Source organism: Astatotilapia calliptera, chromosome 18 (genome assembly GCF_964374335.1).
Source record: "Astatotilapia calliptera chromosome 18, fAstCal68.1, whole genome shotgun sequence".
NCBI classification, from domain to species: Eukaryota; Metazoa; Chordata; class Actinopteri; order Cichliformes; family Cichlidae; genus Astatotilapia; species Astatotilapia calliptera.
The window spans coordinates 28073809-28216950 of record NC_137439.1 but is presented as its reverse complement, the minus strand read 5'-3'; the positions used below and the strand labels follow the sequence as shown (position 1 = coordinate 28216950).

General features: G+C 41.6%; 7 protein-coding genes, 1 long non-coding RNA gene and 1 pseudogene across 11 annotated transcripts in view; 4 read left to right on the top strand and 5 right to left on the bottom strand.

Moving 5' to 3' along the window:
- The window catches only part of LOC113010039 (caspase-8-like), a 5611-nt gene extending 2791 nt beyond the window's left edge, over positions 1-2820 (bottom strand). The window contains exons 1-2 of the mRNA XM_026148822.2: positions 2472-2820; positions 1965-2009 (exon numbers count right to left, since the gene is read on the bottom strand). Coding sequence (XP_026004607.2) covers positions 1965-2009; positions 2472-2721 — 295 coding nt within the window. The 5' untranslated portion in view covers positions 2722-2820. The remainder of the gene's footprint in view (positions 1-1964; positions 2010-2471) is intronic.
- A 4352-nt stretch (positions 2821-7172) lies between these two features.
- Positions 7173-9009, bottom strand: LOC145422053 (uncharacterized). The gene is made up of 4 exons (XM_080293303.1): positions 8527-9009; positions 8410-8441; positions 8154-8160; positions 7173-7918 (listed from the first exon to the last, which is right to left on the bottom strand). Exons 1-4 carry the CDS (start codon positions 8861-8863, stop codon positions 7506-7508), a joined length of 789 nt encoding a protein of 262 aa, XP_080149429.1. The 5' UTR covers positions 8864-9009; the 3' UTR covers positions 7173-7505.
- A 33952-nt stretch (positions 9010-42961) lies between these two features.
- LOC113010486 (GTPase IMAP family member 8-like) lies at positions 42962-65379 on the bottom strand. The gene is made up of 5 exons (XM_026149561.2): positions 65184-65379; positions 63433-64484; positions 51201-51328; positions 46469-46629; positions 42962-45627 (listed from the first exon to the last, which is right to left on the bottom strand). The coding sequence occupies exons 1-5, from the start codon at positions 65314-65316 to the stop codon at positions 44564-44566; spliced, it is 2538 nt and encodes an 845-aa protein (XP_026005346.2). The 5' UTR covers positions 65317-65379; the 3' UTR covers positions 42962-44563.
- Positions 65380-72783: 7404 nt separating this feature from the next.
- Positions 72784-74333, top strand: LOC113010832 (GTPase IMAP family member 7-like; annotated as a pseudogene).
- A 194-nt stretch (positions 74334-74527) lies between these two features.
- Positions 74528-95212, top strand: LOC145421801 (uncharacterized). 2 transcript variants are annotated; one of them, XM_080292620.1, is made up of 9 exons: positions 74528-74826; positions 89266-89400; positions 92170-92230; positions 92696-92769; positions 92959-93014; positions 93349-93512; positions 93608-93780; positions 94095-94228; positions 94566-95212. In XM_080292620.1, exons 4-9 carry the CDS (start codon positions 92703-92705, stop codon positions 94740-94742), a joined length of 771 nt encoding a protein of 256 aa, XP_080148746.1. In that variant the 5' UTR covers positions 74528-74826; positions 89266-89400; positions 92170-92230; positions 92696-92702; the 3' UTR covers positions 94743-95212. The 2 variants fall into 2 exon arrangements, with proteins under 2 accessions (XP_080148746.1, XP_080148747.1); XM_080292621.1 differs by lacking the exon at positions 89266-89400.
- Positions 95213-110407: 15195 nt separating this feature from the next.
- On the top strand, positions 110408-114919 carry LOC113011352 (interleukin-5 receptor subunit alpha-like). The gene is made up of 10 exons (XM_080292609.1): positions 110408-110492; positions 110978-111051; positions 111355-111410; positions 111518-111675; positions 111760-111929; positions 112641-112774; positions 113345-113501; positions 113613-113718; positions 114064-114145; positions 114259-114919. The coding sequence occupies exons 2-10, from the start codon at positions 110985-110987 to the stop codon at positions 114337-114339; spliced, it is 1011 nt and encodes a 336-aa protein (XP_080148735.1). The 5' UTR covers positions 110408-110492; positions 110978-110984; the 3' UTR covers positions 114340-114919.
- Positions 114920-118234: 3315 nt separating this feature from the next.
- On the bottom strand, positions 118235-123634 carry LOC113010930 (SH2 domain-containing protein 1A-like). Of its 2 annotated transcripts, none has more exons than XM_026150218.2 (4): positions 123342-123634; positions 119552-119612; positions 119316-119454; positions 118235-119151 (listed from the first exon to the last, which is right to left on the bottom strand). In XM_026150218.2, exons 1-4 carry the CDS (start codon positions 123491-123493, stop codon positions 119102-119104), a joined length of 402 nt encoding a protein of 133 aa, XP_026006003.2. In that variant the 5' UTR covers positions 123494-123634; the 3' UTR covers positions 118235-119101. The 2 variants fall into 2 exon arrangements, with proteins under 2 accessions (XP_026006003.2, XP_026006004.2); XM_026150219.2 differs by having other exon boundaries at positions 119316-119451; positions 123342-123633.
- Positions 123635-130272: 6638 nt separating this feature from the next.
- On the bottom strand, positions 130273-133630 carry LOC113011286 (uncharacterized protein CXorf38). Of its 2 annotated transcripts, XM_026150760.2 has the most exons (7): positions 133388-133625; positions 133052-133183; positions 131932-131997; positions 131611-131733; positions 131259-131408; positions 130947-131147; positions 130273-130844 (listed from the first exon to the last, which is right to left on the bottom strand). In XM_026150760.2, the coding sequence occupies exons 1-7, from the start codon at positions 133589-133591 to the stop codon at positions 130713-130715; spliced, it is 1008 nt and encodes a 335-aa protein (XP_026006545.1). In that variant the 5' UTR covers positions 133592-133625; the 3' UTR covers positions 130273-130712. The 2 variants fall into 2 exon arrangements, with proteins under 2 accessions (XP_026006545.1, XP_026006546.1); XM_026150761.2 differs by lacking the exon at positions 131932-131997 and having other exon boundaries at positions 133388-133630.
- A 2230-nt stretch (positions 133631-135860) lies between these two features.
- On the top strand, positions 135861-136826 carry LOC145422027 (uncharacterized). Its single transcript, XR_013903403.1, has 2 exons — positions 135861-136150; positions 136308-136826. It is a non-coding gene; the product is annotated as an uncharacterized LOC145422027 (long non-coding RNA).
- Positions 136827-143142: the final 6316 nt, after the last annotated feature.

The following is a 143142-nucleotide window of genomic DNA, read 5'->3' as shown; positions in this document are numbered from 1 at the left end:
TGGACTCATAGAATGTCTCCCAACCCCTTTCCCTGCACTAGTTCCTGGTCCTCAGCGCATTTCCTCTCGTTGGCCTCCTTGATCCGCTCTTCCCAGGGCACTGTAAGTTCCAGCATAATCAGTTGTTTTGAGGCCTCAGAAGTGATGATCATGTGTGGCTAGAGGGAAGTTTTTAAGATGTGCTGGGGGAATTTTAGCTGTTTACCCCGGTCAGCCTGTTGCTGCCAATCTGAGACTGTGCTGAGGAGGCCAGCTGTTAACTGTGGACACACCTGGGTTTCTCTCCAGCCTTAATGAAAGAAATTGCCTTCTCTGGAGCGTGATGGTGCTTGCTCAGGTACTACTCTAAGCACCTGGTTGTGACGCCAACGATACCGACCATCAGCCAGGGCCTTTCGGCAGCTCCTGAGGAGGTGTTCTAGGTTGCCTCTTCTAGAGCACAGCAGACAGTCTGATGTCTCACTCCTCCCCCCCACATGGAGGTTAACTGGGCTTGGTAGGGTGCTGTATACTTCCTGCACAAGGAATCGGACTTGGTGGAAGTCTGCCTGCATGATGACTTGGCGCTGCAAGGTACTCTCCCACCTTGTCCATGCTCCTTGCTGCCTGAGTCCTACGGCCCTGCTCACTCGCTTCTCCTCATCACCTGCTTGTACCTCTTCCTGGAGTAGCTGGTGTCCTTTCCCGGCACCTTGGTGACCTGGGCCTTTGGGAAATAAGACTATAAACATGGCCAGCATGTAACGTCTCACTCTGTAACAGTGAATAAGCTCATTGTGGGCCTGTGACTCAATGTCACAGGAACACAACACTGATTTGTGTCCTTGCACACAAACATTTCTCCAGATACTGAAAGTATCAACAGGGAAGATGTGGTGGGACATACTGAGCTTGTGGATAAGATCATGAGTAAAGCAGAAGATACCTGCAGAACTTTCCTCAACCTCCTGCAAACTGATGAAGACATTTAAAGTACTTTCCCTGAACTGAAGAACTTACATATCATTGACACCCTGTTTCTACCTAAGCCTGACCAAGCTTCGTTACTTCAGCATAGTAATTACACACAGAGAAATGTTGTGTCTGAGATCATGTTCAGGTTGGATGTGCAACTCTGTTTCTCTCTGATTCCCTCGCATGTTCTATCACATGAGGGCTCCAGTCAAATGGAGGTGAGGTCCTACTTCTGGAAAGGCAGAGGACCTGTGAGTGTCTGAGCGGTCAGCTGTTGAGCTGATACTTGTATTGCTAATAAAATTAGGAGTATTTTTTAAGATTCTGCTTTGAGACTTTTCTGAAGTTATTTTTGTGGATTTGTGTCTGATTTTTAAACCTGACTTGGAGCAGGGTGCACCAGCTGAACTGTGGTTAAATGTTCAGATGATCAGTAACCATTAATAACTAAGTAGTAGTATTTCTAACTACTTATTTCAACACAAATCGTCAATATTTGTCAATTAAAGCTAGCAACACTGAGCTGTTGCAACAACCAGCAGACCTGGTTAGTTGGGTTTTTTCTGTAGAAAAAAGAAAATGGAAAAAAAAATCCAAAACAATAACTAAATGAAAATTAATGCACGAGGACAACACCTATGATTAAATGTACTGACACTCAACTAATAAAATCGAGAACAGAATGTTTTGGAGAGACAAGAACTCATCCAGAATTCATTAACTGTGTATAGAGATGGGTGGAGCGATCCAATAAGTCACTCCCCTTTTACGCGCAATTTGATCTGCTGTCGATAATCAGGGTGTGAGGGGCAGAGAAAGCTTCCGCGCTCCCATGAAAACGCGTTCACAGACTAAAGCTAAAAGAATTTAGACTTTAGATTAAAACTAACTCAAATGTTGTTGTCAAAAGTAGCGCTTGTCTATACTGTGAAATATTGGTAAAGAGTAAAGGAAAACAGTAAATCAGCCACGTCTCATAGCCGGAAAGGTAAAAGAGAGCAGAAACTCACTGTCACCGGGATCAGGTTTTGAGAAGTTTCCACCTGTAGCATCCTCTGCAAAAATGAAGACACGGTGTTAGAGTCCGATCCCTGTGATGGTGTTTCAGTCGATCACACAGAGAAGAACAGTAATATTAAAACATCACACATGGGTGTAATATTACATTCATTAAAGTACCTGACCCACACAGCCATCACGTATTATGGCTTCAGTTGCACATTTATACAGAGGAATGAAGCAGCCAGCAGCTCCATCAGAGCGATCAGGACATTTTATAAGATTATTATTACTAAAACAAGTCTAAGTCCAGATTGTATTGTGGGACTGGAGTTAATTTAATTTATTGTATAAATGTGCGAATCTGCCATCAGCCCAGTTACTCGTTATTAGTCAATCGGTCGTTAAGTTTTCGCTCTGTAGCATGCAGTAGCCCAACACTCAGTCCTCATTAAACTCCGACCTCCGTCTGTGCGGGCTTTACTTTATCGATGCAGAATCACAGTCGTTAATCTTACCGAGTTCTTTCGCCGGCTGATTGCAGCCGATCGCTTTCAGGATCTCGAGAACCACCGTCAGAGCCCCCTCCTCGGTAAAAGTAGACACCAGCACGTCTGTGATCTGCAGACGGCTTTTGTCCTCCACCCTGTTGCGTTTTACCCGCGGCTCTTCTCTGCGGTCCAGAAGCTGGTGGCAGAACCTCTCAAAATCCCCCTTTGATAGGTTCTCCAGAGTGTCTGCCAAAGCGGATTTAATAGTTTTGGCCATTCTTCACCGAGATCCAAGACTGAGCCTCTGATTGTAACCGCTGTTGCTTCCTGGTGTGTTGCCAGAGAAGTTAACTACGTAATTGCTTTCTGAGCAATTCGAAACTATAGTCAAGAGAAAAAAAAAGATACATTCAAATGCCTTTGGAAACAGAAGACCTCTAATGAAAGCAAATGGACACGAGTACTCATTAAAATAGCTCAGTCTGTTTCACGACTTTTACAGATTATTTCAGTGTAGTGGTTTCACAAGCCCATTTATTTATTTATTTATTTATTTAGTCATGTTGCATCGGAGCAAACACAGCATCTCCGATTCTCTCTCGGACACCTTTATCAAAGTTTATGCTAAACTTACACAGTCTTCTTTAACCGTGCCACCACAAGCCCAAAACATTTCAGCCTTTCTAAAGTAACATAAGGACACTGCGATGTTTGTCAGCATGGAACAAATGAGAGAAGCCCATTAACTGCAGGTCCTCAAAAGCTCACTGGATGAGTCACAAGCAGGAAGTAACAAGCACAGTTACAGTTACACAATTCCTCGTTCATCACTCATTTCCAGCCAACCACCTTATACATCACATCCGTTTATTACAGTATAACAGCATATTTTCAAGATATGAGTGCTAACAACAACATTTCATTCTTTTAGAGAAACACAAACAACTTTCATATTTCGGGGCTCACAAGTCAGTGACACCACCGCTTAAATCCAAAGGCGATAAACTCACCATGCTCTCTGTTCTCCTTCCTTTTTTAAGCACCATTTGTTTGCTTTTCTTTCTAATAATTTAAACTGCTGCTGCACCGGCTAACTAGGAACTGCGTACTCTTGTACAAATGAGCGGGAGCAAGGTCCGGATGTATAAGTAATGTATTTCCCAGCATATAAAACATTTCAGAAAAAATCAGTGGACTGTGTAATGACTGTAAATTGAAAGTGAAAGCTTATATACATAAGGAAAATGTAAACTGCATAACAACAAAGTAGAACCATGTCATGAAAAAATAATGTCAGTGTTCCAGAGAACAGGGTACAGTGAAATGTTTTTCTGGTTACACCCTAAGCAACAAAAAGAAGAATCCATTTCATTCATGGATGTGTTTTAATGTAATGGGTGAAAAAATAGTACAGTTTACAATACACAACAATAACAACACAGTGAAAATAAAAGTGCCACAGGTCCCCAGTAAGGGCCTTATACTATGAGAGACTGCAGGAATTTATATTTACAACAGTGATGAAAAACAAAGAAAGTAAAATCAAAGTTAGTTAAAACAGTAAAAATAACCTTGAGATTGTGTAAGACAGCTGTGCAAATTGCATTAATAAATGATATGTGCACTATAAATGTAAGAAAAACAGCTGGATGAAACTATAATAGAAAATATGTTTGGGATCTTGTGCCTGACAGGTGTGTTCACCGGTCACAGAGTGAAGGATTATTATACAGATATATTTAAAGAATGGAATGATTTCCTGAAGCGCTCTTTATGGCATCAGTGGGAGAAGGAGAGTGTGGAGTGGAGCGGGAGTGAAGCTTGTCCATAATGGAGAGCAGTTTGTTTGTTTGTTCAGTGACCTTTGACCCTCACTGACTCAAACGCCTCAAAATTCTGATGCTTCTAGCTTTGCAGATTAGTTTATTAATTTATACAATATAATTAAAATTTATTATATTTATTTAACTTAGACTGTAAATTTAATATTACAGAACATGTTCTTCATTAAGAACACAAAGTTTCATCAAATATTAATAATATTCTATATTTAAATAGCACAATAGCTTATAAACACTGATGTTTTAACGTTTGAAACCCCTTTGAGCTCCATGTTTCAATTACTGCGAACAGCTAGGAGATTAAAAGACAATGTGGTTTTCAAAAGGCATAAAACTTGACACATTTCTTGACTGTTCGGAGCAGGATTCGTTTATTTCCATCTTTTACAGTTTTAAAATAATAAAAAGGGCCCAAAGTAAATGTTTAGGGACCCCACAGTTCCCCACAGCATGTAAACTCTTTTTATAGCAGTTGAATCTCTTTTAATTCTTGTTTTGCAGATTTCTTCCTTCCACCTTCATCTGTTTCTGATTCTTGGTCCATCTTGCGTGAGGCTTTTTTTGGAACAGATTTTCCACAATGTTTATCTCAGGGGAGTGAGAGAAATGGTTAAACCTTCAGCTTAAAACCTTGGAGGTAGCGTATACTCATCTAAAGCAGGGTTAAGGAAAGCTTCCAGTCTGCATGCTTGCTTGAGTGTAAAATTTTATAACAGGTTAGCTCTGAACAGATGGATGATCCAGTTTGGCAACAATAGAAATGGAAAACACTGAGCTATAAATCATAGCATATAGTCTTTATATGAACAAACAACAGGAAGGTCAACTCTGTCCAGACGAGAATCTAATTTCCTCCAACGGCTTCTGTGACTGAAAAACACAAATGAAACAAAATGAAACAAAACTTTAACACTTTGTAGGGCTGCATTTTAACACAGACCATCCATCCATCCATCTTCATCCGCTTTATCCGAGGCCGGGTCGCGGGGGCAGCAGCCTAAGCAAAGAGGCCCAGACCTCCCTCTCCCCAGCCACCTCCTCCAGCTTATCCGGGGGAACACCAAGGCGTTCCCAGGCCAGCTGAGAGATATAACCTCTCCAGCGTGTCCTGGGTCCAGTGGCGTGTCTAGAAAATTTTTGTTGGGGGGGGAAAGGTAGGGGCACAGATTTGGAGAAGGGTGGCAGATGTAATTGGCAGATAATGTTTAAAAAAAAATTCTACCAACCCTTAACCATAATTCAATAATCCTATAAACCTAATAACCGAATGCACTTTTAACTCTTATTAGAATGAGATTTTAACCACTACGGTGAATAGTTTTCAGATACTTCGTTGATAAAGTACAAGAGTTACAATCAGTCAGTGTTTATTCAGCATTCAAGGACAGCAATATTTGCATAGTATTTTTACTGACATATAGTGCACATATGTTTTGGGCAAAAACATTTTTGAGTATTAAAATACGAACATTTGTAGCAAACAATTGACAAATTAGCCAATGCCAATGTAAAACTTTATCTGCCTGTTAAAAAAAAGAAGATAATCTTCTCACAAACTGGTGTTTGATTTTGAAACAGGAAAAAGTGGGGAAACAACTGAAAAGACTAACATTTGAATAAAACCTGAAAGCAAGTAAATACTTTATATTCTGCCTTATGGTAAACTTTGGTAATATTGATAAAGAACAACACTGGCTGATGATGAAATACAGTCAGCTGGCATGGTGACACTGACAGTATTAACCTGCAGGGCTGGACTGGGACACAAAATCGGGCATTTTGACCGGCTCACCAGGTATTAAAGCCATAAAAACTTTGAATGAAAACAAATACTGTTGTGACAGTGCCCATATGGAAAAGAAATAGTAAAAACTTATATGATTTACTCATGAAAGTGGCCACTTTCTCATTACTTTCATATATTGTTTTAGTAAGTATCCAAAACATACAAGTTTCATTATATAATTTTTCAAGGGATCTTATATCTGTTTTTACTCTTGTATGCTTTTCATACAAGTTTCACACAAGACAGATACAAACTTTATAAGATTTATATATATCTTTTCCATATGTACACTGTCTTGTTGGTATATGTATTTCTATATATATCTATATATAGAAATACATATCCAAATTGATTTCTATACATTTTACGTCAGATAAAAACTTTGGTTGTAAGATTCAGATAATTATTTAATAAAAGCTAGATATTTTAAATGAGAATAAGAAAGAAAAGTATTTCTTTGTGCCCCCCTCTCCCTGTTAATGCTCTACCTGCCCCCCTGGCAAAACTTTGCAAGACCCGCCCCTGCACAGTTATCAGCTGTCAGCTACCTAAAAAAGGATCCTGGTGTTATTTGTCTCTCAGAAACAGTTCATAACTTCCCTTCAACTCATTCATGTCACCTAAAAAGTAAACCTGTTTCTCCATCACAGCTCTGATGATTCAGTAAGGACATCTCCTGGTTTCATCTTCATGTTTCCCTCTCATCACATATCCAAACCATCATGACCAGCAGTTTTACAGCTGTGGCTCCAGCAGACATCAGCTGATACTAGAAATTAATATTAAATAAATTCTAACAACAGCTGATCAAGCTTAAATGTGCTGCTGTTGTTTAGCGCGACATCTGCTGGTTTCCTGTTTCTGGCGCAAAGTGGGCCGTTACAAAAAAAAAAAAAAAAATAAGTCACCGGGCATATGCCCGGTATGCCCGATGGCCAGTCCAGCTATGTTAACCTGCAACCAAATCTGCAGCTCCATACAGCAATGTTACAACTTAGATTATATCTTATAACTCATAACTCTTATGTTAGCTCCCCTCAGTCGTGAGACATTTGAATATTATTCCCCACCTTTTCTCCAATTGGCAGCCGGTCTTGACCATGTATGGTCCAAAGCAGTCTATTCCTGTGGAATAGAAAGGTGGTTTGAATAACCTAAGACGAGCAGCAGGCAAGTCTGACATTTTTGGAATGATGATCTCCATTTCTGCATTTCTACATGCAGCGCAGCTATACTGATGACTGCGTACTGCTTCCCTTCCTCTGAGAATCCAAAATTTCTGACGTAGTTCAGCAAAAAGTCTTTCTGAACCAGCATGATGCAGTTTGTCATCATAATCTTGTATGATTAATTTGGTCACTGGATGAGCAGGATCGAGTACTATTGGGTGAATGACATTCAACTCCAAGTCTGGGCTTTGCCGTAGTTGGCCTCCTACATGGATAAGTCCAGAAAACGGGTTAAATCTTCACTGAAACTGTCCACTTGTGCCTGACGAAGGAATTCTTGTTCTGCTGTTAGATAATCAGCTGCAGAAGGAATTGATTTTTGATTGGCTAGTGAACGAGCCATGAAATCCAATAGCTCTTGGTACCTGTCAAATCCCAAAATGACACCTTTTTCCCCGTGACTCAGAATAGAGCAGATGAAAGCATCACCGTGATCAAGAGCCTGCTGAGGATCAACAAAGCTGCTGCCATCCCACTCTTTAAAGTTGAACTTCTGCAGCTGAGACATGTCTGCCAGGAAAGCGACAAACGTCAGTGCCTGATCCATCTGATCCTTGGTGAGGTCTTTACACATAAGCACTTTGAAGCCCAGCCAGCTGAACACCTCTGCCAAGCTTTCTGCAAAAAATGTAATTAGAGAAAAATATTTAAGCACCAGATACTAACAAAAAAAAATCAGCCCCTGAAACTTACAGGCATCTTTATCTTTTCCTCTTCTTGCTTTACCATCAAAGAAGTTTGATAAACATCCGAAAGCAGGGGTGGGCAACTCCAGGCCTTGAGTGCTGGTGTCCTGCAGGTTTTAGATATCACTCAGGGTTAACACACCTGAATAAAATTATTAGTTCATTACCAGGCCTCTAGAGAATTACAAGACACGTTGTGGAGGTCATTCAGCCATTTGAATCAGCTGTGTTGGATGAAGAACACATCTTAAATCTGCAGGACACTGGCTCTCGAGGTCTGGAATTGCCCATCCCTGTCCTAAAGAGTGGACACCAACACTTTACATGTGTTACTACAGGCTGCGTAACCACAGAATTTCATTTACATATCTGTCTCAAGCGATGTCACAAGTGTAGGAGGCTGTTTCTGCATCAGCATCTCACCTTTGACATATTCCCATCTTGTGGCAGAACATCTGAGGGAAGAACAATAAAACTGAGTTAAAAAACCAAACACAACAGGAGACGCAGTGTTTCTATACAGTGTTACGTGTGTGTTACCGTGCTGACATGAAGACACTTGGACAGGCTCAGATAAAAGGGGGGTGTAAGTCAGCTGTAAACTCGCCAGCAGAGGGAAAGTGTCTTCAATGGCGCCGTCGGTTTGCAGGAGGTTCAGGAAGTCTTTGCATTTATCTTCTCCTTTATTCATGATCTTATCCAAGAGCTCAATGACGTGTGTCTCCATGTTTACGTTGTTGATGCGTTTAAGATTCTTGTACTCCCGCTGAGTGATCAGCTTATTCTCATAAACTTTGTTGAGAATTAGCCCGTAGTCTCCGGACAGAATCTCATGAATGGCTGTTTTATTGCTCCTTATTGCATTTTGGGCCGACATGCTGAATCTGCGCTAAAGGAAAGAGTCAGAGGTGATCCTAAACACTAATGTCTATGAGAAGTGGTTTATTACAGCTTACTATCGTACTAATAACTGCACACTAAATTACATTAAATAAAACGTAATTCTCTTACGGTCAGCTGGAACTCCTTCTCTTCTTGAAAACGAGACCGCGCTTCTTCCTTTTCAAATGTGTTGGGGGAAAACTCTGTAAAAGACCCAGGAGAAATAAAGACACAATGAGACAAAGTTACTTTCTTTATCAAACGTGTACACGGGTGAGCTGCTAAGGACAACTCACACCATGCACAGTGGCTTGGTAATTTTTATAGGAAAGACAGTGAGAACAGGATAAGAAAATACAAAACAAATAAAATAAACAACTCCATATGTGGCGCTAGTCTCGTCAGCAGAGAGCTGGGAGAAGGCTGTGAGAGATAAAACAATCTAAAACAATATGTCCCAGAAACAAGATGTCTTTGCTGGGAAAGTCTAAAAAGATCATTCTAAACTAATCTAACCATAGGCAAAGGGCAGACAAAAGGCATCTTTGTACATTTAAAAGAAGGTAAAGAAACATAGAATCATTTTTCCTGTAACATTCCCTCCTGTTTTAACTTATTTTAAATGTATACAACAATTGTCTATGAAGGTTATTTATTAAGTATCTTAGGCAATTTTTAAATTTTCAAAATTTTCAAAATGTCAGCATAGCAGAAATGGCAGTCATTTGGTCTAAAGAATAAAACAAAAGAAAATAATAAAAAGAAAAACATAGTAAATGAAAATCATAGTAAATGAAATAACAAGTGGAATAAACAAGAAAAAATAATAAAACTAAAACTACAAAAAATAAAAGGATGAAAACCTTATATTTTAAAACGAAAACTTACAAAAAATAAAAGGATGAAAAGTAAAATGAAAACTTTATATTTAAAAATGATGAAAACCTAATATGTAAAATGAAAACTTAAAAAAATACAAGGATGAAAACCTTATATTTAAAATGATGCAAACCTTAAATTGAAAACTTTATATGTAAAATAATGAAAACTTCATATTTAAAATGAAGACTTCAAAAAATAAAAGGATGAGAACTTCAAAAAATAAAAGGATGAAAACTATATTTAAAATGAAAAACTTTATGTTTAAAACTCAAGACTTCAAAAAAAAAATAAAAGCATGAAAACTTGCATAACCTACTAATGTTTTAATCAGTGCATGATCACTTGACAAGTCATTTTTAATCACCACGTCATTTATTAGCAGCTAGTACAAGTTCTCCTCTAACAGAATTGCAACGGGATGTTGTTCTTCTTCAGGCACGGCAACATAAGCAGTCATTGTAGTTGTTATCATCTGTGAAATCATTACTCTTAGGCATGGCAACACACACAACACTAATATGAGCAGTGCTATCATGATGAGACCTAGAAGGAAAAATGGCTTTGCTACAGCAGCCAGCCATGAACCGCTGAACAGCCAGTCCAGCCAGCTTTGTGCTGTAGCTGCTCCAGGTGTGTGGTCAGTGACATATTTTTGCAGAGCGGTCAAATTCTGCAAAGCTTCATAAATGTCTCCTCCAGTTTCGTATCCATCAGGGATAAAAGTGCAACATGTTTCCCCGATCAGCTTGCAAACTCCTCCTTGTGATGCTGTTAGCAGGTCTAGTGTCAGTCTGTTCTGCAGCACCATCGTTCTGATGGCCTGCTGTTCTCCTGCTAAGGCGGTTCCCAGGGTCTTAGTCAAGTTGATGTGTCGTAGCAGAGCATATCGGTTGATTTCCACATGATCCCGCACCTCGGCAACTCCAATGCCGGGGATCAAGCTCTGTAAGAATTTCACTCCACCTCCCCAGATGCGAAACTCTCCCGGCACTCCAGTGTCCACAGTAATGCCGAAAGAATTGGGGGAGGCGATGTCCACTTCACGTCTCTGCCGGCTGCTTGGATGATGTGCAACACTTTGCATGAAGAAAACGTGATCTGATAATTCCACCAGGGCGCACAGACCTCCCCAACCTTCAGGGAGTGACAGATAAGCCTTGTTGCCACATAGGAAGTACCAGTCAGCCAAAACTCTGGTTCCTCTGCTGCTGGGTGCCGTCCGTGCACATCCTGTCTGGTACTGAGTCTTTGTTTGTAGTGGCATTCGGTAGCTGTAGTCGGAGCGACAGTTTAGGCCCATCAGCGTCGTGTTACTGGCACAGGTTTCGTTGAGTGAACAGTCCATACACTTCCTCTCGTTCCTCGGTGGGCAGAAAGTGTATATGTATTTGCATAGCAGTCAGTTTTATTATTCAAGTAAGCTGTAGTGTTCATAAACTGCCACCAGAAATTAGTGGCATAGCCATGGGGAAACTTGGTGTACTTTCCTTTGTCATACAGTGTCTGCCTTTTCTTCATATAGCGTGACTTATTGTCCCTCACGGAAGCAAAGATGAGGAGCCCGGCCATGGTCAGGGCCGCTGCAGTTGTTAAGAGCCACCACCTCATGACGACGGAACACACCCTCCTGTCGCGAGTAGACCCCCCGGCCAGGAAAGCTGACCCCTCCACCGGGCGAGATCACAACAAGCGGGCAAGCCTGCCGTCAGCTGTGTTTAGATGGCTTCACTGACTCGCCTGCAGTGACTCTGATGGATCCAGGATGGTCGTTCCGCAATTTTGCAAGCTCCAGTTTTTCCTTTGGAGCACTTTGATCAGAACCCAGTCACCGGGCTGTGATCTGCAAGACACTTGATAGACATCATTACATTCTTCGTCATTTACAATCATCTCTTTATTTTCCTACAACTTAGACATACATTTTGCTACTGAAATTGTATCTGCCTTTTTCACTGGGTAGATTTCTGGCCACTTTGAGAATACATCTATAACCACTAGGGTGTATTTTTACCCTTGGCATTCATTTAGCTCAATAAAGTCCATATGGATTGTGTGGTCTCAGGTTTCCCTGAGCATTATATTTTTGACACGTCATGCACGTTCTGACAAATTGTTTTGCTGAGGTTTCAAAATTTACAGTGTAGAATTTACAGTGTAGAAATGAGAGTTGACAATACTGGTCAGTCCCCCCGTTGACAAATGCGTACAGCCATGAGTCACTAATGCCGCCATTTTGTGGAGGAATTTTGGCAACACTGGCTTGCCATAACACATCATTAAGTCGTTTGTCAGAACTGCACCGTGTTTTAGCCATTTTGCCTGCTCTGCTGTGCTTGCTGCTTTTGTTCATTTTTCAACACATCCAGTGGAATCTGATGTGTGTTTACTGCCATCAATGTGATGTTTGTCTTTTGTGCCGCCTGTTTTGCTGCTCTGTCAGCAAAATTGTTGCCTGTAGTAATAAAAGAGTCAGTAGGCTTTGTAAGAGGTTGGCATGGTGAACCTGTTTTCCAGTTGGTGTAATCATTCCTCTGTTATGCCAAATTTTTTGCAAAATGATGCACAGCAGAGAAAACATACTGGCTGTCTGTATGTATGTTTATTAGTTTGTCTTTGTGTATTTCACTTTCGCGTATCACAGCTATCAGCTCAGCGCTCTGTGCAGAACATGAAGAAGAAAGGGGTTTTGCTTCTATTATTTTACCATCTGTGGTTACTGCGTAACCTACAATCTCGTGTGAAGTGACCTTCCTCTCCACGGTTCTAGCAGGCGTTGTCTCTATGTTATCTGCTGTTTCTGCGTGGCTGTCTGCAGCCTTGGTGTTTGTGACTTTGCTCGCCTCTCTGTTCCTGATAGCCACCTGCGAATTAGTGTTTTAGTCTGTTGTCAACACGTCAGCCTTATTTCTAAGTTACAGAATGCTTCTTCTCCCTTTTTTTTTTGTTTTTTTTTTGTTTGGGAGAATAGATGCAACTCTACATTTTCACTTAAGGCAGTTTTTAGGTAATTTCTAGTTCTTCAAACAATTCATGGATCTCACACATTTCAAACTTTCAAGTTAGGGTTGTTTCCCATTTATACATATATATATATATATATATATATATATATATATATTTAACTTTGCATTGCTCACAGCTCATAGCTCACAGCTCTAAACCTAGGCATTTTTCAATCATATGCCTAATCACTATGTGTCACTGTGAGTCTCAAGTATTGTCACAAGTTCGTTTAAATTCGTTTCCAAAACCAACAAAATAATCAAACAAAAACAAAAAACATAAACGTGTCAGGACACAAAAGAAAAAGAAAAATGCTGCCACCCGAACAAGGCAGAAGTCTGCATATGTTGGCTTTTAATAGCATGCAGCTTGTAACATGGTAGACTAATGTGCCTGTGTTAATTCAGCTCCATATTATTGTGTGAAGTTGCACTGGGTTTGGGAGTGGTTTTGTGGTTGTCACATTTTTGGTGAGCCAATGGCTGGAATGGGGTTGGACTAATTAGAGGCAGGTGTACTTGATTGCACTGATACACTGGTCTACTGATAGCCCACACTACAAACACTGCTGTGTTGTTTTGTCTCTCTGTGCAGGTATGTAATGTGATGAAATCAGATATGATTGGGATGGATTGGTTTTGCGCTATGAATTTTATATTAAGTGTGTCGTTTTGTCTCTCTGTGCAGTCCAGGGCCTATTATATGCCACAGCCTAAAGGCAGCAGAGTTGCAGAGGCTTGAGTGACCACTGACTATATGCTTGCAGGGTGGTGGGTCTCCAAGGACAACTTCTAACCCTGTTAAAGGCAACATGTGGGGTGCAACTTGGCCGTGTGGCATAGCTGGCTCTGGCCTTGGGACTGTGTGTTTTTATACAATTCTTAAGTGGGACACTGGACTGTTTTATCTTTTATCTCTTGATATATTTTTTGTCAATAAATTATCTTTTAGAATTTTATTGACTGACATCTTTTTGCCCACGACTGAGACGGTTGGTCAGACCTAGAGTCTTTCTTTGGGTGTGTTACAGCAGCTTCTGCTCTAAAAGAAACAAATAAAAAGAAAAGAAAATGTGTAACATGCTCATCAGCTTAGCAGTGTCTACATATTTAATTCAGCTTCTCAATCCTGTAGTTTTAGCTGTTGTCTACAGGGTTTTGCTTATTGGTTGTTATTATAGGTGTGCTCTATATCTCAGCAATGTGTCATTCTAGGATGATAAGTTTCAAGCTGGTCAAGTGCCTCTATGCACTTCATTAGTTTAGTTATTCTCCGTATTGTCTTCATCTCACATGTCATTACACTGAGTTTCAGCAAACCTTAAGCTTGATGCAGACTACTGCTTAACAATTATCCACCTTACATCATAACCGATTAAGGTGCCTCTTCATATTAATATTATGTCATTGTTAATATTATCCTCTTTGTCTTATATAACAGCAATATCATATTATAATATTTTATTAGTGTGTAACACTATACTACTACTGAGCCAATTTGTTAGTTAGGATCATCTTATTCAGCAAACAGATAATTTTGAATTCATCCAATCTGCGGTCACATTTGTTCTCTCTGTTGCATGGCGGACCAGGCAGTTCTATTATAATATATTATTTATATTTTATTTTGTATCCATCAAGGGCTTCAGATGACCTGCAGAATCATCCTTTTCCCAGGGTGGAGACAGTTACCTTTTCACACACTGTCCTTGGCTGAACAATGACACAGCCTTAATATACTTTATTTATTTTATTAAAATATTTTCGTGTGAATTATTTGCTTTATATTCATTTTATACATTGTGGGCATGGTCATCATGCCAACTGTGTTTCATTGTTAATATCACTTTACAGGTTGTTATCCTTGCTATTATTAATTTCAAATACTCTAAAGATAATTTCTACTGTAATTTTCCCTTCATCTTTATTTCGTACTTTTTATATTTATATCTACTCAGTGGGGTCTGTTTTCAACCCTTTTAAACTACTACAAAACTACTGTGATCTCTAGTTTTCACTTAATAAGGGATTATTATGTTCTTCCTGATATGGGTGTTGCTGCAGATGCGGCTGCAGGAGTGAGTGATGGTTTACTAAAAGGATTGTGGGAACTGCACAGTGTCTCGTCTTCTGGTTTTACTAAACTGGCAGTTGAGTTCTGTTCTTCTGACTGTTTATATTTTGTTTTCTTAAATCTCTCAGTTTACAGACACTGTTTTTGTCCGGCGTCTGGACTTTTCTTTTCTCACCACTGCTCGTCAGCAGTATTTACTTATTTTTGTTTAAGTAATATATACACGATACAGCTGCTATCACCTTCGCTGGTATTAGAGACGAGAGTGGTTGCTCACACGCCCTTCTACTTTCGGACTATTTCCAAAAGCGGTGTGAACTTTACGAGACGGAACTCGACCGTTCTCTCAACTCACCAGCACGTCAGTGAACAGCAGTAAAAGAAAAACACAGTAGGAGCAGCTCAGTCTCTTATTGGACCGTGAAAATTCAGCTTGCTCCGTTAATTAAAACAATACACACACATACATTCACATTCACACTTATTCGCGCGATCGGAACCCTTATCATAAGGGGAGCTGCCAGTCTTTCTGTAGACGAGCTACTTATTCCCTTGACCCAGCTGGGGGAGCTACCCAGAGCTCCAAACCTAACCCACAAGAGTGGGGAGCTACCAGCCGACGAGCTACTTTAAACCCACAGAAGTGGGGAGCTTCCAGTCGCGACGAGCTACTTTCGCTATTTTAAATTCCCTGAATTTAAAATACGTTTTTACGCAAGATTGTGTCAGTGTGTCTGTATCTACCTGGTCAGTGTCGCCGGGTCTGGTCCACCTCGATCGGGTCCCACCACCGTGGGTCGCTTTCTAAGACGTTGGCCAAGACTCGAATTTAACGCTCTTGGTCTTTTATCACACACCTAGTATGTGAGCTGTCGACAGGCGAGCAACGTGGACTGGTCACGGAGATGGGACACGATGGAGGCGCTCCGGCTCCGAAGGACCAAGAAATGTTGGGGGAAAACTCTGTAAAAGACCCAGGAGAAATAAAGACACAATGAGACAAAGTTACTTTCTTTATCAAACGTGTACACGGGTGAGCTGCTAAGGACAACTCACACCATGCACAGTGGCTTGGTAATTTTTATAGGAAAGACAGTGAGAACAGGATAAGAAAATACAAAACAAATAAAATAAACAACTCCATATGTGGCGCTAGTCTCGTCAGCAGAGAGCTGGGAGAAGGCTGTGAGAGATAAAACAATCTAAAACAATATGTCCCAGAAACAAGATGTCTTTGCTGGGAAAGTCTAAAAAGATCATTCTAAACTAATCTAACCATAGGCAAAGGGCAGACAAAAGGCATCTTTGTACATTTAAAAGAAGGTAAAGAAACATAGAATCATTTTTCCTGTAACAAAATGTCAACCGTCAGAACAAAACTATCCCGCGTTCTGAGAACAAGTGACTCGGAAGTGACTCTCAGATCCTAAAACGACTAGACGCTGTACAAAAGTGCCTGTCACTGTCACTACCCGATCCGTACCGGAAACCCGATCGGTACCCCGCATGCGCGAAAGGTGTCTACTTCCGGTCGAAGCATTTTACGATAGTTACGGGTCAGAGTATCTGTTAAGATGTTAAGAATAACAAGTATCTCTTAACATGTTTCCGATAATGAAACATTTAATATAATGTAGACAAAAATTAAAAAAATTAAAAGATAGTGACGGATCGGGACTCCCGATCCTTACTGCGCATGTGCAAAGTCAGACCGTACAAATCGGGTCTACCCGATCTGTACCGCGCATGTGCAGGGGTTTCCTTCTTCTTCTTGAAGATACTTGTTATTCTTAACATCTTAACAGATACTCTGACCTGTAACTATCGTAAAATGCTTCGACCGGAAGTAGACACCTTTCGCGCATGCGGGGTACCGATCGGGTTTCCGGTACGGATCGGGTAGTGACAGTGACAGTGCCCTCTACTTCTCGACAGCAGGAATAACAGGTTTACAGCCTTTGGTGTCACACTGAGAAGAAGCTGTGCTGCAGCACCCCCTGTCGCAGCAGGCAGACATCACAGCACTGCATGACTATGCAAAAATGTGTGTGCCCATGTAGGATCTTTGAATTGTAAATAATGATATAAAAACTCTCAAAAGCTGCATTTTAAGCAACAAATTTTATGAGTACATTGTGTATACCATGATAATTTCTTTGGTGAAGGCAGAGCCCTTGTACATATAAGATAAGATAACCTTTATTAGTCCCACACATGGAAAATTTGTTTTGTCACAGCAGAAAGTGGACAATGCAAAGATTAGAGAACACTGTAATACAACAAGAATAAGATACTGCACACAACTGTACAGAATAAAATAAAATACTATTGGTGGATGTTCGCTGTCTCATCCTGGATTGTGGTGCTGACACTCACCAGTCCCTGGCCTCCTTCCTTCCGCTTAGCGTACAGCCTCAGGGTGCTGGACTTGGGGTGAAAACCTTCATGCATGGTCAGGAGCTTCCTTGTCTTGATGTCAGTGGCTTCTATCTCCTCCTTTGGCCAACTTATCCCAGCAGGGTGAGTGTCCAGTGTGCGAGGCGTCCTTGATGATGATACTGGCTTTCTGCTGAAGTCTGCCAGTATAAATGTCTCTGAGTGAGTGAAGTGCCAATTGCCGGCTTTGCCGCACTCACCATCCGCTGGATTTTCCTTTTGTCTTGGCGTACTGCTTGATGACATCAAGCTGTATGCCAAACTTGTACTCATTTTTATAAATGAGTACAAGTTTTGTACTCATTTATATAGAGTACAAAACACAGTAGAAGTTAAAAGAAATAGAGGAACAAGTAGGCAGGAGGAGATAATTATAAGTAGAATAAGAAGAGGTCATTGTTTTCTTAATTGCACTCTTTTTAGGATGGGGAAACATCCGACTGGTTTGTGTAATTGGTGTAATGCTATGGAAACAGTTGAACATGTGCTTATTAGTTGCAGGAAGTATGTCAGTCAAGAGATTGTTGAGGGTAGAAATGAGTAGTACTAGGGAACTCAAATTTGAAAAGGTGGTTGAGTGGTTATGTTATGATGAAGGGAAAGGAGTGATTTTTCGTTTTTTGAGAAATACTCATCATGAGGATCTAAGGATTTGGAAGTAATGTTGTAGTAAAACCCAGGAGATGGCAGTAGTGCAACACCTTTGAATGCAAGCTGAAAACAAAGGGGAAAAAAAGGAAAGAAGAAGAATGCATGCATTAACCTGGGCGTGGACAACAGCAGAGGTGGGAAGTAAGTAAGTACAAATACTTTGTTATTGTAAAAAAAAGTTTTAAGGTATACCTACGTTACTTGAATAGTTTCTTTCAGACAAGTTTTTACCTTTACTCCCAACATATTCAAAACAAGCTGATTATTTCCGGTATGACGTTTTTGAAGGGAGTTCGTCACTGTGAGCCTTGAAACATCAAATCGAGTTGAGCCTAAACAGAAACACGTGAAAGGCAGTCCTGCTCGTGTATTAATCACCAGGAGATATAAAGAGATGAAAGCAAAATCGTGGGCCCGCGCTTTTATTTAGTATTGCAATGGTGACTGATAATGAAGTCCCCAGCAAGGAACAAATGACTTTTAATGAACACAGCACATAAACCTAGTTGAATGTAAGCCGGCATTACATGTGCCTTTATCAGTTAGCCAGCTTAACTATATTCCTGGTCAGCAGTAGTGATGTGCGGATCGATCCTGAAATATCGATTCCTCCGATACCAATCGTTTATGTTCTAGAATCGATTTTCACATTAAAATATCGATATTTTAGTAATTTAGGGTAAATTTGTAGTTTATCATTAACAGGAACACAGTGGAAAGAAACTATATCATTCGGATTGTCTACATTCAAAGGAACTACTTCCTCTTCCGCCTTTCATAAGAAACTGTGCGAAATACGGCTGTATAAATGTCTCGCAGCTGCTGGCGTGCTCACTCACAACAATGGCTGATCGTAGTTGGAGTCATGTGCGGACGTATTTTACCTCCACAAACAGCTGAGACGTGGTTTGTGATACATGTGGCAAAAAAGTGAGGTGTTGTCGCTGCTTCCACCTGAGGACCCGGCCTTCGCGGTCTAAAGAAAGCCGGGTAGTACGTCATGAGCTCCCTCGGTGGAGTGAAACTCTGCCGTCTGCTCCTTGCTATCTAAAATATAACCGGGCGCTGACTTAAACTCTCGACCGTCTCACACTTCTGTTTAATCAGTTTTCTGTTTGACGTTTATTCAGCTGTGTGAAAACCCCGGAGGAACCCTCCCGAGGGATTAATAACGTTTTATTTAATCTAATCTAATAACTTTAATCTCAGCCAAACCGATTTACTCACGAACAAATAAAACACTGAAAAAGCCAAACAATAACATTTTTAAGTTATCAAAGTGACTTATACAGGTCCTTCTCAAAAAATTAGCATATTGTGATAAAGTTCATTATTTTCTGTAATGTACTGATAAACATTAGACTTTCGTATATTTTAGATTAATCACACACAACTGAAGTAGTTCAAGCCTTTTATTGTTTTAATATTGATGATTTTGGCATACAGCTCATGAAAACCCAAAATTCCTATCTCAAAAAATTAGCATATTTCATCCGACCAATAAAAGAAAAGTGTTTTTAATACAAAAAAAGTCAACCTTCAAATAATTATGTTCAGTTATGCACTCAATACTTGGTCGGGAATCCTTTTGCAGAAATGACTGCTTCAATGCGGCGTGACATGGAGGCAATCAGCCTGTGGCACTGCTGAGGTGTTATGGAGGCCCAGGATGTTTCGATAGCGGCCTTAAGCTCATCCAGAGTGTTGGGTCTTGCGTCTCTCAACTTTCTCTTCACAATATCCCACAGATTCTCTATGGGGTTCAGGTCAGGAGAGTTGGCAGGCCAAGTGAGCACAGTAATACCATGGTCAGTAAACCATTTACCAGTGGTTTTGGCACTGTGAGCGGGTGCCAGGTCGTGCTGAAAAATGAAATCTTCATCTCCATAAAGCTTTTCAGCAGATGGAAGCACGAAGTGCTCCAAAATCTCCTGATAGCTAGCTGCATTGACCCTGCCCTTGCCTAGTGGACCAACACCAGCAGCTGACATGGCACCCCAGACCATCACTGACTGTGGGTACTTGAAACTGGACTTCAGGCATTTTGGCATTTCCCTCCAGACTCTGGCACCTTGATTTTCGAATGACATGCAAAAGTTGCTTTCATCCGAAAAAAGTACTTTGGACCACTGAGCAACAGTCCAGTGCTGTTTCTCTGTAGCCCAGGTCAGGTGCTTCTGCCGCTGTTTCTGGTTCAAAAGTGGCTTGACCTGGGGAATGCGGCACCTGTAGCCCATTTCCTGCACACGCCTGTACACGGTGGCTCTGGATGTTTCTACTCCAGACTCAGTCCACTGCTTCCGCAGGTCCCCCAAGGTCTGGAATCGGTCCTTCTCCACAATCTTCCTCAGGGTCCGGTCACCTCTTCTCATTGTGCAGCGTTTTCTGCCACACTTTTTCCTTCCCACAGACTTCCCACTGAGGTGCCTTGATACAGCACTCTGTGAACAGCCTATTCGTTCAGAAATTTCTTTCTGTGTCTTACCCTCTTGCTTGAGGGTGTCAATGATGGCTTTCTGGACAGCAGTCAGGTCGGCAGTCTTACCCATGATTGCGGTTTTGAGTAATGAACCAGGCTGGGGTTTTTTAAAAGCCTCAGGAATCTTTTGCAGGTGTTTAGAGTTAATTCGTTGATTCAGATGATTAGGTTAATAGCTCGTTTAGAGGACCGTTTCATGATATGCTAATTTTTTGAGATAGGAATTTTGGGTTTTCATGAGCTGTATGCCAAAATCATCAATATTAAAACAATGAAAGGCTTGAACTACTTCAGTTGTGTGTAATTAATCTAAAATATATGAAAGTCTAATGTTTGTCAGTACATTACAGAAAATAATGAACTTTATCACAATATGCTCATTTTTTGAGAAGGACCTGTATATCATGTTTAACCCGAGTAGTGAAAGACCGCGGGGGTTTGAAAACGATGTGTCGGTCGGCTCAGATATTTGAAGTTTACACAGCTACATTCTCACCTGAAAATATGTTAAAAGTTTTTTTGCGACCCAGAAAGAGAAATAAGAGTAATATTAAAACTAAGTAGCTGCCGTCATTGTTGGAAACTGGAATTGGCTATGAATTCTGCGATGTGATTTTCCTATTTTGTTGTCCGGGTGGAAAATCGGGAGAATGGTGGCTCAGGGAGATTTTCGGGAGGGGCACTGAAATTTGGGATTCTCCCGGAAAAATCGGGAGGGTTGGCATGTATGGTTGTGGCAACATCATTAACCTTGTCAAACACCTCAGAGTAAATCATATCACAGAATATGACGAGCTTATGTTGAGGCGAACTGAAGAAGAGGACAGGGACAGGTGCTGCTAGGGCGAGACAGACGTCTCTCATGGAGTCCTTTAGTGCTGCAGGCAGGCAAGGTGTTCAAATAGCACACAACTTCAGTTTTTTTTTTATTTCTATATGATGAACTCTGCATTATTAAGTGATAAGAACAAGAAATCTGATGTCCTGTAATCATTATGACGCTATAATTTGAGATACAATAAATAAAATGTTTTTGTACCAAGTATCGGTATCGGATCAGTATTGTTGATACCACCCTGAATATTACTTGGTATCGGATCGGAAAGGAAATCAGTGGTATCGCACATCACTAGTCAGCAGCATTATTCTTCTCCTTTTTTTACGACACCACCCTCTAGTGGTGCAGTTTTGGTACATAACATTACAGGACACAACCATTATTATTATTACTTTTGGCACAACACCAGAATGACTGCAGGTGTCCATACATTATGTTTGCGTAGGGTTAGCTAGCATCTAGGCAACCCTACAGTAGACGAGCTAGCACGAAAGGAGTGAAGTTTTTGAAGTTTCAGGTAATTTCAAATGCAACATTTCTATCACCTCAACAAACATCAGCAAACGCACAAACTGTTTGTGTGCAGTTTGTCTCACCGTGTGTTGCTAGCTAAAGGCCCAGCTGCTGTATTTCCCAAGGAGAGAAAACACAGAGAGCTAACTTCACTCAGAGATGGAGAAAGATAAAGAGATAAAGAGAGGTCAGATTTAAAGATACGGACTGATCAGTGGTGTTTGATAAACTGGAAATTTAAAGCTCACATGCAAGTGTTTATAAATCAAATTTCAGGCCTGTACATCTGACATTATGATTTTCATATTGTGAAACCTGCTGCAAAACAAACTAAGGTAGACTCTCTGTGTTATTTAAAGGCTGCATGAAAATCCTCTGCAGAATAAACAGGTTAGTTTGCTGTGATGGGTTTAAAGTAAAGAACAGTCTGTGAGTAGTGCACAGTGGCTGTGTTTTAATGGCAGAGTTAGGTTACATAAAGAGTAGCAGAGATGAGAGTAAAGGTGATGATACTTAGATTCGTTCATTGAATTTCACCTTCATACCAACTTTATACCATTTAGAAAAAAGACAGCATAAACAGTGCACTGTCAGTGTTGAGGATGGAAATCAGCCAGTATAACTGTGAAACATCTGCTGACATCTGGTTGTATTCTGTAATGCACATCCACAAAGGCAGGGCTCTAGACTAACTTTTTGCCATGGGTGTACCGGTACGCCTAACTTTTTAAAGTTAGGCGTAACTTTTTAAAGTTAGGCGTACCGGCACAAAAGTTAGGCACACACAAATTTTATAATAATTCATATAATATAATGTGTTTTTCTGGATACACTGTGCTTTTTCAGCTTTCAAAGATTGATGACACCGTGTCAGAGCACTGGCTATGAATTTCAGAAGGATCAGGCCTTAACTTAACAGAAAAGTTAGCAATAGTTCTTTTCCTATTACAGCTACATCCACTTCTGTCATGCCCAGGCTGCTCACTAGGGCTGGGTATCATCACTGATTTCTATAATCCATTCGATTCCGGTTTTCAAAGTCCCGATTCGATTCAACTTAGCCTCAGACAGTCAGAAATGTTATAATTCTGATCATTTATCAGTACTGACTTCATCAGAATTGTGAACATCACAGCAGATGCCTTTGTGTGAAAGTAACTGAGAATAAAACACAGAAAAACATGAAGGAGATTTTCCTTGTCTGGCTTTTTATAGCAGATAACCTTAAAAATATTCTACAATGTTCTGCATATAAAGTTTACATGTCTTCAGTATTGAACAACAGAAAAAATAGGCTTTCTTGTCCGAGGTCATTTAAGTGAAAAAAAGAAAAGGACAGCAGCCGACAGCGCTGTAAACAACGGTACACTGGTGGGTAATAAGCGAATGAATAATACAGAAAACAGAGATTGGAGACAGGAAACTGTTCTTGAAGTACAGAGAGAGAGAGAGAGAGAGAGAGCTAGCTGTGCATGACCCTACGCTGTGTTCACTGCATCATTCCATGTTTGTCACTGATCACCACCTGCACTCATGTATATATCATGTATATATCTATCCACTTAGCACTTTAATTCTTATTCTTATTTTTATATTTTTATGACAGTATGTTTGCACTGAAGCACCGCAGCAATTTCCTAATGTTGTAAACCTGCTCAACATTTGGCAATAAAACCCTTTCTGATTCTGATTCTGATGAAGTGTGATTTTAATAGTCGTGGAAGCAAAACAGCAAAATTCATGACGACATTGATCAAATGTGAAGCGCAGTTTGCTGCTTCTTTTGCTGCTGGCTCGGTGAATTTTGGTCGGAGAGACAAAACCTGCAGCTCAGGATCAGCGCAAAAAGACATAAACACAGCGCGGACCGGACGCATCAGGATCGCTGAGCTCCGACAGCGTGTCCGTCTACGGGCCGTCGGGTGAGAAAGCTGAGAAAGACAAAGTTGATTCTGATACGTCGGTCCGTTCTGTGTTTACGTCTTTGTGTGGAGTCCGTGTACCTGCTCTCATTTGCTGTTTGGTTGTTGTTGAAATGGTTTTGTGAGCTTTAATCTGAGAATCTGGCGTTTCTGGCAAAACACAGTTCTATTTAAAAGTCGATTCAGGATTTAATGAATTGATATCGCTTTATTCAAGCTACTCACCTCCCACTTCCACCTGCACTTTCAACTGGACCACGGCCAATCAGAGAGGTCCCGCCCCTTACTATCTCTGATTGGTTTGGTCCACGATAGGGGCATAATGTGTGTCTGTTGTTGACCACAGGGAAGGTTGCAGATTTATTTATTTATTTTTTGCTACCCGAACAGTTGGTCGCACAGGTGCAACCAAATATTTTTTTTTAGTCGCACCACTGAAAAATTTGGTCGCACTCTAGAGCCCTGAAAGGGCAATGAACCTCAGAGCAGTAACTGCCGAGACCAGCTGATCACAGCCTGTATACTAAAATCTACTACAACTCTCAATAGAAATTATTGTGAGTTTGGATTCTTTTCCCCACACTGAGCCACTACTAATTTTAGGGTTCACCACGTGCTGAATCCCTCTTTAACCCCTGACTGTACACATTTTCCAGGTTAGAGGCAAAGTCACCCTCTACAAGTAGCAACACAAAATAGAGAGTACTTCAACTTCTACTGGAGTATTTTTTTTTTAACTCTAGTATCTGTACTTTACTTAAGTAGAGAATGTATGTACGTTAGGTAGGTCTTAACAGGAATAATTTCAACCCAAACATGGCTGGCAAGCTTGGTAAGTCATCGTGTTAAAGTCGTGTTTTCCAGTGTAACAACAGTGATTTTTGAGTTTAATCAGATTTTGTGCAGTTTCTACAGATAAATCCTTTTATAAAAAACAGCCATTTAGTCACAGGGAGGCACAAGGACCCCATATCTTCTTGGCAGTCATAACACTTGGCAGAAACACTGAAGAGGAAAAGCAAATGGTGCAATGGATTTATTAAATCATTAGTGATGCTGCAGACAAATAAAGCATGGTTCTCTGTACCCCATAGGGCCAACCTGAAGGAACCTCAATTGAAAAATTCTTAGAAGAAAGTCTAGGCCTGGTGGAAGCCATTTACAGGTGTAATGGTCAGTACCACATCTTCAAAAATAAGCTGAAGGAGGTCAGTTCATTCATATAGCTAAGCCTGTAAATGTTACACACATCTCCACGTGTGTAACATTTACAGACTACAGAGTAGTTATACACTACAGTTCCAGCCTTTTTCCTCTTTGACAGGTGCTAAAGGTGCACAAAACAGTTATATAGACAAAATGTGTTTTTTGTCATTAGTATTATTATTTTGTCTGTCACTTAACATTTTAGACAGAAGATCTGAATTATTTGGTTAACAGATTATCATACATTTCATACAACTAAATTTGAATAGAAATTACAACCATGTCTGATTTTGCAGTATTATGGCATCAATGTTTATGTACTGAACAAGTTGTTCCCAACAGGTTGTTGTAATGTACAATTTAAGCAAGTGTTTCAAAGGGCACACGTGAAATTATCATTAAAGAATATTCACATTCATTGCAAAATGATTGCCTTGCTTTTCAGCCATTATTAGTTATTTCAGTGAACACAGTAGCTTACAGAAGAATTTATTATTTGCTTTGAGTGAGGAATTGTATATTCATTTGCAGAACATAATGCAGTGAAGCAGGGCCACTGAATCATCTGTGTACACTCTCGAGGACACCGAAAGAGGCAACATGCAATAATTATTACATTTGAAATGAAGACTTTCTTAAGAAAATAAAACCTGTATTGTGCTGCTGTTGCAAACTTAAACTGTGTAAGCGTTCTGGAATGCAGACTCAGCATGTCTGCCAAAGACATTGTGAGGAGAAATAAAACAGCCATCCAAACGATTCTGTCCGGAGACTACAGGCTGATCCTCAACAAAGTTTATGAGAAGGAGCTGATCACTGATGAGGACTACAACAACCTTAAAAGTATCAACAGGGAAGATGTGGAGGGACACATTGTTGAGCTTGTGGATAAGATCATGAATAAAGGAGACGATACCTGCAGAGCTTTTCTGAACCTCCTGCAAACTAATGAAAAAATGCAAACTACTTTCCCTCAGCTGAAGAACACTCCGTTTCTACCTAAGCCTGACCAAGCTTCTTTACTTCAGCATGGTAATTACACACACAGAAATGTTGTGTCTGAGATCATATTCTGGTTGGATGTGTAACTGTGTTTCTCTCTGATTCCCTCACAAGACGGCTCCAGTCAAATGGAGGTGAGGCTTTCATTCATTCTTTTGTCGGAACACTAACATTTATATTAATGTAAAAACATAATAATTCACATTTGCTTTGTTTGTGTCCTGTAGTCAGAATACTACACTTTGACTCATACGTCTCATGGTTTATGTGTGATCATCAATAATGAGACCTTCACTACTGAAACATGTCTACATGCTCGAAGGGGAACTCAGAAGGATGCAGGTAGAGTTCTTACCTTCAAACCATATCATGACCTGATTTATGTAGGACTGTTTTAACTAGAAGCACTGAGACCTGCAACAATTACTGCACATACAGATCAGATATTCTTTGGTTTTGTAATCTACTGCTATACCTTCATTTGTTTCTTTTCTATGTGGCACAGATGCTCTGAACACAGTGTTCACAAGCTTAGGCTTTAAAGTGCTGATACACAACAACCTGACTGCAGCACAAATACGAAATGAATTAAGAATGTACAGCAAGAAGAATTTTGTGAATGATAATGCCTTGGTAAGTAGATTCATACATCTTTGGAATTGTATCCTCAACCACCATTCTATATTCTTAATTTATTTTATATCCCTGGATTTGCATGTCCCAGTGATCCCAGAGGCTATGTTGTCTAGGACTTTTTGTACCCTGGTAGGGTCTTGCATGACGAATGGGCCCTGGATGAGGGACCAGACAGAGTGATTCAAAAACCCCAATGAGCAGAATATCCAGGTTACAGTTGCCCAGCATAGGGTTACCAGGATCTGCCCTTGAGCCAGGCCCGTGGAGGGTGCCCAGGAGTGAGCGTCTGGTGGGCAGGCCATAATCTATGTGGGCTGGCTGGGACAGCCTGGAAAAGGGACATGGGCCCACCCTCCTGCAGGTCCAACACCTGCAGGAGGTGTTATAGGGGTCAGGTGCATTGTGTGCTGGGCTGCGGCCAGGGGCGGAGACCCTGCTGGACAGACCCCTGGCTACCAAGACTAGCGATTAGGAATCAGAATCAGAATCAGAATCAGAATACTTTATTGATCCCTGGGGGAAATTATTTTTTGTTACAGTGCTCCATTTTAAACCAACATTAAGACAAGACAGACAATACGCTAACTAAGAATAGTACAATATATACATATATATACATACATACATACATAAGTCACTTATAAATAAATATTTGGAAAAGAAACATGTGTAGTTGTAGCAGCAAACAGTGTGTTAAGTGGATGCGTTGTACAGGGAGATGGCCACAGGCAGGAATGATTTCCTGTGTCGTTCAGTGGTGCTTTTCGGTAATCTCAGTCTCTCACTGAACGAGCTCCTGTGACTGACCAACATGTCATGGAGTGGGTGGGAGGTGTTATCCAACATTGTCTTTATCTTGGACAGCATCCGCCTCTCCGACACCACCTTGAGGGAGTCCAGCTCCATCCCCACAACATTGCTGGCCTTACGGATCAGTTTATTAAGTCTGTTGGCATCTGCGACCCTCAGCCTGCTCCCCCAGCATGCAACAGCATAGAGGATCGCACTGGCCACCACAGACTCATAGAAAATCCTCAGCATTTTCTGGCAGATGTTGAAGGACCTCAGTCGCCTCAAAAAATAGAGACGACTCTGGCCCTTCCTGTAAAGTGCTGTGGTGTTTTTAGCCCAGTCCAGTTTATTGTCAATGTGTACTCCAAGGTATTTATAGTCCTCCACAATGTCAACACTGACCCCCTGGATTGAAACAGGGCTCAAGTGTTTCCTGGTCTTCCTGAAGTCCACGATCAGTTCCTTGGTCTTTGCCACGTTGAGCTGCAGATGATTCTGCTCACACCACGTGACAAAGGAGTCGACCACAGCCCGGTACTCTGTCTCATCATCCCTGCTGATGCATCCAACCACCGCAGAGTCATCAGAAAACTTCTGAAGATGGCAGGTCTCTGTGCAGTGGCTGAAGTCTGTGGTGTAGAGGGTGAAGAGGAAGGGGGAGAGGACAGTCCCCTGTGGTGCCCCTGTGTTGCTGATCACCTTGTCAGACACACACTGTGGGAGACGTACATATTGTGGTCTTCCTGTCAGGTAATCAACAATCCAGGACACCAGAGAAGCATCCACCTGCATCGCTGCTAACTTATCACCCAGGAGGGTCGGCCTGATGGTGTTGAAAGCACTGGAAAAGTCAAAAAACATGACCCTCACAGTGCTCGCCGGCTGGTCCAGATGGGTGTAGACACGATTGAGCAGGTAGATGATGGCGTCCTCTGTTCCGAGACGAGGCTGATAAGCGAACTGAAGGGGATCCAGATGTGGTCTTACTATGGGTCGCAGCTGGTCCAGGATGAGCCTTTCCAGGGTCTTCATGATGTGGGAGGTCAGTGCCACGGGCCTGTAATCCTGGGGGCCACTGGGACGAGGCGTCTTTGGTACAGGGACGAGGCATGATGTCTTCCACATCACCGGGACCCTCTGCAGACTCAGACTCAGCATAAACAGTTTATGAAAGACTCCACACAGCTGGGGGGCACAGGCCTTGAGGACAAGGGGACTCACTCCGTCTGGTCCAGCAGACTTGCCTGAGTGAAGTCTCCTCATTTGCATCTCAACCTGGTATTGAGTGAAGGTGATGGGTGGGGGAGGGGTGTCAGGAATCTCACAGGAGGCAACATGTGAAGAGAGAGGCTGGCACAGTGGTGTGGCTCTGGATTCCAGGCTGACTGCAGGTGAGGTTGTGGGGGTGGGAGCAGACACTGTGGTGTCGAATCTATTGAAAAACAGATTCAACTCGTCGGCTCTATTCTCACCTCCCTCAGCTCCCCTGCTGTTGGTTGGCCTGAATCCAGTGATGGTCTTCATGCCCCTCCACACCTCTCTCATGCTGTTCTGCTGGAGTTTCCACTCCAGCTTCCTCCTGTAATTGTCCTTAGCCTCTCTGATCTTGTCCTTTAGTAACACCTGGACCTTCCTCACCTCCTCTTTGTTGCCCCCTCTGAAAGCCCTCTTCTTGTTGTTGAGGAGGGCTTTGATGTCCTTAGTCACCCACGGCTTGTTATTTGGGTAACAATGAACAGTCTGAGCTGGAACAATGGAGTCGGTGCAGAAAGTTATGTAGTCTGTGATACACTCAGTAAGCCCATTGATGTCCTCGGCGTGAGGCTCACAGAGTGTTTCCCAGTCGGTCACCTCGAAACAGCCCTGTAGTTCCGCTATTGCCTCCTCTGACCACCTCCTAACAGTCCTGGTGGTCACAGGTTCCCTCCTCACAATTGGCACATAGCGGGGGGTGAGGTGAATCAGGTTATGATCTGACCTACCAAGTGGGGGGAGGGAGGAGGAGCTGTATGCATCCTTGACGTTAGCATACAGTAAGTCTAAAGTTTTCTCTCCCCTGGTGGGACAGTCCACATATTGTTTGAATGTTGGTAGTGTATTGTCCAGTGATACATGGTTGAAGTCACCCGAGATCACAATAAAGGCACTCGGGTGCTGAGTCTGTAGCCGAGCTATGGCAGAGTGGATAGTGTCACATGCAGCTGTGGGGTTAGCAGAGGGGGGAACATAAACAGCCACCAAGATGACGTGAGAGAATTCCCTGGGTAAATAATACGGCCTGAGTCCAACAGCACACAGTTCAGTGTCCGGGCAACAAATCCTTTTTTTGATTGTTATGTTGGCAGGGTTACACCACCGGTTGTTAACTAAAACAGCAAGCCCACCTCCTTTACGCTTACCGCTAGCGATGCTGTCCCTGTCCGCCCGAACAGTGTGGAAGCCTTCCACGGAAGCATTCTCATCGGGAATGACCTGGTGCAGCCATGATTCGGTGAAACACATCAGGCTACACTCTCGGTATTCCCTCTGACTCCGTACCAGTGCTGAGAGCTCGTCGATTTTACTTGCCAACGATCGCACATTTCCCATCACGATAGACGGCAGACACGGTTTAAACCTCCTCCTCGCTTCGAGCCTCCGCTGTCTCACCGTCACCTTTTTTCTTCTCTTCTGTCCTTGACCTCTGCATCCCCGATGTGTTTTCCTCCAAATTTCAGCTGGTACTTCTGCGGGCACTTCTGCGGGCCTGGCCAGCGAGCCGGCCGGCATCAGGGCGATCAGCTGATCTCTGGAGTAAACAGTCCGTGCGTGTAGGAGATGTGCCGCGGTCCCGTTCCATGATAAAAGTAACAGTTCCACGGCCACCAGAAGAACAAAAACTCTCTCAATCCACATGATTGAGTAAGAGATAGACAACGGAGGAAAATACAAGTCAGAAAAAAAAAGAATACGTAAGAAAAAAGAGCTAAACTAAGAGAAAAGCAGGAGCGACTGTAACAGGCTGCACGCTGGTTGGCGCATGCGCACTAAAGATATGGAATATATTACGTGAAGTTGAAATGTACCCGCTAGATCTGGCTCTGGACTCTGTCTCAGTCTGGTGTTGCTGTAAGCCAATCACTACCTGGTGGTTTTCAGTTTTTGTCCCGGTTGCGGAACACTGGACGAGCTTGCTCAATCAGTCTACATGTGTTTTGTGGACAAGGAGAAGACATTTGCATGGAAACTGCTGCTTGCCTTGTACCGGTCCTCAGTGGAGAGCATGCTCTCCCACTGTCTAGGTGTTTGGTGTGCAGGGGCCACTGCTAAGAAAAGGAAGGCTGCACAGAGGGTAATCAAGACTCCCACCCCCAAAACATCATTGGCTGCCCTCTGCCACCCCTGGAGGTTATACAGGCCAGATCCTCCTGTCTCAGGAAAACCAGGGCCATCACAGATGACCCACTGCACCACCTGTTTGGCCCACTGCCCTCTGGTTGGCGCCTCAGGTCAATCAGCTCGCACACCTCTAGACTTTTTAAAGTCTGCTTACCCTTATGTTATTGTGATTATCTGTAAACATATAATCTGAGTTTAAAGTCTGCTTGAAAAAAATAGAAAAACATTTCTGACAGATCAGGAAATATCACAAAACACACAGGATGTGTTTGTGTAGTTTGTTTAGGGGTAGGGGTAGCATTAAGTAAATAGTGGACTTGTAAGATCTGGGGTCCGTTCTTCGTACCTCGCTTACTACATCCAAGATCAAATGACACATCCAAGATCAAATCATCGCGCTAACTTTGAGCTCGCTATTCCGGTTCTCCGAACACACCTGTTGTTGACGATTAGTATAGCTGGATGAAGTAATGTGAGATCACTGGGTGGCTTAACAGGGGCTACGCATCGATAGTAGAAACATTGATCGGCAACCCTTTGATTGGTCGGCGAAAATGTCGAAGGAGCGCGCTCGGTATTCTTCGGCAGCAGAGCAAGAACTCTTGATTGAGGGATTTCAGGAGTTTCAGAGTTTAATTAAAACGCAAGGGAACACTGCAAAGGCTGCAAAAGCAAGGCGAGAGGGCTGGCAGAAAGTTGCTGACAAATTAAACTCGTAAGTAATTTAATAATAATAATAATAATTATTATTATTATTATAATAATAATAATAATAATAATAATGGATTGGATTTATATAGCGCTTTTCAAGGCCCAAAGCGCTTTACAATACCACTATTCATTCACTCTCACATTCACACACTGGTGGAGGCAGCTAAGGTTGTAGCCACAGCTGCCCTGCGGCAGACTGACAGAAGCGAGGCTGCCATATCGCGCCATCGGCCCCTCTGGCCAACACCAGTAGGCAGTAGGGTAGATTTATTATATTATATTACATTATATCCTCTTTCACATTAGAGCCACGACAGGGCCCACTAGAACATGGGAACAAGTAAAAGTGAAATATAAGAATATTCTACAGAATGGTAATATTGATCACTTATATTGCTTTTAGTCTCTTGCAAAGAGACCCTGAAATAATCTGTTTGTTTGTTTATAACAGCAACCAAGAAAAGGGCAGAGCAAAAAAAGACAGGTGGTGGTCCTGCACCCCCTCGTCAACAAGTTGGTTAAGTAAATAATACCCTCACGGGAATATCGATATCTCTCAATGAGCACACTGTCGCGCTGAGCTAAAGGATCCTGTCTATCCCGCAATATACGCTGAATTCTGAGAACTCTCCTTATCAATCTTGCACCTTCCGCAATGGGCTGCTCGCGTATACGGACAGGACATGGCTGCGACAGGCTTCCCAAATCCACCTTCGCTTTTATAGCCGTGGTCTCTCATCAAGATTACACGAAGTAATTTACAATTACAACTCTAAAATATGAATTACATCTGAAATAATCAAATACATGAAATAGAATGATTAATAGTACATTTCCATTTTTTTTAGGAAATGACCTGTATGTATCTGTATGAAATCAATAAAAGGATCAAGTACTGCATTAACTTTAGTTACATTGATAATATTTATTTATGGTAAAACAGTGGTAAAATATCGCTGTTGCTTTCGTATAAATGAAGCGGACATACCTGAGTGGCCGCGATCTAATCCTGTTTACATGAAGTAAACCTGCTCCCGAGCAGGTTTACGCTTACGGATCTGTTGCTATGGCAGCAAGTCCCGGATGAGCTTCGGAGAACCGAACGATCCAAGATCACGCGAAATCGTCAACAATCAAATCCAGCTAACTTACTTAGCGGGGTACGAAGAACGGACCCCTGGTATAGAGGTGAAGGAAGGATAGAACTTGCTCCAAAGTAATAACCAGTAGATTTGGGGGTGTGGGACAGGCTGTGATCACATGACCTGGGCTTTGGAGAGTTTACCAACTGTATTTAACAGTAAACAGGGAGATGTTACTTGAGATGTGAGGGCTGATTTCATCTCCACTTTCCAAAAGGTTTAAGATCACCAAATTCCATCATGAGTTTAATCTAAATCTGATGACTACTGCCATGGACCTAACACAGCTGTGTTCACCCACATTTGTGACTGAAACAGGCCTGCAATACAAAATTATTTAGAAGCGGGTGAATAAAAAGTCTGACAACATTTATTATCCAACAAACCCCCCAATTTTAAACAGAAACATTGATAACACCATAGCAGCAGTTTTGATGACCTTGGCAAAGTTTAACATGTAGCCAGAGTTTGTACACACACCGCAAAGAGCAAAAAGACTGAGCCGTTACTGAGACGGTGAACTCAGGTAGAGTGAAAGAAAACGTGCTTTTCATGTCCAAAACAGCAGCACTGTTCCTGTACTCACCATTAAAACTTTTACTGGGAAAAAGTTTGTTGATCAAAGCACCTGATCAACACAGGGAGGAATTTTCTAGAGAACAGTAACATCTGCCTGTTTATTGTTAAATATAGTTGGTAAGCTCTCCAAAGCCCAGGTCATTTTCTAGACAAAATTTCTAAATGAAAATCAAATCAATCAAAATTTATTTATATAGCACATTTTAAAGACCGAAGTACACCAAAGTGCTTTCCAGTAAAATCATGATACAGATAAAAAAAAAATATCACAATATAAAATATAAATTACAGATATAAATAAAATATTAAATAATTACATAATCTAAATGCAAAGCCAGATGTAAATTACCCTAATTAGCCTTGAATGCCAGGTTAAACAAATACGTTTTTAGACGTGATTTAAAAGACTGAATGGAATCTGATGCGTGAATATGAAGAGGAAGAGTATTCCATAACCTGGGTGCGGCAACGGCAAAAGCACGGTCTCCTCTGGTCTTCAGCCGAGACCTAGGTTGCACTAAGAGCAGTTGGCCCGAGGATCTTAGTGCTCTCTGAGGGCTATACAGACAGAGGAGATCAGCTAGAGAGAAAACCAGAGAAACTTTCCAAGGGTGGCACTGAAATGAAATGGGGTGGGAAAATCAAAGCCATTCTTTTCACATATGCAGGTGTTACATTCTGTAATATGCATTATATAAATGGTTAGAACATTTCACACAGTTTTTCATTTGAAATAATCAAATTTTTACATGTTTAAATTTACACAAAATGTCAGGAATCTGCACTGTCATCAGTGTTGGGAAGGTTACTTTTAAAATATGTTCAACTACAGATTACAGAATACATGCCCCAAAATGTAATTTTTTTATAACGTATTCCGTTAAGTTACTCAATGAGAGTAATGTATTCTGAATACTTTGGATTACTTAATATACTGTCGTGCTTTTTAAAACTACATGAATGTACTATTGCTGTGTGATTTATTACTATTACTGAAGGCTACTCGCCATACCAATACCAATTAGATTTTTAAATCTTAATATAAAATGAGTAACAGTAGGGTGGACATTAGGGACCTTTTGCAGTGATCTCCTATAGAAAACTATTTCTGTATCAGTACATGATTATTTGCAGCTAGCAGGTTGTTAATGTAGCCTTCATTAATAGTAATAAGTCATAGCAATACTACATCAAATATACTGAATTGGCACATAACCCAGGTAGCTACCACAACTTAAACAAGGTTGTTGCAGTAGGCTAACGTTAGTTTTTTTTAAAAAAGATTTACCGTAATTGTCGGGCTATAAGCCGCTACTTTTTCCACAAGCTTTGAACCCTGCGGCTTTTAGTCAGGTGCGGCTTTTCTATGGATTATCCCTGATTTTTGTCATATCGTAAGACGATTTGTTTTGTTTGTTCCGCTGTTGTACGGCACTACGTTGCCTGGCGGAAGGGCATGTGATCAGACACACAGTATCGGGGTTCAAGAGTGGTATGTTGGTCACATGTCCATCCGCCAGGCAACATAGTGCCGTACAAGTAGCGCGAAAAACAAACTTCAAAGTAGCGCTACGCGTTCAGCGGGAGTCGTGGATGGTGTGCGGCAATAAACTTGCGAAAAGCAAGTTATGCTCAACTCCACCGGTGGAATCTGACAGCGTGGAAAAGTGTGAAAACATACATCCATCCACCTGAGCCTAAAAGGTAGTCTGAATCTATTTTTCTGGTGTGCTGTAGGTTATTGTTATGTACTACATTTGTTACTCGTTTATGAAGCACAGCACATGTTTTGTACTTGTAATTACCGCTACTTGTACATATACCTAAAAAGTTGTGCAAATATGTACCCATAACTTGTTTTTCAAAATATTAATAAAAGGGGTGTGTCTCCAAACAGCCATCTCTTTCCTGACAATTCGCTTTGTGCATATTCTCTTACATATGATAAGTCAACATTGAAACACCTGCGGCTTTTAGTCAGGTGCGGCTAATGTATGTACAAAACAGGATTTTCCCCTGATTTTAGCTTGTGCGGCTAATATTCAGGTGCGCTTTGTAGTCCGGAAAATACGGTACTAAAAGCAGAATATTACTTTAGGTCTGCACTCGCAGGCCTCGCTGGCTCAGAGACTCATCCCCATGAACAAAGCAAGACAATCAGAGCTCAATCGGTTTTTACTTGTGCAAGGGAAGTCGGTCCGGTCAGGATTCAGAGCTGCCAGCTCCTCACCTGATCCCAGACAACTCCAAATTCCAGCCTCCCCTTGCAGCCTTTTTGTTCAGTGAACACAATTACACAGTCCCCCGTTGTAAAAGTTAAGGCACTGTGTGTGTGTGTGTGTGTGTGTGTATATGCACGTGCGAGCATGTGAGTGATTGTTTATGTGTGTGTGTGTCTGTATACGTGACTTCCTGGTTCTTGGTCGTTTAACCACATCCCTTGCTTAACTCCTCTAAATGGTTCACCATATACAAGCATAGGTGAGCCCATAAATGGCAAGAAGTAAACTTTCCTTATCAAATGAGGAAACCAGACTCTTACATGCAATGTGCCTGCAGTTAAACACTATAGTTAATAGCATCCCCCGCCATCCTAGATGTAGGGGAGGGACAGAAAAATATCTGAACATGCAGTTCAGGACAAGGTTTACAGTTTTAAGCACAACAATGACAACTTTTATCAAACTCACTCCAACAATTACTCTGTTGCGACATTTTGCCCCAGACCTGACCCTGTTCCTCCTGAACTTCCTCCTTTCATGGCCTTTTATGTATTATTTTAGGTGTTTCTTCCATTTCTTTCGTTCTGTTTTGAATTGATCTCTTGAGTGTTCTGTTTACCCACCTGTGAGAATTGGGTTGTTTTCTTCCCTGTGTCTGCACCATGCTTGTCCACTACGTAATTGTATTTTATCGACACCATCCTACTTGTACTCCTCATACTTCTTTCTACGAGGAGAATATTTCAATGGTCCATATTTGTTCTGGCCTTTGGCCTTCCTGCACCAGCATTGGTGTCTTTCATGGGCCCTTTCTGCTTCTGTTGTCTTCATCTGCTAGTCGTTACTCAGAAATCAGCATCTTTCTGCATTAACTACTATTTGAGTAAATCCTTTTTTTCCTGAATATTGTTTATTAAAAGTAATTTTAATGTTTTATTACAAATGTTTTGAGATTATAAGATAAATTTTTGCAAGAACTGATGTAAATTAATGATGCAGGATCTCACACATTATAAATAGAACTGAAAATATTCAATTTATTAATCAAACATAATCAAAGATTTGCAGCTTGAGGACATGCAAATGTGAACACATTTTAATATATCCTGTTGCAGCAGATGTGAAAACAGCGAAAGCATCACGTAAGAACTGCTTTGTGGTGCAGTGTCTGTACTTCTGAAAAAGTGTTGCTGTTTCTTGTAAATGGGGATGGGAGGGGGGGGGGGTCATGCTTTGCACATTGGATAAATTTGAATTTGGTACACAAGTCAAAAGGTTACTCTGGAAGCAAAGAAATCTATACTAATCTGTGCATCAGTGCTTGCTATTAAGAAAAAATGCTGCCGTTTCTTGTAAATGATTTTGGGAGGAGAAAGCAAAGTCTGAAGATTGAACGCAGTGACTCCCTGTACCTAGAGGAGGGCTGTGGTCCTCAGTACCATACTGTAGTAAATATGTCAGAGTGATATTTTAGGATTGTCATTTGTACTTAGAAACATATTATAATTTATGCTTAGAGATATATAATCGTTTATACAGTGGCTTGCAAAAAATTCGGCCCCCTTGAACTTTTTCACATTTTGTCACATTACCGCTGTTCACAAACACTGTCCATCTAATCTGACTGGGCTGGAGCGGTTTTGCAAAGAAGAATGGGCAAGAATTTCAGTCTCTAGATGTGCAAAGCTGGTAGAGACAGACCCTAAAAGACTGGCAGCTGTAATTGCAGCAAAAGGTGGTTCTACAAAGTATTGACTCAGGGGGCTGAATAATTACGCACACCCCACTTTTCAGTTATTTATTTGTAAAAAATGTTTGGAATCATGTATGATTTTCGTTCCACTTCTCACGTGTACACCACTGTGTGTTGGTCTTTCATGTGGAATTCCAATAAAATTGATCCATGTTTGTGGCTGTAATGTGACAAAATGTGGAAAAGTTCAAGGGGGCTGAATACTTTTGCAAACCACTGTATGTTGATAAAATGTCTCATCCTTATTTAGGCCTGCTAAGGGTCTGGGTGCACTCTACACATTCTTAAGTTCATGGGAAGGTCATATCTTGTCTTGTGATCTATGGTATGGCAGAACACGCACTCTGTATCTTGTCAGGTATAAGAGCCTTTTGTTTAGGAGAACTACTCCCAGGAGGCCCCTGGTGCCAACTATCTGGAGAGTCGTTCACATGTCATATTTTGTGTGTGTGTGTGTGTGTGTGTGTGTGTGTGTGTGTGTGTGTGTGTGTGTGTGTGTGTGTGTGTGTGTGTGTGTGTCTCTCCTTCCTGGTTACAACCATTTAACCACATCCCCAGTTATCAAAAGGTAACCTCCCTTCACCCATATACAGTGCTGGGAAGGTTACTTTTAAAATGTATTCCACTACAGATTACAGATTACATGCCCCAAAGTGTATTTTGTAACATATTCCATTACATTACTCAATGAGAGTAACATATTTTGAATACTTTGGATTACTTAATATATTATCATGCTTTTTTTTTTTTTTTTTGAAAATATTTTTATTGAAAAAAGAAAACAGTACTTGCAGTTACCGAAATACAATCAACCTTTCTTAATTTTCCTAATTAACACACACACACATATATACACATATATATATATATATATATATACACATACATACACATATACATATATATATATATATATATATATATATATATATATATATATATATATATACATATATATACATATATGAAAAGAAAAACAAAAAAAACAAAACACAACGCCCCCCCCCCCCCCCCCCGTCCCACACAGATCAACACAACCATCAAACATATTAGAGGAATATAACAGTAACAAAAGTAGATTTAAACAGGCAATACCTCTAGACTAGCAAAATAAGAGATAAAGGGTTGCCACTTGTGAAAAAATTTGGCTGTGCAACCTCTCAACGTATATTTAATTTTTTCAAGTTTTAAAAAAAACATGACATCTTTAAGCCACCGGGAAATAGTAGGACACTTAACAGACTTCCAATGCAACAATATTAGACGTCTCGCTAATAGGGATGTGAAGGCTATAATATCCCTTTGTGTGGAATCAAGTGTAAGTGAGCGAGCAGGAATCCCAAATACAGCAATCAAAGGACAAGGATGAAGAGTTACCCCAAGAACAGTTGACATAATAGCAAAATACCTTGTCCAGAAACCTTGTAGCTCAGGGCACAGAAAAAACATGTGGCTAAGGTGACAAGGAGAACCATGGCATTTATCACATTTATTTTCCACTTCTGGATACAATTCAGAAAGTCTAGACTTAGAGAAATGCACCCTGTGTATGACCTTAAATTGAATAAGTCCAAGACGAGCACAGGAGGTGGAAGATCGTACTCTCGCTATAGCCTGTTCCCAAGACTCCTCATGTATTCGAAATCCCAGTTCTTCTTCCCATGTACGCTTAAGCTTAACATTAGAGTGGTTACTAAAAGACAGAATAGCATCATAGAGTTTCGAAATGGTTCCTCTGTGATGAGGAATAAATGATAACGTAGTTTCCCACTGCTGTTCTGGAGGCAAAGAGGGGAAATTTGGGAAACACTTAGCAACAAAATTTCGAATTTGAAAATAGCGAAACAAATGGGTAACAGGGAGATTGTAACGAGAAGACAAGTTGGGAAAACTATCGAAAACACCATCCACATATAAATGTTTGAACTGTTTTATACCCTTGTCACACCACACTGAAAATGTCGAGTCCAAAAGTGAAGGGGGAAACAAATGGTTGTCGCTTAGAGGACCCGAGGAAGACGGCATTACAAAATTAAAGTGACGTCTAAACTGAAACCAGATTTTGAGTGTGTTAAGAACCACCTGATTATCAGTGTACAGAGAGGGTCTCACGGGTAAAGAGGAATAGAGCAAAGCCGGTAAAGAAGAGCCCTTACATGATGATAGCTCCAATTTACACCACGAGGAACCAGAAGATTTTAGCCAGTAGCAAAGTTTATGGATGTGAGCGGCCCAGTAATAGACTAAAAAATTAGGTAATGCAAGTCCTCCACTAAATCTGCATCGCTGCAGCAAGGTTTTAGAGACCCTAGGTGGCTTCCCTCCCCAAATGAAAGAACCAATAATCTTGTCCAGTGAAACAAAAAAATGTTTCGGCAAAAATAAGGGAATTGACTGAAATAAAAATAAAAATTTTGGTAAGATGTTCATTTTAACAACGTTAATCTTACCGATTAAAGAAAGGGGGAGATTACCCCATCTTTGAATATCAGATGTGACCCTAGATATAAGAGGAGACAAATTTGCTGATTTAAGGCCAGCTAGAGAGCGAGTCACGTTAATCCCTAAGTACTTAAACCCAGACGGACTGAGACGAAAGGGTAGATCGGACTGTTGAAGTTGACGTGCTGCCGTATTAACAGGAAAACACTCACTTTTCCCCAAATTCAATTTATAACCTGAAAACGAACTGAAGTTCTCCAGAATACTTAAAACAGCAGGGATGGAGCATGCCGGGTCAGTCATATATAATAACAAGTCATCCGCATACAATGATACTTTATGTGTAATTCCATTACGGATGATTCCCCTGAATACAGAAGAAGATCGCAATGTAATAGACAGAGGCTCGATGGCAATGGCAAAGAGTAAGGGAGACAAAGGGCAACCTTGACGACAACCACGACCCAGCGCAAAATAATCAGAGTAAACATCATTAGTATGAACACTGGCTTTAGGGGACGAATAAAGAAGCCGAATCCAGGAAATAAATTTATCACCAAAACCAAATTTCTCTAAAACTGCAAACAAGTACTCCCACTCCACCCTATCGAAAGCCTTTTCAGCATCTAAAGAAATCACAAGTTCAGGAAGTTCAGATAGACGCTTTGAGTAAATAACATTAAAGAGTGTACGGGTATTAAAAAACAATTGCCGTCCCTTTATAAAGCCATTCTGCTCTTCAGATATAATTCGAGGAAGCACATCCTCAAGGCGAGATGAAATTACTTTAGCCAATACCTTTGCATCGGCATTAAGCAGAGATAATGGCCTGTAGGAACCACAGGAGGTTGGGTCCTTGTCATTTTTGAGAAGGAGCGCTATGGTTGCTTGTGTGAGAGTAGGTGGTAATGAACCGGTTTCCAAGGATTCGTTAAACACAGACAAAAGCAATGGTGCCAAGGTTATTCGCCACACCAATACCAACTAGATTTTTAAATCTTAATATAAAATGAGTAACAGTAGGGTGGACATTAGGTAAGCCTGCACTTTTTGCAGTGATCTTTTATAGAAAACTATTCCGCACGTATATAAAACAGGTCAGAGGCTCCAAACCGTAAAGGCATAAAACCATAAAGGGACCTCTGGCTAATCCGGCTCGCCGAAAACTAGCTTTACTTTGTTGTCTGGGTCAACTTTGCTAGTGAGAGACAGAGAGAGGCGTTGAAAGGCTGCTCAAAAGGAGCTTATTGTTTTGGAGGAAAACATGAACACAGTGTACAGTCGAGTCTTAATAGCTTATTTACAACTGGGCTACACTGCCCATGAGGCTACATTCTTTAGGACGATGCCTGTAACATTCCGCCTATTGCTTTTTGAACAATAACTTTTAAAAATATTTCTTCACATCATTATGTGGGCGACTGGGCGACCGTGGCTCAGGGGGTCGGGAATCGCATCTGTGACTGGAAGGTCGCCGGTTTGATCCCTGGGCTCTCTGTCCTGGTCGTTGTGTCCCTAGGCAAGACACTTTACCCTACTTGCCTACTGGTGTTGGCCAGAGGGGCCGATGGCGCGATATGGCAGCCTCGCTTCTGTCAGTCTGCCCCAGGGCAGCTGTGGCTACAACTGTAGCTTGCCTCCACCAGTGTATGAATGTGAGAGTGAATGAATACTGGTATTGTAAAGCGCTTTGGGTGCCTTGAAAAGCGCTATATAAATCCAATCCATTATTATTATTATTATTATTATTATTATTATTATTATTATTATGTGGTAGAGGTGACATGGGCGGCGAGATTGAGACGCAGGCATTAGAGCCTCTTAATGGGTGTTTTGTTTGGGTTTCCACCGGCGTAGAGAGGGCACAGACTAACATGAAACAGGAAAAGACCGGCGTGTAATCCATTTATTTCAACAAAGTAACTGTATTTGGAATACCACCTTTTTAAATGCTAACTGTAACGGAATATAGTTACTCATATTTTGTATTTTAAATACATAATGGCACGTGTATTCTGTTACTCCCCAACACTGCCTGTATGTGTCTTAACTCCTCTAAATGGTTCACCATATACAAGCATAGGTGAGCCCATAAATGGTAGGAAGTAAACTTTCCTTATCAAATAAGGAAACCAGACTCTTACATGCAATGTGCCTGCAGTTAAACACTATAGTTAATAGCATCCCCCACCATCCTAGATTAGGGGAGGAACAGAAAAATATCTGAACATGCAGTTCAGGACAAGGTTTACAGTTTTAAGCACAACAATGACAACTTTTATCAAACTCACTCCAACAATTACTCTGTTGCGACATTTTGCCCCAGACCTGACCCTGTTCCTCCTGAACTTCCTCCTTTCATGGCCTTTTATGTATTATTTTAGGTGTTTCTTCCATTTCTTTCATTCTGTTTTGCTTATCTACTACGTAATTGTATTTTATCGGCACCATTCTACTTGTACTCCTCATACTTCTTTCTATGAAGAATGAGGAGAATATTTCAATGGTCCATCTTTGTTTTGGCTCTTGGTCTTCCTGCACCAGCACTGGTGTCTTTCAGGGCCCCTTTCTGCTTTTGTTGTCTTCATCTGCTAGTCAAATCTATAATTTGAATTTGAGTCTTAAATGTAGAAAACAAAAGGGTTTGGGGTTGGTTTTTTTACATTCTTGTTGGACAAGACAGTGGATATGATGACCAATGAGACCATCAACAGTCAGAAATCTTTCTCAGTGTTCTGCAAAATTCTACTGTTACTCACTGACTTGAGATAAAATCTACTCAGCTGCTTTGAGAATAGCTTCTAACTGGTTCCTCCGATAACAGGATGGCTAGCTGGTTAAAGTGATCATGCAACCCAGAAACCTTTCTGCTTCTGCTTTGATTCAGCAGGGACAGGTAGAGTTTTTCACATCCTGATCAAATTACTGCTTGTGGCAGTAATTTGATCAGGATATGATGCAGTAGATAAATAACAATGAGAAGCTAAGATACTACTATTCAACCTGTAATTTTTATATTTTGTGTTTTCCAGAATTATATTAATAAAATTCTAAAGTTAACCAGCAACACTGAGAACAACACTCAGTTGAATTATGACCTTGACTCACAAATTTATTTTAAAGGAGAAAACTAGGTTACAAGGTTAGGGTTCCTGGGTCGTTGACCCAGTGGTTTCTGTTTTGTACCCTGTATTTGTGTTCTCTTCTTAGTTTATTTTTGTGAAGATTTTGGTTTCTGTTTTGCATTTCTATTTTTTCTCCAGTTCTTGCTGTTTGATTATGTAGTTCTCAGGTTTTGGTTTCCTTATTCCCTCCATTCTATGTCCAGTCAGTGTCTGCCCTGTTCCCACGTTTCTGTTGCCGTGCCTGTGTCATGTTTCGGCTGTGTGGCAGGCAGGAGAGGACCCAAACGCAAACTCACGGAGACAAAATGTAAACTCAAAACACAGCTTTAATGCTGGCATAAAGCGAGACACAAAAAACAGTACTAAACTGGGAAGACTAAAGTACAAGGAGCCACAGGGAAAAAATCACACAGCTATGAGGGAGACTACCACACTGACAAAGAGAAACACAGAGCTTAAATACACAGAGGGATAACGAGGGAATGAGACAAAGAAGGGGAGCACAGCTGGGAGTAATCAGGCTGGACGAAACAGGGACACAAAACTAGAAACACTCACATGAGGCATGGACCTACAAAGTAAAACAGGAAACACACTGACTGAATTCTAAACATGCAACTTAACAGCAACAGGGGAGACAGAACATAGGAACCTGAAACATGGTACAAAACATCACAGTAGACATAACATGGAACACAGGGAAGCCATATGACAAGGCCAAAGAACTAAACCTATGATAACCATAACTGAAATCTAGGGAAACAGGAAGCAGTACAACAAAAGACTCAAAACATAATCCATAATATAAAAACACGAGATCTCTTCAAAATAAAACGGGAAACATGAGAGGCAGACATGACAACATAAGACAACAGACATGAAACACACGAAGGGCAAGGGAGACTTCACAGGGGTAGAAAACACAAGGGGGAGCTAATAAGCAAATGAACATAGGAGACATGAGCTTAAACATACTATAAACATCAAAATGAACTAAAACTCAAAACACTGGGCCATAAGACCCAGGACCGTGACAGCCTGCTTGTGAGTCTGTGTCTATAAGTTCAGTCTGTTTTACTTTGATAGTCTTGTGTTAATGTGTCTGGTTTTGCTTCCTTTGTGTCGTTAGGCCTGATTTGCCCCAGCTGTGTTTCCCTCCTGTTTTCCATTCTGTGATTGCTCCCTCTGCGTATTGAAGTTCTGTGTCCTGTCGTGATCTACACCTGTCCATATGCCCGCCCGCGCTTAGGGTCCTCCATATCACCACTCCTGCCTGCACACAGCCTTCACAGACAAATGCTTACAGTTCTAGAGGTCATGGCACAAAGTTCACAAATCTAAGTTTATTGTCAGGTTGCGAGTCACACATGTGAAGAAAAAGGCAACGCAAACAACTGAGTCAAGGGGAAGGTAAAAGTTGGAGCAAAGATGGATTCGTTCACCAAGAAAGTGAAGAAAAGTAAATCTCACAAACAAAAAAACAACATCATTGGCAACAAGAGAAGTTACAAAGATACATACATACAGATATCTCTAACTAAAATAATGACTGAATACTGAATGTCCCAAAAGCCCACAGTAAGACTCTACTTCAACTAATAAATGACTAAGATAACATAAAAAGGAAATTCAATATGTCCACTGGATCTGCTGTTTGAAAACAGGTAGCAAAAAAAAAGACGATAAAGCTTCAAAACTTCAGAAAGAAGATTGAAAAATTTTTACGGGAACCTTACATATAATTCCCAAAATATTACATTTTTTGAACTTGTTGCTATCTGTAACATCATGCTAGGAAGTCTAGACAGGCAGGGAACGCTAAGAAAAAGTTTAAAACAATGATACAGAGCGGCAGTCATGCATTTCTATATAAAAAGATCCTGACTGTCATTCAATGCATGAGTGAAAATTTAAATTCGAAGCCAAAATTTTAACACCGTCCCAAGTGTTTTAATTCCTGCAACCAGCAAAGGTAATGGATTAAACTTCTCAGCTTCATCTCTGGCTTCATTTTCATATCTCGACTGAATCTTGCATCTTTCTTCCTCCACTTCTCTCTCACACTTCTCCTTTAACTTCTTCATGTCCCATTCTCTCTCCTCTCTCTCCTTCCTCTCCTCCTCTCTCTCCTTCCTCTCCCTCTTCCTCTCCTCCTCTCTCTCCTCCTCTCTCTCCTCTCTCTCCCTCTTCCTCTCCTCCTCTCTCTCCTTCCTCTCCCTCTCTCTCTCAGCCTGGAGTTGTTTGTTGTATTTCTGCATCTCTCTCTCATATCTTTCCCGTATTTCTCTGTCGATTTTCTCCTTTTCTTTCTGTATTTCTTCTTCTTTCTCTCTCAGGATGCGTTGTTTGTCCTCTTCAATCGCCCTCTCAGCCTCTTGGAACATCTCGTTGGTATAGTGGCTTCCTCCGTTCTTCTGGACTATCTCTCTGATCTTCTGGATCAGCTCAGTGACCTGAGAGCGCTCCTTCAGTTTATTATTGAAGACGTGGTACTGACCATTACATCTGGTCACGAGTTCCTGAAGGTCTGAGCTTCTTTCTAAGAACTCTTCAATAGTGGTGCCTTCAAGTTGGTCTCCATGGGTAAAGAGAACCATGCTGTATTTGTCTGCTGCGTGGCCAAAGATCTTTTGAATCTTTTGCACCGTCTGTTTTTCCTCTTCAGTGAATCTGCCCAGTCTGACGACCACCAAGAAGATATGGGGTCCTGGAGAAGCATAGGAGATGCACTGGCATATATTTTTCTGAGTTTCCTCTTCATCAACCCTGGTATCAAACAGGCCTGGGGTGTCAATGACAGCAACGCGATGTCCATCCACTGTAGCTTTTCCTTTGGAAGATTCTACAGTCATAGATATGGGACTGAACTTGGATTTAAAGCACTCACGGCCCAGAATAGTGTTTCCAGTAGCACTCTTCCCAATTCCAGTCTTCCCCACCATCACAATCCTCATCTCATCATTTGTGTAGAAATCTGTGTAGAAAGATCAGAAAGAATGCATGGCAGGAAATATATTGTACTTATTATACATATACCTGATCATGCACCGGGTTTGGGGTTTGTATTTTAGGTTACAAATGTTCTGGTAGATGGTCAAAAGTTAATTCAACATCTACAGAGATGGGTCACAAGTCTCTATTCTGCTGTTGATCCTGTGAAATCAGAGTCATTCTCAGTAATGACCCTGACACTCTGCTATCAGGAAGTGCAATTAATCCTTTTTTTCTTTTCTGGTCGATATAATCACGAATGGCTTGTAAATATCACACTTATGAACCATGTAACTAGAATGTTACAGTGGATAACATATTTAATAGCAGGAATCTTAATGGACATTCAAAAGTTATGACCTCTCTTCCACATCTCAGAGCTAAATTCACAAACTGCTGTCTCAGAGACTTTAAATTTAATTTTAAATAAGGAGCACGTTGACATGGTTAGAAAGAAGCACTATGGACAATAATAATGACCAAAGGAGAACAGTGAGTCTTTGTCTTCCTATTGCCCATTATTATTGCTTGTTATTATTATTAGCTAATGAAAATGTAGGCAGTGCAAAAGTAGTTTTGTAGTTTTTATTTTTTGTTCATTTTTGTATAATGGGGTAGGTCTTGATAAACATTAAGCTTCTACCTACTCTCTTTCAGACTTAAAACATTTATTGAAACCATCACAGGTCTGTGTCTAATATTAACCTCAATGATCTTGTTTTTGTTTTTATAATCTATCGACCTACCTGCCAACCAACCATGATTTTAAATCAGCCATGATCACTGTTGTAACACTAGAAAACATGACTAACATGATGACTTACCGAACTTGCCAGCCATGCTTGGGTTGTAATTGCTTCTGTCGATGTTCAGTCTAAACAGTGTTGTGTAGCCAACAGAAGTGGAGCAAGAAGTGAAAGGCAAAGACTGTGCTGCAGCTTCTTCAACAGGCAGCATGAGCCAAACCACACCTACAATGACTCTACTGAACACAGAGTGAAAATGAAATTATAGTTTGGCCCCGTTATTTCCGTTACAAGCTGATTGTTCTAAAACCGGACATGGACTCAAATGTGTTCAGAAATCAGCATCTGTCTGCATTAACTACTATGTGAATAAATCTTTTTTTTGTTCCTGAATATTGTTTATTAAAAGTTATTTGTCAATGGAAAATTGTACTTAGTAGTCAGTATAAGCTTTTAATGATATAAGTTTGCATATGACCTTTTGATGACTTAGACCAGCGGTCTCCAACCTTTTTTGCGCCACGGACCGGTTTATGCCCGACAATATTTTCACGGACCGGCCTTTAAGGTGTCGCGGATAAATACAACAAAATAAAACTAGTACCGGTACCGAAAAAAAGAATTTCTTCATAACACACGTGAAAAGACCCAGGAAAACAGAGTTAACGATAAAAACGATAACAAAATAACGCTGAAAACCGATAAAAGCCCTGAAAACTATACATTTCACAACTGATTCTCAACTCTCGCGGCCCGGTACCAAACGACTCACAGTCCGTGAGTCGGTACCGGTCCGAGGCCCAGGGGTTGGGGACCGCTGACTTAGACTGTTGTCCACTACAAGACTTGTTTCTGTTTTATAAATCTTTCTCACAGCGATAATAGCTGAACAAGCTATTACTGTTTCACTCCTGCCAGGAAGAGGAGAGCTGGACACTTTTATCTGCGCTCCCTAACAAGAAGCGGGGCCGCGTCCTTCTGAATCCCACAACACACACACATAAACCTGAACCACTCTTATCTTCACTCCCTTCTTGTATCCCACAACACACACATGCACATACATACGCACTAACATTCCTCTGTCTATGAACAGATGTATTCATTATTGTATTACTTTTCTCGTGTATAAATAAAGACAAGTGCAAGAACAGAGCGCACATCACAGGGATCCCACTCTGGTGTGAGCGTTCTGTGATCACCATTGCAAGTAAAAACTTCAGCGTGTGTGTCTCCACTCTCTGACTCTCAGCTGAAGAAGTGTCTTTTAGAATAAATCTCTTGACATTTATTTTGGTCCTTCGTAGCCGGGGCAGAAACATCAGAACTGTTATCTGTGACTCTGTTCTAGGATCCAGCACTGATTTCTGATGATTTCTGCTACCTGCAATACTCCAATCTTCTCAGTAAAGAAAGCTAATACTGGAAAGTATCGTTTGGTACATGATCTGCGAGCAATAAATTAAATTACTGAAATGATACCACCAGTAGTAGCAAATCCTCACACTATACTGAATCAAGTCACACCAAAAGAACAATGGTTCTCAGTGATAGATTTATCAAACGCCTTTTTCTCAGTGCCTTTACATCCTGACTCACACCATCTGTTTGGCTTCACATTTGAGGGACAGAGATACACCTATACTAGGTTACCTCAGGGGTTTCAAAACAGCCCCACTCTCTATGCTGAAGCTTTAAAGAAATCAATGATGTCCTGCCTCCTGCCAGCAGGAGGGCAGTTTCTACTTTACGTAGATGACATTTTAGTGACTGGCCACACAGAGGAAGAGTGTAAACGAAATACTATGGCGGTGTTACATCACTTAGCAGAAAAAGGCCACAAAATGTCTCTGAATAAACTCCAATTATGGAGACCTGAAGTAACATACTTAGGCCACACCCTCTCAGGTGCAGGGAAAAAACTACTAAACAAAAAAGAAGAGGCCATGTTTGTGGCTGCACCACAGCCACAAACTAAGCAACAGATGATGAGTTTTCTCGGGTTATGTAACTTCTGCAGGGCGTGGATTCCAGAATATGCGGCACAGGTACAACCACTGTAAAAACCTAATCTATGGAAAAGATCTTGCTTTAAAAGATAAAATACAGTGGACACCAGAAGCCGAAGGAGCATTTACTAAACTAAAACTCATGCTCCGAACTAACGTTGTGCTTGCATTGCCAGATTATGACAAACCATTCTACTTAAATGTAGACGGAACACATGAAAGCAGTATTGACGCAATCATTTGGAGAAAAACACAGGCCACTAGCTTTCTATTCAAGCAAACTCGATACAGTGGCCTCAGGAATGCCCACGTGTGTACAAGCATGTGCAGCAGCTGCAGAGGCAGTGCAAAAATCTGCTGACATAGTTTTTGGACACACTCTGACTGTTAGAGTACCACATGCAGTAACTTCTATACTGCTACAAGCACATTTGCCTTTCTTAAAGGCCATATTTTGGACTTGGTCTTTACGTATGGCCTGGATATCTGTATTAAGGATATAAATGACGCTGGGATTTCAGATCATTTTCCTATTTCCTTTGATATTGGCTTATCTGCTGCTGAACCGCAGTCTGAAGCTCTTTCTTGTCCACTACGCGTACTCAGCTCTGAAGCTGTGTCAAAGTTTTCTGTTTTTTTTAGATTTGGCGTTTATGATTCCTGACTGCTGCTCAGTTCGCTGATCTGATGGTTATGCTGATATTTTGTTATCATTATTTTCATCTACCCCTGATTTGGCTGTACCTGACGACTGTTCTTTCTGCTCGATTGATGGTTGTGCTAATATCTGTGGTGTATTCATAATTGTCTCTGGTACATTTGTTGTATGGGCAGTATGTGTTCACTGTTTGATTGTGTAATTACGTGTTACGCACTGGCAATGCATGCCAGTAGATGGTAATACAGGAAGTAAAAGAGATGGTCTTACCGCACACAGTGGTCCCGCGTACTTATTCAGATTCAGAGTAAGAATCACACATGGTGTCAGAAGTGCTGTGTGACTCGTAAGACTCCATACATCTGCCGAGTGTGAGGAGAAGGGGAAGGTGGAAACAAAATGCCGAATGACGACGTAGACGATCGTCCGAGGGCAGGAGTTAGCACCGCGGCTAGCACTCCCAGCGCTACGTTTAGCATCCAACCACCGGAGCCCTTTGATTTTTCGAAACCACACGAATGGACTAGATGGGTCCGTCGCTTCGAGAGATTCCGTCAGGCAAGTAATCTGTCTGCGAGCTCGGAGGAAAATCAAGTGAACACTCTCATATATTGTATGGGAGACGAAGCGGATGACGTCCTGAGAGGACTAAAGTTAAGTGATGTAGACCAATGGGACTATGCTAAAGTGAGAGATAGCTTCCACAACTTTTTCATTGTCAGGAAAAATGTTGTTTATGAGCGCGTACGTTTTAATATGCGCAAACAAGAGCCGAATGAGACTGTTGATGCATTTGTGACTGCCTTGCATGCATTAGCAGAGCACTGTAACTACAGACCGCTCCACGATGAGCTGATAAGAGACAGAATAGTAGTGGGCTTGGCCGACACGAGGCTGTCTGAGCGCATGCAGATGGAAAAAGACTTGGACTTGGATAAAGCTATAAATATGGCCAGGCAGTCAGAAGAAATCAAAAAGCAACAGTCAGCTTTGAGAAGTGAAACAAATGTAATGCATGTAAATGCGAAAACAGTTGACAGAGTGATACAAAAGCACGACAAAACAAAGTTCAACATGTTCAAAAATAAAACTGTCAAAACACAACAGCAATATAGCAAGAGACAAAGTAACAAATGCTACAAGTGCGGAGGCTCTCCACATCCGAAACCTGAGTGCCCAGCAAATGATGCAAAATGTCATTTATGTGGAAAAAAAGGTCACTACCAGCGAGTCTGCAAACAAAGCAAGACAGTGCAAAGTATTGAGGAGGAAGAGGAGCAAGGTTTCTTCCTAGGCTCAGTTTCCAGTGACGGCCAGGCGTGGACAGCCAACATACAAGTGAAAGATGCAAAAATCACTTTCAAACTGGATACTGGAGCAGATGTGACTGTAATAGCTGACTCGGACTTATCAAAGATTTTTGCTAACGAACACAGACCAGTTCTCCAGCAGCCAGAAAAACCTTTGTTAGGCCCTGGAAAAACACCACTGGACGTTGCAGGTTTTACAAAGCTACAGCTCAACTACGGAGCGAAACAGACAACAGAGAAGGTCTATGTTGTAAGAAACCTGAGCACTCCACTGCTAGGCCTGCCCGCCATTACAGCTCTTGGCCTGCTGGTGCGAGTTGACGCGGTTTCAATGGACACTCTGAAGACTACTTACCCTAAACTTTGCAATGGTCTAGGGAAAGTGCAGCGGGCCTATCACATTAAACTCAAACCGAATGCTGTGCCGTACTCACTCAAAACTCCGCGAAGGCTTCCTCTGCCTCTGATGGGAAGGGTAAAAGAGGAACTCCAACGAATGGAAGAGCTTGGTGTCATTACCCGAGTTGAGGAACCAACGGATTGGTGTGCCGGCATGGTTGTTGTTCCAAAGAAAAACAGCCCTAGGCTAAGACTTTGCGTAGACTTTACCGGACTAAATGAGTATGTGTGCAGGGAAAAATATGTGCTGCCATCGGTTGAACAAAGTCTCGGAATGCTCGCAGGAGCCAAAGTGTTTAGCAAACTGGATGCCAACATGGGCTTCTGGCAGATTCCCCTGTCCGATGAGTCTGCCAAACTCACCACCTTCATCACACCCTTTGGGCGGTTCCACTTTAACCGCCTACCGTTTGGGATCAACTCAGTGCCCGAACACTTTCAGCGCATGATGGCGGAGGTCATCGAGGGTCTCGAAGGAGTGGTGTGTCACATTGACGATGTGTTGGTGTGGGGACGTAACCATCAGGAGCACGATTCCCGTCTCCATGCTACACTGCAAAGACTGGAAAAAGCAGGCATAACGCTGAATGTTGAAAAATGCGAGCTCTCCCAGAGCAAGGTTGCTTTCTTGGGTCACATCATAGCGGATACAGGAATCAGTCCTGACCCGAAGAAAACGGAGGCAATTACAGAAATGACAGAGCCAACTAATGTGTCAGAGTTGCGCAGTTTTCTGGGCATGGTGAATCAAGTGGGCAAGTTCATCCCCCATTTAGCTGAAAAAGACAAAGCCCTGCGAGATCTTCTTTCCAAAAAGAACGCATGGTATTGGGGAACTGACCAAGTGAGAGCTTTCAAAACATTACGAGATGCCCTGACCTCACCCCCAGTGCTCGCAATGTATGACCCCAACAGAGACATTAAAGTATCAGCAGATGCTTCATCCTATGGTCTCGGAGGTGTTCTTTTGCAGCTGTGGGAAGAAGGATGGCGACCAGTGGCGTATGCATCGAGGTCCCTTTCTCCTACAGAACAACGATACGCACAAATGGAAAAAGAGGCACTGGCATCTACATGGGCGTGTGAGCGTTTTCGTGATTTCCTGATTGGTAAACATTTTTGTCTTGAAACGGACCACAAACCTCTCGTTTCCTTACTGGGAGGACAAGCTCTGGATCTCTTGCCACCCAGGATCCAGCGATTCAGAATGAGACTCATGCGTTACTTGTACACTGTGCAGTACGCCCCAGGGAAATCGCTCTGGACAGCAGATACTTTGTCCCGCTCACCTCTGAAAAAACCAATGAACCTGTCAGACAAAGAGCTAATGGAAAGCACAGACATATATGTCGACAGTATTGTAGCAAACATGCCTGTCAGTTCATCATATATGCAAACACTGAAGGAACGACTGAAAAGCGACAGTGTGTGTGCTCGCGTCATGGACATGTGCACCGAAGGCTGGCCAGAACATGCAAAACAAGAGCCTTTACTGCGAAATTACTGGCCTGACCGAGCCACGCTCACTGTTGAAGACGGCCTTTTGTTAAAAGACACACGGCTTGTCATTCCTTCAGCAATGAGAAACGAGGTGCTGGAAAAACTACACGAAGGACATCAAGGTGTTGTAAAATGTAAAGCTCGTGCACGCCAAACAGTGTGGTGGCCCGGGCTGAGTCAACAAATCTCTGAGATGGTGCTCAAGTGCAAAACGTGTATTCAAGAAAGACACAATAACAGTGAGCCACTCATGCCAACAGAATACCCTGCCCGCCCATGGCAGAGAGTGGGCACAGAGCTGGGAGGGAAAACTTACCTTCTCGCTGTTGACTATCACTCTAGATTTGTTGAGATTGCTTTGTTAAACAGGACAAAATCAAACGATGTCATTACTCACCTGAAATCTTTCTTTGCCCGTCACGGCATCCCAGAGGTCCTCATGTCTGATAATGGACCACAGTATTCAGGTCAAATCTTTACAGACTTTGCAGCAGCATACGGCTTCAAACACATCACAAGCAGTCCCAAGTTTCCGCAAAGTAATGGAGAAGCAGAACGTGCTGTGCAGACTGTAAAAAATCTTCTGAAAAAAGCAGCTGATCCTTATCTAGCTCTTCTTGCCTATAGAGCTACACCACTGCAGTCCGGATACAGCCCTGCAGAGCTTTTAATGGGCAGACGTCTGCGAACCACACTGCCGATGCTTCCATCGCAGCTGGAGCCCACACTGCCGGACAACGCACTGCTCGCTCGAAAGGAAAGGGAGAAGAGGATGATGGACATGGCAAACTTCAACAGGCGCCACCGCGCAAAACCTTTATGCAGCCTGTCCCCAGGAGAGCAAGTTTGGGTGACTGATGTCAAAACTACAGGCACTGTTATCCAAAATCACTCTACACCCCGATCATACACAGTGGAGTTACCACAAGGGACTGTGAGGCGTAATCGTGTGCATTTGATTCCTTTAAGTTCACCTGTGCATGAACCTGCTAATGTGCCTGTGTTGCAGAAGCCTCAAACACCCAGTGTGATCCCTGCTACACCTGTTAACACTGATGTGGTCAGAACCAAGTCAGGGAGGCCAATAGTTAAACCTAAAAAGTTAGATCTGTAAGAAAAAAAAAAGGTTGTTGTTATGTAACTGTGTTATAATGGTTTTGTAGAGCACAGTAAAATAAAGCTAAAAAGAGTTGTTAAGAAAAGAAAAGAACAAGAAAACAAAAACAAAAGGTTAAAAATGTAATGCAGATTGTTTGCCAGATGTTCTTGTATGGCTTTGAAAAAGAGAAGTTCTGTCCTGAGAAAAGGAATATTCTGTTTTTGTTTAAAAGGGGAGATGTGGTGTATTCATAATTGTCTCTGGTACATTTGTTGTATGGGCAGTATGTGTTCACTGTTTGATTGTGTAATTACGTGTTACGCACTGGCAATGCATGCCGGTAGATGGTAATACAGGAAGTAAAAGAGATGGTCTTACCGCACACAGTGGTCCCGCGTACTTATTCAGATTCAGAGTAAGAATCACACAATATCCTGTTATCTTTTTGTTCTTCTATTCTTGATTCTGTTGCTCCCATCAAAATGAAGTGCTCTAGAACCTACTCTCTTTGCTGGCTAAATGATACTATGCGTGCATTACGACGTGTTTGTCGCCGTGATGAGAGGAAGTGGTAAAAAGATAAGCTTCAGGTTTCTTATGACAAGTTACGGACTAGCCGCTCACAGTTTCAAACTGCTGCTAGAATGGCTAAGGCATCTTTTCTTTCCAAAGTCATTCTGGCTAATGGTCACAACCTCCATATGCTATTTAAAAATTTTAATTCTGTTGTTAATCCCTGTCCTAATATGCCTTTACTGTATTCACAAGCTCTTTGTGAGCGCTTTCAAATTCTTTTTTTAGATAAGGTTTCATCCCTTAAGCGTTCCTCTTCGTCTGCCTCTTATCCCGTCTTTTCTTCTGAGTGTAAGTCAACTTTTCATCAATTTGAGCCCGTGTTACTTCCGACTCTGAAGCAGCTGGTTAATCAACTGAAAAACACCAATGCTGTGTTTGATATTCTCCCATCACGCATTGTTAAGGGCTGCTTTGATGTAATTGGACCGAGCATTCTGTTCTTAATGAATTTTTCTCTACTCTCTGGATCTGTCCCACTGGCCTTTAAGCATGCTGTAATCCAGCCTATTCTAAAAAAAAGAATCTTGATTGTTATGATCTTTTGAACTATAGACCATTCTCTAAGTTTCCGTTTCTGCCTGGAGCGACTAGTTCTTTCGCAGCTTCAGGTGTATTTAGACGCGAACAACATTGCAGAGAAATTTCAGTCTGCCTTTAAGCCACGGCACAGCACTGAAATGGCTTTGCTTAGAGTTCTTAATGACCTTCTTGTAAGCACTGACTCTGGACGCTCTGTGGTCCTGGTTTTATTGGACCTTTCCTCTGCTTTTGATATGGTCGATCATAACATTCTTCTACTAAGACTTGAGCATACTGTGGGTATAAGAGGCACTGCCCTCAACTGGTTTAAATCTTATCTTGCTGACAGGTCTTTCTTGGTTAATTTGGGCAACTTCTCATCTTCCTCGGTACCTGTACGCTGTGGTATGCCTCAAGGATCTGTATTAGGACCTATTCTCTTCTCACTATATCTGCTCCCTCTTGGAGCAATTTTTGAGAAGTATAAAATTGCCTTTCATTGCTATGCTGATGATATACAGATTTATTTTGAGATTACTGATGATCTTGCTATGTCTTTTCACTATTTTCGTGAATGCATGCGTGAGGTTAAAGATTGGTTCAAGAGTAATTCTCTTGTCCTGAACGAAAAGAAAACAGAGATCGTGGTGTTCGATAGTAACATCCCCCGCGACCAATTGTGTGCTGCTCTGATGCCTTTTTGCTAGCTCCCCTTCTGATTATGCCAGTAGTTTGGGCATATTACTGGATAGCTCGTTTAAATTTGACAAGCAAGTGTCTGCTGTTGTGAGGTCTATGTCATGGTCCTGGGTCGGTGACCCAGCGCTTTTAGTTATCATTTTCTAGGTTATTATGATAATGATTATTATTATTGTTTGAGTTCTATGTGTTATATTCGGTCTGCCTTTGAGTCTGTGTCTCTGTCTGTCTATGGTGTCACCCCATCTGTTTGTGAATCTGTCTGTTTAGATCTGTGTCTTGTTTGGTTCCCCGTGTCTGAGTTTCCTGTTTTATTGTGAAGGTCTCTGTCTGATGTGAGTGTGTTCAGTTTACATTTCCCCTGTCCCGTCAGCTCTGATTTCTCCCAGCTGTGTTGCCCTCCTGTCCCTCATCCCCTGATTACTGGTGTGTGTATTTAAGCCCTGTGTGTTCTCCTGCCTGTTGCCGGTTCGTCTGTGTTACTTCGTGTCAGTCTGTGGTCCACGGTGTCCTGTCCCTCGTCTGTGTCTCTCTGCCTCTCACCCCATTCTGGTATAAAAAGTCGACACACACATGTTCAAATGCCAGTTTTTTGTCATTTAAAAAAAGGACAGCAAGTCAAATAATTTCACAACTTTCGCCAACCCTAATGTGGTCTATAAGGAGGAACTTGATCTTTCAGCACAGCAATGACCCAAAGCACACATCCAGAACAACAACAGAATGGCTTCACCAGAATAAAACTGACGTTTTGGAAGAGACCAGACCGAGTCCAGACCTGAATCCCATCCGACATCTGTCGGGTGATCTGAAGAGGGCTGTGCACAGGAGATGTCCTCGCAATCTGTCTGATTTGGAGGTTTTTTTGCAAAGAAGAGTGAGCAAATATTGCGACATCAAGATGTGCCACGCTGATAGGTTGCTACCCAAAAAGACTGATTAGTGTGATAAAAGGCAAAAGTGCCGCAAAAAAGTATTAGTTTAAGGGTGTGCATATTTGTGCAACCAGGTTATTTAAACTTTTTTATTTTATTTTTCCCCCCTTTAAAGGTTTCTGTTTGTTTTTCAGGTGCATTGTCACATAAAGGTGGAAGAAGTTTTGGAACTATTTGACTTGCTGTCATTTTTTACATGACAAAAACCTGGCATTTGAATATGGGTGTGTAGATTTTTTTTTTTATAGCCACTGTACATGTGTTTTATCCTCCTATTAAAATTATTATTATGTGCTTGATGTGCCTTCCCTTTGGCCCTGGGTCTTCCCCTCTGACTGTACTAGGACATATTGCCACCTGATAAAATAACACATGGATTCGTGCCATATAAAAAGTGAGACTTGTCAATTCAGATTCTTTGTCAAATATACACTAATGAATCAATTTACATCAGCAGCCTAACAACTTTCATGACAATACTAATTAATCTATAGCAAATCATCAGTCAGTCACCTGTGACCTCGCCTCTTCACTTCTGTCTGAGCTACAACATGGCAGAGCTGCCTCTGTCACCTGATAAATAACAGTGAGACATTCCAAATACATGCAGTCACACATGTGCTTCAAATACAGTCACGAACTAACAAGTCATCATCCAATTTCACCTGTGATCTTGCATCACCATTGCTCTCTGAGCTCTGTGTTGGTTCTTCTGTCACCTGACAAATAGGACATACATGACAATAAGAATAAAATGGGGAGCTGCTTCAGCGTTTCTGTCAATTTGTGCAGATCTTGACTCATCAGTAATGTTTGTAGGGTGAGTGCATTTTTAAATAAAAATTGTGCAAACTGCACTACAAGGTGGAACATTTGCAAAATCATGACAACCTCATGATATTTTGTCTCAAAAATTAACCCTATGAATATGTCAGTGCCACTAGGATGAAATTATTGTGTCACCAACATTTTAACTAAAATGATCCATGTAGCAAACAAAAACTGTTATATCACCTTTGGGCTTTTGGAGCCTTGACCTGACTTTTAAAAAATAATTGGAAAAAAAAGCACTATGCTGCTAAAAAAAAAGTAGATATTTGCAAAATTCTGCCTAAATATGTATTTTAGCAGGTTAATGTGTGTGGCGGGGCGTCGTCTGCAGCGCCGCTGCAGGGGAGGCGGACGCACCTGAGCGGGACCCGCAATTATGCCTCGCTGCCTTAATGTCTGTGCTCTCTCTGCTGTTGTGTTGTCGGGCTGTAAGCCGGCTGTATGCGTACAGCAACCGTGTGTGAAAAGCGGTCAATAAAGAGATGCTGAAAAGCATGTTCATCCAAACATCGTCGGGTCTGCCGTGATATATTTACAAGGGGACTTCTGGTCCCGAATCTCTGCGCACAGCGTCTGCAAATCGGGGCTGTACGAAGTCACTTTCATCTTTACGCAGGACTGTAAGCTGTCATCTGTGAAGCGTGAGCGGTGTTTGTTTTTAACATAGTTCACAGTGGAGAATGGCTGCTGACATAATGTGGATCCAAAGATCCCTAATTGGCCTATCTGTGGTTGAAAGTCTCGATAAATGCATGGCGTTTGGTGGATATACTGTGAGTTTTGAGGGATGAAAAAATAAGATATAATTTTATATTTCAAAATCACAATAATCTTCCAATTTAGAACTACAAGTTGAAAAAAGAAGTAAACACAAATAAAATACACTTCAGCTAAATACTTCTAATTTATTTTCCCAAACCACTCGGAGCCGCAAAATAAAGACTAAAGAGCCGCATGCGACTCCGGAGCCACGGGTTGAATGGATCTCTTGAGTGTTCTGTTTACCCACCTGTGAGAATTGGGTTGTTTTCTTCCCTGTGTCCGCACCATGCTTGTCCACTACGTAATTGTATTTTATCGACACCATCCTACTTGTACTCCTCATACTTCTTTCTACGAGGAGAATATTTCAATGGTCCATATTTGTTCTGGCCTTTGGCCTTCCTGCACCAGCATTGGTGTCTTTCATGGCCCCTTTCTGCTTTTGTTGTCTTCACCTGCTAGTTGTTACTCAGAAATCAGAATCTTTCTGCATTAACTACTACTAACTACTTGAGTAAATCCCCTGGCACCGTTGCCCACCTCTCAATTTTAAATACATGTAGACATTGAGGGCTAACAGGAGGGACTATGCGCTTACCTGCTGCTCTCTGGCAGGTAGCTCCATGCCCTCCTGGGTTTTAATTGCACCTTAGAACACACATGCGTCAACACCACTATGAGCGGGTGGAGGGAGGTTTGGAGTCTTCTCTCACCCCCATTCTCTGCGGCCTGCTGGAGCGGGGGGGCTAGGAGGAGTTGGCCGTCCGGCTGCGGTCTGGGGCCTACCTGCTGCGGCGGAGTCGGGGCGGTCTGCCTCTCCCCACCGCAGGGAAAAGGGTAACACCACCTAGGTCTGGGTGCAGTTCCCCCCTCCAGGGGCAGGGGTACCTAGACCCGGTTTGTAGAGTACGCTTGGGGAGTGTGATCGCGTATACAGCGTCTCTTTATATTTGTCTCCACGTCGGTTGAGTGTGAAGTGCATATGAGAGCATGAGGGTGGGAATGGATGTTTGTGTCTGTGTGTGCCTGTATGTCTGTGTCTATATGTCAGGTTGGGTATCAGACGCCACCTCTCTGGGGACATCTCGGGCCTTCCAAGGTTTGGAGGCCTATCTCCACCCACCACCACTTCCCCTGCCGGTGGCGGACTCCCTCAGGTGTCGGTGCGTTGGTGGTTCTTTGTATCTGGGGGTGGGCGTCCGGGTACACACCGGCTCACTCCTTGGCGGCCGCTTATTGGGGCTCGCTCGGTCCATTTCGGAGGTGGGGTGCCCCCTGCCTCTCGGCCTGGGGCTCGGTCACTCAGGCACAGCTGGCTGCCGGCGGAGCCCACGGGCGCATCGCTGCAACTCCCCCTGGCTTCTGCTCCGCGGCTGCTGAATGAGCCCTCATCTGGGACTCTCCTTAGCTCTTACTGGGACAGTGACGCAGCTGCCCCTCTGTGGGTCTTCCTTGGTCTCTTGTGTTCTGGGGGCCTCTGGATGTCTGGAGTTTTGATCTCCTCCATACCCGCTTGATACCATAAAGGACAGGGCTGTGGCTCCCCACACTCCCTAACAGATCATTACATGGAGAAACCTTTGGAATGCAAGCATGCTGATCCACACAGGTGTGCACACATGGGTATTCACAGACGCGGACTAAAGCTTTCTTGGCTGCTGCCTCAAAGCACACTGTGCGCTGTCTATCTTGCGTGCTGAACAATATCATCTATTATTTAGTAACTATTGATATCTATGACTAGCTAGTTTATTGTGATGGTGCTTTTTTTTCTATTATTATGTTGCTCTTTGTTGTTTGCTGTCTCCTCTGTTTGTTTGTTTTTTTTCTCCATACAGGTGACCCAGGAGTTGTTTTTTTTTTTTCTCTCTCTCTTCCCCCCCTTCTCACCGTCTCTTCTCCCCTTTGGTTTTCTTTCTTTCTCTCCCCCTCTTTCTTTCATTCTTTCTCACTGTCCTATTAAAAAAAAAAAAAAAAGATGACAAAGGATGAACTGAAGCTCCGCCATCACGTGATGTCACATGCTGCTGTTTCTGATGTCACTTAAAAAAAGAAAAAAAAGAAAAAAAAGAAATCAGAATCTTTCTGCATTAACTACTATTTGAGTAAATCCTTTTTTTTCCTGAATATTGTTCAATAAAAGTAATTTTAATGTTTTATTACAAATGTTTTGAGATTATAAGATAACATTTTGCAAGAACTGATGTAAATTAATGATGCAGGATCTCACACATTATAAATAGAACTGAAAATATTCAGTTTATTAATCAAACATAATCAAAGAGTTGAGGACATGCAAATGTGAACACATTTTATTACATCCTGTTGCACTGACATTTTCTATAAGAAGCAGCAGATGTGAAACAGCGAAAGCATCACGTAAGAACTGCTTTGTGGTGCAGTGTCTGTACTTCTAAAAAAGTGTTGCTGTTTCTTGTAAATGGGGATGGGCGAGGGGGGGGGGGGTCTGTCTTTGCACATCGGATAAATTTGAGTCTGGTGCACAAGTCAAAAAGTGAAACTGGACGCAAAGAAATTTATACTAATCGGTGCATCAGTGCTTGCTAATAAGACAAAATGTGCTGTTTCTTGTAAATGATTTTGGGAGAAGAAAGCAAAGTCTATAGAGTGAATTCAGTGACTTGCTGTACCTGCTGGAGGTGTGTGGTCCTCAGTACCATACTGTAGTAAATAACCAGGACTATGGGCTCAAAATGTGGTCATAAATATTTTGTACTTGTAAATCAGTTTCGTATGTGTAAAAATTTGTGTGTGCGTAAAAAAGATTTGTATGTGTAAAAAAGATTTGCGTGTGGACTTAGCCAAAAAAAACCTCCTGCAAGTTACACATACAAATTTTGACCTTATTTTTCTTCCTTTTATCTGATTGGTCAATGTCATTTCAATCACAAATGTAGCAATCCAATCAGAGAACAGATGGGTTTGGCTGTCGGAGGGGTGCTTTTTTGAACTGCAGGTCCTTGAAGGGTAATACAGTTTGAAGCTGGAGGATCTCTATATAAATATCCGATAGCAGCTAGGTCCCCTAACTTTCAGTAGCTGTTGAATTTATGATTGATGTTTAGGGTCGTTGTCCTTCTTTCTATGAAGTATGAGGAGTATGATCCATGGCTCTCGGTCTTCCTGCACCAGCACTGGTGTCTTTCAGGGCCCCTTTCTTCTTTTGTTGTCTTCATCTGCTAGTCGAATCTATAATTCGAATTTGAGTTTTAAATGTATAAAACAACAGGGGTTTTGGGGTTGTTGTTTTTGTACATTCTTGTAGTTTTAAGACTCTGGACAGTGGATATGATGACCAATGAGACCATCAACAATCAAATAAATCTTTCTTAGTGTTCTGCAAAACTCTACTGTTACTCACTGACTTGAGATAAAATCTACTCAGCTGCTTTGAAAAAAGCTTCTAACTGGTTCCTCCCATAACAGGATGGCTAGCTGGTTAAATTGATCCTGCAACCCAGAAACCTTTCTGCTTCTGCTTTGATTCAGCAGGGACAGGTAGGGGAGCCTTTCAGTGTCTCCAGCCTCCCTTAAAATGCCCGAATTAGATATGAAAATGTGACAAACCTGCTGTTTTTCAGATCACATAAAGTTGTACTCATGTGTCAGGTTTAAGTTGTACAATTACTTTTTATATCTGCTTTCTAAATTTGTGAACTGGTCATCACTTACACTAGGGGTATCAAACTCAAATACACAGTGGGCCAAAATTCAAAACTGGAACAAAGTCGCGGGCTAACGTTAATATTTATTGAAATATATTTATTCCTCCAGATATAAGAATGAATCTTTTCTTATGGACTCAAACACGTTTTGCTGAAAAACTGAATATGGAACAAGCAAAGCTTAATACTAAACAATATCTGATAGTAATTTGGTGTGGCTTCGCGGGCCAAATGTAAGTAGGCTGCGGGCCAAATTTGGCCCGCGGGCCAGAGTTTGACACCTATGACTTACACTTTCATTACATACTTTGAGTTTGTAAACATTCAGATTGAATCATTGGAATACATTGTATCCAATTGATGGCAGCAAAGGGTGTTAGTCCATCCCAGCTGCCACAAGGAGACAAAGGCAGGGTACACCCTCAGCAAGCTGCCAATTTATCACAGGGCTAGCAATATATATATGTCACGTAAAACCCACTACAATGCTTAAATAATCTTTTTTTTTTTAAAACATCTAAAAGCTTTCTTTCCAAACCTAAGCTGTTTCAGATGCTTTTTGAAATTCTGAGCTCTCTGATCTCAGTGTAAGCTGTCTGTGCCCTCAGTGGAGCTGCATCTTGAAAGTACTTCTACTTCTTGTCTTCCCCGAATGTTGACCACCTGTCCAAGAGTACTGAAGGTCTGAGGTCACACATCCTGGTGACAACAACGTACTCCAAAGGTCTCATGTCCCTTGAGTTAAGTTTTTGTCACTCTCTGCATCGCCTTTCTTTGGTGCGAATTCCGTTTTATTAAGTAGTAGTGTGATTACTGCACAGAAAACAGGGGTTTTCTCTGCAGAGAAACAGGGAAAATGCCAGACACTAGAGATCTGTTGATAATATTTATTTAATAATTTGTAAAACAATGAGATACAGGTTTAAATAGTTTTGTTAGGATGGGGGGAAGTAGAGAGGTGCAAGACTTTAACTGATGCTTAATTTCTTCCAGATCTTTAAAATCTACAGGTGAGAATGTGGACATTTAGCTTGTGGCAGTAGTTTGATCAGAATGTGATGCAGTACTAGATAAATAACCATGAGAAGCTAAGATACTACTATTCAACCTGTAAGTTAATATTTTGTATTTTCCAGAATTATATTTAAAAACATTATAAGGTTAACCTGCGAAACTGAGAAAGCAAGAACAACGCTCAGTTGAATTATGACAGTGACTCACAAATTTATTTTAAAGGAGACAACTAGAAACTAAAAAAGAAGGACCAATGCTTACAGTTCTAGAGGTCATGGCACAAAGTCCACAAATCTAAGTTTATTGTCAGGCTGCGAGTCACACATGTGAAGGAAAAAGGCAACGCAAACAACTCAGTCAAGGGGAAGTTAAAAGTTGGAGCAAAGATGGATTCGTTCACCAAGAAAGTGAAGAAAAGTAAATCTCACAAACAAAGAAACAAAAAAACATCAAGAGAAGTTACAAAGAGCTCCCACGATCAATTTCTTAACTGCCTATCTATTGGAGCCTATGTGTTTAACCACTGTTACAGAGTGAGAGGGTACATCCTGCTCATGCTGAAAGTCCGTCAACAAAAATAATAATATGCTCTCACATCCACACATACACCAATCATTTCACATAAAACATAAATGTGTTTGTAAAAATGTTAAACATATACAGATATCTCTAACTATAATATTGCCATGACTGAATACTGAATGTCCCAAAAGCCCACAGTAAGACTCTACTTCAACTAATAAATCACTAAGATAGCATGAGAAGGAAATTCAATATGTCCACAGGATCCGCTGTGTGAAAACAGTGAGCTGTAAATGAAAAGAAAAGACTTCAAAACTTCAGAAAGAAGTTTGACAAATTTTACAGGAACCTCACATATAATTCCCAAAATATTACGACTTTTGAACTTGTTGCTATCTGTGACATCATGCTAGGAAGTCTTGATATGCAGGGAAACTCTAAGAAAAAGTTTAAAACAATGGTGCAATGATACAGAGCGGCAGTCATGCGTTTCTATATGAAAAGATCCTGACTGTCATTCAACGCTTGAGTCTAATAGAAGCATTGCCGTCCTAAGTGTTTTCATTCCTTCAACCAGCAAAGGTAATGTATTAACCTTCTCAGCTTTATCTCTGGCTTCATTTTCATATCTGGACTGAATCTTGCGCCTTTCTTCCTCCACTTCTCTCTCACACTTCATCTTTAACTTCTTCATCTCCCATTCTCTCTCCTCTCTCTCTCTCTTCCTCTCTGCCTCTCTCTCCTCCATCTCTCTCTTTCTCTCCTCATTCATCTCCTCTCTCTCCCTCTTCCTCTCCTCTTCTCTCTCCTTCCTCTCCCTCTCTCTCTCAGCCTGGAGTTGTTCGTTGTATTTCTGCATCTGTTTCTCATATCTTTCCTGTATTTCTCTCTCGATTTTCTGTTTCTCTTTCCGTATTTCTTCTTCTTTCTCTTTCAGGATGCGTTGTTTCTCCTCTTCAATCGCCCTCTCAGCCTCTTGGAACATCTCGTTGGTATAGTGGCTTCCTCCGTTCTTCTGGACTATCTCTCTGATCTTCTGAATCAGCTCAGTGACCTGAGAGCGCTCCTTCAGTTTATTATTGAAGACGTGGTACTGACCGTTACATCTGGCCACGAGTTCCTGCAGGTCTGAGCTTCCTTCTAAGAACTCTTCAATAGTGGTGCCTTCAAGTTGGTCTCCATGGGTAAAGAGAACCATGCTGTATTTGTCTGCTGCGTGGCCAAAGATCTTTTGAATCTTTTGCACCGTCTGTTTTTCCTCTTCAGTGTGTCTGCCCAGTTTAATGACCACCAAGAAGATATGGGGTCCTGGAGAAGCATAGGAGATGCACTGGCGTATATTTTTCTGAGTTTTCTCTTCATCAACCCTGGTATCAAACAGGCCCGGGGTGTCAATGACAGCAACGCGATCCACTGCAGCTTTTCCTTTGATAGATTCTACAGTCACAGATTTGGCACCGAACTTGGATTCAAAGCACTCACGGCCCAGAATGGTGTTTCCAGTAGCACTCTTTCCAGTTCCAGTCTTCCCCACCATCACAATCCTCATCTCATCATCATTTGTCCTGCCAGAATCTGTGTAGAAAGATCAGAAAGAATACATGGCAAGAAATATATTGTACTTACTATACATATACCTGATCATGCACCGGGTTTGGGGTTGGTACTTTAGGTTACAAATGTTCTGGTAGATGGTCAAAAGTTAATTTGTAACGATAGGAATAGTAATTAGTTAGATTACTCGTTACTGAAAAAAGTAACACCGTTACTTGTAATGCTGTTATTCCCATCACTGCTTATACCATGTAACTATAATGTTACAGTGCATAACATATTTAATAGCAGGAATCTTAATGGACATTCAAAAGTTACGACCTCTCTTCCACATCTCAGAGCAAAATTCACAAACTGCTGTCTCAGAGACTTGGTTAAATAAGGAGCAGGTTGACTTGGTTAGAAAGGAGCACTATGAACAATAGTAATGACCAAAGGAGAACAGTGAGTCTTTGTCTTTGTTTTCCTATTGCCCATTATTATTGCTTGCTATTATTTTTGTATAATGGGGTAGGTCTTGATAAACATTAAGCTTCTACCTACTCCCTTTCAGACTTAAAACATTTATTTAAACCATCACAGGTCTGTGTCTAATACTAACCTCAATGATCTTGTTTTTGTTTTTATAATCTATCGACCTGCTTGCCAACCAACCATGATTTTAAATAAGCCATGATCACTGCTGTAACACTAGAAAACATGACTAACATGATGACTTACTGAACTTGCCAGCCATGCTTGGGTTGTAACCGCTTCTGTCGATGTTAAGCCCAAACAGTGTTGTATAGCCAACTGAAGTGGAGTAAGAAGTGAAAGGCAAAGACTGTGCTGCAGCTTCTTCAACAGGCAGCATGAGCCAAACCACACCTACAAATGACTCTACTGAACACAGAGTGAAAGTGAAATTATAGTTTAGCCCCGTTATTTCCGTTACAAGCTGATTGTTCTAAAACCGGACATGGACTCAGAATGTATTCAAATTTTACTGTTAAATGAAGTAGGGGAGACCGGGGATAGTGTCTGTCTGTAAATTGGAGCTCTTTTAAGTTAGTGGATTCAAAATGTAATCCAAAGTATTTACATGTCTCGGCTATTAAATAGTGCAGCTATTTTCTCTGCAGCACAATTACCCATTGCATGGTATGGCCTCAAACACAAAGAGTGAAATGTTACAATTAACCCCCTAGTCTGGGTTAGTTGTAACATATCCTGGGGTGAAATGTAACACAATGTAATAAGGGTACTGACAAAATATTAACATGTAATCTTTGTTTATTCAACACATGAATGCACTTAGAGCCATTTATGTAGCTATGTGTGTGTGTAACAGAATGCAGAAATCTAGCTTTTGAACATATTCCAACCCCCCAAAAAAGACAAATTATGGAATTTTCTGCAACTGAATATTTCATTAACTTTGGTTGGTCTTCCATGAGTTTGGCCTCATTGGCTCAGTGGGCATTATAACCTACAACTCTTGCACCAATTTTGAACATAACAATGAAGCTGAAAAAAATGTAGTTGTTCACCAGCATCGCAATTCCATTACTTTTTATCATGGCTTACCTTGGTGTGGTTTGCAAAGTGCTTCAGAAAGATGAGGAAATCTGTTTCTTGCACCCATCCTGATTTATTTCCACTACCAGTACTTCCTACTGGTCCATCTCTGACACAGTGGTCTGCATAATGTATGTGTGGGAACACAAACAGTGAAGTAATTGTGTTGCCAATGGCATTAACCGCATATACAAAAGCCACCAGTGAACCTTTCTCTGCTGATGTCGTTGTCCCAACTTGTTTAATATAAGTTAAAGTAATAGTGTGGTAAGTTGCAACATCTGCATTATTGTTACAACTAACCCAGACTGTTGCTGTTACAACTGACCCAGACTCCTATAGCCATGAACTAGCTAACATTACAGCCAACGGCTAAAACACTAGCTCTAAAGACCTACACTGAATATATCCCCATAGACATATAAATAACATAATTTAAGTTTGATGAGTTTAACTGCAAAGCAGATAATGCTATTAAACATTGAAATAAAGTAGAAAAACTTACTTTTTGGCATACAAATTACTTTTTTTCATGTTAAATTGTCTGTGTTTGACAAAATGTGCTGATTTTTCACATGTGATAGCAGAACTGAGTTGGGCATGCACAGGATGAGTCACATCATTTGAAACTTAGCCCTGATTGGAGAAATTGGAAGTGTTACAACTGACCCACGTTACAACTATCCCCGGTCTCCCCTACTTACCTCTCAGTAGTGATGTGCGATACCACTGATTTCCTTTCCGATCTGATGCCAAGTAATATTCAGGGTGGTATCGACGATACTGATCCGATACCGATACTTTATACAAAAACATATTTTATTTATTGTATCTCAAATTATAGCGTCATAATGATTATAGGTCTAACAGGGTGCAAATCTGATCGGGTGTGAAGTTGGTCCTGTCCTCCAAGGAGCTGGAGAGTGTGGCTGAGACTGTTAGACCTCTGCCTCACCACTACATATTTCAAATACAATGAAGGCTTTTACAGACCAAAACATGGCTGTGCCATGGGCTCCCCCGTGTCACCTATTGTAGCCAACCTTTACATGGAGGAAGTGGAAAGGAAGGCTCTTGGCTCTTTCAAAGGAAGAGTACCCAGCCACTGGTACAGATATGTGGACGACACCTGGGTCAAAATCAAGACACAAGAAGTGGAATCCTTCACTGCGCACATTAACGCTGTGGATAAAAACATCAAGTTAACCAGGGAAGACACAAAGGACAACTGTTTGCCTTTCCTGGACTGCGCCGTGCACATTGAAGAGAACGGCAACCTCAACATCGAAGTTTACCGGAAGCCCACACACACGGACCAGTACCTCCTCTTTGACTCCCATCACCCTCTGGAACACAAACTTGGAGTAATTAGGACCCTACACCACCGGGCAGAACATGTTCCCTCTAAGCCTGAAGGAAAAAAGAAGGAACACACACGTGTAAAGGAAGCACTCAAAACGTGCGGCTATCCTAAATGGGCGTTCTTAAAGTCAGCAAAGAGGCACAGAAAAGAAGACCAGACACCAGCGAGGGAGGATAAGAAGGACAGACGCAACAACATTGTCATCCCCTATGTAGCCGGTGTATCAGAGAAACTCAGGAGAGTTTTCTCCAAGCATGACATCCCGGTGCATTTCAGACCCAGCAACACGCTCAGACAAAAACTGGTTCACCCGAAAGATAAAACGCCAAAACACAGACTTAACAATGTGGTGTATGCTGTACAGTGCAGCGAGGAATGCCCAGACCTCTACATTGGAGAGACCAAACAGCCACTTCACAAGCGCATGGCACAACACAGAAGAGCCACCTCCACAGGACAAGACTCAGCAGTCCATCTGCATCTTAAGGATAAAGGACACTCTTTCGAGGATGCCAATGTTCACATAGAGGACAGAGAGGACAGATGGTTTGAAAGAGGGGTGAAAGAAGCCATCTATGTCCACTGTGAGCGGCCATCTTTGAACAGAGGCGGGGGTTTACGACACTAACAACTCTCTGCCATCTATAATCCAGTTTTGAGATCCCTTCCCAGACGCCTTAACGCCCACTCACATCCTGGGCCTCAGGAATTTGCATGATAAGGTGGGGCCAGGTTTCACAATGAACCCACCCGAAACTCTGGCTGATTGGAGCCCACACCCAGTTACACACCTTGGCTCAGGCGATTAGAGGATCATCAGGGGGTCCTTTTGTCCCTCTGTGGGGGGTCACTCCCACTAGGTTTATATCTGGGACTCTCCACCATTTGACCTTAGAACTGAAGAAGCTTCTCGGATGAGAGGTGAAACGTCTTCAAGTAACTTAAAGAAGTCCAGACGCTTTTCTTTGAAAGCTCCTTTGACTAACTACTATGTGAATATTTTTTTTTGTTCTTGAATATTGTTCATTAAAAATGTTAATTTTATTAAAAATATTTTGAGATTATAAGATAACATTTTTCAAATGTTAATGTTTTGCAAGAACTGCTTTGTGCTGCAGTGCCTGTACTTCTAAAAAGTGTTGCTGTTTCTTGTAAATGGGGATGGGAGGGGGGGACAGGGTCTGGCTTTGCACATCAGATAAATTTGAGTTTGGTGCACAAATCAAAAAGAAATCTATACTAATCTGTGCAGCAGTACTTGCTATTCAGAAATAATGCTGCCGTTTCTTGTAAATGATTTTGGGAGGAAAAAGCAAGCAAGTAAGCAGAGCACATTACTGTTTTCACACTTATATTTATTTATGAATAGAACCAAAAACATCAAAATAAATAAATATATTGTCATGGTCCTGCGGCCATGACTCAGTGACTTTGTGTTTGTGTTCCTTATTGTTATTATTCTTGGGCTGTTTTGGGATGGTTTGTGTTTTGGGATTTTAGATACTGGGTTTTGGGTTTGTGCTCTCTCTATTGGTCCCTGGTGTTAGTGTTCCCCTGTCTCGTCAGGTTAATCAGGTCCAGCTGTGTCTCCCACCTGTGTGTGATTTCCCAGTGTCTCTCTGTGTACTTATAGTGTGTGTTTGCCTCTGTTCCTCGTCGCGTCGTCTGTGTTCATACCTGGTGTAATCCCCTGCGTGCTCTCCCTGCTGTTCTCTCTTCATGTTCATGTTCAGGTTTGCCATTCCTTTGTGTAGTTTCTTCCAGTTTAGTTCGTCCTTAGTTCAGTTTTGCCATCTCCACTTTATGTTGGTGTTATCAATAAATCACCCTCACATCCGAATAAGTGCTGCGTTTTGAGTCCTCCTTCCACTCTTCACACGGCCGCTGACCCGAGCCGTGACATATATACAATTACTAAAGCTTCTTTACTGCTAAATACACATGCAATGTGTGCTTGTAATGCACAGGACTAATCAGACTGCAGCTGGAAACATCACTCTAGCACATCAGCGCTTTGAATCAAAGTGTGTAGCCTGTTCTAAAGGGAAAGCTACATCTGTCTGATACCAGGCCTTCCTTGGATAAAATCACAAAGGTGCATCCCTGTGTATCTCCTAAGCTTCTCCATGACCCTGTATCTTCTTGTATGCTCTCAGATGATGAGGAAAGGCACATGGTGCAAAGAATTCAAGAAATCAACATGGTTATCCGGCTTTATACAAAAACCCTTATAACCTGTGTTGGTCAAGTTACTTGAAAAAAGTAATCATTAACTGATTACTTCCCCAAAAAAGTAATCCCGTTACTTTACTGATTACTTATTTTCAAAAGTAATTAATTACTTAGTTACTTAGTTACTTTTTAAAAACACGATTTACAACTTGAATAGGTGATAAAGCTGGGGTGGCTGTAGCTCAGGTGGCAGAGCAGGTCAGCCACTAATCAGAAGGTCGGTGGTTCGATCCCAGGCTGCATGCCAAATATCCTTGGGCAAGATACTAACCCCATGTTTGCCTACTGGTGGTCAGAGGGCCCGGTGGCGCCAGTGTCCGGCAGCCTCGCCTCTGTCAGTGCGCCCCAGGGCAGCTGTGGCTACAATGTAGCTTGCTATTGCCAGTGTGTGAATGGGTGAATGACTGAATGTAGTGTAAAGCGCTTTGGGGCCCTATGGACTAGAAAAGCGCTATACAAATGCAGGCCATTTACCATTTAAAGCGATAAATCTTTCAGCCCAATTCTACTTTTTCTGCATAACCCATCATACAAAATGTAATCAAATGGAAAAGTCCCTTTTTAAAACTTGTTTTGTTAGTTTTAATCTTTTAACTTTATGCATCAAGCAAAAATTTAATTATATGCAACATTCTCTGACTTGAATAAATTAGTTTAACATTTAAACCTATTTTCTGCACATTCCAGCACATAAAATAAAATATTTTTTGTGTTTACACTCACTCTTTCAAATAGATGCAAGTAAAACACAGCAGAAAATAAATAAAGTCCTTTGGTCTAGCGGTCATGTTGCTCTATTTTCACCTGTAAAGCAGGAGCAGGGTAGGCGGGGGTTTACCCTGGTGCAGGTGTGGCGCAGTGGTCAGTTGAAGAATCCGCGAGTTTCTCTGTGAATTTCCCATTACGTCGTAGCTACTCGGTGCTTGCTTGGAAGTTTAGGGGGTTTTTTTGCTGTAAAAATAAGTTTTCTTCCCACGCACAACAGAATGTTTTTGTCACTTTTTATGGAATCAAACTCAAAGTAAGGTCAGTACTTCCACGCTTTAAATGCTGCACACTCATACTCTCTCCCACAGTCGATATGTGATCCATTGTTGATCTGCACACAGCTGCTGTCACGAACGTCGCACTTGCTTACATTCCTGTCATGAGACATTCTCGCAAAAAAAATCATGGTTTTAGTAACGCAGTAACGCAGCGTTCCTACGGGAAAGTAATGGTAATCTAATTACCATTTTCTCAATAGTAATCCCTTACTTTACTTGTTACTTGAAAAAAGTAATCGGATTACATCTCTGCCCATCTCTGCTTATAACTGGAAAAATACCACAAAAATTTTACTTTCACTCTGTGTCCAATGCAGTTAATTGTGAGTGTGAATTGGTTGATATGTTCTGTTAAAGAGGGTGTAGAAATGTCTCTGACTTTCACTTCTGACTTGAGACCAGAAGAAGTATCTGCACTGCACTATTTAGGACAGGAACAATTTAGGACAGCAAACTTGGTAAGTCTTCATGTTAGTAGTGCTTTTTTAATGTTACAGCAGTGATCAGGCTTGAATGATTAAATGTTAGACAAGCCCTGTGGAGAAAGTCTTTTGTAGAAAGCAGCTGTAGCTGTAGCTTTGAAAATCACTTTGAAATAACTTTTAACTAGGGCTGGGTATCGTCACTGATTTCTAGAATCGATTCAATTCCGATTCTCAAGGTCCCGAATCGATTCGATCTACGATTCGATTTAATTCGATTCGATTTAAATCTGGGAAATTTTGACAGTCAGAAATATTATAATTCAGATCAGTACATTTACATAATTTTGTATCAATAAAAAGGAAGCTGACACACGCAAGACTTTATCAAAGGTGTGAGCATCACAGCAGATGCCTTTGTGTCAAAGTAGCTGAAGATAAAACACAGAAAAACATGAAGGTGATTTTCCTGTTCTGGGATTTTATAAAAATATTCTGCAGTACATCAAAAACGAAAGAAAACCATTAATCAACATATGAACATTACCTCTGAAGTTACAGCGGTTTTATTAGAGACACGGCTAAGCGTTTTGCATTTTGAATAATTTTAAAAAGTTTAAATTTGTTCAGTATTGAACAGCAGAAATGAGGTTTTCTTTTCGGAAGAATGTAAAAGGGAAAAAAACAGCGGCTGACGGCGCTGTAAGCAACAGTAGACTTGTGTGTAACAAGCAAGCAAATAATGAAGAAAGGGAAACTGTTCGAGAGGGGGAGAGGGAGAGAGAGCTGTGCATCGCGGTGGAAGCAAAACAGTAAAAGAGTGAATTCATGACGATGTTTATGTGAAGCGTTTGGATCTTCTTTTGCTGCTGGTTCGGTCAATATTGTTTGGAGAGACATTAAACTAACAGCTTTAGAATCGGCGCATAAAGGGCGTGAACACAAAGCGCGGACCCGCCAACAGATCAGAATCAGCGAGCTGTCGCCTTTCAGCCCCGACCGTGAGAAAGGCGACATCTAACTGATTCTGATCCGCGGGTCACGCTGTGTGTTTAAGTCTTTGTGCAGAATCCCTGTACCTGCTCTCATTTACTGTCTTAACTGTTTGGTGGTTCTTGAAATTTTGTGAGATGTCACCAGAGATTCTGGCATTTCGGGCAAAATAAATTTATATTAAAAAATAGATTCAGGATGTTAATGAATCGATTTTACATTATCCAAGCCAGAATCGATTTTAATTGATGAATCGATTATAAAAACCCATCCCTACTTTTAACCCTCTAATCCTAAACTCCAATCCCAACCCTATGATTTAGGATTTTATATGTATGTGAGGTAAATTTAAAAAAAAAACCCCAAAACCCCCAACAATCTAAATAATAATTAATAACATACATACACATCACTGATCATGACTATGACCTCACAGAATTAATAGTTGTGACACATCTTCTTGGGTATCTGCAAATTTTTGCAATCTAGAAAAATCTATGCCAAAACTTAGTTGATGTTCAGAATGTATTTACAGCTTGATATAGATCCTAGTTCATTATTTCTCATTTTTCTACACAGATCCTGGCAGGACAAAGGACGTTGAGGTCAGGATTGTAGTAGTGGGAAAGACTGGAACTGGAAAGAGTGCTACTGGAAACACTATTCAGGGTCGTGAGTGCTTTGAATCCAAGTTCAGTGCCAAATCTATGACTGTAGAGTGTTCAAAAGGCAAAGTTAAAGTGGATGGGCAGCAAATTGCTGTCATTGACACCCCGGGGCTGTGTAAAGTAAAGTGTGTGTGTTAGTCCCCATAGGGAAATAGTTCCTCTGCATTTAACCCATTCACCCAGTGAAGCAGTGGGCAGCCACCAATGCAGCGCCCGGGGAGCAGCGTGTAGGGACGGTACCTTGCTCAGGGGTACCTCAGAGTAGCTGTTCAGTGGAGTCGAACCTCCGACCTTCCGATCATGGGGCCACCACTCTACCTACTGAGCTATCCCTGCCCCTTATCAACCCTGGTATCAAACAGGGTTGATAAGGAGAGAACAACTAAAGATGTATGCCAGTGCATCTCCTATGCTTCTCCAGGACCCCATATCTTCTTGGTGGTCGTCAGACTGGGCAGATACACTGAAGAGGAAAAACAGACGGTGCAAAAGATTCGAAAAATCTTTGGCCACGCAGCAGACAAATACAGCATGGTTCTCTTTACCCATGGGGACCAACTTGAAGGCACCACTATGGAAGAGTTCTTAGAAAGAAGCTCAGACCTGCTCTTGGCCAGATGTAACGGTCAGTACCACGTCTTCAACAATAAACTGAAGGAGAGCTCTTAGGTCACTGAGCTGATCCAGAAGATCAGAGAGATAGTCCAGAAGAACGGAGGAAGCCACTACACCAACGAGATGATCCAAGAGGCTGAGAGGGCGATTGAAGAGGAGAAACAACGCATCCTGAGAGAGAAAGAAGAAGTAATGCGAGAAAAAATAGAAAAAACGAAGAGAGAAATACGGGAAAGATATAAGAAAGAGATGCAGAAATACAACGAACAACTCCAGACTGAGAGAGAGAGGGAGAGGAAGATGGAGAGGGAGGAGAATGAATGGGACATGAAGAAGTTAAAAGAGGAGTGTGAGAGAGAAGTGGAGGAAGAAAAACGCAAGATTCAGTCCTGGTGTGAAAATGAGGCCAGAGATGAAGCTGAGAAGTTTAATCCATTATATCATCTGATACGAATCGGTGAAGTAGTCGCTGATGCTGGCAGGAGGATTTTTTAAAAAAATCAAACAACTAGAAAGGGCAATTTTTAGCCTGTTCAAATAAAAACATGAACATCACAGAAGTGTTGGCAGTAGAGTAGTATAGTAGTATAGTATAGTCTCACACTGCCAGCTACTATTCTTTTTTAGATCTTAGTTCAACACTGGTTAAAAATGTGTATTAGTAACATTAAATAAAGAAACACACACTTATGTTTGATTATCAGTGACTTCTGTTTTCCCTATTGAACTAATGCTCTTGTTTATTTGTTTTCTGCATATTAGAATTAATTACAACACACTTAAAAGATTTTATTGTAATCCTTCTATCATTGTTTTAGTTTTCACTTTGTCAACAAGGTATTCCTTTCATGGATTTTGTTGCTGAGTTATGCCCCTGGGAAAAAAACTGTTTAAATGCTGAGCTGAAGTAAAGATATAATGATAAAATTAAACCCCAGAAAGTTGATTCGGTTCATCTGAACGTAATGTTTTCACTGGGAGAAACATTTCTTCACTCATCCAAGTGACTTCTTCATTCTCACATGAATGCAGATTTCCCCAAATGAAACTAGCACCTCTGGGAAATTAAAATAAACCTTTTTGTGAACCAAAACATTTCTGTCCGCTTGACGTCTAACACTGAATTAACTCTGGACACCCTGAATTAGTGATGGCCCGCTTGAAGCTGAAGCTCCAGTGCGTGTGTCAAAAAAATCAACACACTGCTTCAGAAGCACTGTGTCGAAGCTTGATTCGTTTGGCCAGAGTCACGTGATCAGTGACGTCCGAAGCTTCATTTAGAACCTAACTGCTTCGGTATCTGATTCAATGGTTTATAAGGAAGCGAATCATTCGCGGGATTTGTGGAGTGTTTTGATGGTGACAGATAGCGAACCACTGATCATTCTACTGAGAGATTTGGAGCCAGCGAGGAATAGAGGAGGTTCTGTTGTGTGGGAGTATTTTGAGTTGATTTTTGTCAATCGGGTGAGTTTTCCAGCTTTGTGTTCTGGCTGTTTGCTTTTGTTTTGTGCGTGTTTATTTTATCTGAAAACGGGAAAAAGGTAAAATGTCAAAAATCTGCTTCCATAATATAAATATCATTAAACAACTTTAGAAAAACTTCCACTTGACTATTTACATTTAATGTTGCAAAAATATATATTTTATTGTTTAATTAATCTGAAAATGTTAGTCTGCCAAATGTGCAGCAATTGAATTTATTTATTCTCTTTAGCTGATAGTTTGTGAGGCCCAGGTAGAATGTATAACTGCATCTCTACCAGTTTCTCTGCACTCCAGCCTCCTCTGTTCCATGTGAAGGGATGTTCCTTAAGGCAGGAGAAATTATCTCCACGAAAAGGAACAAGTTCGGCCATCGCACACTAGAACAAATTCTCTTTTTAAATAAAAATGAAAAAGGGTTACCGTCAATGCATCATGTTTTTAATTTGCAAGTTCATAAGCATTTTCCTTTTCCATTTCACAATCAATTCTACCCCCAGGTCAAAAATATGTCTGGGAAAATTTCCCTAATTTAATATTATTTATAAATGTACCCGTCTAGCGGTTAATTGCATACCTGCATGGAGGCAAGACCTCACAGCAGAAGCCTACTCCATAATGTGTTTAACATTATTATATGTATATATATGTAACGTGGTATTTTTCAATTATTGTATTTACCAACATCAAGAAGTCACAAGCAAAGAAAGACCACACCATGGTGCATGTTTAAACAAGGAGAGTTTACTGGTCAAAACTATTTATTAAACAAATAAAAGACATTTTTTTAACCACCAAAAAATACACGTTCAAAGAAACACAACGGAGGCCCAATATCAGACAGAACTCCACTCTGTAGAGTGGGCAATCATAATGAAGCGGTTGGTTTTATTTTGTGGATTCAAGCTGCTCTTCATATTTTTGGCCACCAGATGTCACCAGAGAGGACTGTGTTGAAAAGCTTCGAGTAATGAACCGTTTTTCAATACAAGCTTCAATGCTTCAGAAAGCTTCATTTGGCCATCACTAGTAGCCAGGGTTTGAAACCATTAAATATGAAGGAAGATAATTGGACCACACCACCACTTCCTGCTGAAGGGGGAAATGTGTGTTTTCTTTACTTGACCTGGGTAGCAGTTGAGGAACCAAATCCCACGGCACAGCACATCATTGGTGCCCTGAGCAAAAGCAGGTTTGAAGGACTAACCTGTCTAGTGATGCGCAGCAAATGTATTGTATTTGTTAAAATAGTATTTGAGATGCATACAGTGAGACCCAAAGTTCTAGTCTGGACAATAATTTGCATGCAAAAGCCAGGTGCAGCAAAAATGAAAACTCATATATGCAAATTGATGTTTAATTTCTTTAAAAAAAAATTGTCGGAAGGTTAAATGAAATTGAATTTTCTGGCAATTATTTCATGTTTCGGGCTTCACAGGTTTAAAGCAGATTTTTTAAGACTTTTTGTCATCTGGCGTATAAACTTTCATCATTTAAACTTTTAAACTTGTTGCATGAGAAAGCCAAATAACAAAGTTGACCTTAACATCAGCACAAATTTAATGTGAGAAAATAGTTTAGAAAGAAGAAGTGGGGGTGGTTTGGTACCTATTTGTTAGAAAGTCATACCACAGCATCTACTTTAAACTTCCTTAAGCTGCAGACAGAGGTCCTCTGGGATTGGTCGCAAAAAAAGCCAAATAAGGTGAAAATCAAAAGAAAAAGGAAGAACATAAAAATAGATTAAGGGCAGAGGGCATCTTGAAGGGGCAAAAACAACAAGGAACAGAGGCAATGGAGCAAAGGTGCTAGCAACTAACTCAAATGAAAGGACTGTTAGTGCTAGTTGTGTGTACTGTGAAAGGTCGAGTCACAGCCTACTTAAGTGTAGAAGGTTCATAAATGAGAGCATTGTTGAGAGACTAAAGTTTGTTCAAGACAAGAAGTTATGTTTTGGCTGTCTGAACTCTGGTCATCGCTCCAAGGATTGTGAAGGGAGAGAAACCTGTGACACATGTAATAAAAGACATCCAACATGTCTTCATGACAATCGCACGAAGGAAGACAGAACAAGGAGAAATCCACACAAGAACAGTGACAGGACAAGACAAACGAACGCAGATGTCTCACAAGACAACAGTGTCACACCAACAACAAGTGAAGCAACTTCTAACAGAGTCACACAGAATGTTGACGACACTCACACATTGTCAAGGGTAGTGTCGTGGATGAGAGGAGGAGGACCCAAACGCTGGACTCGCAGGCAGGTAGGTGAAGGTGGATGTTTATTGCCGAAGGAATGAGCAAGCAGTACAGAGGGAGGAAATGGCTGGCTGGCTGACTGAATGAATGAACTAAGGACTGACTGACTGACTGACTGGACATACAGACGACATCAGACATACATCATTAACATCAATGACACGACAGAGAACTGGTGAAACAGAGGAACTTAAATACACAGGTGGATGATGACAATGATTGGAAACAGGTGAGTACAGGGCTGAACATAATCTGACTAATGACACGGGAGACAAGCTGACACGGGAAAAAACAGGAAGTGAGAACATTAATGTGGTGAACCAAACTGAACATGAACAAACTGAAATCACTGGGTCAACGACCCAGGAACCCTGACAGTACCCCCCCCTCCAAAGGCCGGCACCCGACGGCCAAAAGAGAAAGAAAAAAAACCAGAACAGGGCGGGCGGAGGGGGCCCAGGACGGAGGGACGGAGTCCACACCAAGACAGTTCAGGTGGGCGCCCCCGTGGCCGAGACGAGACAGTTCAGGTGGGCGTCCACGCGGCCCGTGGCCGAGACGAGACAGTTCAGGGGGCCGACCGTGCGGAAGGCGACGGCGGCGACATGGACATAGTTCGGGGGGCCGGCCGCGCGGAAGGCGACGGCGGCCACTCAGGCGAAGGCGGTCCGGGGGCCGGCCGCGCGGAAGGCGACGGCGGCCACTCAGGCGAAGAGGGTCCGGGGGCCGCCCACGACGGCGATGGCGCCCGGCCAGTGGCTCAGCCAGCGGTCTAGAAAACGGCCGTTTAGCTGCTGGACCAGGCGAGGCTGAAGGCTCTGAGGCTGAAGGCTCTGAGGCTGAAGGCTCTGAGGCTGAAGGCTCTGAGGCTGAAGGCTCTGAGGCTGCAGCAGACGAAGGCTCTGAGGCTGCAGCAGACGAAGGCTCTGAGGCGGCAGCAGACGAAGGCTCTGAGGCGGCAGCAGACGAAGGCTCTGAGGCGGCAGCAGACGAAGGCTCTGAGGCTGCAGCAGACGAAGGCTCTGAGGCGGCAGCAGACGAAGGCTCTGAGGCTGCAGCAGACGAAGGCTCTGAGGCTGCAGCAGACGAAGGCTCTGAGGCTGCAGCAGACGAAGGCTCTGAGGCTGCAGCAGACGAAGGCTCTGAGGCGGCAGCAGACGAAGGCTCTGAGGCGGCAGCAGACGAAGGCTCTGAGGCGGCCGCAGACGAAGGCTCTGAGGCTGCCGCAGACGAAGGCTCTGAGGCGGCCGCAGACGAAGGCTCTGAGGCTGCCGCAGACGAAGGCTCTGAGGCGGCCGCAGACGAAGGCTCTGAGGCTGCCGCAGACGAAGGCTCTGAGGCTGCCGCAGACGAAGGCTCTGAGGCTGAGGCCGGGCCGGGTGTGGGTGCAGCTGAGGCCGGGCCGGGCGTGGGTGCAGCTGAGGCCGGGCCGGGCGTGGGTGCAGCTGAGGCAGAGGCCGGGCGTGGGTGCAGCTGAGGCCGGGCGGGGCGTGGGTGCAGCTGAGGCAGAGGCCGGGCCGGGCGATGCAGGCGCGGAGGCCCCTGGCCGGAGACAGGCAGGGCCAGTAGGCGCGGAGGCCCCTGGCTGAGGAGCGGCCGGGCCAGCGGGTGCGGAAACCCCTGGCTGAGGAGCAGGAAGGCTCACAGCTGGCTCTGGGTGCTGTGGCTGCAGGTCCGGGAACTTGACGGGATGGTGGACAGGTGACTGGGGAACAGGAGGCGACTGGACTACAGAAGAGTGGAGGACAGGTGGAGACTGGACTACAGGCGACTGGAGGACAGGTGGAGACTGAGCTACAGGTGACTGGAGGACAGGTGGAGACTGAGCTACAGGTGACTGGAGGACAGGTGGAGACTGAGCTACAGGTGGCTGAACTGACTGGAGGGCAGCAGGAGACTGGACAGCAGGTGAGGGAACCGATTGGACTAAGGAGACTGACGGATAAACAGAGGCCGGTGAGGCTAATGGCTGAGCTAAAGAGTGAGCTAGTGACGGAGATAACATTACGGCTTGGGCTCGTAAGGCTGGTGCCTGGGCAGGGGACAGTTCAGCTAGTCTAACCAGTGATACTGCGAGGGCGTGAAAAGCTGGATCAGGAGGTGGATGAAAGGGTGAAGTAGTAGGTGGACCAGTTAGCTCTTCCAAGCCTCCAGGGAGGTCAAGCTGGGTTCTGGCTGCCCTCAGCTTGGGCGCTGGGACAGGCACCGAAGGTGGCTGGACACCAGTCACCCCCACCCGAGAAACAGGAGCGGGTGTGGAGGTAGACTGGGTCGCAGCTGCCCTCCTCCTGGGAGCTGGCACTGGAGTGGGTGTAGGCTGACTGATAGGAGTGGAAATAACGACTGGGTGAGCGACACTGACAGGTCTATCGGGTTGTATTCTGGTCCTTCTGCCACCACTATTTACAGTTTTTGACTGAACAGTCTTTGGGGAGCCAGAGCAGAAAAAATCTTCCCAGTCCACATCATCCTCAAGGAGGGAAACTCCCCATGAATCAGAAAAGAGTCTGTTGTGTGTTTTAAGTGGATAATCAGATGAGGGGTGTGGAAAACAGTCACTGGAACTCACCACCGGGAGTTGCTGAACAGAGTCCGTTTTATGGCGGCGTGTGCGCCGCTCTCCCCGGGAAGAGGAAGCGGGCCGGGTAAACGGCTGAGCCTCTGGCGCGGTAGCCTCCGCTGAGCAGAGATGGGAGGTGTAGCCGCCGTGCCGTGGCGAGGCGGAAAGGCTGGAGAGTGAAAAGGCTGGCGGGCGAGCGAGGAGCGAAGCGGCGGGAGAGCGAGCGGCCGAAGCTTGGGCTGTGACGCCCACTCTCCGCGGCGAATGCTCCGATGCAGCTGGGGCAGCAGGTGGGGGAATGTGGCGTCTCCGAGGCCCGCCCAGAGCCAGGCGAGTCCCCTCGAAGACGTGCTCTCCCTCCGCGAGGAGCCGCTGTTTTCCCCGAAGCCCCTCCGTCCAGCGAAGGAGCGCTGCCTCCTGCCGCTCGAAAAGTTCAGGGTCCGCTGGGTCCACAACGCGGGGTCGTGTCATTCTGTCAAGGGTAGTGTCGTGGATGAGAGGAGGAGGACCCAAACGCTGGACTCGCAGGCAGGTAGGTGAAGGTGGATGTTTATTGCCGAAGGAATGAGCAAGCAGTACAGAGGGAGGAAATGGCTGGCTGGCTGACTGAATGAATGAACTAAGGACTGACTGACTGACTGACTGGACATACAGACGACATCAGACATACATCATTAACATCAATGACACGACAGAGAACTGGTGAAACCGAGGAACTTAAATACACAGGTGGATGATGACAATGATTGGAAACAGGTGAGTACAGGGCTGAACATAATCTGACTAATGACACGGGAGACAAGCTGACACGGGAAAAAACAGGAAGTGAGAACATTAATGTGGTGAACCAAACTGAACATGAACAAACTGAAATCACTGGGTCAACGACCCAGGAACCCTGACACACATCTTCCATTATTCCAGTTTGGGTGTCAACCAAAGGTTAGCCAGAGCATGAAATTCTTGTGTACGCGCTCCTTGATACACAGAGCGATACGACCTTTATTCTTGAAGAAACGGCACAAGCTCTGCATATCAAAGGTGAATCGACTCAGCTAAAGCTCACTACTATGTTTTCAAGAAACACAGTTGTGTCCTGTCGCAAGCTCTCAGGTCTACAAGTCAGAGGGTTCTACTCAAATAAGACCATTTCTCTACCAGTGACGTATGCCAGAGACTTTATTCCCGCAAACCGAGATCACATTCCATCGCCTGCAACAGCTAAGGCATGGTCTCATCTTGAATGCATTGCAAGTGAGATCGCTCCACTACAAAGTTGTGATGTTGGTCTGCTGATTGGGTACAACTGCCCCCAAGCACTTGTTCCTCGTGAGGTTGTGTCTGGAAAGGAAAATCAGCCGTTTGCGCAAAGAACTGATCTGGGATGGAGTATTGTGGGTTATGGCAATCCATGTCTCGATTATAGAGACGCCTTCGGAATAAGTCACCAAGTCATTGTGAAGGAAGTGGTGCCTGACATTAATCCCTCTTTAAATCTCACCAACAAGGTTCACTATGTCTACAGAACTCAAATAAAGGAAATGATCTCTCCCACAGAGGTCCTAAAGATGTTGGAGTCTGACTTTGTTGAGAAAGCACCAGAAGACACAAAGGTCTCTCAAGAAGATCTCAAATTTTTAACAAAGATGAAGGCCGGCATTAGGCACAAGGAGGATGGTCATTTTGAAATGCCACTCCCATTTAAGAGTGAAAGGCCGAACCTGCCAAACAACAAGGCATGTGCTATTCATCGCCTCAAATGTTTAGAAAAAAAGCTCAAGAGTAACAAGCAGTACTACATGGACTATAAGAAATTCATGAATGACATCCTAGCCCATGGAGATGCTGAAAAGGTCACAGAGCAAGACATTGACAAGACACCAGTTTGGTACATCCCACACCATGGTGTGTATCATCCACAAAAACCCGGAAAGATTCGTGTCGTCTTTGATGCCTCTGCCAAGTTCCAAGGCGCTTCTTTAAATGACCATCTCCTCACTGATCCAGAGCTAACAAACACCTTGCTCGGAGTCTTGTGTCGCTTCCGAAGAGGCCCAGTGGCTTTCATGTGTGACATCGAACGCATGTTCCACCAATTCCATGTGCATGCTTGTGACCAAGATTACCCACGGTTCTTGTGGTGGGAGAACGGTGACCTTGAAACTCCATTCACTGTCTACAGGATGAAGGTACACCTATTTGGAGCAGCATCTTCTCCAGGTTGCGCCAACTATGGCCTCAAGCATCTTGCAGCTGAAGGGGAAGGAAGTTTTAATGAAGAAACCATCAAGTTCATCAAAACCAACTTCTATGTTGATGACGGACTAGCAAGTGTTGACACTGAAGATCAGGCAATACAGCTGGTTAATGAAGCACGCAAACTCTGCAGCATGGGCAAACTGCGGTTGCACAAGTTCATCTCAAACAGCACCAAAGTTCTAGCTTCACTTCCGAAAGAAGAATGCGCTGCAGCTCCCAAAGAGCTAGATATGGCACTCGGTGAAGTACACATGGAAAGAGCACTTGGCGTACAATGGTGTGTGGCGTCAGATCAATTTCAGTTCAGAGTAGTTGTTAAGGACAAACCACTCACCAGAAGAGGAGTATTGGCCACAGTCGCCTCTGTGTTCGATCCACTTGGGTTTGTGTCACCTTTCATTCTGCTGGGAAAGCAGATTTTGCAACAAATGTGTCGAGATAAACTCAGCTGGGATGATAACATACCTGACAGACTTCGACCTCGGTGGGAGTATTGGTTGCGTGACCTGGGAAACCTGGCAGACGTAAAGGTTCACAGATGCTACATTCCTGCGAACTTCAAGGCACAGCACTACGAACTTCATCATTTTTCTGATGCAAGTGCATCTGGATATGGAATGTGCACTTACCTCAGAGCAGTAAGCACAACTGGTGAAGTCCACTGCTCATTGGTGATGGGAAGATCAAGAGTTCCACCAACCAAAGTCACAACTATACCTCGGCTTGAGTTGTCGGCGGCCGTTGTTGCTGTGCGCACTGGTGACATGCTGAAAAAGGAATTGGAAATGGAAATTTCAGAAGAAAGGTATTGGACTGACTCGAAGGTGGTACTCGGATACCTCAGCAATGAAGCCAGAAGATTTCATGTGTTTGTTGCAAACCGAGTGGAACGCATCAAACAAAGCACAGATTCAACCCAATGGAGGTATGTAACTTCCGAAGATAATCCGGCAGACCACGCCTCAAGAGGTCTTACAGCAGAACAACTTGTAGCATCAAACTGGTTCAAAGGCCCAGACCTCTTTTGGCAGAAGGTCATACCCAGTGAGGAAATTAAGGTGGGAGAGTTATCAACCAGTGACCCGGAGGTTAAGAAGGTTCAAGTCCACAAGATACAAGGGGAGGAACAAAGGTCACTGTTAGATCGCTTACACAAGTTTTCCGACTGGTCGAGGATGATTGAGGCAGTTGCTAGACTCAAGCGCTATGTGAAAGAAGCAAAGGATCACAAGAGTAGATCACACGACATCAGTAGCCTACAAGAGAGAAAGGAAGCAGAGTTAACAATCATAAAGGTGGTTCAAGAAACAGCCTTTGCTCAGCAAATAAAAACCTTGCAACATCATGATGTGATGCAGATGAAAGACAAGGTTAGCAAGTTACACAAGTTATGTCCATTTCTTGATGACCAAGGCATTCTTCGGGTAGGCGGACGCTTAACACATGCAGCTTTGCACCCCAATGTCAAGCATCCCGCGATCCTGCCAAGAGACAGTCACGTGTCGGCATTACTGGTCAAACATTATCACGAGAAGACATACCATCAAGGTATGTCTTCATGAATGAACTTCAAGCTAACGGATTCTGGATTCTTGGATGCAGCAAGATTGTGTCATCTTACATCTATAAATGTGTAAAATGCAGAAGGTTCAGAAGGCGCACAGAGCAGCAGAAGATGGCAGACCTCCCAGAGGATCAGATGGAGACCACACCGCCATTCACCTACTGTGGGATGGACTGCTTTGGTCCTTTTTATGTCAAAGAAGGCCGCAAGGAGCTAAAGCGTTATGGCTTGCTAATCACTTGCATGTGGTCCAGAGCAGTGAATCTTGAAATGCTTGACGATCTCTCTACAGATTCCCTCATCAACTCATTACGTGCATTCATGGCCACCAGAGGTACAGTTCGTCAGATAAGATGCGATCAAGGCACGAATTTTGTCGGCACTAGAAATGAGTTTATTGGAGCATTTAAGGAAATGGATCAAGCCAAGCTAGGGAAACTGGACTGTGAGTTTCTCATGAACACCCCAGCGTCTAGTCATATGGGTGGTGTCTGGGAAAGACAAATTCGCACCATAAGAAGTGTTCTCATGTCCATTCTGGAACAATCAGCCAAACAACTCGACAGCTCCTCTCTGAGGATATTCCTGTATGAAGTCATGGCAGTGATTAATAGCAGACCATTGACTACTGACGAACTATGTGATCCATCAAACCCAGAACCTTTAACACCGAATCACATACTAACCATGAAGTCCACAATCATCTCTCCACCTCCAGGAAGGTTTGTGAAAGAAGATCTTTATCTCCGTAAGAGGTGGCGTCGTGTTCAACTACTTGCCAACACTTTCTGGACAAGGTGGAAAAAGGAGTATTTGTTAAATCTTCAAGGCAGACAGAAGTGGACCAAAGAGCACAGAAATGCTAAGATCAATGATGTTGTCCTCCTGAAGGATGAGATAACTCCACGCAACCAGTGGAAGTTGGCAAGGATCATTGAAGTGTATCCTGGAAAGGATGGAAAAGTGAGGAAGGTGAAATTGCTGCTGAGTGATCCAACCCTGGATAGAGCAGGAAAACGTACCTCCAAACCTGTGCACCTGGAAAGACCCATTCAGAAGACAGTCATTCTGATGGAAGCGGAAAACGATTCTCCACCGCACTCTGCTTAAAGGATAATTCACGATAGTTCATTCAAAAGCCGTTCATTAGTTCATAGGCAATACTTTATTCTTTTTAATCACAAGTGATTGGTGGGAGTGTAACGGTCTTTTGCATTTGATGTTTGTTGCATTTGATATTTGTTAAGCTGTATGTCTGGATTTTGTTCCTTTGCGCCCTCTGGTGGTGAACTGTGTAGGGTACAGCTTTGCTGTTTGGGTCTCCACCCAGCCACTTTTCTTTTGCTAGCGCACATGGTGTCTGCATTCTGCAACTCACAGTTAGCTCCACACATGGAGAAAATATTGTTTAAAGCGTGAAAATAATTGATGAAGAAGATGGAAGATAAGGCAATGAGGCCATAAAGGACTATTTAGCACCTCCTGGATGTCAGCTCACGAGGTTTGTGTATTTTAAATGGTTTATTTTTTGTAATTAAGGATTTTTTGATTGATTGACATTACGTACAAGAGCGCATTTTGATGTGATGTTTTTGTTTTATTGTTTTGTCCGTGAGCAGTTCTCACGGGTTGCCAAGACCAGAATAAACCCTGTTTTATAACTACATCGTGCGTACGTCAATCCTTGAGGGTGCTACATCAGCCATGATCACTGTTGTAACACTAGAAAACATGACTAACATGATGACTTACCGAACTTGCCAGCCATGCTTGGGTTGTAATTGCTTCTGTCAATGTTCAGTTTACACAGTGTTTTGTAGCCAATAGAAGTGGAGTAAGAAGTGAAAGGCAAAGACTGTGCTGCAGCTTTTCCTTTGAAAGATTTTACAGTCACAGATATGGGACTGAACTTGGATTCAAAGAACTCATGGCCCAGAATAGTGTTTCCAGTAGCACTCTTTCCAGTTCCAGTCTTCCCCACCATCACAATCCTCATCTCATCATCATTTGTCCTGCCAGAATCTGTGTACAAAGATCAGAAAGAATACATGGCAGGAAATATATTGTACTTATTATACATATACCTGATCATGCACCGGGTTTGGGGTCGGTGTTTTAGGTTACAAATGTTCTGGTAGATGGTCAAAAGTTAATTCAACATCTACAGAGATGGGTCACAAGTCTCTATCCTGCTGTTGATCCTGTGAAATCAGAGTCATCCTCAGTAATGACCCTGACACTCTGCTAATCAGGTGGCGGGTGAGGACGCTGGACAGACCTGGTGCACCTAAACGCGTAGTGAGGGTGTGCTGGGAATGTCTAGCAGAGGCCCCAGTCCGCAAGATCTTCAACGCACACCTCCGGCAGAGCTTCAACAGCATTCCGAGGGAGACTGGGGACATTGAGTCCGAATGGACCATGTTCAGCGTCTCCAATGCCGAAGCTGCTGCATTGAGCTGCGGCCGCAAGGTGGTTGGTGCCTGCCGTGGTGGTAATCCCCGAACCAAATGGTGGACACCAGAGGTGAAGGGAGCCACCAGGCTGAAGAAGGAGTCCTATCGGGCTTGGTTAGCCTGTGGGACTCCGGAGGCAGCCGACAGGTATCGACAGGCCAAGCAGAATGCGGCTCGGGCAGTGGCTGAAGCAAAAACTCGGGTGTGGGAGGAGTTCGGAGAGGCCATGGAAAAAGACTTTCAGACTGCCTCGAAGAGATTCTGGCAAACCGTCAGGCGTCTCAGGAGGGGAAAGCGGTGCTCTACCTGCACTGTGTATAGTGCTGGCGGAGCGCTGCTGACGTCGACTGAGAAAATTGTCAGGCGGTGGAAGGAATACTTCGAGGACCTCCTTAATCCCACTGACACGTCTTCCGAGGATGACGCAGAGTCTGGGGATGAGGGGAATGACCCGCCAATTTCCGGGGGCGAGGTCACTGAGGCAGTTAAACAACTCCTTGGTGGCAGAGCCCCTGGTGTTGATGAGGTCCGCCCCGAGTTCCTGAAGGCTCTGGACGTTGTAGGGCTGTCCTGGTTGACACGCCTCTGCAATGTTGCGTGGAGATCAGGGGCAGTACCCCTGGACTGGCAGACCAGGGTGGTGGTCCCCATCTTTAAGAAGGGGGACCGGAGGGTGTGTTCCAACTACAGGGGGATCACACTCCTCAGCCTCCCTGGGAACGTCTATGCCAGGGTGCTGGAAAGGAGAGTTCGTCCGCTAGTCGAACCTCATATACAGGAGGAACAATGCGGTTTTCGTCCTGGTCGCGGAACACTGGACCAGCTCTTTATCCTCTCCAGGATACTTGAGGGTGCATGGGAGTTTGCCCAACCAGTCTACATGTGTTTTGTGGACTTGGAGAAGGCATTCGACCGTGTCCCTCGGGGTGTCCTGTGGGAGGTGTTGCGGGAGTATGGGGTGTCTGGCCCATTGCTATGGGCCATTCGATCCCTATACGACTGTTGCAAGAGCTTGGTTCGCATTGCCGGCAATAAGTCGGACTCGTTCCCGGTGGGTGATGGGCTCCGCCAGGGCTGCCCTTTGTCTCCGGTTCTGTTCATAATTTTTATGGACAGGATTTCTAGGCGCAGCCAAGTGGCGGAGGGCTTTCGCTTTGGTGGCCTCAGAATCTCATCTCTGATTTTTGCGGATGATGTGGTTCTGTTGGCTTCATCAGGTGAGGGCCTCCAGCTCGCACTGGAACGGTTCGCAGCCGAGTGTGAAGCAGCGGGAATGAGGATCAGCACCTCCAAATCTAAGGCCATGGTTCTCAGCCGGAAAAGGGTGGAGTGCCCACTCCAGGTCGGGGATGAGTTCCTGCCCCAAGTGGAGGAGTTCAAGTATCTCGGGGTCTTGTTCGCGAGTGATGGGAGAAGGGAGCCGGAGATCGACAGACGGATTGGGGCTGCAGCTGCAGTAATGCAGACGCTGCACCGGTCCGTCGTGGTGAAGAGGGAGCTGAGTGTAAAAGTGAAGCTCTCAATTTACCGGTTGAACTACGTCCCTACCCTCACCTATGGCCACGAGCTGTGGGTAGTGACCGAAAGAACGAGATCGTGGATACAAGCGGCAGAAATGAGCTTCCTCCGAAGGGTGGCTGGCCTCTCCCTTAGAGATAGGGTGAGAAGTTCGGCCACCCGGGAGGGGCTCAGAGTAGAGCAGCTGCTGCTCCACATCAAAAGGAGCCAGCTGAGGTGGTTCGGGCATCTGACAAGGATGCCCCCTGGGCGCCTCCTGGGTGAGGTGTTCCAGGCATGTCCCACCGGGAGGAGGCCCCGGGGCACACCCAGGACACGCTGGAGAGATTATGTCTCTCGGCTGGCCTGGGAACGCCTTGGTATTCCCCCGGATAAGCTGGAGGAGGTGGCTGGGGAGAGGGAGGTCTGGGCGTCTCGGCTTAGGCTGCTGCCCCCGCGACCCGGCCTCGGATAAAGCGGATGAAGATGGATGGATGGATGGATGTAGTTTTTAAAGTATGATGAACTAAGTGTATGGGGTTTTTCCTCAACTGAATAGTTTTTTGTGTGTCTTTTGTTTAGTTTTTTTTGCCATGATAGTATCCTGTTTCTTCTACTGCTAATGAAGTTGTTGTGACACTGAGGAAAAGCATTGTTGTACTTTATAGATTGCAGAAGGATTTTTAAAACTTCAGAAATATTTCATGTGATCTTTATTCCTAAAGATGAGCATGAAAAGAAAAAATTACAAATTATATCAAAGAATGCTAAAACCCTTTTGTGTTACCTGCATGGGAGGAGCATGATGCCCACTGGGACCAATAGAAACACATGCAGCAGCCAATCAGAGTGTACAGAGAATGCCAGAGCCTGTATCTGATGCAGAGACATGTTGATTACTCACCTGAGGGTTTCAGCTTGTCAGGACTGAAACACCATGAAGCATCATTGGCCTACCCTCACAGTTTGGAAGAAAATTATTACCATTTCCCTGAGCCACCAGTTGGCCAGCTAGCCGCACTGCACAGCATCATGATCATGGCTCCCAGTAGCATTCTACTCTGAGACACAATCATGCTGATCACTATATACACCCCAGGTCTCAAACATCAGAGTCCAGTGGGGAGTCAGGAGCATTACTAGAGGGGGCCAGCACCAACCATCCTAGATTTTGTACACCCACACCCACAGGAGTTTACATGGTTGAGGATTGTTTGTGGAAAATACTCTTTCAGCAGATGCAACAGAACGCTTCAAACTCTAAATATTGGTGGATCATATTAAGGTGAAGGAGGCCCTGCTTGCTGACTTCTATAGCAATTCTAGGTACCCTCATACCCAATGGATGCCAGGAGTATAGACAACCACACCAACTGGCACTCAGCATATTGCAGAGTGATGGATGGGGCATCTGTCATGTAAGGAGATACCAAGATCTTCAGGATGTTTGCTCTAAAGGTACGCTCACTGGTCAGTTTGCATAGACAGTTAGGGAGGAAAGGAATTGTAGAGCTGGAATGTGGGGCCCAGGTGTCAAGGTTGCTTGAAAAACTGCCACATGGTTTGCGGTCCAGTTTCCATAAATATTGTCAGCCTCAGAGTATTCCCTTTCCTACTGGCTCGAATATGAGCTGCAGGCGCAAGTTGATACTTCACTGTTCACGTCATGATCTGGAGGTATGACTGGAAATTCCATCAGGCACCTGAGTTCCTTGGTCTCCACCCCTGGGCGGAGCCATCATCTCTCCTGCAGTCCTGTACACCTGAAGCCAAATCTGGGTAATCAAGTTGAGGATTTAAGCTTACCTTGTTTTCCTGTGTCACAGTTTCCCTGGACCTTCTTCGCCACTGCCTTCAACCTCAGCTTGTTTTGGATAACCTCCACACTCTGGAAAATACAGAGAACCTCGACTGCCTGCCCTCCAGCTATCACTCACCACCTCGGATGCAGTGGAACTCAGGTCACCTTTGCCAATACTCACCTGAATTCTCTCCACCTTTCCCTCAAAGCCAAGCTCACCCCAGCTGTCAGTAAAAAATATTAATCATACCCACCTTCCCTAGGTGTCCTGCGCCCACCACCTTCCTAACCACGTTTGCTTCTCTTCCAGATACACCCGCTCCATTCCCATCGCAACTGTCACTTCACAGTTCACTCTCGCTGACCCACGGCCGCATCACTACTCTTTGCTATGAATTAATCTGTTTTCTTAATAAAACACTGTAAAACTTACGAGCCATCTCTGTTGTGGTTCGCTGCATTTGAGTCTAGTTTAGCTATCAGCCTGTGGCCATTGTGACAATTCAGCTCAAAGAAACCAGTATTTCAGACAGGAGAGGAAAGGAAGAAGTCATCCAGTAAGATAACCACTGCAGTGTTGAAGGGGTAAAAGGGCAGCCTGCAGAATTACCACTGAAAACCATGAGACAAGATCTCCATGTCCTCTAAGGTGAGGCTGTCTCTTTTAGCATTTCTCTTGTTTTCCAACCAGGATGGATTTTCAAAATCCACCATGCTCTCACTGCCAAGACACTTGGGCTGGCAGAGCACACTCAGCCAGTGAATGCCCTTAAGCAGAAATCTTAAGGATCTGGCACTACAGGATCAGCCCACACACATGTGGTCACCCTGTTAGAGCCTGTCTGACTTGGCCCTACAGGTGTCAAGATGCACCTTGGCTGGACATTACAAGGTCCAGCTCAAGAGGTAATGCAGCAATTCAATTCAATTCATTTTTATTTATACAGGGCCAAATCACAACAACAGTCACTATAATGATAAGGATAAGATTTATTTGTCAGTTGCAGTTGCCTGCAGCTGACCATACAGACAATACCTAAAATATACAAACTTACATTGGGGAGAAATGTCAGGCCAGGCAGCAACAAAGGGATAGACAGTGAGATATGTAACATATAGGGGCAAAACAGGGTTTCTGCCTATGATGACTTCCAACAAGGAAGTCATCATGAGGAGAAAACAAAAAACTCCATAGCATATAAAGAAGCACAAATATCATCACACTATAACACCATGAAACACAGACAAGCCGCTTTACATTGCAAGGTAGATGCTACAATAATACATACAGAGAAAAACCCAACAATCATATGACCCCCTGTGAGCAAGCACTTTGGCGACAGTGGGAAGCAAAAACTCCCTTTTAACAGGAAGAAACCTCCGACAGAACCAGGCTCGGGGGGGGGGGGGGCCATCTGCCACGACCGGGTGGGAAGAGAAAGAAGGAAGACAGGTTAAAAGACATGCTGTGGAAGTGAGCCAGAGATGAATAACTCTTGACTAAGGAGCACTTGACTGAGGACCAGTGTTATTTCACCACCCGTCAGTCCCAGAATGCAAACCTGTTTTGAGATGTTGGAGAGACTATGGCAAATGGATGTGCTACCCTTTTGCACTGCCAAAGCCAGCACCAGGTCGTGACAAGAAGCTATTAAGCTTCTTGAGACATTGGTGGAGTTAAGCTGTATGCAACACAGCTCCTACAGGCTTATAATATGTCTACGCTGTCTGCACCTAAGGAGGCAGTTCTCCCTGTGCGCCACAGTACAGAGCGCAGATTGTTGAAGTCACTGGAGCATGTCCTTGCCTACACAACAGAGATTCAGAGACTGGAAAGGGGAAGTTATGTTTTCAAACTATACTGTATCTTTGTAAGGTCTACAATATAAAGCGCTTTGAGGCGACTCCTGTTGTGATTTCCCGCTGTAGAAATAAAATTGAATTGAAATTAAAATTAAAATTGAGCTGAGAATACTCCGACTAGCTGCTATATCCCATGCCACATGGCGCAGCATAACGGCAAGAATTGACTTGTATCAGTGACTACCTTCTCCCTGGATGTACTTTGGGGCCACAACTCCTGGCAGTTCAGTCTCTTCTTCGAGATTGAAGAAGTCACTTGGATGGGTGACAAAACATTTCTCCCAAAAAACGCTACATCCAGATCAACAGAATCAACTTTTTGGAGATTTACTTTCCTGGATGACTGAGAATGCATCAAGACGATGTTTATATTATTTCCTACAATTTCAGAACCACTCCCCTACTGGCCAGCTACAGTTTGTGCTTAATGTGTGCCAATGATAAATACAGTTTTCGTGCTGTGACATCATCTCTCACTGGACATTATTACAAGAGGACAGCACTGAACAGCGTTCTAGTGATAGTGGGTTATTGTGTCTGCTATAACACCATGTATGAATCACATCATTTCCTGTCACAGTTACCCAAAAGGGGTTTTGGGGTCAGTTTACAAAGTGAGGTATAGTGAGGATTATTAAAAGAATGAAGAAAAGGAAAACACTGCAGTGGAGAAAATGTTCAGATCAAACACCAAACAGTTTTCTGAGGAAGTCTTTAAACCTTCCAAAACAAAGAACATTCCCTAACTCTCACATGTTGGCCTATCTCTCCCTGATAAGGAGGTGTCTCACTATCTGTCTAATGTCACCCATGAACTTACAATGGCCCCACTGTATCAAGTGTGTGTAATGAAAGTGTTACTGGGAAAGGCATGTGTGGAATACTCTGTTCAGTCTGCGGCCATCATGACTGAGCTTTGGATAATTTAAAAATAATGATTGGATAATCAATCAATCGACTTGACTTGCGGTTGCAGCATACATAAGTGAAGCAGAATAAATTCACAGAAAGATTTCCAGGTTTCCTGAATCTACAGTGCGTGACGTCATGCTTCTTCTTTGTTCAGAAACGTGTCATTGTCCTCAGGCAGAGAATCACAGTCATTGACAGTAGAGGGACAACTGAAGGTAACAGCTTTTTACTATTTCTTTTATAGCATTGTTACTATAGCACAACCATGACAGGTGACTTTATTATTCGATTTGATTCATATGAGAGCTTTAATCCAGAATAGTTAATCATAGTCGAGGCTATTTATCTTCTGAATGTATGAACAAAGCAAACGTATCATGTCCTTTCTTTTCTGTGGATAAAAGTAGTTGGTGGCAATGGAAAATTGCATTTATGTTGTTAAAATTCACAAGTCAGTGTAACTTAGTGAAGACGTAAAACTAGTACGAGGAAAGAAGTTTCTTTGTGTTTGATTATGTGACCACTGAGACGTCCCAACTTCCGTATGTACGCATGTAAAAAGGGGGAAGTAACACAGGAAAATGCTTTTTGAAAAGTGCTACAGCAGCGTCTCTGTGCTTTCTAATGAATGCTGCATGCTTATTGATACATGCGTATATGTGCACATTTGTATCACTCAGATCAGCCATGAAGCTGTTTCCACATCATCCTGTTATTTGGTCCAGTTTGTTGGTTTTGTGGTTCACACAATGTGGTAAGTGAAAGAGTAATCACAATGTACACAGACACTCTGTGAACAAATGGGCTATAAGGAATAGCTATGAAAACATTTGACCTTAAGTCATTGGTGTTTTTTTTTTAAACAAAAGATTTCCTTTAATATTATTAATCAGGGTGGTGTTCAGCTTTATTTCCTTTTCTTCTTCTTCTTCTTTCCCCCAAGAATCTGAGGGCCACACTTTGAATGCCTGTCAAGAGAAAATGGATGACCAGTACGAGGTGAAAATAAACCTATCCTTTTGTCTTTGAAAGACCATACAGATATGGTGCTTGTACCATTAGGTCCATAAGTATTTGAACAGTGAGACAGTTATTGTAGTTTTGACTCTGTACACAACTACAGCCGATTTGAAATTAAACAATCAGGAAGTCATTGAAATCCAGACAGGAATTACAATTTTATGTATAAAAATGGCTTTAATGGCTTGCCACTCTTTACTCCAGCACCATTGTGTTGGTGTACAGAGACTGTCCAAAAATGTATGGCTCTAACTAATAAATATAAATATGGTGCGTTTTTTAATGTTTCAATGTTCTGATCTTGTATGTGAAGTTTGGTATGGTTCTCATACGGACTTCAGCTCAGCAGGATTCCTATGAAGACCTTACAGATATAAAGGAGAAGTTTATCTGCCTCCTCTACCCAACAAATGAGCTCAACTGCTCCTGGTCATTCAACACTTTAGAGAAGGATACTAAGCTCTCTGTGTTTATCAGGTATTCTTATTTTTAAATACAGCTTTATTTACAAATAAGGTACAATAAGCTGAAACACTGCTTTGAGTCTGTATCTCCTCTGTCTCCCCTACCAGCATTTGTGATGATGAAATACTGGTTGAGTCACTAAACTATACTTCTGTGGAAAGAGCTGGATCAGCGTCTTTGATTCTCAGCAATAATATGGCAGAAGTCATCCTTCATTTGAACAAGTCCATGCAGAACAAGTGGACGTCTTACACCTACGTGTATGACATGGACATGCTGGGTAATATTTCAAGACTATTAAGTAGTTATAAATGACAATGCTATAGATCAGATTAAAAAAAATACAAATATCTCTCGCTTTTGACAATTTTTCTTCATCAGTAATTAAAAAATTTCTGTCCTTTGAGATCTTGAAGGCTGTGACTAAAACTGGGGGTTAGTGCCAAGTACAGGGGTATGGAGTGGTAACCTGAAGTTTCAGTTCAGACTCCAGTGTATTTCAGCCACAATCTACAGCAGATGTTCAGAATTAAACGTTTCCAGTTATTTTACTAATTGTGCATGTGTGTCTGTGTGTCTGTGTGTGTGAGACAGAGCTCCTTTCTCCACCTCCAAACATCTATGCTTCAGTCAAAGGTGGAGCCCTGGTTGTATCATGGGGTCTGCCTCGCACCAGAGAAGTCGTTAACCCTTATTGTTTTGAATACCAGCTGGACAAAGGTGATCAGGTACAGTATCTCTGATCACGGATCTTTCTCGTGCACATATGACAGGATTAATGAATGAGACAAACTTGGTGAAAAACTCAACTCAGTGAGGACTAAAGTATTTTTAATGTTTTAATTAGAGAAAAATAAAAATGACTTTTTAAAGTAGAAAATGTGAACATCTTTTGATAAATGCTGGTTACATTTTTTTCCATTCTCAGAAGCAATAAATAACACATTCTGATAGGTTTAGCTGTACTCAATAGAAGCTGAAAGTCAGAGCAGTCTGAGGTACAGAGGAACATTAAGGTAAACCCAAGATTTATTTATTTATTTTTAATGGCTCTTTTCAAAACAGGAACAGCCAATATACTTGATCGCCCAGCAGTCTTACAGAGAGCCAATTTCAGATGCCACACGCACCTACAAACTGAGAATGAGGACACGAATAACAAACACCTGCTCTGGATCATCTCAGTGGAGTGAATGGAGTGATGGTGTTGTCGTGCAGAATGATTCAACCGATGTCTGGTGATCCAGTGTCAGTGACTGGTTGAAGGGCTAGTGTCTGAAAGCCTTAGTAAATGTTATTATTTTTGAAACTTTTCTTTCTTGGTCATATTCTTTCTTGGCCCTGTGAAACTGCATTTCGTTGCCCTGTACCTGTGCATGTGCAATGACAATAAAGTTGAATTCTATTCTAATTCTATTCTATTCTATAGGAATTGACAAAAAGAGATATTTTCTTTAACCATTTCACATATAGTGGCCACTATAATGGAGAGCTATTCAAAGACTGTTTTCTTGTATTTGTGTCAGTGTTCATAGTTTACTTGCACATAAACACAACACAGTGTATATTATTTATTCGTTTTCCAAATTCATAAGTCAAAACATATGTTGTCCACAGGTGGACATTTTAAAAAACATTTTAAAAAAGTTTAAAAAAAAGTTCAACAATCTTTTTTCATGCCTAAAGATGAATAAAAATACTTAAGAAAACAATCCTGATTGAGGTTGTCATAATTCATGCATGAAAGGGTTAAGCAAAGTTGGATGAAAGCTGCTTCCATGTAATATAATGTTTCTTTCTGTTGGTTTCTAAATACAGATGTGTAAAGTCTTTCTTATCTTTAAAAATGGCAAGGTCTAAGACCCTCACCTTGCGATACTAATAGCTTAATATTAGGATTGTTATTTAAAAAAAATGTGAAAAGCAGGTAGTGCTAGAAGCGTCCCCACCAAATAATGTGTTAGGGGGAAAAAACATGCTCCTGATTAAACAATCTTCTTCCCCTTTACTCAGGTAGAGCTTCCAAAGACCGGTGTCTTTTGTGGGGACATGACTCTGAAAACTCTAATTCAAGCACTATTTATGCAATCTACATGAGTCCTACTGTACTGTCAAGAGGTCATCCTTAGCTTTCCATGGTTGCCACATTTGAGGGGGTTAGACTAACAGAGCAATATTGTTTTCAAAATAATGAGAATTGCAGCTTTTATGGAAGTTCAGTTTATTTATATAGTACTAAATCACAACAACAGTCACCTTGAGGTGCTTTATATTGTACAGTAAAGACCCTACAATAATACAAAGAAACCCCAAAGAACCAGACCCCAAGAACCCCTTTCAGCACATGACACTCTACATTGTCACACATCATTCAAATCTGACATTTCTCTGTGATGACCCACACCACCTTGACTTCTTTTTGGTCTGCTTGAGTGTCAGGTCTTATTTGCTGGCATTGGAAGGCTGATGTGACACGTTTGTGTGCCAACACTCTATAAAAGACCTCAGAGCTCAGCTGTTTTTATGGCTCTCCTCTCTGAGACACCTTTTTCGATTGTGGTCTTTCTCCAAACAACCTTGCATACACCATTTCTTTGACCGTGTGATGGTTTTGTGTATTGTTTTTGTAATTTGTTATTTCTAGTATTTAATAGAAGTTTAGTTCAGAGCATTTGAGTTTTGTTCTATGGATTTCCTGTTTTATTCTGAAAGTCTGTGTCTCATGTCAATGTCTCTAGTTTTATGTCTCCCTTTTAATTTGTATCAGCTCTGTTCCTCATCTGGTCCTCATTCCCTCATTTTCCTCTGGTATTTATTTTCTGTGTTTCCTTCTGTGCAGGGTCACGTCGTTAACGTCTGCTCACCATCGGTCCTGCCTGTGTGTTCTGTTCCTGTGTCATTTTGAGTTTTGTAGTTTTGGTCAGCAATAAAGCTGAGATTATTCTCTGAGTTTACCTCTGCCTTCACTTCTCCGCCTGCCCGCACACAGAGAGCCTTGACAGATCGTTTACAGCACTGCTTGTATTAACTACACACCATGGTTACACTAAATTTTGATGAGAACTCTCTAAAAGAGTTTTTGAGAACTCTCTTAAACAGAATGCAACAAAGAAAGATTCCTTTCACGGGCCGGTGACCTGGGTGGCAGTTGAGGAACCAAATCCCACAGCTTCAGAACTCTAGCTTACACAATGCTGCTTACTCATACTTTGGATGTCATCATTTTGTCCCTTCCAAGGCTCCGAGTAGGACTGCACTTTCACAATTCTGAGTAAAATCCTTTCTCACTCAGTCTCCCGTCATATCATCCATGACCATTATTACTACCATGGCGTATCGACCGAGCTGTATCTGACTTATAGGTGTGCAAAAAACCCACATCTCAACAATGAGAATTTATTTGTTAAAATTGTGTTTTAGCGTTCAGATGTGTTTCTATGCTGCTGTATAGGTGGTAATGATGTAATGATTCAACACCACAGTTACTAAAATCATCTCTGTGTTCACACTTTTCAGTTGTGTGATCTTGTTGAGCACATCATTGGTGCCTTGAGCCAAAGCAGGTTTGAAGGACTAACCTGTCTAGTGATGCGCAGCAAATGTATTATATTTGTTAAAACAGTGTTTGAGATGCATACAGTGAGACCCAAAGTTCTATTCTGGACAATAATTTTCATACAAAAGCCAGGTGCAGCAAAAATGAAAACTCATATATGCAAATTGATGTTTAATTTCTTTTTTAAAAAAATTGTCACAGGGTTAAATGAAATTGAATTTTCTGGCAATTATTTCATGTTTCAGGCTTCACAGGTTTTCAGCAGATTTTTTTAAGACTTTTTGTCATCTGGCATATAAACTTTCATCATTTAAACTTTTAAACTTGTTGCATGAGAAAGCCAAATAACAAAGTTGACCTTAACATCAGCACAAATTTAATGTGAGAAAATAGTTTAGAAAGAAGAAGTGGGGGTGGTTTGGTACAAATTTGTTAGAAAGTCATACCACAGCATCTACTTTAAACTTCCTTAAGCTGCAGACAGAGGTCCTCTGGGATTGGTCGCAAAAAAAGCCAAATAAGGTGAAAATCAAAAGAAAAAGGAAGAACAAAAATAGATTAAGGGCAGAGGGCACCTTGTGACTCGTCTCTCTGGTTCTTTTACATTAATGTGTTTATTTTAAAATTATATAAGTGTAAACTGTACTATGTGTGTTGTTACTGTGAGTAAAAGAACACAATTTATTAGACTATAATGTGTTAAATTTGCTTAGATGAGAGGATCCATCAGTAGATCAGAGGAATAGGGAGGGATTTGTCTGTGTGTTTCAGTTTGGCTTAGCTGTAGGCTTGAGAGTGTGTGTAATTGTGTAGAGGGAAAGGAATTTATTGCCACTGGGGATCTGCCTGTAATGAAAGGAGACAGGAAGCTACAGTTGGGGGATGCTGATGCTGATGCTTGTACCTCATAATTGTTATAACTTAGAAGTAGGTTTGCAGGAGCCTCTCCACATGCTTATCTGTAAATGTAAGACAAGAAGAGGCCAGTGGCCCAGTGGATGTAGAGTGGGGGTCTCAGTGTTTGTAATCTGTTAACTGTGTTTTGTATGTTTTGTAAAGGAATTTGGTGTAGCTTGGGAGAGAGGAGATTACTTTTATGACCGGCAGAAAGTCACGTACACAGAGACACACATACACAGTGCTTTAACTGTTACGACGCACCCACACTCACTCATGTGCACTCACACATACACACGGGTACGCGCACACACAGACACTCACATGCTCGCACATACGTACACAAACACAGAGTTTGCAACACACCATGGGGGTTTTATGATGGGTCACTTCTATATAACTGGTTGTAGCAAACAAAGAAGTGGAGATCTGCAAAAACCTATGAAGGAGATTTTGAAAGCAGTTTTGTTTACACATTAAAGATCTTTGTCATTTCTAAATGCATGTACTGTCAAGCATTTCTATACAATATGGAGTTCAGGAGATACTACAGATATACTGAAGTCATGCAAAGGTTGTGTTGATGTGTGTTTGGGTGGAAATTGTGGTTTGAACGTTGTCCTCGCCTGACTTTGATGACTCTGATAAAATGACCGCACACACACATCAACTGGAGACATGTTGTTGTTTCATAGTCACATCACATCATTTACATCTGGATATGATATAAATATCATTCTGCATTTAAAAAACTTCCACCCCCAAAAGTATTTATTGTTCATTTATAAAACAACTGTTCAGCAGTACAAAAATATTCAGAATATAAAACAACTTAAATATATTACTTAAAAACAAGCTATTAAAAAAGAAGTAAAAATTTTTATTTTTCCACCCCATGACAGATGTAGTGCGGGAGGATGTGCAGAGGGTTGGTGTGACAGAAGATGGCATGGGATAGAGGTCGATGATCTGCTGTAACAGGAACAGCTGAAAGAAGATTTGACTTAACCAGTGTTTGTTTCCTCTTTCTTTGTATGTTAAAGAAATTCCAATAAACCCCATTTCATTAAAAAAAAAATCCTAAAATTCCTAGAAAAAATGTCATAGAAAAGATGAACTAAGCATTTTTATTACAGACAATGAAATGCCACCCACAGACAGACACAAATAAAAGAGTTGTATGTCTGAGAGTTCATTGGAAACGCTAGTTTAATTCATGAAACCATTTGATATGTCTGCCTTCTATTTACAAGACAGACGCTTTTTAGTTAAGCCTTGTTGCTCATAATGCTCGTTAGTGCTTTTGTAACATGCTGGAAACATTCCTCTGAGATTTTGTCTGACTGTGGCAGCATTTAATATAATTACATGTAGATTGTCAATGTAATTTTGTTAGATATGTGTAACGTAAAATGCTACATTTACTGGTTAGATGAAATGTAACTGTTTGGTATACATTCAGTTTTTGTTACGGCCATTTTCTTTCATGATTATTTGAATAGATAGAAATTGGATTTTATATATTTCAGTTTATTTTGTTAAAAATGATTGTGTCATGTTTGAAGGTGAAAAGTAATTTCTTTTTGAATGTAGCCTTGGTTTGTTGTTCTAAGCATATGAGTGCCAACTGCAGGTGGCTCCTGGAGTGGTCTTTTACTGCTGTAATACTGCACCCCTCATCATCAGACCCCTATGATAATGGTGTGTGCTCAGCAATGCTATTCTGGAGAACCTGGTTGTAAACAGTGGTTATCTGAGTCACTGTTGCCTTCCTATCAGCTCACAGCAGCTTGTTCATTCTCTTCTGACATCAACAAAGTATTTTTACCCAGAGAACTGCTGCTTAATAGATACGTTCTCTTTTTCAGACCATTTTCTGTAAACACTAGAGATGGTTGTGCAGAAAATAATCCCAGTAGATCAGCAGTTTCTGAAATACAGTGGGGCAAAAAAGTATTTAGTCAGCCACCGATTGTGCAAGTTCCCCCACTTAAACTTATAACAGAGGTCAGTAATTTGCACCAGAGGTACACTTCAACTGTGAGAGACAGAATGTGAAAAAAAAATCCATGAATCCACATGTTAGGATTTGTAAAGAATTTATTCATAAATCAGGGTGGAAAATAAGTATTTGGTCAATAACAAAAATACAACTCAATACTTTGTAACATAACCTTTGTTGGCAATAACAGAGGTCAAACGTTTACTATAGGTCTTTACCAGGTTTGCACACACAGTAGCTGGTATTTTGGCCCATTCCTCCATGCAGATCTTCTCGAGAGCAGTGATGTTTTGGGGCTGTCGCCGAGCAACACGGACTTTCAACTCCCGCCACAGATTTTCTATGGGGTTGAGGTCTGGAGACTGGCTAGGCCACTCCAGGACTTTCAAATGCTTCTTACGGAGCCACTCCTTTGTTGCCCGGGCGGTGTGTTTTGGATCATTGTCATGTTGGAAGACCCAGCCTGGTTTCATCTTCAAAGTTCTCACTGATGGAAGGAGGTTTTGGCTCAAAATCTCACGATACATGGCCCCATTCATTCTGTCCTTAACACGGATCAGTCGTCCTGTCCCCTTGGCAGAAAAACAGCCCCATAGCATGATGTTTCCACCCCCATGCTTCACAGTAGGTATGGTGTTCTTGGGATGCAACTCAGTATTCTTCTTCCTCCAAACACGACGAGTTGAGTTTATACCAAAAAGTTATACTTTGGTTTCATCTGACCACATGACATTCTCCCAATCCTCTGCTGTATCATCCATGTGCTCTCTGGCAAACTTCAGACGGGCCTGGACATGCACTGGCTTCAGCAGCGGAACACGTCTGGCACTGCGGGATTTGGTTCCCTGCCGTTGTAGTGTGTTACTGATGGTGACCTTTGTTACTTTGGTCCCAGCTCTCTGCAGGTCATTCACCAGGTCCCCCCGTGTGGTTCTGGGATCTTTGCTCACCGTTCTCATGATCATTTTGACCCCACGGGATGAGATCTTGCGTGGAGCCCCAGATCGAGGGAGATTATCAGTGGTCTTGTATGTAGGGTTGCCAACTCCCTGAAAAATAAATAAGGGACACCTCGTGGCCAGGGCCGGGCGACCCAGTTGTCTTCACCCTTCCCAGTGTGGTGAATTTTCTAGCTCTTTTTTTGTGTGTGAAATTATTTTTTTAACCCTTTGACTTGAATTTGATTTAAGTAGATGTGTATTCTTTGTGATATAAACACATGTGAAACAAATGATCATTTAGCCATTTATTTTTAGCTCAAAATGACAACATTAACACAATAAAACAGGTCTCCTTCTTAAACAGAAGCCTGTCATGCTTAACTTTTGAGAATATAAGTAAATCTTTCTTTAAAAGAACTCTGTCCTGCTTAACTTAAAATAATAGAAAACAATAGAAAGAAAAACATTCTTGTAACAGTGCACATTTAGTGCATTTAGTACAATTGGCTTCAGTTGAGGTATTATTTCAGCTTTTCTAATGCTAATCAGCTGCTCCTGTTTGTAAACCCGCTTGTTCCCATGATTACGCATCTTAATTCATCATCATTATTCATCTATGTATTACTTTTATGTATTAGTCATCTATTTGTTGTAATCATCTATCCTTGCAGTTGTTTATTACACAAAATAAATTATATTATCACACTTCTGGCCACATAGCGCTGATATTCACTGCACATGCCCATATTAACTTTTTCCAGCCAGGTGTTTTCCTTTTCCCATTCTTCCCTTTCTCTGAACAAACATTGCTGCTCTAACGCTGGGCTCACACTGTGCGGTTTTAGGCCCTTTTTGAGTGATCGGACCGATTTTGGCCTTCATCGTGCGTCGTGTAGTATACGTGGGGTAACGAGAAGTGATTAACACCTCACGACCAGCTCCCGATCATCAATCGCTCGTGAGGGTGTCACCACAGCCGCTCACACTGCTCACGCGCAAACACGTAAACGTCTGTGAAAAAGACGGAGCAGCACGGCTGTGCAGCGTGTGATCTGGACACAAGCGATGGAGGCACAACTTGTAGAACTTTGGAAAGCTCATCCGAGCCTTTTCGATGTGGCATCACAAAATTATCACGACCACAACAACCGTGAAAATAGTTGGATTTACACTGCTGCTCAATCACAGCTGCCTGATGAGTGTTTTTCATTAGCAATTTAGCAAAGTTGATGGTGGTGGTGTGTGTGTCTGTGTGAGTGTAAGACGGAGAGAGAGAGAGCGCGACAGATTTTCTGTTATAACCTTCATTTTATGGAGGCACAGTGTGAGCACTCAGGTCGCATCAGAGCATCGGGCGGTATAGTGTGACTCACACTATACCGCCCGGGCGGTATAGTGTGAGTCACACTATGGCAACCCTACTTGTATGTCTTCCATTTTCTGATGATTGCTCCCACAGTTGATTTTTTCACACCAAGCTGCTTGCCTATTGTAGATTCACTCTTCCCAGTCTGGTGCAGGTCTACAATACTTTTCCTGGTGTCCTTCGAAAGCTCTTTGGTCTTGGCCATGGCGGAGTTTGGAGTCTGACTGTTTGAGGCTGTGGACAGGTGTCTTTTATACAGATGATGAGTTCAAACAGGTGCCATTCATACAGGTAACGAGTGGGGGACAGAAAAGCTTCTTACAGAAGACGTTACAGGTCTGTGAGAGCCAGAGATTTTCCTTGTTTGAGGTGACCAAATACTTATTTTCCACCCTGATTTACGAATAAATTCTTTACAAATCCTAACATGTGAATTCATGGATTTTTTTTCACATTCTGTCTCTCACAGTTGAAGTGTACCTCTGGTGCAAATTACTGACCTCTGTCATCATTTTAAGTGGGGGAACTTGCACAATCGGTGGCTGACTAAATACTTTTTTGCCCCACTGTATTATATATTTATATAACTATCAGTAAGTACATTAGCTGAAGTGAAAACTCTTAGTGTCTTGGGTCTATATTGAACCGAGCCTTTCTTCTTCACATAATTAAGCCACTAAATATTAGCCCTTGGTCAGGAAATGGCTGCGTGGAAGGCTGATTAAGACTCGAATGCAGGACCCAGAAGGCAGGAAGTGAACTCAAAGTCAGCTTTAATGCTAGAAACCTTCCAAAAACACAACAACTCGTGTAAGATAAAAATCAGGACCTTACAATCTAGAAACCAGGTTATATAGAGAAGTGTATTACCTTTCCAAAAGACTTCTTAGATACAGATTGACATTGCAACCTTAGCTCTTGTTGTTCCAGACACTCATCCAAACAGTCAGACACCAGTCATATTGGGAACAAACAGGCTTCGCGCAGATTTTCCTGTAAAACAAAGTGGGGCCTTGCAAAAAAAAGTCTGGGAACCACTACCTTAGTTGAACACCCCTCTCAGTCTTCCTTGCCTGGTGGCCTTTGTGTTAAAACTTGCTCAATAACACATCCTTCCCGAGCTCCACACAAAGTGCCTGTAATGATTACAAATGAAAAAGAACAAAGTGGTGAATCGTCGATTCCACAGGAGTGGAAAGAGAGGATAACCAAGCAACTCAGTGATATCCAGGAAGTATTCACTTTCAATACCTTGAGTTTGGCTGTACGAGCAAAGTGAAAGATTCCACCAAACTTAATGATCCAACTCCCTTCAAGCACAGTGCATGCCCTATACACCAATGTCAGTTCACCATAGTTACAGATAGTAACCCACTCACATACATATTGACCTCTGATAAGTTAGACACCCCTGGCTTTAGGTGGCCTGCAACTTTGGCTACGTACCCGGGTATTTTTGAAAACGCAGATTTTTCTATGCATTTGCACCTTTCGTCCACACGTAAACGGCGTTTTCGCTCACTGAAAACGGAGATTTAAAAAAATTCCTGCCAGGGTGGATATTTTCGTAAACTCCGGTTTTTGCATTTACGTGTGGACAAGGAAAACGGAGAAAACACAGCGTCAAAGGTGTGCACCTTTTTTGACGCTACACTGTGCGCCACGTTATTGTTTCGGTGAAATGAATTTCTACAATGGGGGACTTAGACAAAACACTGTTACTGTTAATTGTACTCTCTACAGTCTTTAAATGCTTACATATACACACAAAGTTACTGTCCCTCCACACATAGGACTCAGTTCTGCTTCTATGCCCCATCTTTGTTTACTATTTCCCACCGAGGCTTCTAGACTTCTGATTGGCCAACATTTCTAGACATTTTTAAACACCTGGACCTCATCAAGGCAGCTGGATCATTGTTAAACTCTCATCAGTAACAAGTTCAAGCCAAGGTTTCTCTTGCCTGCGTGCTAGATATTAACGTGTGTGTCTTTGTACCTAGATTCCCTGACCCATCCCTGTGTTTCCTCGAGCAGTGTGTGGAAGGAGCGACTGGTCACTAGTGGAGAGAGAGGTCAGAGTGGAGCGTGTGTGTGATTCCCCTTTCCCCCGGAGCCCTGCCCACCTTACGTCTTGTGTACAGCACTATCCCCCCACAGCCTGTAAATACACTTGGTGAAGAAATTGTAAATAAACTTTCATTGTTAACTCGCAACTCAAGAGTCCTGCGTGTGGATCCTCAAGGGCAACCCATGACAGCAGGAGCCTGTAAGCCGTTTTATAGAGCATCACCTAGCCGACACTGACACCATAAGGCTTGTAGGTAGTGATGTTGTCCAAGCGATCTGTCGAAACCACCTTGTTAAAATCAGGCATGATAGTCAGGATAGTGGTGTTACACTTCTAGACCCTCTCAGCTGACATGATGCCAGACATCTATGTTTTAGAAGAACACCACAGCTTAACAATCATTCCTGCCTTGTCCCAATCGTAAATTTAGAACAAAGAGCAGACCGGACAGTCGGCCAAATTATCAAAAAAAATTGAACATGGCCAGACACCCCCACCAGCTGCTGGAAAAGAACTTCCAGATCTCCCTTTTTTGCAACTCAGGGAACTCAGTCAATTGGAGAGTCACAATGAGGTGTTGTACAAGATGGAGACCAAATGACCCACCAGCTTGTTCTTCTGGAGGAGCTCAGAGATCCAGTGCTCCAAAGCTTGCACAATGATATGGGCCACTTAAGCACTGACAGAACCCTTGATCCTGTCAGAACATTATTCTATCGGCCACGTATGGCATGGTGATCGCTACATATGGAGAAAGAGTACTTCTGAAAAAGCAGCTAGACTGGTCAACATAACAGCCACCTGACCTTTAGAGATGGTCTGCATGGATTGTCTCAGTCTGAAACCAGACAGCAGTAACACGCGTGACATCCCCGTAATAACTGATCATTTAACTAAATTTGCGCTTGCATTGCCTAACCCTAATCAAAAGTCAAGAACGGTCGCCTTGTGCCTATGGGACCAATTCATTGTCAACTACAGCATACCTAAGCGCCTGCACAGTGATCAGGGTCCTGATTTTGAGGCAAATTTAATAAAGGACCTGTGTGAGATCTGTGGGATAAATCCCATACCACCCACTTGGTAAACCCACTGAAGGATTCAACAGAACATTACTTAGTATGTTAGGAACGCATAATTCAAACAAAAGTCTCACAGGAAAGACTCTGTTATGCCATTAGTACATGCAAGCAAATGCACCCATAGTGATGTAACCGGTTCTACGCCCTACAAATTGATGTTTTGCAGAAAAGCCAGATTGACAGTTGATCTTGCATACAAACTTCTGTCAACAAAGATCAAAAAGTGACACATTTGCAAGCTGTTAAAAGTCTCAAGAATTGGCTAGAGGAAAGCTATAAGTTAGCTTCTCAAACCGCACAGAAAATGGGTTTGTCGGGGCAGTGAGCCTTTATTTATACTTTCCATGTAAACCTCTTTTAGGAAAGGGGTTAAGATATTGGAATTTTTTTTGGCTCATCAGTGATTGAGCCATACATTTTTAAATACTGAATTGAGTTATTTCTTGACTGATGCCTTTCTAACCTAAAAACGTAAGCAGAATTTTGCTCACCTTCTTCAAGCCATTGCCTGCACGACCTGACAAAAGCTCCCTCAGCTCTTCGCTTATAAATCTCATCAAGCCTATGCTGCTGCACAACAAGCTGAAATTTTTCAGACTCATTGAGATCAAAGATCTTGCTTATTACTTCCTGCTCTTCTTCTTTTCTCATTTTGGCTAAATCACTACAGTACTTCCTTAGGAATTTTGCAATTTCATATTTTAACAGTTCCCAGTCAAGACCAAAGGAATTTTCGTTTATTGCTTTGCTCCAATACTTTCTGATCTCTGAACATACAGCAGAATGTTTGAGGATACTGCTGTTAAGCTTCCAGTAAGCAGGCTTATGAGAGAGGGGAGAAGATACTACAGGAATAAAAATGCAAATAGATTTGTGATCGGATAGAGGCGATGGTAAGATGTCTGCAGCCACATTACTAAGATCTTTAGAGATGAGCCAATAGTCAATTTGAGACTGACTTGATAAAGATTTGTTACACCATGTGTATTCATTCTGACATGGGTGCGTGTCCTTCCAAGTATCCATTAAATACAATGCTCATAAACAGTTTTAGATTAGTCAGAACTTTTAGGAGGCCACCTCTCAAGACGGTTATTTAGTACAGCGTTAAAGTCTGTGCCACAAATAATGTGATAATCAGGGAGTTTAGTTAACTAGCGAAGCATGAGTTCTTCTAACCTGCCAATAAGTGCATTATTTTCAGTATAGGAATTGAAACCACAGACATTTACAATTACAAAAGTCAGGTTAGCAAGCTCAAGCACTAATAGAATATAATCCTTGTCACAACTCTCCAGGCGAGAGAGTTGTTTCTTTTGTGCGTCACGGGTTTCTTGAAATTTGGCAAGCTGCATCTCAAGGTGGTCAACTTTGTCCTTCACGGATTTAATATCAGCACAGATAAATTCAAAGGACTGTTTGATATATTCGATCTGCTTTGCATTTTCTTTAATGGTATCTTTCACCTCTACAGTCACAGCGGAGTTTTGGCTGGCCATCTTTTCCAGGGCATCCGACCTGTTGTTCAGCAGCATGGAGAGAGGAGAGCTGCGGGAGGACTGCTGTGGATTCTGCGTCATCAACCCTTCATCACTGTTTGATACAGTGATGATCCCATTACAATTCAACCAGTGAGACAATCAAAAAGAATCAAACATCCTTCTAAAAGACTTGATTATCCTGATTCAGGAAACCTTCCAGTGACTGTTGTAAAATCACTTTTCCAGGGTTTGAACACAGCCTTTTCAGAATCCCTTAATTGCAAAGACAGACAGTATTGGCTACACATGCAACGAGACCTGCGTGGTATTTAGCTGGGGAGGGTGTAACCCAATAGAGAAAACTTCTTTTTTTTAAATTTTATTTTCTCCCTTTTATTTGTATCAATGCATTTGCACTCTTTTACTTTGAGAAATATTTATTTTGAAAAGAGGAAGTGTAATCCTCTTTCCAATTTTATATGTTCAGAAGCAAAATTAGGCCTGCCTTCCAAGCGGTGGACCACCATCACGTATTAGCTAGTTCTTTTGCACTTTGATAAGTAAACAAGACAGCTACAGACGGTTGTCTTAGTGAGTTTAAATGCAGAAAAAGTGTTGTAAACAAGTGCTTGCACTGTCTGTAAGCTAAGATAAGATCAGATAAGATAACCTTTATTAGTCCCACACATGGGAAATTTGTTTTGTCACAGCAGGAAGTGGACAGTGCAAAAATTATAAAGCAAAAATTAGAATACAATAAGAATAGATACAGTACACAGCTGTACAGAATAGAATAAACTAAAATAAAATACTATATACAGTAGAATAAAATAGAATAAAATATACAATAGGATAAAAATAGAATACAAATGCTGTATACAACTGAGTAAAAATACAATGATGCCAGCAAAAAGTATTGCACTTAGTGTTATTGCACATGTGTGGATGTGTGTGTTTGATCAGTTGGAGTCTTTGTTGTACAGTCTTACAGTAGTGGGGAGGAAAGACCTGCGAAATCTCTCTGTCCTACACCGTGGGTGCCACAGCCTGCCACTGAAGGAGCTGCTCAGTGCTGTCAGAGTCTCCTGCATGGGGTGGGAGATGTTGTCCAACAGGGATGACAGCTTAGCCACCATTTTCCTGTCACTCACCACCTCCACTGGGTCCAGAGAGCATCCCAGAACAGAGCTGGCCCTTCTGATCAGCCTGTTCAGTCTCTTCCTGTCCCCGGCAGAGATGCTGCCACCCCAGCAGACCACACCATAAAAGATGGCTGAGGCCACCACAGAGTCATAGATGAACTCCAAGGTACCTGTAGCTGTCCACAGCCTCAATGTCCATACCTTGGATTTTCAGTGGTTGCAGTGGAGGATGTTTGTGCCTGCGGAAGTCTACCACCAGCTCCTTGGTTTTACTAGTGTTGATCTGGAGGTAGTTCAGCTGGCACCAGTCCACAAAGTGTTGGGTCAGTCCTCTGTACTCCCTGTCGTCCCCATCAGTGATGAGGCCGACTATTGCATAGTCATCAGAGAACTTCTGCAGGAAGCACTGGGTGGAATTGTGGGAGAAGTCTGCAGTGTAGATGGTGAAGAGGAACGGAGCCAGAACCCGCCCCCGTACTGCAGAGGACCCTGTCCGACACACAGCCCTGAGTCCTCACATACTGTGATCGGTCGGTGAGGTAGTCCAAAATCCAGGTAGTGAGGTGATGGTCCAATCCTGAGTTCTCCAGCTTGTCCTTCAGGACCGTGGGAAGAATGGTGTTGAAGACACTACAGAAATCAAAGAACATGATTCTCACAGTGCTCCCAGCGGTCTCCAAGTGAGCAAGGGAACGATGTAGGAGGTGAATGACGGCATCATCCGCTCCAATGCCAGGCTGGTAGGCAAACTGAAGTGGGTCCAATGATGAGCTCACCAGGTGCCGAAGCTGAGCCAGGACCAGTTGCTCCAGGGTCTCCATCAGAGAGGCCACGTGGCTGTGTCCCTTGCCTTGTTCATGCTGATACCTCATCTTGGCTAGGTTTTTTTATTGTCTGCGTTGATAAAGCAACTGGAACTGATTCCTGAATTCTCTCCGAATGGAGATGGCGAACCTGTGCCCAAACAGCCTGAGCCCTTGTTGAAGAATGTCATTATTCTCTCTTGAAAAAACCAAAGTGGTAACAACTCAAATCACCAAACCAAAACAAAAAAAGGAACTGAAATTAAAAGAAATCTTGACTTGACGAATGACCAAAAAGGACAAACTGAAATATTGAGCTCAATGGGACTGTGTTTCTTTGGTTTGTTTTTGTTAAGCCGGCTTATTATTAGTGTTATTGTGGATTTTGTAAAATGTGTCTTATTTTATTTTCACTGTTTCACAAAATAATAACTGTTGTTGCTCATTTCCTGCCTCCAGCCACTGTATTTAGCATTAGGTCTATACTTTTGGGTTGTCCTAGACTACTTAATATGTGTCAGGGATTACATGGACTTTAGCACTTATTTAATATACTGCCTCCATCAAGAACAAACACTGTCTACAGGGAGATGTGTAGTCAGTGACTGCCTGCAGACTGTCCTCACACTTCCCCTGCTCAGGTATAAAACTGGGTGGGAAAACCCTGACATTTATCCAACACACCAGTGAATACTTCAGGTATCAGCTGTTGGGAATAAATAATTTTTCAGTGCCTCAATAATGCTATGCTTTTTATTAATAATAAGTGTTATAAAGTTATATAGACCATATTTCCTTGTGTAGTAGATCGCTGCAGACTCTCGCTTACGCTCGCCTGGGAAAAATGTAGGTAAGAGGGGACCATCTCTAGTGGAAAGTTACTGAGACACTGTTGTTTAGATTAGAATGAGGGAATAATAAAACTCCGTAATAAAACTGTAATAAAACTGTCAGGGGCACACCACCATTTTGAGATCTGCAGCAACGTGCCTTGCAGGACGCATCTCCCTTCTAGAAGTAATGTGAAAGAGAAATAAAGTGTTAAATGGTCTACTGAGCAGTGTTTGGCTTCCATCGGATGCCTCTGAGGAATCAAAAGAACTCGGTGAAGTGTTGATATTAACACAGGAGAGACTTCTCTGCAGGGTCGGCTGAAGCTGCAGATTGTGAGCTAACTGATTCTAACATATAGAGAAAGAAAAGTGGAGGAAAGACAGAAAAAGCAGACTGAACCAGGGGGACAACATCTTATACAAAAAGATGTTATATGTAATTCTGTCTCGTTATTACATCTAGTTGTTATTGTTTTTACCTCAAATGTGGTTTAACCCAAATAAACTAAAGTAGATCAACATTATGTGGTTTGTATTAGAAAACCACATGATGTTGATCTACTTTAGTTTGTTGATATAGATCTGCTTTGCTTTGTTGAAGCTGATAATATTTATGCATTGATGTTGACCTGTTTCACTTTGCTTGATCTGCTTTACGAGCAAATGAAGAAAAAAGAAGAAACAGAAAGAAAGTCTTGGTTTCCTGGATCTGAGTACAGTATGTGACGTCATGCTTCTTCTTTCCCCAGAAATGTGTCATTGTCTTCAGGCAGCGAGAGCACAGAGAGCCACAAGACACGGAGGAGGGACAGCAGAAGGTGAGACTTTATTATTATTGCTATTTACACAATTTTTAATATAATATAGCTGGTAGGAAACTTGGGAATTTACCTCAATTCATAAGAGCGTGTTACGCCAGCATAGTGAGTCATAGTTGGGTCCACTTGTCTTTTTTTTTTTGAGGGAGAAGATATAAACAGAGTGAATAAACCAAACCAAGTCTTTCTTTTTTGTATAAATAAGTGTAAAATGGACAAGTGACTAACCTAGTGAAGAATTAAGACTCATCTGAGAAAAGATGTTTCTTTGTGGTTGATTATGTGCCCACTTAGACGCCTTACAAGCACCCACCTTCTACAAGTAAGCATGTAAAAAGGGGAAGTATTAAACACAGGAAATTGCTCATTGTAAAGTGGTACAATGGCGTTCCTGTGTTTACTGTACGGTGGCTGAAGACTTTATGCTCATTATTGTGTATCTGTGTCTCTGTCTTTCTGTGTGTGTGTGTGTGTAAAACACTCAGGTCGGCCATGGCTGTGTTTCCGATCCGTCTTGTAATTTGGTCCACTTCGTTGGTTTTGTGGTTCCCTCAAAGTGGTAGGTGGATGATTAATCGCAATGCAAACATGTCCTCAGGGGAAAAAAACGCTTAAGAAGAATGGCTTTTGGCAATGTGAAAATCAAAATATTTTTGCAGGAAATACCAGGAGCTTTATTTCAACAATGATTTTACTTTAACCTTTTTTAATCTGGGTGGTGTCAGACTTTGTTTCCTGCTTCCTTTACACAGTAAGCTAATCAAAACTGGACTCCTCTAAAACCCAGTTTATAGAAAAAAAAATACAAAATTCTGATCAGTTAAGAATTTGTGCTGCAGATTAAACGTGTGTTTTCTTATAGCAGCGACTGAAAGCCATGGTTTGGATCTCTGTCAGGAGTTTTCAGACACGTATGAGGTGAAAATGAGAATAAGCTTTTGTATAAACACTTTTGTTTTCTAATGACCTCACAGACGCAGTGCATGGTATTTAAATAAACTGTAAACTGTAAATTTTTGTATTAGATGGTTAACATACAGAATTCAGCAGAGGAGATTTCACATAAACCGCTTTCAGAAATAAAGGAGACGTTTATCTGCCTCCTCGACTCAACAAATAAGCTCAACTGCTCCTGGTCATTCAACACCTTAGAGAAAGATACTCGGCTCTCTGTGTTTATCAGGTATTATGATTTTTTTAAAGGTTCATTTTAATGTGGAACAATGAACGCTAAACATTGTTTTAACTCTGTACTTCTCTCTTCCAGTGTCTGTAATGAGGAAACAGTAATTAAGTCTCTAAGCCGTACTTTTGTGGAAAGAGTTGGATCGATGTCCTTGACTGTCAGTGGGGAAATATCAGGCGTAGTTTTACATTTTAACATGTCCCTGCACAACTGGATATCTTACACCTACGTGTATGACATGGACACACTAGGTAATACTATACAAACAGTGTTGAGTAGTTATATGAACCCAATTCAAAAAAAGTTGGGATCGAAAGTTGTTGAGTAAAATGTATGTAAAAAAGGATGGAATGTTTGGAAAGCTCATAAACCCATATTTTATTCACAGCAGAGCACAGAAAACATCACATTTTTAAACAGATTTACTATTTCAGGAAAAATATTATCTGATTTTGAATTTGTTGCCTGCAACACATCTCAAACTTTGGAATGGGGAAACAAAAGGCTGGAAAAGTAAGGGATAATAAAAAGAAACAGCTGAAAGAACATTTTGTTACTGGCAACAGCTCAGTGACAGGATTGAGCTTCTTAAGAGAGGTAGTGTTTCCCAGAGGTTTAGATGGGCAGAGGTTCACCAATCTGCAAAAAACTTTGTTTACAAAGTTGTGGAACAATTTCAGAATGATGTTCCTCCCAGTGACTTTGAAACACCTCATAATATATGATACATAATATCATCAAAAATTCTGAGAATTGGCCGAAAATCAATATTCTCTCGGGTCTCTGCAGTGCATTAAAAGCAGGCATTAATTTTAAAATGGACTGAGGAAAAGTGGAAAACTGTTCTGACCTTACACAAATCAAGTCTTTTTAGAACACAAGCTAAGGCTTGAGGTTAGGTTTAGGTTGTGTTGTTGTCAGATACCTTACTGATCATGTGCTTGTATGTGTGTGTGTGACAGAGCATCTTCCTCCACCTGCTAACATCTCTGCATCGTTCAATAATGATAACCTGATTGTAAAATGGGACCTGCCTCGCACCAGAAACGCCGTTAATGCTAACTGTTTTGAAAATGAAGTGGAAATACGTGATCAGGTACAGTACGCTTCACCACAGGCTGTCATTATTCCAGATGCAACATTCTGTTTTTGTTTTTTTTGTACGTGTGGCAGGAATAGTGAACAAGACAAACTTCTTTTTAACCCTGTGAGGTCTAAGGCTCCATATGTATGGCTATTTTTTTTAAACAAAATAATAATAATGCTGCCCCTGCTTTGAAAAATGTTTCTGTCCTCATAAAAACGCAAAAACAGGGGGAAAAAACCAATGATTAGTGCTGTTAAGGGCATGCCAATGCAGCAGGTGTCAACTTAACCCAGACTGTACAGAAAACCTGCAAAGAATAACCACAATCTGATGCCAAAAAAGGAGATAAAGGTGCAGTCCTTGCAAGATAAAAACTGTGTTTTTATTGTAAGAAACTAAGCTTTAAAAATTGTAAAAGCTCAGTTTTCAGTTTCTTTGTAAAACAATTTAAAAAAGAGGGTTATGATAAGTCATACTTAGACCTCAGAGGGTTAATTGAAGTCCAAAGTCAGAGCAATCTTATCAGTCGGCCTTGTTAAAGTGAGATTAACCATTTTTTGATTAATCTCTTTAAAACAGGAAAAAACAACATCTTGGCTACCCAAACACCATACAAATCATACAGTGGCAAGTGTAGATCCTTCACACAGCTATAGCGTGAGAATGAGGACAAGAATATCATCGCATTGCTCAGGATCAGATCACTGGAGTGAATGGAGTCCCACTGTCACACCGTGTAAGTCCTCTATCTTCTTGTGCAGTGGTTGAAACAGTGGCTGATGATGCAGTGTTATAATTATCAACATGTCAGTTTAATGAACAGTGCTTTTGTGTTGTGTATCTGTAGCGATGGAACAGTCAGATTCTGTGCTCAAGCCTGTGGTGATAGTCTTCATTTGTCTCGGAGTACCCATGGGCCTGCTGGCTTTGGTGCTGTTTGTGCGCTATCAGAGGTATTGTGACTCCTCCTTTTGCTGGTTTGTTTTGTTTTAAGCTGTTTGTGTCTCTCTGATCCACTTTGTCATGATTTTTAAATGTGAAACTGGTTTTAAATGTGAAAGAACAAAGTTGAAAAGGAGAAGTGAGAGAATGGCATCTTTCTTCACACCACAGCATCCACCCTAAAGTTCTTCAACCTACAGGCAAAAATCCCCCGGTTTGACTTGTTAACTAACCAAATAAGGAGAATGCAAAAGGAGATACAAGATAAAACACTTCCTCCCTTGCATCTGTTTTTTCCCCCCTTTTAAAACTAAAAGCGTGTCAAGGATCGTTTTGTGTATACTTGTGTGTTTTAGGGTGACTAAGGTCCTTTTTCCTCCGATTCCTCGCCCCCCAGCAAAGTACAAATATTTCCTGGAAAAAAGCGATGCATTTAATGTGAGTACATTGTAGACTGTGAATACACAAGCTCACATTTCTAACACTTTTCGAACCACAAAGATGTGTGTATACAAAATTCAAAAGCTTTGTTTCCTGTTTTGTGTTGCCAGTTTTTCTATTCTATCCCATCGGCTAAGCCTGAAGAAGTGATCACTGAGGTTGAAGACACTGGGAAAAACCCTGGGAAGTAATACAGGATGCACAGGTTGAAGAAGAACAACAACAATGAGGACTTTCATTATATCTAAATGTATAGCCTGTCTGGTTTTTCTTATATGATATTTCATTTCAGGAGGCGTATACAGGTGTTAAATACATGCAAAGGTTGTGTTTATGCGTTTCTATGTATAGCCTTGTAATCTAGCCTTTCAGATCTATATATACCTTTTATACCTTTTGATACATATAAAGAGTGCATACCAATGTAACAACAGCACAAAGGTTAACTTTGTATGTCTTTTTTTAATATGTGAAATAAGGTTGGGGGATGAATATTCATTAGCTGTTTTGAATCTCATTCACACAGCCTCATTCGTCTTAAGCCTTCTTTTTAGATGAGTGGTGAATTTGGAGTAGTTTAGCCTCTTAAGTGCATCCCAAGAAAAGCAAATATGGTATATTTAGAGAACTATTAAAAGTGCAAATTAAAATAAAAAGAAGATGAGGACTAAAGGGGACACAAGAACATGGGTCAGCCATGGGAGTCAAGCCAGCCTTGATAAAATGTGAGGATTTTAAACAAAATGTGAATAAAGCCAAGTTAACATCAAAGAAGAAGTTTGAAATTCTGAACAGGAGATACCTGTTTTCGTATCAGAGATTTACATGCTTAAAACTACAGTTGTGTATGTGAAGCTGTTATACTTACCTTAGCGCACCGTAACAGTAACAAAACATTCAATTTTCTCCTAAAAGTAAACAAATGTTGAACCGTTGCAGGCTGAGAAACACAACAGCAGTCTATTGTGTGGTTTTTGCACTTTGGTTATTGTAAAGATTGAAAACAAGATATAGACTGTGATCAACCTGATGACGCTTAGAGGTGCTAAGATGGATTTTCACCACACTTTAAGTTTATCTATCAATGTGTGATCATGGGAAATTGTAGCTCTGTAGAGGCAACCACTACAATGATGGAACTTCTGTGTTGGTATTTTTTGTGAATAGATTTTGTCTAGTGATAGCATGCCAGATAGTTTTGGCTAGTATGTGATCAAAACGAAAGCCAAATTCAAACTTGTACACAACATAGTCAGTGTATCGCTGAGTATTTGAGCATTAACACGTACCGTATTTTTTGGACTATAAGGCACACTTAAAATCCTTTAATTTTCTCAAAAATGGACAGTGCACCTTATAATCCAGTGTGTCTTATGTATTGTGTTATGTATTATGTATTGTATGTATTATGACCTCTAGCCAGTTTTATGTGGTACACGGCACTCATTAATCTGTCAAAAAATGTTTTAGTATGACATTGGTAAGCTACAAAGCCACAGATCTTGATGGATTGTTGGATCATTACGGCTACCGTAGTCAGGAGCCTCGCGGGGTATAACAGACCAAACTTCAGTCAGGAGAACAACTGAGATAATCCATCCACAATATGAGGTTATTCATTAATATACTGCAACAACATGGGAATCCGTTCTTTAAGTCTGACGTCACTAGTCGTATCTGGGCTCAAACTCCGCTGCAGGTCCCTAAGTCAAACGATCACTGTGGCATCACTGAGAGTTGAATGATCAGCGTTCTGCTCTACCAAGTGTAACAATTGAGTTTAACATCCAGGCATCCATGAAAACGGAATTTATGACATTTAACGGAGTTAGAAGTTAGCAGGGAGTTAGCTCGCTTCCATCTAAATACAATATAGCATGTCCTGACAGGGATTTTGGAAACAAATTCAAACGTACAGCTTTCTTATCACTTCCAACATAAATGAAGACAGAAAACTACACAGCAGTGACGTTTGTAGGGTAACTGAAGTTTGGCTAGCTGGTATATAATGATGTGCTACGTGACCGCTAGCGACACAGCTATGTGAGCATAATATAAACACACTAACTTTTTTCCACTTGATAAAAGTTAACGTGAGGATTCTCGGTGGTCGGGACCAAATGTAATCGCATGGCAGAATGCTGTAAACGGACCAAACTTCAGCCAGGAGAACAACTGAGATAATCCATCCACAATACGAGGTTAGTCATTCATATACTGCTGCATGGGCTGGGCTGTAGTTACATCCTAAGGTTTTAAAAACTGAGCTTAAATAAATGATTAGCGGTAATAAAGCCGAGGGAGGTCAACAGTGATCACTGACTGTTTTTAGGAGCTTTTTGAGATTAAATAGAAGAAAATATATAACATTAAACATGTTAACAACACAAAAGCCATATTAAATGCAGACTACTTTAGGCCCGGAAGCAGGATTCGTCATGTCATCACTTAAAGACCGGATAGAGCAGCTGCAAGAGAATTCAACATTATTGAATCAGTGGTACAGACTTGGAGGAAGCACGAAGAATGAGTCGAGTCAGGTTTGACTTATCTGACTGTTTTGTTTCACTTAATGCGTCTTATAATCCGGTGCCCCTTATGGTCCGAAAAATACGCTAAACTATTGCCAGGGGCTAAGGTGAGGCAGCTCTACATTCTGGTGTAGCAGTGCAGCGTGGGAAAATGAGTCACTTAGAAATAAGTCACAAAACCTTTCTACTGTGAACTGTGAGCACCAGTAAATGTGTTTTCTTCATGTGCTTTTTTCTGGTCTTTACTGGTCATGGTGGATTTACATCATTGTAAAGTATATAGGAAAATGTTATATTAGCCGCCATGGCTGCTGTCCAATTCATAGACATTATAAAGATTTTATAAAGCTGGAATTAGGAAAACAAAACTGTAACTAAAGAATATCATCAGCTTTTTAATTTAGAAATTTTAAATTCTGGACTCCTTCTAGAAGGAAGTCCTGCTGCTCAGCAGCCATGAACCTATTACAAGTATAAGTATTACACAATGTATTACTGATTACTTTTCCACCATGTAGCATAAATACTGATTGGAGATGTTAATTCTTTACATAACTTTTCTAATCTGTAAAATGACCTTAAATCCACCTTTACATAATTACCAGCTAACAACAGAAAGGCTACAGTTCCACACACCGGCCTAAAGAGATTTCATGGCGATCACCATAGCGATTCTGCTTTAGAAACATGAGCAGGCAGAAATAAAGGCTGCAAGACTGACTGCTTACATCTGCCTTTATTACATGTTGAAGATCAACCTTTCGCTACTGGGCTTTGAATAGTATTAAGCAGCAATTTTTTTAATTAAAAGATATTTTCAACAAGATATAATCAGATAACTAAGAGCAACTCATCGTGTACAGATCTCCTGTCTTAATGTGGGACATTACACGTAAGCTTTACATTTATCGTTGGAAACTGAAATTGGCCGGGCCGCGCTATGAATTCTGGGATATGGTGGGCCACAAAGGACACACCCGACCGATCCTTCAAATTCGGGGAAATGAAGGACGCATTTGAAGTAGTCGACGGATTGGGACAGCCTTCGTCACCTGGCTGTGACGTAATCGGCCATCAAATGCAGCCTCCGAAGGATGCAGCCTACATTTGGGACACAGCTCTTGTGTCCTCTTTCTTTCAGCTTTTGTCATCCCTCAGATTACATTTATTACACATTAACCTTACTTTTCTCCCTTAAAGACACAACAACTGTATCTTTAGCTAGCAAAAACACTGCTTGCTAATCTGTACAGGAACCATTTGAGTGGATGCCAATATTTTTTGAGCTGTTTGGAATTACTTGTCATACTTACATGTTTTTTTTAATTACCTCATTTATGCTTGCCCCTCCTCTGTTACACTTTTTTTACGTGTTTATGTTACTCAGCTTTTGCAGCATGAATGTCTGACAGGAACAAGAAAGTGTGCAGGCTTGTCCACAGCATCAGTGGGGAAAAACCACTGGCAGAACAGCTGTATTAGCTTTAAAGCATCTTGTTTTAAACTGCCCTTAATGAATGAAGGTGTTGGCAAGAGTTGCAGCTGATTCGCGCAAGACGAGAAGCTCTGTTTGTTTTATTATCCATCTTCTACCTGTCCATAAGAAAAGAAATTTGCACATTTCCACCCAGAATTTACTGTTTGTATACATTTCACAGTCACAGAATTCTATACAAAACTCCTATAATTGATCTGAGATAGTTTTTAAATATATTAACATTTAATTAGTAGCATAAGTTTAACAGATTTCATACCATAAAGTCATTTTCAGACCTGCTATCACATGTTGTCAGTTATTGAGATCTGTGAAAATGAAAAAAAATAAATGAACAATTAAAGTCGTTGCGCCAGAAAGTTTGGTGCTCACAATAGATTTCACGGTCTACCTTTCCTGCTCTGCTGCGTTTGCTACGTCGTTACAATGAGCGAGCATAAACCGATAAACCAGAACTCAAACAGTTCACTGTACACGACTTTCTCAACGAGACAGAATGCAAACAAACGTCAACAATCTTGATCCAAATACAGCACTTGTCAAAACTTCTACAACATAAAACATTACATTAAGCCTGACACCATTTGGACAGAAATCATTGATGTATGCACCCAAAAAGGCACAAACATCGATGAACGTAGGTCTGATGAAAAAGACACTGCATAAAATTTAAAAAACAAAAACAAAAGAAAACTCAAAAAACCAGCAACAAAAAAGTGCTCCCACTCATGGCGTGTGTTAAAACATTTAAATATCTTTCAGTAGCAGTTTGCGGGCTACTGAAAATATGTCTTAAACCATGACTAAATCAACACAAAAACTGAAAATAAATACACAAAGAAATTGAGAAACAGGGGCAGACGAGATGAGCGAGGCGCTGTGGTTTCTGTCGGTTTGATCGTCTGAGAGATTAAGAGCACGATGGCCTCAGTACACAGAGCTGCTGCTGCTGTTGTTCATTTCCATGTAAAGAAACTCTGTGGTGGAGATCAGTGAGACTGTGTTAGAGGTGACTAAATAGATTATGAGTCAACATAGACATTTTAAATGAGTTTACGGGTGTGCTTTTGCCTCCGTGGGTGAATGGGCCCTGTGTGTAAGCAGGGAAAAATATGCGCATGTGTGTATTTGTGTGTCATACCTTCGCCCAAGCTGTTTCGTACTTGTGTTTTGTCCAGGGGATCTGTGAGCGGGGCTATTCCAACTACAGCAGTCCTCCTGTAGCCTTCTATTAGTGCCTCCAGAGTCCTAAATGTTGGTGATCTGGCTGTTGAATCCTGCTAATCAAAGAAACAATCCCACATACACAAAACTATAAATGCCCGCCTTATGTTGTGTTTGTGTGTGTGTGTGATCTATATCTGTGTGTACCCCCACCTGAAGGCACCAGCCATCGGCAGAGCGTAGGAGCCTGTAGGTGTGAACAAACGGTGCTTTCCTGTAAAAAACAACAACACAAAAAACGACAATTCTTAAGTCCGAATGACTTTCTTTAAAATCTGGTGTATCTGAAAGTGCATATCTGAAAGAGACACAAAATGTGGTTTGGGGTGGAGGATGATTCAGTGATTTAAGATGTGTGTTTCACAACCTGAAACGAGTTGCCAGAGCAAATCTGATTGATGTGTATAGTCATATTTTCCTTTTTTTGTTGCTTATCGTATTATCACCCTGCAAAACAAAGGTTGCAGTCTGAATTATTGTGTCACGGCATGTGGCAAATATATTTTTAATAGAGGGCGTTGTTAAAGGCTTATTGTATTGTGCACTTCTGACACGTACACATGTACCACATGTACTCAGCTTTTGTTACATTTCTACATACGCAGTATGGGACACCAGCCACACTGCAGAGAACAGCCCAGTCTGGACTACATTTATGCTGGCTGCCTGTATAAGAGAGCTACCAGCATTACTAAGGACTCAATGTCACGGCCTGTGACCCGGCATTTTGAATTCACTTTTTATTTTTTGATTTGTTATATGATATTGAATATATGCTTAGTTCTGGTGTTGCCATTATTAGTTAGGATTTAGTTGAGTTTTATTCTAGTTTAGGTTCCCATCTATGTCCCCTTCTGTGAGTCTGTTCTTGTCTTCTGTGCTAGTTGTCATGTCTACGTCTCTCAGTGTTTCCTGTTTTATTTTGAAAGTCTTGTTTCTATGTTTACTGTGTTTAATGTACCTTACCCTGTTGTGTCATGATGTTCAATTGTGTCAGCTGTTTTCCCCATATGTTTCCACTTCCCCTAATCACCTCTGTGTGTATTTGGTCTTTGTGTTTTCTTTTAGTCATCGTCGGGTCATCTGTATTCCTTCATCATGTATTCTGCTCAGGTCGTGTTCAGGTTTCATGTTCTTGTACATCATATTTTCTCGCACGTCCCTGTTTAATGCTCGTGTCAGTTATCATCAGTGTTGGTCAAGTTACTTGAAAAAAGTAATCAGTAATTGATTACTTCCCCCAAAAAGTAATCCCGTACTTTACTGATTACTTATTTTCAAAAGTAATTAATTACTTAGTTACTTTTTAAAAACACAATTTACAACCTGAATAGGTGATAAAGCAATAGATCTTTCAGCCCAATTCTACTTTTTCTACATAATCCATCATACAAAATGTAATCAAATGGAAAAGTCTCTTTTTAAAACTTGTTTTATTAGTTTTAGTCTTTTAACTTTATGCATCAAGCAAAAATGTAATTATATGCAACATTCTCTGACTGGAAGAAATTTGTTTAAATATTTAAACCTATTTTCTGCACATTCCAGCACATAAAATTAAATATTTTTTGTGTTTACACTCACTCTTTCAAATAGATGCAAGTAAAACACAGCAGAAAATAAATAAAGTCAAAGACTAGCGGTCCTTTTGCTCTATTTTCACCTGTAAAGCAGGAGTGGGGTAGGTGGAGGTTTACCCTGGTGTAGGTGTGCCGCGGCGGTCAGTGGAAGAATCCGCGAGTTTCTCTGTGAATTTCCCATTACGTGGTAGCGCACTCAGTGCTTGCTTGGAAGTTTAGGGGTTTTTTCGCTGTAAAAAGAAGTTTTCTTCCCACGCACAACGGACACTAATGTTTTTGTCACTTTTTATGGAATCAAACTCAAAGTAAGGTCAGTACTTCCACGCTTTAAACGCTGCATGCTCATACTCTCTCCCGCACTCGATATGTCATCCATTGTTGATCTGCACGCAGCTGTTGCCATGAATGTCGCACTTGCTTACGTCACTGTCGTGAGACATTCTCGCAAAAAAATCACGGTTTTAGTAACGCAGTAACGCAGCGTTCCTACGGGAAAGTAACGGTAATCTAATTACCGTTTTTGCAATAGCAATCCCTTACTTTACTCGTTACTTGAAAAAAGTAATCGGATTACAGTAACACGTTACAAGTAACGCGTTACTGCCCATCTCTGGTTATCATAGTTATCACAGATTGGTCATAGTTCAGTTTTTCCAGTTTGGGTTTTACTTTAGTTTTTGCCCTGCTCGCCTCTGATTTGTTTTGTTCTTCGTGTTTAATCAGTCTGGCTCATTTTTTTTTTAAAGACACAGTTCTGTCTCCTTCCCTGTCTGCACTTGGGTCCACTTCATCATCACACCGCTGTGCCCTGCCGTGACACTCAGTGTCTCAGATTTGGCAAAAGATTGCTGTATTTTTGTTTGTTTGTTTGTTTGTTCGTGGGGTTTTTTTGTTTTTTTAAAAGGCTCTAACAAAACTGCAAAAGTACTACATAATAGCAGTTATAATTTCACTGGAGATTATGAAATTTTTCATTTCATTACACAGTGGGACTTAAGTCGTGGTTATAATCAAGATAAGATTAAATAAATAAATTGATTTAATAATATTTTTTTATTATCAATAATCCAGGTACTTTTATTTATCCAGGTAATTTTATTTATGCTACATTTAGCATAAAATAAAATAACATAAAATATTAGAAATGTTCTATTTAAATGCAACATTTATCAAATGACGTAGTGTCACAAAATGTCGAGTGTAACAAGCATCGTTTTAACAGTTTTAGAAAAATGGTCAATTATTTCCTACTTACATAGTGGGGCTGCAGGCTGCATCCTAACTATTCTAAATAAGCATTATTTTTGGTGTACTCTATTCTGCGTAGTGTTCTGTTGTTTAGTAGGAAATTACTATTTCTAATTTTTAATATACAGCATGGAAAAATATGAAATTTTAAAAGACTGAAGACGAGGGAGGACACAACCTTTCAGTCTGTGACTCCAAGGACCTCTAGAACAGTTCATTATTCCAGGTCAGTTAAGCTGACTCAGTGGAGCTTTCTAAAAAACAGTTAAAAACTTTTTTGTTTAATCGGGACTCCTGTTGATGTTCTTTTATTGTGTATGTTTTTCTTTTCTTCTGTTTTAACCTAGTTCTCTATCGATATTGATTGTGTTTTCATTGTTGTGCAGCGCTCTGTGACTCTCATGTCTGTGAAAAGCACACTACAAATAAGCTTTACTTACCTTGTTACACTCTCTAAAAGCTTTCCTTACCTTTAAACACATATCACTGAAATGCATAACAACCAGCAGCCCAAAAACCCAGTGTAAGAAACGGGGATTAAGATACTCGATAATAGACCCCACACCCCCTAAAAATACTGAGTCATTACAACAACTGAGAAAACGACAACTGAGCATTTCTCCTTTAATCTAAAATATCAGAACCAGACTCCGAGATTGTAGATTTATATTGCTTCATTTTGTTTTTCACAGAGCATTTGCACATTTCAGTCTAGTTGTGTGAAAATGTGTCCCAGTTGTGGGACTACGGCTTTTCTGTGTGCACGCTTGTCTACACGCACTCCCAGTGTCTGTGTGAGTTTTTTCTGGTTTTTTTTTTTCTTGTAAACCAATCCAACAGTAATCATTAATTATAATAAGTAAAGCATCATTTGTGTAGTTTTTATTTTAAAATACCAAGAAGGTATTTGTTACAGCGTAATTAGTATCTCCTCAGTTGTTACTCCCTTGTATCTGCAGTGTGAAATACAAAGTTAATATCACAGCGCTCTGTATATGTACTCATAAATACATACATAATTAAATCAAAAATATCCTAGTAAACTCATAAGTTTGCACAACTACAAGAAAACTGGCACTTTGGGTCACACTTGTACCGCTCCTCCGGCAGCTCACCTCACACACAGACAGTAGGCCCCCCGCACTGTGCTGCTGTCTCTCAGTAGAAAGCTGCCATCATACCCGAATCTCTCCAGCAGCCGCTCTGTGTCCTGACTTCCAATACTCCCATAGTAAATTGACTGTACCAGCCTCCCCTCAGTCTCCATGTTGGCTCAGTGGCAGAAACCCATCTGAGCCTTTTTTGCCAAAGTGCAGCAGACACCAGCAGCAGAGGAGTGTGTGAAAGGCTATGAGGCAGGAAAAGCCTTTCTGGTTTTCACACTTTTGTGTCATGCAGCTGCACTTCGCACGTTCTTGCACTTTTTTTAACCCGAATCATGCCTTTTATCTGTTGAAAAGCGAAAGTTTGTTTTCTCCTTTGCTGTTCGGCCCCTTTCGAATTGTTGTTCTTGTTCTGCAAGTCACAAAAGAGAGAAACAGAGGAAAATACTAATCAGCCGTGTTCCACCGCTTTAGGAGTATTTCTAATGCTACTGTATATACAAATGAAATGAACTGACACACATGTGTGCATGTGCAAGAGCCACAACTGGGACTGAAAGAAAAAACATTTAAGCAGACAGTTTATATATGTCTGAAAATATATAAACCACACACATAAACCACACACGTATGCATACAGAGGTTCAAACTCAAAATCTCAATCACAGGTGTGGTTTGGCACTACCATGTTTATTTGTGGAAAAAAACTTAAAAATGGAGCTGAAGTGAAGAAACGCTTCGAAGAAATGTTCCTAATAACATTAAACAGCAGCATGAAGGAGCATCCTAGCTATACCGATTAGCACAAACAACAGCACAGCAACACAACTGTAATAGATCCAGTAACTCTATTAAGAGTAATGACCTTAACTTTTTCATGAAACGTGGTGTAAATCAGCTGTATATCACCACACGTTTTTTTGGACGTTTATCTTATAATAATCACGCATAGTTAATTATGTCAAAGAACAGAATGGGACTCACCAAGCACTTTAAATGTGTGAACCTGATTAGCTTCATTGGCCCCTTTTTCACTCCAGATTTGAGCATTTTCCTTGTTGGATTTTCCCGTTTTTATATTTAAAAAACTTATCGCCTGTATATACTCCCATGTTAGTTGCTTTTATTGTTTTAACGCTCCCCTTTAACGATAATAATCGAAACATCTATAAAGAAAAAAAAAAGCAGCAGCAAAAGGGATTTGTCGGGTTTACTGCATGTCATAACTATCTCCACCAGATGTCGCTGGTGTCGCACTAAGGAACAGCAGCCACCATTAAACCGCTGGAGAAGAAGTCAATTTCTTCGTTTATTTCCCCTCGCCTCACTGGGCGTGACTGCTTCTGGACTTCTTCTGGGCAAATATGATTAACCGTAAAAATTTGACCCGTTGAATCGACTGTGTTGTTCCGCCTCAGACTGAAAAACATAAAGCAGCCACATAAAACTGTGCAACCCGCATTTCAGCTGCAGCATTCAGGTTTGCACCACATCACAGGGAGGAGGACCTTCACGTTTGAAGCCTGTGTGGGAACTGGAGGAGATGGTTTCAGTGGTTGATGTGGACCGGTGTTGTGCCAAAAACTGACTTCCGGTTCTTGGCAAGAAGTAGCTGCCCATATTTGAAGTGTCACAAATAACACGTTGGCATGTAATATGTGAAATATATGTCAAATGTGACCCTCGTGAATGCTATGAAGTCTCCTTGGGCCACAAACAACATTTCTGTCACAAGGTAGAAGCCCCAATCAGTTTTTAGCAAAGTGATTTTTATTTATCTTTTATTTATACAGTCTAAAAGTCTGGTTGACATTTTTTTAAATGTGTTTTTAAGAGTAATCTGGCCAAGAGGGCTTTTCTACTCTACCTGAGCGCGCTATAGAATAGAATAGAATAGAATTCAACTTTATTGTCATTGCACATGCACAGGTACAGGGCAACGAAATGCAGTTTGCATCCATCCAGAAGTGCTTTAGTGATATAGATATATTACAATATATATGTGAGTATATTACAGAAATGGGTCTATTATGGTCAGTGTTGGGACTAACGCGTTATTAAGTAACGCGTTACAGTAACTACGTTATTATTGTGGTAACGAGCACGGTAACTAGTTATTATGCCAAAATCAGGAACACGTTACTCGTTACTGGGATTTAGATAGGGTCGTTACTCGTTACTTCGTGTGGTGGCTATCGCGGAGCTTCCACAGATTCAGTAACATTAGCAAGTGGTGGAGGCCCGCAGGTGGATGAAGGAAAAGGGACGCAGAAGGAAAAGAGACCCGAGGCGGCCGCCGGTCCAAGTGTGAACTGAACTTCAGGTAAGAAGTTATGACCTGCAGTCTCTCTGGGTCAGATATAAACCAAGTTTAGTTGGAGTTTATTTTCGTTATTCTGACTTTTTCCGTACTGCGTGCTAGCTAGCATGACGGAGTTTCTATACAGCTGGGTGGGTGCTATGAAGTTAATGATGTTGAACTTTATTTTGTTCATAAGTTATTAGAGTTGCCAACCGTCCCGTCTGGTATTCAGAGAAAATATTACGCGTTTCTTATTGAGGTGAAAAGGAACAGTTTGTCCCGTAATTCAGTTACAATGAAAAAGACACAAAGCTGGATTTATTCTGTGTTTACGCTGCACAGCTGCCTCTTCTTCTTTCATTCTCCCCCCTCCCTCTCCCGTTTCTACTTCAGTCATGAAAACTGATCAATGATCAGCTGATCGGCTTTTCTCTCTTGTTTGTTTATCGCTCACTTTGCGCCGAAAGAGGAAACCAGTGGATGTCGCGCTAGACAACAGCAGCACGTTTAAGCTTGATCAGCTGTTGTTAGAATTTATTTAATATTAATTTCTAGTATCAGCTGATGTTTGCTGGAGCCACAGCTGCAAAAAAGCTGCTGGTCATGATATGGTTTGGTTATCTGGTGAGAGGGAAACATGAAGATGAAACCAGGAGATGTCCTTACTGAATCATCAGAGCTGAACAGGTGATGGAGAAGCAGGTTTACCCTTTAGGTGACATGAATGAGTTGAAGGGAAGTTATGAACTGTTTCTGAGAGACAAATAACCCCAGGATCCTTTTTTAGGTAGCTGACAGCTGGTAACTGTGCAGGGGCGGGTCTCAAAGTGTTGCCAGGGGGGCAGGTAGGGCATTAACAGGGAGAGGTGGACACAAGGAAATACTTTTCTTTCTTATTCTCATTTAAAATGTCTAGCTTTTAAAAAATAATTATCTGAATCTTACAACAAACGATTGATAGATTGATGCATATATACCATCAAAACAGTGTACATCACTGTCACAACAGCGTTTGTTTTCATTCAAAGGCTTTATGATTTTTCCTATAATGGTGGGCCGGTCTCTAGTCAAAATGCCCGGGCCAATTTTCTGTCCCAGTCCAGCCCTGTATGCAGCTCATCTGCAGTCTGGTGTTACCTACATCTTCCTATTCAGAAGGCAGAATTTCTGAGTTCTGAGTACAATCGAAAGCACCACGACTGCAGTTTTTGTGTTGGAAGTAAAAGGCGCACATGACTCTGTGACGTAGGCTAGAATCATGGCAGCAGTCAATGACGGTCCAGGTGTGGGATTTCTCTCGTGGAAATATGCACATTATCTTTTCCTTTCTATTGGTAGGTGGCACAGTGCACTTGTGGCAAGTAAGCAAGCTAGAAGACTGGCAAAGTTATGGAAGCAACACATTAACAAGAGAATTCGGAGTAAAACCAAAGTTACTTTCCCTAGTAACTAGTTACTTTGAAAGTAACGAGTAACTTGAAGTAACTGAGTTACTTTTGAGAGAAGTAACTAGTAATGTAACTAAGTTACTATTTTAAAGTAACTTACCCAACACTGATTATGGTATGTTATAATGTACACGGTATGAAGTTTGTTGTGAATATTCTATAACTATAAGTATGTACAGGCTGTAGTGAGTACAAGCTTTGTACAGGATATGAACAGGATATAAATATGAAAAACTATACAGAATATGAAATAAATAACTTTACAGAAATCTGAGATATACAGTTAAACAGAAATGGGAACTATGCAAGTTGTAAACAGTTGTAGGGTTAAAAATTATCGAATGTACAGAATGATTATTTACACAGAGCTATACAGTAGTGCAGTTAAGATAAGTGAGGGTGTAGATAGTTTCTACAGAGGCTATATAAAGTGCTATACAACTTGCCTTCTATGTAAGTGCTTTCTATCTAACATTCATACTCCTATGGATGCATCACATAACAACTTGGGCTTCGATGTCTTGCCCAATGAAATTTGGCATGTAGACTGGAATCGAACCACCAACTTTCCAATTAGTAGATGTTCTACTTCCTGAGCTACAGCCACCTCTACATTATGATTTCTAAAAACATCATAATGCTGAAAAAAAGCTTAATAATTTTGAGCTGTCATCATCACCTGATTCAAACAGCAGATAAGCATCACCAGTCCTCTCACCGCAGCCTGTAGCACACATCAAAGAACAGCAAGCATACGGAGTGATTGTTGGATACGTCATATTAAAGATGCTAATGTTTTTGTTTTTCATTTAAACTGTAATTACAGCAAACAGTACAGTGGTTAGAACTGCTGGCTCATGGCAAAAAGGTTCTGGGTTTGAATCCAGCTGGGGCCTTTTGTGTGCAGTTTGCATGTTCTCCCCATCTCTGCGTTGGTTCTTTCAGCCCTGTGATAGATCCAGTGTGCACCCCACCATTTACCTAATGACAGAAAATAAATGGATGGATTTGTCTTTTATTTATATAGCACCAATTCACAACAGTTTCCTTAAGATGCTTTACTGGTCAAAAAAATGAATTTCCTGGGTTTTTTTTTTTTTTTGGGGGGGGGGGGATTGTCTCATTGTTTCCCCTCTGGTGCACCTGTTGTTAATTTCATTAACCTCGAAGCAGCTGAAACTGATTAACAACCCTCTGAAGCAGCAGTAAAGCAAGATGTTCTTGGACCTTATTGGAGGTGGGCATGTCACTAGCATGTGCATGATGTGCATGCACATGCTAGTGACAAAGAACCACCTGTATATTTTCATCTCATTTTAATTCACTTTTGCATACATTTGTTTCAGCCGCTGAATTCACTCAGCTCATGTTGGTGAAATATTTTCCTGCAGTTTGCACTCCTCACTTTCTATGGGTCACCAGAAGAGCACATGCATTATATATATACTGAATATATTTTCTTCACTGCTTGTTACAAGTAAAAATGACATCGGGTCCAGTGGGATAATGACTCAATATTTTTTTCCAATCTCCTCTTTATGTGTGCTCCCAAAGTCCCCACAGTCCCCGTCTGTCCCAGAAGATATGTGAATCGTCTCAAAATAATCCACTGTCAGTGGCATCCTAAAAAAAAATCATCTCATTGTTATCTTCCTGTCAGACTCTTCCCATCAATGACTGTCTTTGTCAAAACTCCTACAGATATCTTCCTAAATCCCATCAGGGGTAATTATATGTAAATCCATCTCTCATTTCACTTTGTGGTGCTGTGTGAGTTGTGCATGGCACATGTTTATCATTTAGAAAATATTTTTCAGTATTTTATTACTTTACACATATTATGGCATTTAACATGTTCATGGGGTTTAAAACAGAGAAAAAAGAGAAACCTGCCATCGCCTGACGTGAATACTTTAAAATAATGCCTGGTAAAAAATCCACTACCTAGGACCACCGGATGAGTATTTGGACTCTTGCTGAATCAGCAACATGTCAGATGGTACAGACCTCACTTTCACCTTTTCCTGTTTAGATTACCCATGTACTGGACGGCTACAGCGTGCATATCTGCACTCTCTGGAGGGTTTGTGAGTGATAGAGAGATTTTTAAGGCTGTCATACCTCTCCTGTCCCCAGCATGGCTGTCATGATTAGCAAGCATTTCCCAGTAGAAGAAGAAGAAACTTCACTAGCCAGCCTCTCAACCTGAAAGAGCCAGGTGCCAGTGGAGACGTTATTTAGGAGGTTCCAAGAAAACAACCCCCTCGCTCTCAAGCAGCCCGGATTAGTTGTTTACAACTGCTTTTACCTCCTGTGCTACGAGTGGTCTCCTGGCCACAAAGTAGAAACAGGAAATCTGTATGTGGTTTCTAACCACAGTCTTATTTTCATTCGCTACTCATATCTCAGGCCCAGACTCAGAGCCTCACTCACATTAAAGCATAAATATAAACACATTAGAAAAAAGTAGTTTTTACTTCGCATGCATGTGTCAACACACAGGGCGCACAGCTGACAGCAGAGCCATCATAAAGCACACGCTTATGAAACAAATAGAATAAAAGATTAAAAGAGCAGGTGGTGGCTGTCGGCTGCTCTGTGCTGGCGTCGTCCTGAGTGCACTGATACCCGAGTTTGAGATAAACCTGGATCCATTAATATCACTTTTGATTAAGTACAGTTTGAATTTGGCAAATTACAAACCAAGTCTCTCTCTAAAGTCTTTACCATCCATTTTTTAAGTCAATTTGCAGATTTGGGGTGGAATTTCTTTTTTCTTCTGATGTTTTGTCTGCCATCTAGTGGGGGCCTTAAAAATAAAGTTCTGTCTGGGTACTCCGTCTTCCTCCCTTCCTTCCTTTCTTTAATTGTTTTTCCAGTTTACTGGTGAGAGAGAATATCAAACAAAAATCCAGAAAAACACAAGTTATAAAATACAAAGATTTGTATCCTGTCGCAAGTGGCAGCATATATCTAATCAAGCACTCTGACTGCACTTTAATACTATTTTATGTACGTATATACACATTCCAGAGAGAAAAGACTAGCAGCTAGCAGCTCTACCCCTCAGCCTCCTGGTAGATGCAAACTATGTTATTAATTTAATAATTAAAATCCTACGTCTCTCCTTGGTTTGTCTACACCAACCTCCTGCCCAGCTGGGTCATGACAATACTGCATCAGCCTTTCACGGTTGAGGGTTAAAAACTATTGTTTTATTTAGATTTTACTTCTGTACATCTTTTAAAGTTATGGCTTAAAATAGAAAAAGAGCTCAAATGACCTAAGACACCAAATAAACTAATGTTCCCTTGCCCAGCTGCCAGCTGTTTTTAGCTTAGACAGGAAGAGAACACTTATTCGTCATGTGAACTACAGCTTTCCATTTCTGTATTTCCGTTTTGACAATGACTCATAAGGTGCCCATTTTTTATTACAATCAACTGAAAGTTAAGACTGAAAAATGTGCAAAAAACCGGAAAGACTTCAAAAGACTTTTTTCAAATATTATAATATACAATTTTTAAAAAATAAAGCCCACTGTGCTTAGATATAAAGCCCTCATCCTTCAGATTAAGTTCTGAAGTTAAGCTATTTTAAGTATATACACGGACACAGAACACAAAGTGCTCCTCATTCACTTCCTCCTCTTCCTTTTTCTTTGGCCATTAGAGAGTTGATGGTTTGCAGCTCTGCAGAGAACCTCTCATTAAGATCTTTGTTGGTTTGCAGGAACCCTCCCAGACTCTTCAGCCGCTCTGTGTCCTAAAGAAGCAGTCAGCAGAAGTCATGAAACATACTCCTTTTATGCATTATGTGTAAAATGCATAAACAGAAATGAAGGAAGGCCTTCGTTCCTTTTCCCACCTGTGTCTGGCTATCAGTATCCTCATCAGCAGCATGCAGCAGCTCCTGCAGCATCTCTTCTAGCAACTCAGCTTCCCATTGGCCGACGTCAGCACCAGACTCCTTATGGCTGACAAAATCAGCCTCTAATCCATCGCCCAAGCCACCAGAATCCATTTGATCCAAACCAGACACATATATTGACAAATTGAGGGTCAGCATCTAGGAAGAAAAAAATACACAGAAACTGTTACAGAACACAAACACACGCAGACAATAGTTCGCTTCTATTGCAGGGCATTTCCAGCGGTGGCGCTACACAAACACGCTTACCTCGTCTATTTTGTTTCCAACTGTTGCCATCTCAGGTACGTGTCTGAACTGATTCACAAAGTGGTTCAGAGCGGTCCAGTAGTGTTGCATCCAATCATCTGTCACACGGTACTCAGAAGAATGCATCAGCTCGTTCCTGCATCGGATCACCTGGAAGTAAACGAACACGTTACAGAGTACCGGTTAAAACTATCATCACACCCTTTCAAATCAATCTGACCAGCCATAGCAGGAATACAACTCTGGAAAATTATAAGACAACAACTGAATGAAATTGGAAAAAAGTATAAAGTTTTTACATGACTAACAGAAAACGTGAAAAGTGCCCGTTTGAACAAAAATCAGTGAGTACCTCTCTGACCAGTTTTGGATCCACGAATGAGAAATACGTGCAGTAGTTGATCAGGTTAAGCAGAGCAGGGGCGTCGCATTTATCCGCACCCTTCACCTTCGCCTGACCTCGTGGCATGAAGGCCTGCAGACAGAGAGAGAGAGAAAGGGGCTGCCATTAGCTCCATGCACTCTGCATCTTTCTACAAAATGCAATGTTTACATTTTTTTTTTACTTTTAAAGTCAATTGTTGTTATTACATAGTACTTCAAGATATAACAAGAATAATGTTGTTAAGCAGCTCCAATCCAACGAATGGTTTGCAAAGACATTGAAACTCACCATCTTCTCTTTGCTCTGGTGGCTCCTGACTGCAGACTTTGACAGTGATGTGTAATCTCTGACGAGCTGCAAGTTCAGTTACAAAAATGCCTTTTTGACTGTAAATTTCAAGTTCCTATGAACAGCTGCCCAATGCAAAAATCCATGTCAGAACTTTTACCTCCTAATGTGGTCATAAACTAACAAGAAAACATCAGGCAGGACATGTTCATCACAGACAAAAGAGCCTGTGTGACGCTCGGAAAGAATTCCTGATGCCTTCAGTGATCACCGGCTACATGTATAATTACTATGGTGAACTGTCTGCAGTACAGCGGCAAACTTTGGCTATGTGTCAGAAAATAAAACCATTTATCAAACAACTTCAAATCCTTTGTCTAAGCTGGAGCAAAAGTGCATTTTACTACAAAAGCAAATCAATAAAGCTGATTTCCTGTACATTCAAAGGGGTGAAATAGAGAAAACAGCACACAATACATTTATCAAACTTCTTAAATTAAATCTGAAAGCCTGCACTTCAGCAACATTAGAACTGTGTCATTGTTAAACACTTTATGAGTCTGTATGTTTTTGCCCTGCGCTGGCACAGTTATTATAACTTTGTATTTTCTAATTAGTTTTCGGGGGGGGGGGTTTCATTTCGAAGTTTTGCTTTGAAGTCACTTTCATTTCAGTTACTTTCCGTTTCGCTTTTTATTGTTTGAAAATGCTTAGAGTTTTAGTTGTCATTAGTTTCAGTTTCTAGTCCTTTTAATTATTTAATAAGCTGACTAAGTCTTGTTAACATCAGGAATCTCACAAACACATCCAGCAAAGCCTCATCAGGGAAGTTGTGATAAGATTTTTTTAAGCCAAACTAACCAAAAAATAAAGCTTCCTCTATATTTTTTATTTTTATCTTAGTTAGCAGGTCAAAGTTCCACCAAGACTCAATTTTATTTTACTTACTTTTTTTTAAGTCACGCTTTTCACACAGTTTTAGTTTTTTGTTTACTTTTAAGTTTTACTGTTAGATACCAGAAACATGCACCTCACAGATTCTGCTGCTCTTTCTAAGTTGGGGCAGCAGCTCATATTACAGCTGCGTCTCATAACGCTGGCTTTGTTATGTGCTTCCTACCTTTGCCACCTCCCAGTGGTCTGTCCTCCAGTATGGAGGGAAACAGTTGTCCCAGTTGACTGTAACATCAGGCTGCCTGTGGTGTCTCAGGATCGCCTTCTGCCACTCTGAACACACCTTGCATCCCGACAGCTACACAAACATAAACATACTTGCTGTTTAAAACCTATGTGAGTTAGTGCGACAACAACAACAACAACAATAATAAAAATAAGCTGAAGATCTACTGAGAGCACACGGCCTATAATAAAGGTGGCAATAAGCTCGTTGTGGTTGATCACCTGCCACAGGTAAGGGCATTTAAGTGGCACCAGCTCATTAAATGACGAAGCACACCTTATTCCCTCTAGGTTTACATGAATCCCTGCACGGGCTCCGGAGCACAGCGCTTTGATTAAGCAGATCTCCGTGGAAAGCCCTCATGTGTCGGTCGGTAAACGGGAGGAGGCCATCCTTCAGTATGAGCAGACAGCGTCCCGCTTTCAGCCAGTTTGTGTACTCTCTGTCGTTCAGACGAGCCGCCAGCTCCGCGCGGACCATCTTCAACTTTCTTCCTGTACACGACACAGAAGCAGCGCGAGTTCGCCTTCGTCATTAGCGCCGCCCACTTTGTGCAAACAAGCCACTGGCCGCAAGATGGCGCCATTTACTTTGCTACTGCTAACCTAGCGGCTTTCAAGAAATATGGCTCTATTCAAAGGTCCTAAAGTGCTGTGTTTTAGGAATAGGTGTTGTGATTTATCCGTGTGTCTGTCACACAGAGTTCAAATGCCTGCAGAGAACTACTGGGAGGGACTTGAGAGCATGCTGGGGTGTGGACTGCTTTCTGGCAGACATTTGTTTGTCCAGAGTTATAGTGTGAGGGTTTAAAAGAGCCAAAGCTACTCCTGCGCAACAATTAGTGGAATGAGCTGTCACATTTTATCTAAAAGGAGCTCATTTGTGCATTTCTTTCTCCCCCTTAAAGGTTCCCATTGATCCTGTTGGGTTGGTAGCTTTTACTGATACAGATGCAAAGATTAAAGGCTGACTCATGAGCACTGCAGCTGATGCTTCATGACAGAGTCGAGATTATTACTGATGATAGCCCATAGAAACATAACAGCAGCAGCTCCACGCACAGCAGCATTACAGGAGCGAAAAATAGGTTGAGCTGACGAGTAAGAAGCTGTAGTTTGATCAAATCATGGGGACAGCTATTTAAAAATGCATTCTAAATGTAAAAAGATGATAAATATTTGACGTTACAGGGCCAATTTATCCTCATTACAAATAAATAATGAATGCATCATAGGAGCAAACATATTTTGCCAGGTATTTGGATGAACAAGATGGGATTTCTACTGCCACCTTAATGTCCTTTGATGTTAGTGCCTTGAAGCACCAACTGCAGCAGTATGAGAAGCTGAGGAAGAACAGTCCTCGTTTACAGTGCGATCAAGTCAGCATTAGCAGGTCGAACGGGTGATGCTGAAGTAAGTTTTGATCACTCTCTATTCCAGTGTGTTTCGCACTTTGTGTTGCTTTGTTTTCAACTAAGCACCAAGGCTTAGTTAAGTTTACACACCAAAAACAAAAGATCGTGACTGGGTTAAAACGTACACATTAAAAATACAGTTTTTAACACTGCACCACTAGATGTCAGTAGATTGTTGATTGCAGGTGACTGAATTGTTTTCTTACTACTACAATTGCAAGTAGGCCTACATAATCCTAGCTACGTAGATGCTGTAGGACATGGCGGGTCCACAAACTGGAGCCCATACCTGAGCCCCGTGCATTTTCTTCTGTTTTCTTTTCTGTATTTTTAATGTCCAAGTGTCCATATGTGACGAGTTGGTGGAGAGAGTCTCATCGATGACATAATATGGTACAGCAATGGAAACTTTGTGCATATCTGAGGGATGCTTGAAGCTTTGACACAGTATTTAAAACCTTATGAGTGAGAATAGATTGACACTAAGATACTTTTATTTATTTCTTTGCAGTTACACTAAATCAAGTTGCTTTCACAAATTTTAGTCTTTAATCGCTGAGACTTAAAAGCAAACTGTAAAGGCAACATTGACTACCAAACAGATTAAACAACTGAGTTAACAAGTCTGTGCCTATATTTACCTATTTACCCATAATGAATGCGTGGTGAATGTTTGCTCTCCTGTAAGCTTTGCTTTGGTCTCCTTTGCAGAGAGGAGTAGCTGGCTCTGAAGCTGCTGCATGACCTGCTTTGTTCACTAGCGAGTTTCCAACTGTGTGGGGGCTTTTTCACCAAAACTGTCTGGCCAGTGCATCTAAAAAAATACACATACTGATGATAGCTTGCAAGAGCTATAGACTGTAAATAAAAGGTGCATGTTGCCTCTTGCTGAAAAGTGCAACTAATGATTAAAGTCTTTTAAACTTCTAAAATTAACTAAAGCTTGCAGGAGATAAAAACAAACAGACTTTGTACTGATGATATCAACTAAAGTTGAACTAAAGCTAGACTGCACTTTAATATAACATCCAATTAGTACCACAACATGAAAGTCAGGTAATCCTTTATTTAACTAGGCAACACAATGAAAAACTTTCTTTTTTACAAGTCTCCTGAGGAAACAGTGGAAGGGATCAACTGTTAAAACAGTGCTCCATTTGTGGTGAAGGTTTTAGTTCAAATTTGCAGAGCATTATTATAAATGGTACTTTTAAAGCTGCAGTCTTTCTGATGGCCACCAGGGGGCATTGGATGAAGAAAGAAATCTCTTTCAGGGCTTTGGAGCGTGATGTCACGGGGGTGGGCGTGGAAAGGATTTTGGCCCGATCCGCCATTTTGGGGGTCTAGCGCAAGTGAAAAGGGAGCGAAGTCACACACAACAGCCATGGTTCGTATTTGCTGTGTGGTCGGCTGCAATGTTCGATCGCACGACCGGCAAGAGAATAAGCTTGAAAAGGGTTTATCTTTTCATTCTTTCCCAACCTGGAAGCAACATGAGGCAGCTCGTGTATCGATGTTACCAAACGAAGGCGTCTAGTCTGGATAGCAGCTGTGAGACGAGCTGATATCCAGTTCTCTTCCATCTCCAAATATCTGTTGGTGCTCCAGACATTTTCATTCCGGTAAGTTCTAAATATGTTCATATCACTTTTTATAGCCTATTAGTTTTATTTTCGATGCGCTCTGAGCTCATAGCAAATTAGAACAAACATCCTACTGAGTGATTTTGCAGAACTACCTTCTATTTATAGAGTTGCTAATTATTTGGCATTATTGCAGCAAATTTCATCCATGAAATGGATGAAACATCGTGACTGGGTTCCAGCACTACACAAGGGACCTGCTTCAAACATACCACCATGCCAATCAGATTACTTCTTCCATGTGAGGGTGAAGAGGTGACTCTCCTGGATAAGATGGTGAAGGTTTGCTGCGTTTGTTGAACAGTGTGATAATAAAACCAGGGAAAATGAAACCTGCTCCTGTTAAATATTCTTAACTCATTCACTGCCAGCCATTGGCATTGAATGAGTTAAACCCATTGACTCATTCACTGCCATTGACGGCTATAGACGTCAATGGCAGTGAATGAGTTAAGTATTGTGCTGTTAAAATTGCTGTATTTTTTCAAAAGATACAGTAAATAAAGTAATGTTAGTAGTGGGTGATATCATGTAAACACTCATGATTTTGTGTAAACATTTTGTCATTTGTAAACTATAAATGACATGGATTCTACATTGTAACTGATGTGATGTTCTAATAAGGTGGTTTTAATAAAAAAAAAACTGGCAAAAATTAGTTTGTTTGTTTATTCAACTTTTGAACAGTGGGACTCAGTCAGTACATATTCAGTAAATGCAAATTATTTACACAGCAGTGCACTACAGGCACAAATCTAGACCCCTAGATAAAAGATTATGGGTCATTCCCACAACCCACAGCTTTACTGTGTTCCAGCAAAGTATCCAATAGCAGTGACAACTCCTCCACAGTAGCAGGTGGGATTTTTCTGTTTTGAGGACGGCTCCTTTTCCCTGTCACTACAGACGGTCTGTTTATGTTTTGATTGAGAGCCTTTTTTTGGGCAGCTGAAGAGGAGAAGTCTATCTTATGGCCAACCTCTGGCTGTATCTTGGTCATATTACCCAGCAAAACCCAGTATGCAGGTTCATCTGTAACAGTCCTTGTGCCACAGATCAACACTGTTGCTTCGAAATTAAACAGAAGAGCAGCGACATGGCTGCAGGTCTCCGCGACTCCGGCCATACAGGTGCAGTGGGCGGCTTCAACCTCCCCTGTGATGCTCACAGTGACCCATGGCTGCAATGCTGGTTCATTCAGTCTTTGAGAGTGCAGGACCTGAAACACACACAGACAAAGTTCATTTAAAGACAAGAACTATGAGCCAAGGCCGAGGTAAATGTGTTTTATCTACTTTATCATAAATGTAACAAAGTGTTTAGAAAGTTTGCACATACATGTCATTTTTCATTTCTTTATGTGTCCATCTATAGAACGCTGCATGTTCTATTCTAAATCTGCCTGTTCTCTGTCAGAAACCTGCCTGCAGAAAATGAACCTAAAGTATGTAATGCAAGGATGTCATCACTTTAGAGATGGAGAAAGCATAAAGTGACAATTATGAATCACTTAATATGATAAGGAGATTCTGCAGGTCATTAATCGATGTATAAAACTAAAATAAAATGTATTTTTAGTGACACAGGATACAAACATGGAAGCAAGATGTATAATTAGAATTATTTATAATAAATATGAATAAATCATTGCAATTTCTTTAACCATAAAGAACAACAAACCTTCAGGACAGTGTCTCATCAATGCACTGAACTCACTATGTTATCCCTCTAACAGCCTCCACATGTTCTCACTGTAATTTCCCCTCATGAATGAATTTATGCTGCACTAATGTGAATGTTTGCAGGGAAATCAAACGCATTCACTCGCAGTACTCGAGCTGACTTACCTTTGTTTGAATGACGACTTGTACGCGCTGACTCCACAGACAAGGTCAGGCTACGTCAGTAGCGGTTGGTCTTCAGGGTTTCTACTCCACGGCCGTATGTCATACGGGTCCACATTTCCAATGCACGCTCTTTTCTGCAAGTACCGCTGCTTCGCCTCTGGACGCAATCGGTCTCTATACAGTTCATTCTCTTTTGAGAGGCTCTTAAGCATCTTTCTTGTAGTCGTTGTTCCAACACAGTGTGTTTGTGTTGATTCGTAGACCCCGAAAATGGCGCTGCGCTCCCACTTGACCCCTGTTTCAATCCAGGGGGTCAGTGTTGACATTGTGGAGGACTATAAATACCTTGGAGTACACATTGACAATAAACTGGACTGGGCTAAAAACACCACAGCACTTTACAGGAAGGGCCAGAGTCGTCTCTATTTTTTGAGGCGACTGAGGTCCTTCAACATCTGCCAGAAAATGCTGAGGATTTTCTATGAGTCTGTGGTGGCCAGTGCGATCCTCTATGCTGTTGCATGCTGGGGGAGCAGGCTGAGGGTCGCAGATGCCAACAGACTTAATAAACTGATCCGTAAGGCCAGCAATGTTGTGGGGATGGAGCTGGACTCCTTCAAGGTGGTGTCGGAGAGGCGGATGCTGTCCAAGATAAAGACAATGTTGGATAACACCTCCCACCCACTCCATGACATGCTGGTCAGTCACAGGAGCTCGTTCAGTGAGAGACTGAGATTACCGAAAAGCACCACTGAACGACACAGGAAATCTTTCCTGCCTGTGGCCATCTCCCTGTACAACGCATCCACTTAACACACTGTTTGCTGCTACAACTACACATGTTTCTTTTCCAAATATTTATTTATAAGTGACTTATGTATGTATGTATGTATGTATATATATGTATATATTGTACTATTCTTAGTTAGCGTATTGTCTGTCTTGTCTTAATGTTGGTTTAAAATGGAGCACTGTAACAAAAAATAATTTCCCCCAGGGATCAATAAAGTATTCTGATTCTGATTCTGATTCTGATAATGCATTGCAGCGTGACGTCAACTCCAAAGCCCTATAGAAGTGAGTGAGAACGCAACCTTACTTCTCCCTTCATTTATGACTCGAGTAAACATTTTCCTGATGACTTTACAATCTCAATATAGTCTCAAGCATTATTTAATATAGTCTGATGTTTATTTTGTCAATTATGTATATGTATTTATAGTAAAAACAAAAGCAAGAACACAGGATATGACCATAGGCAATATAAAAACATTGGAGTAGTTTCATAGTTTCCAGGTTGGGAGAATGAAGCCAGTGAAACTGCATGCTTGTGGAATAATGAGTTGTCAACCGTAAGTCATGAGCCAATGAGCATTGACCTTCTCATCACATATGGGTTTTTGTTATTGTTGTTTTGTTTTCTAACCAAGATGCTTACAGCATAACATGTTCAGTTTCAAAATACCAAGATGATGACATGCTCAACAAAATCCAACAAAACAATAAAGTTGTAGAATAAAACAAAACAAATAACAGCACAGTAAGGAGACAAAGTGGGTTTCCTACGACAAGCTACACTTTTTCCCAGTTAGACTTTCAATTGAAAATCTAATTTTTCCAGCTTTATATCTGACAAGATGACGACATCGATACCATATCTAGCTCTAAGCAGGTCAGATCATCTTATACCTATGTGTAACGTATTACCAAGTGTGATTCCATAATGTGCTGGAGCTGCTACATTGTGCCAGTCCCTTATGAGAGGTGGCATCAGCAAGCTGCTACATCTGCTGCCTGAAAAAAGCAAGACTTGGATACCCAGAAGAGCCTGGCCAGCAGCTGCATGCGCTGACGTCCCTGAGGCTGCTGCTGGAGGTGTTCATCAGGGAGGAGCTGACAGATACCATGTATCAACTGAGACTTGGGGCTTGCTGGGGGAAAGAAACTTCTAACCCCTTGCTATTTCAAGCCTGAGCAGTACGGAGAAACATCCTGTGTCAAAAGAAAATACTCCCAAAAACACTTGTGCTTAACATTGCACCTTCCGTTTTTTAGAAATATTGTGATTTCTGGTGATGTGTTTCCCCACACTACTGTAAATAACTGTCCAAACTCAGACATCATCACCATATTTTGAGCCAAGTTGTGGTTTCACACCATAGTATTTTTTTTTCCTATTCTCTTTAGCTATCTAGAGCTTCTGCAGCATCAACAGCAAATGTCAGCTTTTACCATTAGTATTAAAGGAAAATAAGCTAATTTTTCAAAAACTGGCAATCGATATTGTATTTATGTAAGGGGTAATTGTAGAAATGACTAAGATGCTGGTTTACCAAACAATCAGTTTATTCATATTCAGTTGAGGTTTATTACAAACAGAAATATGAGCTGACTGCAGACCAAGGGGGAAAAAAATAAATTAAAAACTGAAACTTGTCTCAAGCACAAGTGAATAGATTGCCATGAAACTTTGAAATAAGTAGGTCACCACATGGAGCATTTATCAACCTAATTTACTGAATCATTTCTGGTTCCAACAAGATTGCACTGTAGCATGCAAGAGTCGACTAACACAAAGCTCTGCTTTCATATTACAGGAAAATCAGATCCAAGAGCAAAAATGCCAGGGACACTCCAAATGAGAAGTGTATCGGGAAAAAAAACATCACTGGTTTGTCAGTTGCTACACTATTTTGACTAGGGTGACCAAATCCTGGCAAGCTAACTGTGCGGCAGAGAATATGTTTGTGTGGGGAAGTTTGCTAATGCTCAGAAGCATTTAGAATGTAAAATAAATATGTGAATCCGGACATACTATAGGCATAAACAGAAGCAAAAATTTTACTGTAGTCTTCTTTCTGTCATCTAGGTTTTTTGTCCCAATAACCTTTAAAACTGTTGTTATTTCACTTGCTGTTGTGGCTCGTAGTTGGGTCAGTTGGGTTTCAGTGGGGGTGCATCCAGCAACGGTCACGTCTCTTTCTGAGATGCTGGTTTCTTGTGAGATGCTGACAAAAACATTAAAAAAAGAAAGAACGAAAACTCTCGGAGAATCGACCTCCACCAGTTTCAACCACTTTCAACAAGTTTCAGTTTTCACTGTATGTGTGTTCCTTTTATTTGGGGTATTTTCTTTTTCATTTGTGTATTGTGACTTTCTGGTAGCTTGCAATTTCCACTGTGGGTATAGCGTAGGCAGCAAATACAGTGAAATCTTAACCTGCAGGAAACCCTTGATGACTGGCTTTCTTCACACCCATTAGATACAAGGCAGACTTTAGAAAAAGTACCTGTTTTTCAGGGTTGATTTTTGAAAACTAGAGCCAGTAAAATGTGGAACATTGTATCAATATGTGGGACAGGTGTACTAGGGATTAAAAAAAAAATGCTGTACAGTCCCACACCAGGTCACTCTAGTCCAGACTTTAACAAAAAAATCAAAGACAACTATACTCTCACCATCAGCTTCTGGAAGAGGCTATTTCTTTAAACCAGGAATGAAGCTGAACTGCAGCAGAGCGTCCTTAAGAAGATATTGTAGTTTGGTCAACTATAATTAGAAGACTAAAGACTGAAGTTAGAAAACATAGTTCAAATGACTTTGCAAGTCAAAACAAGAATTAGTCGGAGAGCGTAAACCTCCACCAAGGCAGTTCAGTCTCTGGGCAGTATTTACTTTTCAGGGAATAGCATTCAAATTTGTATACATTCATTTTTTTTTTGTCCTTTTTAAATGGTAAATGGCCTGTATTTATATAGCGCTTTACTAGTCCCTAAGGACCCCAAAGCGCTTTACATATCCAGTCATCCACCCATTCACACACACATTCACACACTGGTGATGGCAAGCTACATTGTAGCCACAGCCACCCTGGGGCGCACTGACAGAGGCGAGGCTGCCGGATACTGGCGCCACCGGGCCCTCTGACCACCACCAGTAGGTCAGAGGGCCTACTGGTGGTGGTTTAAATGTACTTTAAAAGTGTGTAGTGGAGTAAAAGAAGTGCAATGTGCAGGCTTTTGTTAATTGCCCTGCTTAAACCCTTTTCAATATATTTAGCATAAATATATTGCATTAATTTCATTATTTAGAAAAATTCACTTCAAGTGAAAGACATTTTTGACTAAAATTTTTTTTAGCCTTCCCCCCTTGAAAGAAAGGGTGGTCAGAGGTCAAATGGGACATTGGATGCAAACTATAATGTGATATTTAAAACCCTATACCAGTATTATCTGAGTCAAATTTGAAGCAAAGTTTATCAATAAAAGACATCTTAAGAAAGTTTGGCCTTATTTGAATTTAAAGAAGAGGTCGGAGGTCCAAAGTAATGTGATCTTTAGAATCCCCACATTAGTGATGGGATTCCCGGCTCTTTTTAGAGAACCGGCTCTTTCGGCCTGGCTCACTAAAAAGACCTAGCTCTTTCGGCTCCGAACCGGCTCTTCAGGTTGTTTTGTTGCTTTAATTAATTAACAGTAATATAAAATTATGCACAAAAGGAATTACTAATGTAAAAAAAAAGTGGTTTTATTTATATATGTTTATATGTGGTGGCCCCTAGAGACAAAGCACGTACAAACTCCAAAACACATTCTTAGAGTTAACTGAACTTCCAAAACAGAGCTACCTAGATTATTTGTAATTACAAATAATGGCAGCAAGAAGCATAGTTTAGCTCGATATAGCATTAGCAGAATTCATTCAAAACTGTTTGAGCTATACAGACAGAATAACAAGCACGCATGTAAATACTATTAACGCATAATCTCCTCAGCGGATGTAAGTACTTGTAGTTTAATACTGTCAGACGGCATATTACTACACAAAAATACCAACTAAATATCAGTACCTAGCAAGTTTGTTATGAATATGTTAGCATGCTAGTGATGTTAGCTGTTAGCCTAATTAAAGCCCCACAGCAATACAAGCATACATGACTGTAGACTCTAATGACTTTGCTCTATGTCCTTTTCAGACTCAGGAAAGAAATGAAAGACAAACAACTCAGAAAATTCTTTTTTTTTCTTTTTTGTTGTTAGAGGATTTGATTGCTCCTGTCCTTAGTTACTAACAGGAGGTGATTGACTGCCTCCTGCCTAGTGCATGCTGGGATATGCTCTAGC

What these genes read in the sequence shown, in the direction of transcription:
- LOC145422053 (XM_080293303.1), bottom strand. Translation starts at nt 8,863, where the DNA reads ATGTCGGCCCAAAATGCAATAAGGAGCAATAAAACAGCCATTCATGAG. An exon ending in AGTGTCTTCATGTCAGCACG is followed by an intron (nt 8,442 to 8,526) that starts GTAACACACACG and finishes TTCTTCCCTCAG; the next exon opens with ATGTTCTGCCACAAGATGGG.
- LOC113010486 (XM_026149561.2), bottom strand. Translation starts at nt 65,316, where the DNA reads ATGCTGCCTGTTGAAGAAGCTGCAGCACAGTCTTTGCCTTTCACTTCT. An exon ending in AAGCATGGCTGGCAAGTTCA is followed by an intron (nt 64,485 to 65,183) that starts GTAAGTCATCAT and finishes CTTTCTACACAG; the next exon opens with ATTCTGGCAGGACAAATGAT. An exon ending in TGCTTCTATTAGACTCAAGC is followed by an intron (nt 51,329 to 63,432) that starts GTTGAATGACAG and finishes TGCTTTTTCCAG; the next exon opens with TCTTTGCAGTGTAGCATGGA.
- LOC145421801 (XM_080292621.1), top strand. Translation starts at nt 92,703, where the DNA reads ATGAAGCTGTTTCCACATCATCCTGTTATTTGGTCCAGTTTGTTGGTT. An exon ending in AAATGGATGACCAGTACGAG is followed by an intron (nt 93,015 to 93,348) that starts GTGAAAATAAAC and finishes TTGTATGTGAAG; the next exon opens with TTTGGTATGGTTCTCATACG. An exon ending in AGCTGGACAAAGGTGATCAG is followed by an intron (nt 94,229 to 94,565) that starts GTACAGTATCTC and finishes TTTTCAAAACAG; the next exon opens with GAACAGCCAATATACTTGAT.
- LOC113011352 (XM_080292609.1), top strand. Translation starts at nt 110,985, where the DNA reads ATGGCTGTGTTTCCGATCCGTCTTGTAATTTGGTCCACTTCGTTGGTT. An exon ending in CGGCTCTCTGTGTTTATCAG is followed by an intron (nt 111,676 to 111,759) that starts GTATTATGATTT and finishes TCTCTCTTCCAG; the next exon opens with TGTCTGTAATGAGGAAACAG. An exon ending in GTATGACATGGACACACTAG is followed by an intron (nt 111,930 to 112,640) that starts GTAATACTATAC and finishes TGTGTGTGACAG; the next exon opens with AGCATCTTCCTCCACCTGCT.
- LOC113010930 (XM_026150218.2), bottom strand. Translation starts at nt 123,493, where the DNA reads ATGGAGACTGAGGGGAGGCTGGTACAGTCAATTTACTATGGGAGTATT. An exon ending in CCGATGGCTGGTGCCTTCAG is followed by an intron (nt 119,455 to 119,551) that starts GTGGGGGTACAC and finishes TTCTTTGATTAG; the next exon opens with CAGGATTCAACAGCCAGATC. An exon ending in ACGAAACAGCTTGGGCGAAG is followed by an intron (nt 119,152 to 119,315) that starts GTATGACACACA and finishes TCTCCACCACAG; the next exon opens with AGTTTCTTTACATGGAAATG.
- LOC113011286 (XM_026150760.2), bottom strand. Translation starts at nt 133,591, where the DNA reads ATGGTCCGCGCGGAGCTGGCGGCTCGTCTGAACGACAGAGAGTACACA. An exon ending in ACCAGAGCAAAGAGAAGATG is followed by an intron (nt 131,734 to 131,931) that starts GTGAGTTTCAAT and finishes CTCTGTCTGCAG; the next exon opens with GCCTTCATGCCACGAGGTCA. An exon ending in ATACTGATAGCCAGACACAG is followed by an intron (nt 130,845 to 130,946) that starts GTGGGAAAAGGA and finishes CTGCTTCTTTAG; the next exon opens with GACACAGAGCGGCTGAAGAG.